We start from the raw sequence: 121,896 nt of genomic DNA on the forward strand, positions 1-121,896 counted from the left end.
CTTTTGAGGGGAGCAGCCCCCTTTCAAGGTAATCACCAGCATCTTGATTGAATAACTGAGTTGGAGAGTCATTCAATACAGGCTCCCACAGGACCCCATTTACCTAAAGACACTGAAGATGCAAATTTTCCATAAGCAAGGGAACCACATGCTCTGTGCCACCATCTTGGTGCTCAGTATGTTTCCTCACATCCAGCCACATTCACATTTATACCACTACAGGGTAGGAAGCCAAGGAGAAAATCCCAATCCCACATGGCGTCATCCCTGCCTTGATGCCATTCTGGCCCTTTCACAGGGGCCTTGCCACGTTAGCTTCATGTCCATCATTTTATTTCATGGACTGACACATTGGCTGTTTCTGTGGATGAAGTTTGCCTCCTCCTATATGATCTCCCACATCTGAAGGCTGCATCAAAGTGTATAGCCATGCTAAGGCCTGTGACAGAGACTGCCATGTGGCTGCCAGCAGGGCGGTCCAGTTCTTAAGGCCTAGCATATGGAAGAGGCTATATGACCACTTTTGTGTGTCCTGGTTCTAACCTCAGTACTGCTGAGTTCTTAGGGGGGAAGGGAGGCCCCCAGGAAGCAGGAGGTGATAAAGAGTTGAGATGGTCCCTGGTAAAGTCCCTGTGAAGTGAAGGGAGAGGCGCTGTCCTACTGTCCTGGGAAGTCCTGATGTATGGGTGAGCCTCTGTTCTCAGGCCACCCCACCTTGCTCTCCTTCCTGGTCTAGAGATGGCCCTAGCAAACCCAAGAGTGTTTCCTCAGGGTCAGGCTAAGCATGACCCTCACTTGCCTTTGGTTATCTCCCTTGGAGGATATAACTTGGTCCTCTTTTTTTTTTTTTTTTTAAGATTCCATTTATTTGTCAGAAAGAGAGAGAGTGTGCACAAGCAGGGAGAACAGCAGGCAGATTAAGAAGCAGGGTCCCTGCTGAGCAGGGTGTCCAATGTGGGACTCAATCCCAGGACCCTGGGATCGTGACCTGAGGTGAAGGCAGATGATTATCTGACTAAGCCACCCAGGCCTGGATATTTTGCTTGGTCTCCAAGGGAAAGAGAGTGCCTAGGGCCATTCCCAGCCAGCCGGAGGTCAGGCCACTTGTGCTCAGGTATCCAGCCCAGAGCTCTGGCCTTCCAGTGTACCAGCCTCTCCACAGATGCTAAAGCAGTCATGCCACTAGGCTCCGAGAAAACTGTGGGCTCTGGCCTGCCTGAGTCTCCAGAGCAGTACCCACATGGCTCTCCCACCTGGTTCCAGCCCCCAACAGGAACAGTGCCACTGTCCAGATATGAGTCTATTCGAGGGAGAACTAGGATACAGAGAAAACCCAAGCGGCTCTCACTGCAGGGTCTCTTCATGGATGGCTGTTTGGGAGCCTTGGCCAAGGTTTAAGGATGACAATGGTATGGGGGCTGTTACTCTTTGTGGAAGAACTGACATCCCACCTTTATTCTTACCAACTTTCTTGTTTCCCAGTAGAGGCACAGAGCCTCTCTGTCAACCTTAGTTTCCTAGAGTTGAGCCAGATGCTCTGAGGCCCTATAGCATGACAAAGATGCTGAACCAAGGCTGTGGTCTGGCCTCTGGGGCTAGAGCCCACCCTGCCTTTATGGACTGTGACTGAGAGACAGAGGTACCTGTTCAATGTCACACAGCAGGTTAGTGGCAGACCAGGCCTGTGTACACACCCTGATGTCCTGAACAGAGTAATGGGATGACAAGGGTATACAAGCTAGGCCCCAGTGCTCTACTGTTAGATGCCTCAGGCTCTGAGGTAGAAGCAGTAAAGTGGTGGGTCTTCTCCCCATTGTGTCGCTGCAGCCCAATCCTGCCATGCATCCCACAACCTCTAGTGCTTATCACAGAGAAGTAACTTTGGGAACCCTGAGCACGCATGTGAGGTACCCAAGGGACAGGAACTCACAGCCTCTCGGGGATGTACCATGGGCTTTCTCAGGGCTATAACCATCCTTGATCACTGACCCCATTAGCCTTGAAACCTGAGTGACAGGGCTGTCCTCCATGTTCTGAGATAATCTGGCAACTTTACTCAGTCACATTTGCTGACCTCCAGCCTGATGTGGCCTCTCAAGGTAGAGATGCACAAGGAGTAGTCTAAGAAGTCTAAAGCAAAGGATGGGTGTTGGCAGGGCCATGGTAGGTCTGTTGGCTGCGGGCATAATCTTAAGCTTCAAAGCTAGGCAGTCTGTCAGAAGGTAGATGTTGCAGACAGGTCTGTCCTGAGCCATATTGTGGTTGCAGCTTGATACCTAATTGTATTCCAGAACAATAGATCTTTTATCTTTCCTGGTTTGGCAAAGGACCTCATGGTCTGAGAGGTTTGAATGGTTGGAGGCTGTCACCTCCAATAAACTCTTCAAATCAGGGTTAGGATTTGAATTGAGGGTGAGGGGTCAGAAGTTGGTAGCTCAGTGTGGCAGTAGCTCAGTGTGGCAGTACCTCAGGACCAGGGCAGCTGGTGCATTCACCAGAGGCAGCACCCCATGCTCTGGGGTGGGGGCAGTAGTAGTCAGCAAGGGTGCTTTATGCCAAGGGGGCTCTGAAGGGTGTTGTGGGAGATTTTGTAGGTGAGGGGCTTTACTTTGAAGTTGGAGAGCTCTTTTCTGTTCTAGAAGAAGCTGGGGGTTTAGAGATGTCCCTGGTCCCTGTGGTGCCCCCTACCTGGTCCAAGTTCCCCACTGTGCCCAGCCATCTGTGAGTAGGCTGCAAGCCTCCATTCCTCTGAGCCATTTACCAGGTCTGACCCTTCTGTGGTCACATCAGCCCTCAGCAAGGGGCAGGGGAGGGCAGGGTGGAGAATGAGATTTAGAGCCCCCAAGAGCAGTAGTAGAGACCACACAGGGGAGGGGCTTGAGCCTTGAGTCTTGGCTCTTGGATCCAGGGATGGCTGGGTGCTGAGTGAAGCTGGGGGTGGGGAGGATCCGGGAAAGGTTCTGATATGAGTTCTGAAGGACACAGAGAGAAGAGGGCTAGTAACAAGCTGCATAGATTGATGGAGCCCTTCCTTTGTCCACTTTGCACCAGAGGGGCAGCAGAGAAGCTGATGAGGAGGGGCTCCTGCTCACCCTCTTAGGCCTCTCCTCCTGAGAGACTCCTGTCTCTCCAGGTCAGAAGTCCCAGTAATGGGGCCATCAGCCCCAGCCCCCTGCCCCTTCCGGTCTGTCATGGGCCCCAGGAGACTGGACTCTTCAAGACTCTCACCAGCATTTACATACACCAGCTTTATTGAAGTAGCAGGTGCTGTTAAATCAGCTACAGAAATATTTCCTCAGGCACACCCCTACCCCCATTACCCACCCACAGTCTCATCAGCCAGCCCAGGGCCAGCAAACTCCCACCCTTGCTATAAATTGTTCCCAAGCCTCCTCCAGTCCTATTTCTTGCAGCTCTAACCAGGCTCCAGTGAGAGGATAAGGTCTCAGAGTCTGTTCTTGATGGTTTTACAGGATTTCCATCCTTCTATGGATATGACAACACTCTGTAAGGCTTCCTTAAACTGTGAGAAGTTACTTTCCTCAGTAGTACAGTTCTTGGGTGATTTTGTTGGCTAAATAAGAAAGACATATTTAAGTCATATTTTTAGCAGAAAAAAATAAAAGCACACTCTCTTCTATAAGCCACAAGGGTCCTATAATAAGCCCTCCACCACCTAGGAGATAACTTTGGCAGGCCTTCCCCATCTATCTTAGGGACACACTGGGGGCCATCTGGTGATAGTGGAGTACAGGGTCAGGCCCACCTGTAGCCGTGGGGTGAGAGCCAGCAAAACATGGGCAGGTCCCTCAGTGGTCCAGGACAGGGACACAAGGACAAGCAGGGTGGGAGCACACAGGGGCCTCTGTAAGCAGGGGGCACACATGGGAATACCTCCGTCATTTCCCAAGAACATATCCCTCTAAACCACTATCCATCCTTACATAGTGGATTCCCAGTGAGGATTCCTAGTGAGGCTTATCAGCCCAGAAAAGAGCCCCAGGCATGGCATGGCAAACCAAAACTCCCTTGGACTGGCTGCCCAGCTGGGGTTGGCACTGAGTAGCCCTTCCTGCTCCCCAGGCTTATTACACAACAGCCCTGCTCTGAACTCGGACCTGCTCCACACTGACCCCTGTGCATGGGGGCTTGGCAGAGTGCATCACAGAAACCTCTGAAACAACCCCTAAATCCCCACCCTCCCAACCCCCAGCCCGTCAGTGAGTGTACTTTTTTTGGATCAGAAAGTAGTATGTAAGGCCTCACATGTGGCAAGTGGGGGCCATAAGAAGCCCTTTGTCCCACTGGGTCCCTGGCTATGGTAGCCTAACTATCCTCTAAGAGCAAACAGTAACTTACTTTCAGCTTTGGGCAGATTCTGGTGAGTTCTTCCATGTCCTTATAAACCTTTTTTATGTGAAGGTCATGCGTGTTAGATTTCGTAAGTTCCCTCAGGGTGGAGATGAAGTCTTTTGTAAACTCACCATAGCAGGGCTCCTGAAACGGGATGAAGGGCAGGGGGTTGGTGGTAGTGTACAGTTGAACCCCAGCCTCATCCAGCCCTGGTCACCCTGGCTAGATGGAGCCCTGAACTCAAATTCAGGCCCTACCCTGATTGTCCCACAGGTGTCCCACAGGTGCAATGGTGTCTGGTCTCTCCCTAGGCCCAAGGCTAATCTGGGAAAAGCCTAGAACCTGGCCACTGATTCATCTGTTGACTGGGCTAGAGCCCCCAAACTCAAACTCTTCCCCCCACCCCAGGATTCCTCACTCCAGTGTCTTTTGTTCTTATCTCTGTGATGGGTACTGACTGGGGTGATGATCCCTTTCAAATGTGGTCAGAAAGGTACATGTGGCAACAGCACCTTACCTCACTGGTGTTCTGGGGCCTTTTGAAGGAACCCTGAAAGGAGGAGAAATCAATCAGAAACACAAAGGGCCACTGAGAGCAAAGCGATGTTTGATGAAGACCCAGACTTACGTTGTATATAATGTTGTCAGCCGAAAGTTCTTTCTGAATTTCAGCGCAGACTGCCGTGTGATTGTCGTAGGCAGACACGTTGGCTGTCATCATGGAGGCGCAATGGTTTTCTGATCCCCAGAGTGCACAAGCCAGGAACACGTACAGGTACATGGTAGGACTGGAGGGTAGCTCCACGCTGATCTGAGCCCTGAGCTTGGCAGCATTTCTGTGGAGAAGGGTACCTATATAAGTGAGTCTAAGGAAATGCTAAGTCTCTTATCAGTCATCACTGGCTTACGTGGAAGACAGAGAGGACCTTATCGCTGGGCAAAATGTGCTTTTCATGCATTTTCTATGACCACAGCACACTTCATGGATTCTTGTCGTTGCTGAAAATCACGCTTGCTCCAATAACTTTTATTTGTAATCAAATTTTGAGTCGTGACCTCTCTGCCTGCCTGTTGGGACAGGTCTGTGGCCAGGGCCCGGTGCTGTCTACAGGTGCAGGCCAGAGCAGAGAGAGTGAGTGGGGTGGAGAGAGAGCAAGACGGGCAACAGCTTCACCAAGCCAGCTTCCTCAGGCCCACCTGTCAAGGAGAAAGCTGGCCTTGCTGTCCTGTCTGCCTGACACTTGAGGACACACCCACTTCCTCATAGTCCCCAGGAGGGACACAGGGGAACAGGTTCCCGAACACAGCCTCCAACCTGGCAGGCAAAGCAAGGGAGGAACAGAGCACTGCTATTTCTTGGCCTGAAGACCTTGGGTTTTAGAGGAACGCCCCTGGTTAGATGCAAAACTTCAAGTAAAAAAAAAGCCAGCTCACAAAAATGCCACACTAGAGCCATGTCCTGATAAATTCTGAATATACATTCTGACTCTCACAGATTAGGATCACCCATTTGGGGGAAGGTTTGGTAAATATGCTGGGCCCTGACCCTGTGGTTTGTTTTTTTGTTTCCCCCTGAACAGGTAATCTATCTACTGGTTCCCCTTGGGAGTGGCTGAGGCCCTGAGTGTGAGGGTCAGGGTGTGGCCACAGGGCCAGGCCTTTGAGGGGCACAGGTGTTTTGCTTCACTCTAGGGCAGGCCCATTCAGCCAGTGACCAGCCAAGCTCCAGGGACTCCCAGGCCTTCTCAGGAAGTAGGATGGCCTCGTACCGGAGCAAAATTCCCACTGACCAGGTTCCTTGAACTTCCAAGGGAAGCTAAAAACCTCTTTCTACAGTGGGAACCCTTGAGTATCCAGCGAAGCACATCTGGGTGTGCAGGTGCAGCACCCAGGCCAACTCTTACCTCCCCTCTGCTCTGTCAGGGCTGTCCCTGCCGGAGCATCCTGCCCTGTCCCCAACCTGGTGGCTCCTCTTCCCCTCACCCCTTGCCCTGTGGCGAGGAGCACACCATCAGCATTTGCTCATGGTCAAGAACAAACTGGAAACTGCACAAATAAGAATGGGCTTTTAATAATTTATTATTATGGAAAAACATCTTGAATAAATAGAGAATATGATCTTAAATAAATAAATAAATAAATATTAAAATACATAAATATATAAATAAATATTACTGATCCCTGCCAATGTAAAACGTTCCCCATTCCCCATATACCAAGCCAGTAATAAGGGCAGCATAGCCCAGAGCAAGTCCGTGCCCCCCACCCCGGCCCTGGCCCGCCCTGTGGTCCCTTGAAGGTGAAGATCCTGAGTTTCAGCAGTCCGTGGGTAGGAGGGCAGTGGTTCGGGAACTACACTCTCAGGGCTGGCTCCTGGTTGGACCGGCCTCTGTTGTTTCTGGCTGCCAGCAGTCAAAGGGGATGTTGAACAGAAATTCCTTCAGGTTTTCTTTGAAATTTCTGAAGGTGATAGTCTGGGTTGCACAGGGAGTTTCCTTAAAAACAGAACAAAATAAAACTTTTAAGTTCAGGTGTGAATGGGTAATGTATGGGAAGCACCAGTGTGTTTCTGCACTGTCTTCTGAAACTCAGAGGCCAGAAGGCCCATTTGGAGCCTGCCTGCTGACCTGGGTCAGATGACAAGCTTGTCACCATGTGTCACCCAAAGGATGCACAACTTTGGCAGTGGCAGCCACAGCCAAGAGCCTGACAACACACCAGCCCAAAGCTGGTCTGCTGGGCTGGGCGGTTGGGCCGGTGTCTCTTTGTGTCTCAACCCAGAAGGGGCAGGAGTCCAATCTTTGTGTGACCCCCTCCTTGCTCCCATGCAATTAGGCACCTCACAAGGGGTCATGGAGGTGGCATTTGGGCTCCGGAATATGCCCTATACCTTAGGCAGGACCTGAGTTTCCTTGGGTTTACCTCACCTCTGACCTCACTGATGATAATAAGGACAGAAGCATCTCCCTCTGGGGAGTGTACAGGCCCCTGGAGCTCCATGGCTTTAACTCCTAGAGATGAAAATGGACAGGGATGCTCAATCTCTAGAGGGGCAAATCTGTTAACACAGAACCCCTCTGGGATCCTGAACAGCTACAGCCAAAGGTCCCTCCTTATCCACTCCTCCACCGTCCTAGACCAAGACTTTCCAGCTTGGGACCCTGACGTGGGCACTCACCGGGGTTTCGAGGCAGTGCTGCTTGTAGTGGTTGGCCATCAAGGTTAAGGGTTGCTTGAGGCTGATGAGGCTGCCCCGCAGGCCTTCACTGTACAGCTGTAGGCGCGTCTGCAGGCATGTCGGCTCCTGTGGGAAATGTCCATTTCCTGGTAAGTAGTGGACAAGTGCCCTCTGGTGGGCGCATGACACCCTCCCCGTCACTCTTTCCTGTTCTCAGCCTGTCCCCCAAGAGTAGGACTTGGGAGGGGCACAGGATGATGCCGGGTTCAGTCATACACACTGCTCTGTCTGTGCCAACATGAATCTGCACCATTCAGCTCAGGCCACCCCCAGCCAGCACAGCCACTTTCCCTGGCATCTTGAGAGGGTCACAGGCCCCAGGAAAGGAGGTCACTAACCCCCACCATTCAGGGAGAAGGTAGCAGGGTGGGGCATCCTGCTATGTGAACATGGCTTGTTCCTGAAATCTCTCTGTGCTCTCTGTAGCCAGCATGCTGTCTCCACAGGGCTTAGTCTCATGAGTGCCCCAAGCCCACAGCTCCTGTGTCCTGCAGTAACTCCCGCCTACCCTCCTGTCCCCTGGTGACCCCTAGCCCCTTGAATGCTAGGTCTGTCCGTGGCTGCTCAGCTAATGGAGTTCATGTGAATGCCACAGGAGCAAGGCCAGTGGCCTCCTGAGAGCCCCTCCTGGCAGCCAGCTGACTGGAAAGAAAGTGGACTGACCACCCTGTGAAAGTCCCTCTGAAATGGAGCCACCCCCAAGGTAGAGGGGAAGGTGTGTTGGAGAGAAACATCTTACCTGGCGGTCAAACATTCCAGAGACGACTTTTACTGGTTCATTCTGTAGAAAAGAAAAATACCATTTTATTAAGCTGACAGGCAGGGCCAGTCCAGGCCAGCAAGATGGCCCAGGGACAGCCTGCACTCCCTCACTCACCATCACAGCAGTCTCATCACTACTTTTGTTCAGAAGGCTCAGGGCCTCTTGGATGGCATCCACGTGCCGAGAGGGTCGAGTGACAGGTCTGGGTAAGCTGGTGGGTGCAGAGATGCTGCAGACCACAGTGCCCAGGAAAAGCAGATTCTGCAGCCACATCCTCCTGAGGACTTTAGCCTTTCTCTCTGAGCACTGGGCTCACTGGCAAAAGAGCTCTTATATACACAGTTAGAGGAAATGATTAATGGTGACCACAAAACGCCAGGGAGGCGGGGGAACTACCTGACCTGTGGAATCTCCTGGCCCTTATCACACATGGGAACGGTGAGCCTTTCCTCCAGGTGGTCAGGCTCAGGGGTTTTTCATCAGTGAGCCCTTCCAAGAATTGGCAGCGCATCCGCCTGCCTCCTTGAGCACTCTCCAACCCTCCCTGGGTAGTCTGGCCAATGAGACTGCCCACTCCCTCTGAGGGGCCTCCGGGCACAGCTTGGACTTCCTGGCCTGAAGTGGCCAGGGCGGGGCCTGGGAGATACTGAATTGAGCTCCTACGCCCAGACTCTCCACCCTGCCTCGAATCCCAAGAAGCCTTTGGGCTGGCTGTGCCCACCCTGGGGCCTATTTCAACCAACCCTCCCCTTCTCCTCCTAGATCCCTCTCCTCTGGCCATAGTGAGAGATCTGAGTGGGAGGAAGACCCTCACAGGCCTGCATCACTGTCCATCTAGGCAGAATCCAGCCAAATGGCATAGTTCCTGGGACAGCTCCCAGCAAGGATCCAGAGTAGTCAGCAAGCTCTGCCCAGCCAGGGACCTCTGCCCCACAGCACCTGTGAGCAGGGAGAATGACAGTTGTGTTCATGTGACACCCATCCAGCAAGATAGCAGAGTGTTTCTTCATGGTAAGGTCCCATGTGACAGCAACAGTCCCAGTTTTCACAGCTGCGTTCAACCCCATGCTGCAGAGGTGTGTTGGGGCTCTGAGTTTAAGTTCTGACTCCAGTACCAGTACCACCTTGCTAAGTGACTCTGGCTCTGAGCTGTGTGAGCCTCACCTCCTCCTGTGCATGCTGACTGCAGTCTGAGATAGGCCCTGCGTTCCTACACGTAGTCCCTGGCAGGGGTCAGGGTATAGCAGCTTCTCAAACTTTAGTTTTTACTTGGCCCCTACCTCAGCTCACCTCCAGCTCCAGAGGCCTCTCTGTGGAACAGGAACTGCTTCTGAAAAAGCCACAGGCTCTTGAGGGGCTGATAAGTGTTTGATTTTCACAATGGAGTTTGGAGAGGACAGCACGAGTTTATGTTTGCTGCCCCATGCTCAGAGTTTTATGGCTGTAGGAGTGTGGGTGCCTATGTGTACATTTCTGAGTGTCTGTGTGCTGGCGTGATTGGATGTTTTACATGAGGTATACCCATGTGAGCCCCCATGCCCCTGCAGGTGGCCCTCTGAAATGGAGAAGCTCCCCACACTGGGTGTGAGGTTTTTGGCCCCAGATAGAGTCTAGTTTGATGGGGTAGGACACAAGCAATGTCTGCTGGGCTCAAGTAGACAGCCCTCAACAGCAGGTAGAATTCATGCTCTAAGTACTATGGTCTGAGCCTGTGGCCCTGGCAGTTTCACTGGATGGCAGAAGAGTTGCTTCTCTTGTACAGGGAAGGCAGACATTAGTTCTCCAGGCCCCACTGGGGCCCAAACATGATGCCTTTCCTGCCCTTCTGACACTGGTGGAACATTTCTAGGTGGCCAGGCTGGGGTGAGAGTATGGCATGTCCAGGCCCTGATCCTTCTCGCTTTTTCATAGGGCCCTGCTCAGTCCCTTCCAGGGAGCTCTTAAGAGGCACAGGAGAGTTCAAGAACACTGGATGCAGATGCCTCAGAGTGGAGGTCTGTGTCAGACAGTGTTCTGGAACCTGGGTGGTGGAGAGTGGGGGCCACAGGCAGTGTCTAAGCTGGTATAGAAGGAGGCACAGAGCTGGTGTGGCCCCTCTGATATGGAAATGAGCTGTCACAGCTCAGACAGTCAACAAACTCTTCAAATCTGTACCAGGCCCTGTGCTAGGGAGGAAGTGGATGGGACCCTTCCAGTGGCCCTCACATCTGGCCCCGGAAGCTCTCAGCCTGGTAGAGGAGACAGACAGTACTGGATCCTCCCATTGTGTGGATCCATGCTGGGATGGGGAAGTTCAGAGCTGTGGGATCCCAAGAAAACACTTCTTCCAGTTTGGGGGCTCACAGAGGATCAAAAATCTTCCTGGGCTGAAAGGGAAAATCATGTCAGGTGGGCAAGTCAGATTGTGGGAGGGAGAGAGAAGAGAGCCTAGTGAGAGTATTTGGGGAGTAGAGAGACAAACTTTTAGAAGCAGGTATGGGGAAGAGGAGGCAGAGTCTAGAGAGATTTAGGAGGTAGAATTATTCAGGACTCGATGATATAATGGAGTAATTCAGTCATTCATTCATTTTTATTGAGCACCTACTAGGTTCCCAGCAGGGGAGGAGGATACAGGGATGGTGGAAAACCGGGCCCTGCCTTTGTGTACTCCATAGCCCCAAGGATGGAGAAGCAGGATTAATATGCTCAACACCCTTTCCAGAAGGTGCTTTTGAATGTAAGTAGGAACAGTTAAAAGCACTGTCGAGGTGTCTAAGATGGGGTCCTGGGGATGAAGGAGGAGGTTTTCACTGTCTCGGGACCCACACTAAGAAACAGTGTTTTGGAGGCTTCTTGGGCAGGAGACCTGGATGTGGACAGGCACCCAAGTCACCGTGCGAAGGACAGAGTTCCTGGGTTTGGCTGTGAGACTCATGGGCAGCCACACATCTTTCTTCTGGAAAGATGACATCAAGGCTGAGGCCATGACACGGACAAGCATTCCTAGATTGCACTGCATGGAAAGTGGTAGCAATAACATCGAGTGCATGTGCTGACTCAGGGGCCCCGGATGGGACTGTGGGAAGGTGAGGGCAGGGACCATTGTGGGCAGTGTGACTCCTCTTGGCCCCGCCTTCCCACAGGGCCAGGAGAAAACCCTCTGGAAGGGGTTTCCTGTGAGTGGCCTCCCACGGGCTGTGGAGGAAACCGGGGCTTGTGGCTACTCCGAGCTCCTTATCGCAGAGGAAGTTATCATGATGGGAAGGAAGTGGGCCTCCTGGTGCTTTACATCCAGTGGGATCTCTGCATGGGCATCTCAGCTGATCTCACCCTCCCTGGGCCGGTCAGCCCTTGTTGTAGGAGTCCAGGAGACCCCCAGCCTGCCTAGCTCACACAGTCAGTGATGGCAGACACAGGATTTGAACCCGTATCTGTTCCTGTTCTCCTGACTACTTCTACTATCTCATGGATAAGAAAGTCAGGAAATTCACCTAGACCAGCATAGGGATGTTTCCCCTCAGGGCAGCTGTTAAGGGATGTTCCTCCAAGTGTTGGCAGGGAAGCTAGAATGGCCTGGAATGTTCCAGGGAAGACCTAGGGCCAAGGGCAGAATTTCCCCCAACAGAGCCTGCCATCCAGGTACCCCTGTGTTTCAGGTTTAGGCTCTCCACCTCTGATCCCTGGGTAGTCCAAGAGCATCCCTCTCTCTAAGCCTTAGCTCCTTGATCTCTGCCATGGGTTTAATTATTGTTGCCTCACAGAGGAAACTGTTGCCTGTCCAGAAACTTTGTGGGGGTAACCTCCCAGGGAGGAGGCAGTGCTTCAACCTTTTTTCTCTTCTTCCCACCATTTTGGGAGGTTTCTAAAGCCTGAAATGGGCAGAGGATTCAGCCTTGTCAGAATTTGCAGGGACAGTTGCCCCTTGTTCAGCTCTAGCCCCTGACAGCATCTTTCTGGACAGATACAGTGAGTTAGAAAGTCCAGCCTTCACCCAGACTCAGGGTTCAAAGGGTCCTACATCCTGCTTAAGAGACCCTGGCACAGGGACAGCCCTCTGAGTGGCTCATTCTTCCCTGGGAAGGGATCCTTATCACTCCAGGCCACACCAGACACATGAAGCAACCTCCTTGACCTTTGTGGTCACAGCTCCAGGCAGACCCCTCCTGCATCTCCTCTGTCTAGGTCCCCAGGGGTATAGCTCAAAAAGACCCAGCCTGTCCAAGCCAGTCCCAATTCTTAGCCTGCTTTTTGGGTGTCCCCAGTCCCTGCCACTGGTGCATCCTGACTAGTCTAGGAGGATCTGAGGGTGTTAACCATTAACCATTTGTGGACTCTTGATTCCATACAGCCAAGCTTATAAGAGCGCCCAACACATGTGGCCAACCTCACAGCCCCTGCACTCAGAGCTCATGATTGGGGGTCATGTTAGGCAGGGACAGGGAGGGTGATGCCCAGACTCAAAGACATAGTATTGAGAAACATCAACCACCACATGCACAGAAAGTGAGGTGACACAGGAGGGGGCAGTCAAGAAGTAGGAGTGAAAACAGTTAAGGACTTGAGGAGACCAGTTGCATTTGTGGGTTTGGGGCAGGAGGTGTGTGAGGAGTCTGGCACTCAGGCATCTGGCTGAGGCCAGTGGGTGGACAGGCTATTTGCCGCAATGGGAGAGACCGAAGGTATCAGAGAAGTTTGGGGAGTTGGGCTAGACTGGACTGGATGTAGCAAGTTTAAGAGGCCAGGGACCTCCAGGAAGACTCTGTCAGTTGTGGCTGCAAGGGCCCAGAGGTCAAGGAGAGTTCAGGACTCAAGACACTTGGAAGTCATTGGTGAAGAGGAAGTTCTCCTCCCACAGGGCTGCATAGTACACTTGGGTAGTACTCAGGGGTCCCAGCTTGAAGGCTGGGCCAGGAATGATGACAAGGCCTTTATTGCTTCATTCCTTGGTTTTTGGGGCTTCCTTGATATTTCCTCAGGACCCAGGAACTGCGTGCTCAGGGCAGTGACACCCCATGGGTGGGTACCCCAGGCATGCCCATGATGCCTCCCTCCCAGAGTATTTTCTCCAGAGCTGAAGTGCGTCCTCTGCCTGTGAATCTCTGAACCTCTGTCCCCTGGCCTCATCCCCAACCAGGAGTGTTAGCAGGTATCCAGAAGGAGCCACTTCCTTTATTTGCCTCCTTGGGCAAGAGCCATTGGGTACTGCATTAAAAATGAAAAGGAAGAAAAACCCATAGACCAGAAGCCTTTACAACTTCCCCAAGTCCTCTTGTACCCCTCACTGCCCTTTGTGTTTGGGACTGGAATCCAGTCCAGTGTGCTGGGTGAGAGCCAGGGGATCTGTGCCCTTCTCCCACCCCTGCCTCTGTCTGGGCCAGAATCAAGGTTGCAGGTGTGGGCTTTCCGTTCTGGTGGTTCTGGAATGAGCCGTCTCCAGGACATCTCTGAAGTGCCAGGGCTCCTTCAGACTTTCCCTGAGTCTCTTTTTGGGTAGGCACATCTCTTGCTTCTGGTTGTTTAGGCCCCAGAGGGCCCTGGCCTTGAGCCTCAAAAGGCTTCCTTCTGCTCCCTGTTATGTACCTCTGGGCAGAGCACTCTGCCCCCTTCTGGCAATTTACCCAGAGTCTGCCTAATCCCTCATAGGAATGAAAACCCTGGCTCTCAGGCCCGGGCCCAGGAAAAGCAAGAAAGCAAGAAAGGTGATAATGGACTCTGAAAAACAATCTGAGGGGTTTTAAGTGGCAGGGGGTGGGGGGAGGGGAGGTTGGGGTACCAGGTGGTGGGTATTATAGAGGGCACGGATTGCATGGAGCACTGGGTGTGGTGAAAAAATAATGAATACTGTTATGCTGAAAATAAATTAAAAAAAAAAAAAAAAAGAAAGGTGATAATGAACGGGGCAGTTGCAGGGGGTGGGGGGAGAGCAGGGGTAGCCCACAAAGTATCTCTGAGAAGGCTGAAGGGGGCCCTTGGGAATTTCTCCTCCCAGGCATGGGGCCACAGACTTAAAACTGTCTCTCCAACACTGTTTATCTCTCACTCCCTCAGGCCATGCCCTAGCCTGGGTGGTGCTGAGTTCCCTGTGCAGTGTGCTGGCTGCAGCTGCTTCCCTTCACAACAAGGTGGAGTTGCAGGCTTGCCTCCAAGCTTGGCCCTTCTTGCTGCATGACCTCAGGCTGTGACTTCCATCTCTGAGCCCCAGTTGGCTCATCTCCACAAGAGGATGGAGGCCTACTTTGCAGGTGTTGGAGAGTGCTGGGCTACGTGGAGGGGTGTTTTCTGTTTTGGCCGACTGAGTGCCTCCCCACCCCTGGCCTCTATTTCCCTGGCCTTAGGAGAGTGATTGCTTGGATATGGACCAGCCTCCATAGCCTTCTCAAGGCCTGGAGGCAGGCTTTCCTGAAGAGGGGTTTCCCTGTACACACGCCCTCCCCTGTGCCCAAAGACCAGGAGGCAAATCCTGCTGGGCTACCTGGATATAGGAGGAGGTCGACTAACTGGAAAATCATTCACTGGGAAAGAGCCAACTGAGAACGTCCAGACGGGACTGTCCCTAATCCTGCCCCCTGTTCTGGTAAGGAGGAGGTGGTCCCAGGCTGCCCATGGCCCAGGTACTGTCTTCTAGGAAAAAGAAGTCATTGAGTCTGGTCCTCAGCTGGACGAGAACAGTTATTTTTATTGGTTACCCACTGGTGCGATGGGTTTGTCCCTGGTGTTTCTTGCTCTTCCCTGATTCAAGGCTCATGGCCCCTCTGAGGGGGAGCAGTGGCTGTTGTTGTTGTTGTTATTACAACCACCATATTCAGGAGGGCCCCTGTGGGCCCAGAAGGATCAGGACAGACACAGTGGAAGGAGGAGGGGAGGGAGCACCCCACCATCCCACTCCCCACTCCAGAGCTCCTACAGCTCTTACAGCTCTGTACTCTGAGTGTGTCCTCTCATCCCCAGCTCAGCCGGCCATTTTCCTTCCCCTCCCATTTCAGAAGCCACCCTCTCTATGTCTCCCTGATGTGGCCACTGCAGAGGCACTGTCCCTGGCTGTCCCTGGCTGCACGTGGTTGGTCTCAGCCCAGCCCATATACCCTCTCGGCAGGGCTCGGTCAGGACACTTGCATGGTGCCCACTGATGGAAGTCCCAGGGATAGCTGGGATTGGAAGTAGCTGTCTGAGGAAGCACTAACGAGGCTTCAGACTAGGATGCTATGAGCCCGGGGAGCAGGGATGGCTTGTGGACGGAAGGAGGAGGGTGTCAAAGAATGAGCCAAAGCTGTGGTGCCAGCTGAGCCTGGGGTCTTTGAGGAGCTGAGTGGAGGGGGATAATACCTGTGAACCAGTGTCTCCCATGAAATGTGGGGATAGGGGACACATGAACGGGAGGCCAAGCTCCAGCTCTCAGCCCCAATGTGTGTGTACGTGGGCAGCACTAGGTAGGAGGAAGGGCAGTGGGCCAGTAGAGGATTTGGGTGATCTGTGTTTGGTGGCTCAGTGAGTGGAAGATGTAGCTGAGACTCTGTGGCTGTGCTGCTTGCCCCTGGAGTGGAACCATGAGACTCTAGAGCTAGGAGGTACCTCTAGAGGACAGGGTCTGGCCCGGGGACTAGACTTGAAAGGCTCTAGTGTCTCGGTGGGCATTGGCCAAAACACTGCAGCTTAAGGATTCACAGGCTCTGCAGTCAGACTCCCTTAATTTCTCTGTGCCTCCGCTTCTTCATATGTAAAGTGGAGTTAATCGTAGACTTCATGGGGTCATTTAGGGGATTCCCTGAGACCCTCCTCAGTCCAGGAGGGCAGCAGCAACTTTGCCTGATCCATCTCCCCCTCCATAAGCCTGACCTGAAGTATTCAAGGGAAAAATTGAGGCACTGGCCCCCAGAGGGAATTCACTCAACCCACACTCTGGCCCACATGGCCTCTGCCTCTCCCTCCTGCCCACCTTGGGCCCAAGGATCCTGCTCTGCTTGGCCTGCTCCTCTTTCATTCAGCGTCTCTCTCTCTCTCTCTGTGTTATGGCTCCTTCCTGTAGACACTAAACATGACATCTGATCTGGCACTATCCTATCCCTCTCCCTCCATACACATACCACTGCTCAGGCCATGGTTGTTCGGACTTACTGTCTCCACAGTGGCCAAGCCAGAATAGGTTGTCCTGGGATCAGAGAGGAATGGATGGGAGAGGAGAACAGGCTGAGACCCCAGTGGTACTTGGGGCCCAGGGTGACTGGCTCTGGGGACAAAGGCCCCCTGATCAAGGGAGCTCTGGAGGGCCTGGTTCCATGAGCCAGGAACACTCTGGCCCTATAAGAGGCCTGGATGCTCCCCATGCTTCCAGCTTACCTTATAGCCTTAGCTCTTCATTCCCTTGCCCCCAATGTCATCTGCCTGCTGTCCTTTCCCCTACATTTCTCTGCAAGATGGGCCCCTAGTCCTTTCTCAAGCTCCCTATGCATCACTGTCTGTGGGAAGCCCCTTTAACAAAACCCGTACCTGTTCATCCATCATTGTCCGTAATAACCCCCATGGCCCTCTGCCGGGACATGGCCAAGAGACTCCCAGGGGCCTAGCTCAGTATCTCCCCAACACCTGGCCCCAGCCTAGAAAGCTTGGAAAGTCCCCCAGGTATTTACTGAGCTGAGTCAAATGCAGTTTCCAGGGCAGGGTGGAAAGAGCAGAGTCCAACCTGGAGCAGGAGGATTCTTTATGGAATGAGGTGCTGATTTCTCTCTGAGGGAGCCTCTCCTTATAGGCTTGCCTTCCTAGCAATTTCTCTCTGCTTGGTTTTTCTGTATTTCCAAGTTTTTCAGTAAAGAGCATATATGCTCTATTTTCCCCCTGATGAAAAGCTATAATATTTCTTAAAGTAAAAAATAAAATTCCTGGTTGAGGTCATCTACTTTGCTGTAGAAAAGGTATCTTGGATTTGTGAAGGTGGGGAACTTTGACTTTCAGAGGGCCTTCCTGAGACTTACAATGGGGCTTTGCTGCCCACTGGTGGTAAATGGATTTATAGATCTGGCACTAAGGACAGTCCAGGCAGCTCAGAGAGAAGTGCAACTGACTGACCTACAGGGGAGATCCGAGCACCCTGGGACCTCCCATTAGGCCAGGGAGTCATCACCTCTCCCTGCAGGGTGAGTATGGTATAGAAAGGCCCTAACCTGACTGGGAACTGACCACCACTTGGTTCCAGGCCCCAGTCCAAAGCTGTGCTGTCCCTAAGCAAGATCTGAGGTTCAAGATCAAGGGTAAGACTCAGTGGGTCAGGCCCATGTTCATCCCAGTCCAACCTGGAGCAGGCTGGACTGTTCTGTAAGAAGGGGAGACCCCAGAGTATCTGAGAAGGCTCACCTCCTCTTGAGCATGTCACGGTCAGTTGTCTCCCCCTGCTTTCTGCGCGTATCTTTGCTGACCTCCCCCACCCCCAACACACACACACCCTCAGATCTTCCTGCACCAGGTCTTTGTCTTACCTGACCACTCACTCCCACCTCCCATGGTCATTAGTCACTATCACAGGGCCTGGGCTTGAAGAGGGAAAGGGGAGAGGCTGAAGGAGCGTTGTGCACTCCCAACCAGCATTTGCTGCTATTACAGCCGTGAATGCTTTCATTTCATTTTAGTCTCTAGATCTTTGCACTATTCTCTCTGTCTAGAGCTCTTTCCTCCCGTGTTATAACACAGCGGTTACTTTTTCCTCATTCAGGTTGCAACCTATGTGTGACTTGCTCAAACAGGCCTTTTCAGACCATTCAATGTAAAGCAACCTCCCCAGACCCCCGCCATCTGGTTAGTTCACTGTCATAGCTCCAAGTGTCCAGGACAAGCCCTGACACATAGGTGCCCAGCCAGAGTTTGCTGAATGGATGAATTCCAAGGCACTGAAGGAGTGTTGCCCCATCCAGACTGGAGTGAGAAGAGTGTGGCTCCAGGACAAAAGGAGCTTCCAGAAGGGGCCTTGAACGGAGACTGTCAGGTAAGAACAAAATGGTAGCCTGCCAGCTACCTTCCTACACCTCCGGTGAGAGGAGCTCCAGCAACTGGTTAAATTAACAGATCTCCAGTGGAAGGAGTCCACGTTGTAGCATTTCCTGATGTCCATAGTGTAAATACGTCATTGTGCCCAATTTCCAGCTACAGATGGTTTGATAACTGGCTGGCAACTCTTTATAAGATGGAACTGGCTCTGTGAGCCAGTATGGCTGGTTCCATCCGCCATTGGCTTTGGCCTGCTGAGGATGAAGACAAGGTGTGGGAGAAGCGTGGCAGAACAGGCCACGGAGTCCATCTCCTTTCCACCAGGACAGAGGGTAGCAGGGCTGGCAGAGGTGGAAGGCTGCTGACCCACTCTCTAGAGTGAAGTAGAGGTGACAGACAGGGACTCATCCTGGGCACATAGGAGTGGGACACGAATGCTTGCCTCAACCAGGATGAAATTAGGACCAGCCACCAGGTGTGGGTGTGAGAGCAAGAGGAGCAGGGGAGCAGGAGAAGTGGGAAAGCCAGCTAGGAATCTGGACTCTTCAGTGCACACTCTCACATTCTCCCCCAGGTTCCTGGAGCATTCTCATGCAGTGGCCCACCTCCCCCTAGTGGCTCCACCAGAAACTGCAGCAGCTTCTCCAGCTCCTCCCACGACAGAGTGCAACACAGAATCTTCCCTGAGCACCCAGTGCCTTCTGTGAGCCAGACTGGAGAGAGGGGGAAGAAGTGAGCAGAAAATTATTTTTGTGGGGACACAATATTGTATTAGGAGGAGGAACGTGGAGAAATATATTTCTGAGGTAGTAGCAGATCACTTTAACCTCCTGCTCTCCCATTCAGGCAGCTGGGCTGCTCCATACCCAACACATAAGGGGAGGGGTGGATCAAGGCAGGAAACAGAAAAGAAGAAGGCCAGGCCCCCAGCATCTGACCTTGGAATCCAAAGCCTTTATGGGACTTGTGAGGAGTCAAAGGGATGACATTGCTCCTTAGTGTGGTGACAGAGGAAGGCTTATTCTCCCCTTTCTCCCCCACAGTCCCAGACTAGAGGAGATGCAGGATGCCCAGGAACCAGAGAGGAGGCACTTGGGGCCAAAGGGTCCCTGGGACGTCAAGGGTCAGGTGCACAATGAAGCTACACTTGTTAATCTCCCAGCCTCCACCATCCACATCAGTCTTTGCTGCCCTGGGCTACATGGCTGTCCTTCCAGTGGGTGTCTGTGTGCCTATTTCAGACAAGAGCTCTGGGATAACGTGGACAGCAGAGGTAAGCAGCATTTGAGTTGGTCTTTGAAGTAGAAACTCACCATTTGGAGTCAGGATCAGGGCATTTGGGGCTGAGGTGTCAGTGTGGGTAGAAGTTTAGAGGTATAAAAAAAGGTGTGTGGTTCATCCTGGAAGCCACAATGCTGCTCTTGGCTGGCACATCAAGGAGGTTGGTAGTTGTAGGCATAAGGGAATAGAAACAACAAGTGGAGGCAGGTCTCTTTTGCTATCCTAAGGATAAGAACAAAGTCCAGAAGCCCCCGAGGACTGGGAAATTAAGTATCAGACCAACCTGGTCAGATTCGGATTTTCTAAAACTCAATCTGGCTCCCTGGTAGACCACAGATTGCCAGGGTGTGGGTTCCGGGGCCCATCTGGTGGCTGAGAGACTTGCTGGGGGTGAGAGGTGGAGAGCTGCTCAATCGTCAGGCAAGAGATTTACTAAGACCTGAGTCAAATCGAGACACTGGCAACAAAGCAGTTGTTCAGAGAGTGTGGTTTATTTTCTCAGATGTGTAGAAATCAGTTTAAAATCTTAGGTACAAATGAACAAGCCCCACGTCCCCCTCTTGAGTCTTGTTTAAGAGGAGCAGGACGTAGGCTCCTTTGCTAAAATAAATACATTTCATGTTGCATAAGGTAATAAATAAAAACATACATAAATAAATAACTTCAATAGAATAAAAATGAGACCATCATCACAAAAGGCCAAATGCGGGCAGCACATTTCAGAAGTTAGATAATGAACAATTGTTCTGACTCCACTGGAGAAAATGAAATCTCTCCAGTCCTGGACTGTGTGAGGGACACCCCAGAGTCTTCAGGTGTCCTGCTGTGTCTGACATCCAAGGCCCAGAGACAGAGGAGACATCAGACTGAGAATTCCAGGACTCAGTGGTTGTTCTTGAAATTCAGAAAGTTATCAAGGGTTTCCAGATATTTTTTCAGCTTCTTTTGGAAATCACTCCAGTTATTCCCAATAGAGATTGGTTCTCCCTGTGAAGAAACCAGAAGGGTGACATTAGGTTGGAAGGTAGATGATGGGCTCAGAGTCAGGTCATGGGTTAGAGTACCACCTTCAGGGGCACCTTGGGGGTCAGCTTACCGTGGGTGTGGGAGTCGGCAGGAGTGGCAGGAATTCCTGTGGGAAGATACCAAAGCAGACAGTCAGAGAGTCACCTGGAAAAGGAGCAGGCCCTAGTCAGGGCCAAAGCAGGGATCCCCAAAACCCTCAAAGTTTTACCTACCTTAAGATTTTTCCAGATAAGTGATTCATTGCTGTAGAAATTTTTGGTAGCATTCAAGAATGCATCCAGGTTTGGCCTCAGAAGGGTAGTGTTCTAAGGGGACCGAGAATACACATAAGGAGAAAAGGTTGGCATTCAGCCTTCCCATAGCTGAAGTCATCCCCAGTTTTCCAAGTCTGCTTTCAGGGACGTCCTTGGACAATCCCTCCTAGTCCTCTTCTTGCCCTAGGTGGTTCCCTGGGAAGTCCTTAAGGGCACAGGCCTCGAAGTGAGTATACACCCCAAGCAAGGCCTACTTCCCTCAGCCCCAAACCTCTGACTCCAGGTAAGCTGCACACAGGGCCTGGGTGGATCTTTCCCCACTTAAGGGGGAAAGCATTGCCCAAAAGAGGATCTACAAAAGGTGGAGGGCTGGCCACGGGGAGTATTTGCAGCTAAGAGGCCAGATAACAGGATTAATGCCTTGACTGAATGAAGGCCTCCTAGAAAATCAGGAAGAAAATTGCAGAGATCTCAACCCCAGCAGGACATGGGTGCAGCCTGTGAACTATACAGGCTTAAAAGAGGGGCATATACATTTCTGATAAACTCAGGAAAGATTCCAACCTCTTGTCAGACCCAACAATCACCATACAAACAAAGGAAAAATAACCATAGAAGTCAACCGAAACTAGGAAAAATAAGGGTAAATGATAACGCCCAGGGCCAATCTACATGAGAAACAGGATTCAGTGTCTAAAGGAAAAGGAAGGAAGCAGGCAAGTTCATGGGGGAAATTTTAGGCTGCCCCACTGAAAAATCAAGAGCTTAAGGCCTTTGGAATTGTTCACTGGGAACTAGGTAACTTTTCATTTGTAATTTTTAAAAAAAAAGAAGAAGCAGGGCACCTGGGTGGCTCAGTGGGTTAAAGCATCTGCCTTCGGCTCAGGTCATGATTATCAGGGTCCTGGGATTGAGTCCCACATCAGGCTCTCTGCTCAGCAGAGAGCCTGCTTCCACCTCTCTCTCTCTCTCTGCCTGCCTCTCTACCTACTTGTGATCTCTGCCTGTCAAATAAATAAATAAATAAATAAGAAGTAGCAGCATTTTCCTGTTCTAGACCCAGCAGGGGAAAACGTATTAAACACTTAGCATCTGACACAGGTGTGGTGACTCTATGCACTGGTGCCACATAATTCTCACAGAGACCCCACTGAGCTACACAGTAAACCCTGTGCACAAATGAAGCACCGAAGCTAGGCAAGGTGGGGTGACAGGCCCATGGCCTCCCAGGCAGAAAATGGGTCAGGACCCAGGTGTTGCCCGAGTGTGGGCTGAGTACTTACCAGCAGGGTGTTTGTCTCATTTGGGTCCAAGGTTTCCTGTGGGGGCAGAGGGAGAGAGCTGTGAGTTCTCTTGGCCTGAGACACCTGCTAGCCCTTCCCTGCCCTCTGCCAACCTTATCCCACTCACTTCTGCAGGCGAGGGTGAACTGTTTAAGATGTCTATAATTTCACTGATCATCTTGAAGTTTTGCTGAGGCGGGTATGTCAGCAAGGACCGCCCCTGGGCCTGCGGGGCTTGCAGTCCAAGCAGGAGCAGGAGAAGGTGCAGGACGGGGAGGCTGTTCATGTTCGGGCTGGTAGGGTGTATTCTGTCTTGTCCTGGTCCCTTGTGGCGTTCTGAAGCATCCGACACAGTCTCCCGTCTTTTATGCACAGAGGCCGCGTGCCTACACCCCGATGAGAGGGGCGGACGTCGGAAGAATCTTTATCTGACATGGAACCTCCATAGCAAACCACAGACTTATTCATCACTTTCTAGTACTGGAGATCAGTGAAACTTGGAAAAAAAAAATTACTCAGAGGTTATCTCCTTCTCTTGCCAAGGAGAAGAGATGGGCGGGCCACTGGGCAGAGTGGGAACAGGTGAGAGGATCCCTCTGACAGGCTGCCTGACTCGGAGCTCCCTCAAGCCTCCTGCCCTGTGGCACCTGCTCTTGCCATCCCCTGGATAGCTCTAACCCTCTACTGCTCACCCTACCTGGCACTTCCTGGTCCTTTGTGGGTGTCCAAGTGAAGGCCACTGGAACAGATGAGAGTTTTTCTGGAAGCTGGTCACAGAGATAACTGTTCACATGTGAGCTCATTAACTGAGAAGCACATCTCTTGAAAACCTCCCATCCTAGTGCTGAGTTTCTGACGTTAAAGCCCCCAGTAGTTTGCCTTATGGCCCTTGGGCCATAGCACTTGGCCCTTAGCACTTTCTGTTCCTTGGGGCAGGGGCACAGATAGAGCCGAGGCACCATATGCCCATTCTGTCTTCATTGGTCTGACAGCCTGACTCTGCCCTGTGTTGTGGGATCTTAACCCCTAGTGGAGGCCTGGCTGCAAGCCCTGGTGGTCCCTTTGGTAGCATGGAGGAGCTGGCTCCAGGACAGGAAGATGGGGCCTTTGAGGAAAAGGCAGTTGTCACTGGGAAACAGGAGGAGGAGGCTGCCCTGGGAAGGTTTAAGAGGAGGAACTGGAAGCTGTGAGGGGTGAAGCAAGGGAGAGGAGAGGGCAACTTTCTGCTTCAGTGTGGGTTTCTAGTGATAGAGGCTGGTGAACAGCAGAGAGCTGTGTTGCAGGGGTCCAAGTGTCTGGGAGTATGGATTTAGCAGGCACAGGCCCGGTAGAAAGGCTTTGCAGGGTGGGGAGGAGGATAGGGACACATCATAGAGGAGGCCAAAGAGAACCAGAGAAGCAGCAGCTAGAGAAGAAGCAGGAAAACCAGGAGAGTAGGGGAGCCAAAGGCAGCCCCTGAAGGGAGAGGGGGACCACTGCCCCCTGCGGCATGTCAGGCCCTGACACAGACCCAGACAGGAGGTTTTGGCAAAGGGGTGAATGTGGCAAGGCATGGGGAAGAGTTCTTTGAAATAACTGGGACTGGGGCGGCAGAACAGGAGAGGCGGGATGGAAAAGCCAGGGGTCAGGGTGAGATGTGATACAATCAGCATGGGGAGATGAAGGATAGGAGTTTGTGCTGAGCCAGGGGAACTGGGGGGTTTCAGGCCTCTGAGCAGGGAAGAGATCTGGTAAAGACAAGGACCAGGATGTGGCTGCAGGGGAGGCAGGTAAGGAAGCTGTGGCGCAAGGCAGTGCTCTAAGAATGATGCCTGTAGCCAATACTCGTGGCCACCTGCTCAGCCACGGGCCAGGAAAGGTCTCAGGGTTTGGGCCCAGAGCATCCTCACAAACGCACGTGGAGTGTCTTGAAGGCACAGTGAAATGGGACAACGCACAATTAACCTTACGGCTAGGTACTCACTAGGCATCGTTCATTCAACAAACTTTTATCAGCATTTGCTAAGTCAGTCCTGGGAATAGAACAGACTCTGTCCCTCTCCTTCGGAAGCTTACAGGCTGATGGCCAGCCTTGCTCCTCTCATCTTAGACCTTAGAACTGCTGCTTCAGTGGGGGGCTTGTTGGAAGTGCAGAAGCACTTGCCTCACCCCAGACTTTCTGGATCAAAAATTGCATTTTGACAAGACCCTCGGGTGATTCACATGGCATTGTAGAAGTTCTGATTTAAAGTACTCAACATGGGATGCATGGGTGGCTCAGTCAGTTCAGCGGCTGCCTTCGGCTCAGGTCATGATCCCAGGGTCCTAGGATGGAGTTACACTCCCTGCCTATCAGGGAGCCTGCTTCTTCCTCTGCCTGCCTCTCTCTCTCTCTGACAAATAAACAAAAGTACTCAACTCATAATGTAAGAGCTTAATAAATGTGAGATACTATTTGCTCTCCCAACATACTTTGTATGGGCTCATCCAACATTTGCTGTTTGTATTACCATGATTTGTTCTTGTCTGCCCTGTTATACTTTGAACTTAAAAGCTGAAAAAAGATATAAAGTACTCAGCTTGAGTAGGGCTGGGGGTCCTTGCCCTCGGGAGACAGGGCTTCTTGACCACTCAACCATGGGTTGATGTTATCTTCTATATAAGAGTTTTAAGGATCAGAGCACAAAAACGTGATTTCTTTCTTTCTTTTTTAATTTATTTGAAAGAGAGACAGAGGGAATGAGAGAAAGCGAGCATGAGAGAGGGAAAGTCAGAGGAAGAAGCAGACCTCCTGCTGAGCAAGGAGTCTGATGCCAGAATCCATCCCGGGACTCAGGATCATGACCTGAGCTGAAGGCAGTCGCTCAACCAACTGAGCCATCCAGATTTCTTACAGAAAAAAAAAAAAAAAAAACCACCTCTATTTTTTTAAATTCAAATGACTTTTTGAGGGAATTTGAAAGTTCAGTCTGTTCTGAAGCTAGGGAGGCTGAACATTCCTGCAAATGCTCTTTTTAAGCCCTGATTTTGTATTGCATTATAGCAAAGAAGACCCAAGTACTGCTACTGGAAATCTTTGACATTTATAGTATTTGTCTCATTTTAAAAATACTTTAAAAAGCTATCAAAGGAGGGACGAGGGACGCCTGGGTGGCTCAGTTGGTTGGACGACTGCCTTCGGCTCAGGGCGTGATCCTGGAGTCCCGGGATCGAGTCCCGCATCAGGCTCCCAGCTCCATGGGGAGTCTGCTTCGCTCTCTGACCTTCTCCTCGCTCGTGCTCTCTCTCACTGTCTCTCTCTCTCAAATAAATAAATAAAATCTTTAAAAAAAAAAAAAGCTATCAAAGGAGAAGGAGGTTTTAGACCTCATGCTAGGGGCATTAGAAACATTATGGGGTGTTCAGCCAGGAAGGTGTGTGGTCATGGAAAGTGTGGGTTCCAGGAAACCCAGCCCTGCTACTGTGGGGAGAATGGTCAGGATAGCAGGGTGGCCAGTAAGGGGTTGGGGGAGTCCTCTGGACCATCGATGATGGGGAGGCTAAGCTAGGTGTATTCTGGTTCAGAGGCAGAGAACTGCATGGAGGTAAAGACTCGAACAGCTAACGTCCACTGAGCAGCACTTAGCAAATGCTGGGCACTCAGTTCTTTTCCCTGGTTGACTCTTTTAATCCTCACAGTGAACCTGTGGGGCAGGTATTATTATTACCACCATTTCACAGCTAAAGAAACTGAGGCTCAAGGAAGCTGAGTTCCCCAAAGCTAGGAAGTGACATCACCAGGACTGAATGCAAGCAGGTCTGTCTGATCCCAGAGGCTGAGCACTAGAAAGTAATAGATTAAGAGGTGATGTGATGCAGGCTGATGGGAAGGGGGCAGTATGGTGAGGATAAGATGGAGCCACTGGAATCTTTTTTACTAGAGGCCACTGGTGCCTCTGGGGTAGCCATTTTAGTGTGCAGTGAGGGTAGAAGCTGGTGGTGGTGGGCTGAGGAATGAGTGAAGGTGGGACAGAGGGTAGTGGATTATTTGAAGTTTTATTCTGAAGGGAATGGGAGAGATAGGGGCAGCTAGAGGAGTCAGGGAGACAGAGGGATCTTTCCAGACAGAGAAGCTTGGAAATCCCTCTGCTGGAGGTGAGATGAGAATGGGCTGGACAGCTGGGCAGCAGGCCAGTGCAGTGAGTGCCCGAAGGGTGTGCACACAGGGGGCCTCCCTGCATTGGGCATCACATGCTCATCCAAGCAGAAGGCTCAGGGAAAGGCCACCGAGGTGGGCCTGGTCCATCCAGGAGGGAGGGTGTAGTGGATTGTGTACTCTGCTTTGGTGGCAGGAGAGGAAAATGGTTTCTGTGTCCCTGTGAAATAAGAGGCACAGTCAGCTAAAGTTTAGGGAGGTGGGGTCAGAGGCACAGAGGGTGTCCTGGTTGGGAGTCTGTGAGCTGACTGCCTCAGGATGGCCTTATGGGGCTAGTAGCCTTGGCTTAAAAGACAAGAAGTTTGGGAGAATCCAAAGCCTTTCTGTTCCAAGGTGGAGGGCCCCCAAGGCCGGGGCATGAGGCCATGGTAAGAGAAAGTAGCAGGATGGCCAGAGCAAGGCAGGCAGGAGGTAGTGGGCCCAGTCCCCTTAGAGAGACCCCTGGAGTGCAAGCCAATGCTTACTCCTGTGCAAGGAACAGAGTTACATTCCACAAAGCAAACGTTCTTCAGAGGGGTGCTCAGCTGTTGTTGTAGGGGACGACCAGGTATCCTCCCCAGGGCTTCTGTAACCTCTCAGGGCAACCAGGAGCCTGATCCTCCTTGGGGAGTCTCCTTTGAGGTTTGCCTTGGCTCTAAGGCATCTGCTTCAGGTCCATTCGCAGAAACCCCTTCCTTCTCCTATAGGCAAAAGTCATGCCCAACCCCTTGAGAGAAGCCTGGCCTCCTATAAAAAATTGGTTCTCCCCCTGGTGTTTCTGTCAGGCCAGCCTAGGGAAAGTTTCCTCTGCAGACTGGGCTTATTGCAATCAGGAAGGGAAATGAGCTGAGGGTGTCCAGCCCTGGGTGGCATAAGGGAGGCTCTGCTAGGGCTGGGATGGGAGAGCCAGCCCAGGACTGCTGACTGGAGTGTGCAGAAAAGGGACCCTACAGCTTTCAGGGTGGATCTCTTGGCCCCATCCGACGGGTCCCTGTAGGCCTGTGGTCTGGATTCACTCAGAATGGGGCATAGTGTTCAAAGTTGTGGCCCTTGGGGCCCATCCATATCTCCTCCTTCCTGTCACTTACCCACTCAACCCCACAGGCCTGGTGGAATTTTCTGGGGTGCCACCACCAACAGGGACCCAGACTTCAATCATCATGGCAGACTCCCCTGATACCCTCTCTTTGGCAACCTGTGTCAGATTCCATCTGCCTGTGACCTCAGTCATGTTTCCGCTGGTGGCCCTGACCACACTGCTTGATCTTGCCATCACACAAGGCAGCTCTGGGCTTCTGGCTGGCCAAGCAGTGCCATCAGGTTTCACATGCTCACCTGAGCAGAAAGAGCTTTGGGAAAAGGGAGGTCTGGCCTCCTGTCCCACCCAGCTCTGCACTCCTCACCCAGGGCCCACATAGTCTCACCCTGTGCACCCTCAGCTTTCTACCTGGTGCTGTGGATATGGCCTTCTGGAGGCCCGTCAGTGCCAAGTCCAGCCCAATGCCTCCCCAGGTCCAGTCTCAGAGAAGACAAATGGAAAACTGCAGTTGAAAATAATAAGCCTGACGAGGAAAAAGGCTTAAAATGGGGCAGCCTCACTCCTTGTGGACAATCGGGGGAGACTGAAGAAGGGAAGGCTAAGCTCCCTGAAGGCTACTATGGAACCATATGTGTTAGAGAGGAAGCACTCCCAGGCAGTTGGGTGTGGGGATGCAGGCATTCTGCCTGTCAATCTCAAGTCTAGCCTCAGCTCTGACATCCGGTAATGGGGTAGCCATGTCATTCTTGTTACTTACAAACATATGTGCATTCAGTGCCTGCTACTCTCTTGGTGCCCACGTGGAACACAGAGCTTTGAGACATGCATTCCTATTATGTCCATAAAGCCAGAAGTCAGGTGAGGGACAGACATACAGGGCCCTCAGCCCCACACTCCCCATTCTCACTGACACTGCCCCAAAACTGTAGGGTAACTTAGATGCTGGTAACACAGTGTTCCAGATGCTCATGAATTGCTCTTCTAAGTGGTTAAGCCTTCCCGCGGGTGATTAGCCATGGAGATGATGTTGCCAGGCAGAAACTTGGCTGCCTCGCAGGCAGAGAAGGGGAGGCCGGGAAAGGTGGCTGGAGAGAGCCAGAGCTGTCCAGGTGACAGCAGGACCAGATCCTGGTTGGGCACAAGCAGGCCCAGGTGAGCCTCTTCAGAGCCAGGTTGCCCACTCCGTCTGGTGAGCAGAGGCTCTCATCTTCCTTCATGAGGTGAGGTAAAACCCTTTGAGAATGTTTTTTCAAGTTTTACTGATCATGAGTTTCAGAAAATGATGAATAAGTTGATATGTTTGTCATGGAGGCTCCCTATCAGACAAGGGTATCAGCCCATCCGGGGCTTCTCTGAACATCCCACCACCACCCCGTTTCCCGCCTCGCCCCCCCATTCCCCACAGTGGGTCTATAAAAGACAAAGCCAGCTGGGCCACTTCAGATTCCTACAGCCAGGGAGGATCACATTAGCTCCCAGAAACTCAAGATGTGGAGAACCCTCTGCCTTCAGCTTCTCCTCATCTTCCTTCCCTTTGGCCTCCCCAGATCTGTGTCCATAAGGGTCTCCGGGACCCAGGCTCCAGGCTGCTGCAAGTACTGGAGCGCCATCTCTGAAATCTGCTCTAAGCTGAACTCGAGCTCTGTGAGTAGCCGGTGACTCCCTGGGCGTGGGCAGGGACGGCCTGGCAGTCTCAGGCCAGGGACACTCACAGTTCTCTCTCTTTTCCCCTGCAGACACCTGAAGACATTAATCTGCGGCTGGCGCTGCAGGTGAGGGCTCAGGCCCAGGGGCCCTCCTTCTCCCCTCCAGGGACTGCCATTGTGTGGCTGGTCCCTGCCCTGGGCAGGGGTGTGTTTGGGTGAGGCACCCCTGGCTGGTCATACCTGGGCCTTAATCCTCTATATGGCATTTTAAGTGCAGATACTTCCATTGGCCTCTTCTTTGGCTTGTGTGGGGGTTGCATAGTAGATGCTTATTCCTAAGAGTGGGAATTCTAAAATTGTATCATGCCAAAGCTGACCTCCATTCCTTTGGGTTCTTCTTGTGGCTGGTTCATGAAGTTCCCCAGTCACCCAGGCTCCTTTTGCAGCTCGTCTGGAGCCAGGTTGTAAGACGGGCCCTGCCTTGACTGGGGTTTGCCAGAATGTGTGCTGTGCCCCTGGGGTGGCTGGGTTCTTCCTGGTCTGGGACAGGACAGGGCACCAATGTGGAAAGCTAGGGGAGGTGGCAGAGGGTGCTGGTGAAGGCATCACAGAACAGAGGCAGGAAGGATGACACTAAGACCATGAGAAGGACAGCCCCTCCTGAGCCCTCCCTTATCACTCCTTGTCCTACAGAGTGATTACCTTCTGACATCTAACCTGGCTGCTTTCCGGCTCATCTCAAAGGACATCATCAGTGGCTCTAATGAGTCCTTATTCATCAGTAAAAATCTGGAGGACCTAGAGGTGTGTGAGGTTGGGGAAGATCTCTCTGGCTCTGGGTCTCCAGGACCCCAAAGGAGCCCACTCTGGGTCAGTGTGCATGGCCTGGTTTTGCCCTTTTCTCAAAGAGCAGCAGCATTTTCACCCTTACCCCTAAGTACCTGCCCCCTCCCCTGCCAATCCCTCCATGGCTGGGGACAGAGTTGCCACCTAGTCCCTTCTTGGGTATGATCACTGGCAGGGGCACACAGAGGCCCCCAAGCTCCTAGTGAGACCCCAGTTGCCTTCCAGCTTTTCCCAAAAGGCTAACTGGCTCTTCCTGTCTCTGGTCTACAGAAATTCCTGCAAAATTTGCCCATGCCTACGCCCACATCCCAGGTAAGCTGCTTAGACCAAGTGTAGAACCTGCCACACCCCTTCTACCTCCTCCTCAGCTGACCCAAATTTCTCATTTCTTCCAAGGGAGAAGTGTATGTCCAAGCAGAAGATTTTGATGAATTCTCAGGGAAGCTGAAAGTCTTTCTGGAAGCCCTGGATGAATTCCTGATGCGCTTACTAGAGTGCCCAGAAACTTTCAAAGCCTTGTGCAGAAAATCTTAGTCTGCGCCTCTGCATGCTCAGGGCTCGGAATTGGGCTCAGGTCCTGTGTCTCCAACCTTCCTTCTTGGTATGCCAGTGAATGCTCCACTCTGTCATAGATCTCACTGACAATCGTATTTATGTAACAATTTATTTATTGTCCACCTTATTATGGAGTTATTTATTTTAATAATGGAACCCTCTCAGGAGCCTCTGAGCAAAGCTCAGAGGGAATGTGAAGCCATTTTCATTTGTACCTCAGATTTCAAAAGGGTTCCCCCTCCTCCGTGAAAAATAAATATTTTATGAAATCTACTTTGTGCCCAGTGTTGTATTTCTAGTGGGTTTCTCTGTCTGATTTGGGTCTGGGTTGCAATATCCACACCCATAGTTAATTTCTTTAATTCTGTGGTTTTGATTCCTTTCAGGATTCTGTCCCCCCACCCCAACCCCATATTCCCTATCCTACCCCCTGCCTGGGCTCACCTGGGTCTTTTTCTTCTCCCTGGCTCAGGCACCACCATCAGCCCCAGCCCCACTCATCCTCTCCCCACTACCCACATCTACCTCTTAGCACCTCTCTGCTCCATCCGCTTCTCGTCACTCCCACGTTCACCCCCCATCCAGACCCAGACCTGCCTGCTGGAATTCCCACCACAGCTCCCAGGCCAGACATCAGAGTGACTAGACACCTCTCTGTCCACAACACCCTGCTGCTGTCACTCCAGTGACTTACAGTTAGCGCACTTTGACCAGCCCCAGGAGAAACACAGCCTGGTTTTTTCCCTAAAGAAATCCCCATTGAGGAACCTTAGGGCTTCCAGTACAGGAAATGAGTCCCCTCACCCCTCTTCAAGCTTTTGGTCCTCTCTAACCCCTCCTGTCCTTCTCTACCTCCTAGTAGCCACACCCAGATGAGAAGACTCTAGTCCACACTACATGATATGAAATAGGCTCCCATTTTCTATATTCTAAAACTCTCCTTTCAGACTCAATAAAACACAGCTCTAATGGCCAGACACTAAACCAATGAAAGGTTGCCTTCTTCCCCATTAGCTGTCAACTAGGGAACATTTGCTTATTCTAAACTACCCTCTCAAGAGAAAATGTCAGTTTAAGAGAATGCTGCATAGGATTTTACCTGTTGTCCTCGAAAAGACAACCAACATCCAAGCTTATGTTTCTTTGAGCCAAGAAGACAACCAGTGGGACAGAGTGTCTTGGAGCCTTCTGGCCTCCCACAGTGTGGTAGAGCAAGAATATATGATTTTCTAAAGCCTAAGTGAGAACCCAGAAGTGAGAAAGGGCTTAAAGCCCAGTGAAGAAGGCTACCTGCCAGGCAGGGAAACCCAGGAAGAGATGGTAGGATTACCACAGGGGCTGGAGCAGGGGGCTCAGACAAGGTAGAATTAGGGGTTTGCCCTTGGTGTCAAGGTATGGAGTAAACAGTTTCCTGCCTATTCCTTCACAGAATCCCGAAAGATGTGCACATCTACCCATGGGACCCACCTGCCACAGAGAACCTCGCAGCCAGGCAAGTCCAGCTTGAAAAGCAGCAACAGGTAAGAGGATGACAGCAGTGCCCGTCCTGTAGGAGAGGGGGTCTCTTTCCATCCTCCTCACTCCAATAGCCCAAGGAAGAAAGGGTCCTGGAAAGGAGGGTAGAAGAGAAAGATGCAGCCATTCCTGCCCCCACCCCCACCATGGCAGCTCTCGGGGGCAGAACTGGCCAGCCTGGGGGAGGGGAAGAAATGGGTGTCAACCTGGCTCCAAGCTGTACCCACTTTTCTTTTATACTGCAAAGGACTCAGGAGTTGGGAATCTGTTCCAGAAGTTGACCAGAGTCAGGAATGGCTGGTAGGAAGGGACACAGATGAAGGCAATGACTGAAAATATACAAGTGCGTGCCAGCCTTCACGGTCCAGTCATTCCGCTGCCACTCACAGTCACAGAGTGCACTCCCCCCTGCTGCTCGTGGCCCCTGTGAAGCCCCCCTCCACACTCTTCACCCAGCTGATTGCTTCCACATATCTTCCTCCTAGTTCAGACGCTTTGCCTAGCTGCTTCTGTAGATCTGTCAGGTACAGAAGCTGGAAGAAGTTCCCTGAGGTAAGAGGACAGCTTGCTTGCACCCATTTTCTCCTCTCTGCCTCCCTCTGACACACACAGCCTCCTCTGGCCACTTCTTTTGGGAGTTTAAGCTCTTTAACTACAGGACTATTATCCTGTCTGTGCTGTGCCCAGATGGTGAGTCATTTACTTCCCTGTCTCTTCCTCCCCTCTGCAGACAGGACCCTGTCTTTTGTTTCTTAGGTATCTTTTCTTTAATTTGTAGAAGTTTAAACATTTGGAACATTTGCCTGACTATTGAACACGAACGTTTTCCAAACATCTTGTGTATTGGGTCCCATAGGTTTACAACAGACTTTTTCAACTCTGAGAACTTTTTCAGATTTAACTACTGAGACTCCGTCTTATCATTCCAGTGAATGTGTCTCGTGCTCCACAAGGCTGGGATGAGTTGAGAAGGCCCGTGGCCTGGAATGCCACACTGCGTTTCTGCCCAGATCTATGCCAAAAGGGCCGTGACGTCATAGACAGCAGGTGAGAAGTGGAGTTGAAGCTGTGGGTCTCTCTGGTCTTGGTAAGTTAATTGTCCTGGCCTCTCTCATGATCACTGTTTTAACTGCAATTGCCCTTGTTCCTGACTTCGAAACATCTAGTCTGTATTTGCATGCCAGTGTCCATGCAGCTATCTTAGTCCATGTGGGCTGCTATAACAAAATACTCTAGGCTGAGTGGCTAAGAAAGCACAAGAATTTATCTCTCATGGTTCTGGAGGCTGGGCAGCCCATCTCCAAGATGCTAACAGATTTGTTGTCGGATGAGGGCCTCTTTCCTGGGTCATGGATGTCTGTCTTTTCACTCTAACCTCACTTGGAAGAAGAGGCAAGAGAGCTCTCTGGGGCCTCTTTTACAAGGGCACTGATCCCATTCATGAGGTCTGTGCCCTCATTCCCAAAGCCCCACCTCTGCATACCAATACATTGGTATTGGGATCAGATTTCAACACACAAATGTTGGAGAAACAAAAACATTCAGTCTTCAGCAGCAGCGTTATTTACAATGGCCAAAGCAGCCTAAGTGTCCATCAATAGCTGAATGGATAAACATTCAGCCTATACATGCAATTGAATATTATTCAGCCTTAAAAAAGAAGGGCATTCTGATACATGCTGCTGTATGGATGAACTTTGAAGATAATCTGTTAAGTGAAAAAAGCCAGAGATAAATATTGCACCCCACTTACATATTTCTAGTAATCAAATTTTTTAAAAGATTTTATTTATTTAGAGAGAAAGCACACATGCAAGCATGGGGAGGGGTAAAGGGAGAGGGAGAAGCAGACTCCCCACTGAGCTCAGAGCCAGACAGGAAGCTCCATCTCACAGCCCTGAGATCATGACCTGAGCAGAACCTGGGAGTCAGATGTTTAACCCACTGAGCGATCCAGGTGCCCCAATAGAAATCCAGTTTATAGAGACAGAAGATAAAAGGATAGTTGCCAGTAGCTGCATGTAGGGGAGAATGGGGCATCATTGTTTCATAGATCCAGAGTTTCAGTTTGGGATGATGAAAAAATCAGGAGGTGGGTGGTGGTGATGGTTGCAGAATGAATGTAATTAATGTCACTCTACTGTGCCCTTATAAATGGTTAAGATGATAAATTTTATGCTATGTCTATTTAACTACAATAAAAAAAATCTAGGGGCGCCTGGGTGGCTCGGTGGGTTAGGGCCTCTGCCTTCGGCTCGGATCATGATCCCGGGGTGCTGGGATCGAGTCCCGCATCGGGCTCTCTGCTCAGCGGGGAGCCTGCTTCCTCCTCTCTCTCTGCCTGTCTCTCTGCCTCCTCGTGGTCTCTGTCTGTCAAATAAATAAATGGAGTCTTTGAAAAAAAAAATAAATAAAATAAAATAAAATAAATTAAAAAAATCTAGACTGGATGTTTTCTCAGTAGAGCCTGAGAGTCTTCCTGAATCTCCCCATGGCCCAGAATAGTCAGTGTAGCCAACAAGGCTCTCCCAGCACCAATTCCAGGGCTCTCTCCACCCTGACCTTCCTCAGCCCGGGGCCCTTGGCTTCTTGCCAGCCTGGTAAATGACTCTTCATACTGAGACTCAGTTCTTGGTCCCTCCACCGTATAGCTCTCTGAGCCTCCTCAGCCACTCCCAGGGCACTGCTTGCTTTCTGTATGGCCAAGCTAAACAGACCATCCTCTCTCTGTTCATGAGAGCATGTGGATCCATACAAATGGTGAAGCCATATCAGCTACCTGCCCGTGCCCCAGGAGGCCTGTGTGGGGACTAGGGGATGGGTCTGGGAGTCCTGGAGGAATAAACATTCTGGGCTTAGCCACCAGGCAATCAGGGTAGTAAGCTGGTAGAAGCACCCCATGAAGACAGCTCTAGAGGCTGGCAACATGTTGCTCACAACAGGATTTGGCGTAGCCCCAGGTTCCTCTTGCAAATTTCTATTCTTTCCATTTGATATTTGGGAATGTCGGCTAAGTACATTTAGATCTCCTGTAGACTACCCTCACAGCAGGAAGAAGAGAGGTTGGTAGAAAAGACCATGATTCTGCCATCTTGCCAAACCCTCTTTGCTCTGAAAGTTCTTCTAGCTCTCTTTGGTTTTCCAGTATTTGAAGTGCAAGAAATTTCATTGATTTTATTGTATTCTTTTAACATTCAACATTTAAAAATGGACTACAGAGCACACATACAAAGAAAGGTATAAAATACGTATGCACAGTTTAACAACTAAAGCAGTCACTCACATCACCAGTGCTTGTCAAAGGAAAGAACATCGCACAAACTCCAGAATTCTCCTCACATTTGCCTTCTGATCATAGCTTCCTCCCCTTTGGGGATGCTAACCTATTACCTTGTCTTATGATAATCAATTTCTTGGTTTTCTTTTAGCTTTGTCACCTTCTTATGCATTCTTAATATAATTTAGCTTTGCCTGCTTTTAAACATTAAGTGAATGGAGTGGAGTTGTTTCTAGTTTTTACCATAAATCTGTTATGAATATTATCCTGGTGCACATGCACATATATTTATTAGAATAGATGAACCTCCATCACCACCACTGCCAAGATATCCATGCCCTAATCCCTGGAACCTGTGTATTTGTTACCTTTCTTTTGCAGAGATGATTAAGGATTTTGAGATGGGAAGATTATCCTGGATTATCTGGGTAGGCCCAATGGAATCACAAGGGTTAAGAGAGGGATTCAGGAGGGTAAGATCCAGAGAAGGAGGTGGGATATTGGAAGCAGAGGTCAGAGAAAGAGAGAGGGATTTCAAAAGGCTACACTGAGGGCCTTAAAGATGGAGAAAGAAATCTCGGGCAAGGAATGCAGGAGGCTTCTAGAAGCTGGAAAATGTTGAAGAAACAGATTATTCCAGAAAGAACGCAACTCTATAATACATTGATTTTAAGACTTCTCACTTTAGAAGTGTCAAATAATAAAATCCATGTAATTTTAAGCCACAAAATTTGTGGTTATATGTGTGTATACATACACCTAGGAGTTGGAATTGCTGGGTCTTGAAATACATTCAACTGCACCAGATAGTGATAAATAATTACACAATGTCGTTCAATTTACATTCCCACCGGCAGTATTTGAATATTCCTGCTGCTCCACATCCTTGCCAACATGTGATATTGTCTAAAATTGTCAGGCTTTTAAAATTTATACCAATCTGAGAGGCATAAATAACCTCTCACCGTGGTTTAAATTTGCCTTGTCTGGATTACTAATAAGGGGTGAGAACCATTTCATGTTTTTTGACCTTTTGTATTCCTTGTTTTATGAAGTGCCTATTCAGCATTTTGCCCATTTTTCCCCTGGGATTTTCTGCAATTTTCTTATTTGCATGATTTCTTTAAATATTCTGGATACCAGTGTTTGTGGATTATACATGTTGCAAATATCTTCTTTCGCTGTTTCTTATCTCGTCACTCTATGGTATCTTTTGAGGAACCAAAGTTCTTTGTTTTAATATACACATCTTCCTCAACCTACAGTGGAGTTATATGGGTTTCATAAGAAGTCAAAAATACCATAAGTTGGGGTGCCTGGGTGGCTCAGTGGGTTAAAGCCTCTGCCTTCAGCTCAGGTCATGATCCCAGGGTCCTGGGATGGAGCCCTGCATTGGGCTCTCTGCTCAGCAGGGAGCCTGCTTCCTCCACTCTCTCTCTCTGCCTGCCTCTCTGCCTACTTGTGACCTCTGTCTGTCAAATAAATTTTAAAAAAAAGAAACTATCATAAGTTTATTATAAGAAAATGCATTTTATAAACCTAACCTACTAAACGTTGTAGCTTTGCCTAGCCTACCTTAAACATGGTCAAAACACTTACGTTAGCCTACGGTTAGGCAAAATCATCTAACAAAAGGCCTATTTTATAATCAAGTATTGAATATCTCATGAAATTTTTGGAATACTGTACTGAAAGTGAAAAACAAAACGGCAGTATGTATATTGGTTGTTCACCCTTGTGATGGGGTAGCTGAATGGGAGCTGCCCCCTCCCAGCGTCAGGAGAGAGTATCCTACTATACCTCACTATCCCTGGAAAAGATAAGAAGTCAAAATTTGAAGTATGGTTTCTCCAAAAGGTGTATCACTTCCCACCATCAGAATGTGGAGAAAGCTTATGTCAAACTATTGTATATTGGGGACTGTCTATAGTCAGATATTTTCTTTATGGGTCGAGCTTTTTGCATTTTCTTTAGATGTTCCTCCTTTCCTACCTCAAAGCCCTGAGATTTTCTTGCGTACTAGGCAAGAACTTTATACTTTTGGTTTCCACATTGTTATCTTTAACTGACCTGGGATTGCATGAAGTAGGACTCTGATTTGATTGTTTCCATATTAGTGCTCATTTGTCCCAGCACCGTTTTCCGTTTTTTAAGAAGATTGGCCTTTCCCTGTTGATTTGTACCACTATCTCTATCATTTTTCAAGGGTATATATATATATAGGTGTGGGTCTCATCTTAGGTGCTTTATTCCATTGTTCTGTTTCCTCTTGAACCAATATCACACTGTCTTAAATATTGTAACTTTATAATACATCTTGGTATCTGGTAGAGCAAGTTCTCTCCCTTGTCCTTTTCCTTAAGAGTGTCTTGGATATTCTTATCCACATCAATTTTAAATCGGCTTGTCAATTCCATACCCCCCCCACTCAGAAATGCTGGGACTTGGGGTTGCTTTGATTCTATAAATCAACTTAAGTAAAATGGTATCCTTAAAAATATAGAGACTTATAATCCGTGAATACAGTGTATCTCTTTTTTATTTCTTCACTCTCAGTAAATTTTAAAATTTTGTCAGCAGAAAACATATACAACTTTAGTTAAATTTAGTCCTAGGAATTTGGTATTTTGGTATAGCATTAAAAATAATATCTTTTTAAAAGTTCATAATAATAAATGTCATTTTCTTGTATAGATAAATATGATTGATTTTTATAGATTGATTTTTGTCCCTAGAAAATCTGTAAACTCTCTTATCAATATTAAAACTGCATTTACAGCTCTTGCTGGATTTTATATATTACAAGTTTATCATCTGTGAATAGGGACTTTTGTTGCTGCTTTTCTTATTTTTATGCCTTTTATTTTTCTTTGTTTTCTATGCAAGCTAGGACATTCTGTACAATGTCAAATAAAAGTAGTGATAGGCATCATTGTGTTGTTACAGATATGAAAGGGAAAGATACCATCTTTCTACCATTGAGTATGTAGTTTCCTTTCAGTATACAGCAGATATCCTTATCAGATTAAGCAAGTTCCCTTGTATTCCTAGGTTTGCTGAGAGTTTTTATCATGAATGGAAGTGGATTTTATCAAATAAAATTTTCCACGTATTTTGAGATGGTCATTTGTATTTTTCTTTTAATCTATGTGGTGAATCATATTAATTTACCTTCTAATTTTAAAATAATTCATATGCCAGACAAACCCAACATGGTCATCATATATTCTTACCATTTTTGTATTTTGCTAGCTTGTATAACCTTTTTTTTTTTTTAAATGATTTTTGCATCTGGGTTTAAGAGTGAGATTTACGGAAATGTATGTCCTGATTTGCCTGGGATAACTCCTGTTTATACTTGTCTTACTGGCATCATTATTAATAGTATTGCCTTTCGCTCTCAAAAGTGCCCTGTTTTGGATGATAAAGGAAATAATCAGTCTGGTAAGAATGACTCTGATTCCGCCTTTTCATATTGTCTTTTTGGTTTTGGTATCACAACAGTGTTTCCTCATTTTATATTTTCTGTAAGAGATTGGAACTATGTCTTCTTTGAATGTTTGGTAGAATTCACTGCTAAAGCCATTTGGGGTCAGAGATTTCTTATTGCACCTATTATTTTATTCTTTTTTAAGATTTTTATTTATTTATTTATTTATTTATTTGAGAGAGAGAGAGAGAGAGAGAACAAGCAGAGGGAGGGGCAATGAGGGAGGTAGGGAAGCAGACTCCCTGATGAGTGGGGAACTCTAAGCAGGGCTTGATCCCAGGACCTTGAGATCATGACCTGAGCCAAAGTCAGACCCTTAACCAACTGAGCCACCTGAGTGCCCTTGAATTTGTTATTTTATAGGTTATAGGATTGTTCATATTTTCTATTTCTCTGTGTCAATTTTGAGGTTATAATTTTACACTAATTTGTCAACTTTTTCTAAATTTTCTGGCTTTTTAAAATATGCTCTTATCTTTTTAAGGTTTGCAGCGTCAGTGGTGACGGCCCTGATATTGGTTATTAATTCTTCTCTCTTTATTATTTCACGAGATGTTTGTGAATTGTTTTAGTCCTTACAGAAAACCAGCTTTGAATTTTGTTAATCCTTCTATTGTATGCTCATTTTCTATTTCATTACTGTTTGCTCTCTATTATTTTGTTTCATGCATTTTCTTCGGGTTTATTTTGCCATTCTTTGTTGAAGTTCTTGAGATGGATGCTTCAAAAATTATTTTTCACTCTTTAATCTTTTCTAATATATGTACTTAAGGCCCTAAACCAAAACTTTTTTTCTGTAAAGAAACAAATAGTAAGTATAGTTGACTTGGCAGATTTCTTTCAGAACAACTCAGTTCTGCCATTATAGTACAAAAAGCAGTGACAGGCAATAAATAAATACATGGAAGTGACTGTGTTCCAATAAAACTTTATTTACAGTATTGGGTTTTGGGCTGGTTTTGGCTTATGGACTGGATTTTGCCAACCCCTACTCTAAACTTTTCTCCATGTACTGCTTTAGCAACATCTCACAAATTTTGATAAGATATTTTGTTATTTAGTTCAAATATTTGATTTATTCTGAATTCTTTGACATGTGGATTATTTTTGAAGTGTATTTCTTAATGTCCAAGTATTTAGGGATTTCTAGTTTTCTTTTTTTCTCTTTTTTTTTTTGTGCTACTGATTTCCCTTTAACTGTAGTCAGAGAATATGCTCCCTAATAGTGCTGTGCAATAGAAATATAATGCAAGCCACAAATGTAATTTAAAATTTTCAGGAAATCACATTTTAAGAAGTAAAAAGAAGCAATTGGAAATTAATTTTAATAAAGTGTTCTAATTAAAAAATAAAATGTTTTATTTAGCCTTATATATCCAAAATAGTATCCTTTTAACATGTAATCAATATAAAAATTATTATGCCATATTTTAGATTTTTTGTACAAAGTCTTCAAAACACAGTGTGTATTTACATGAATGGCACATCTTAATCAGGCCTGGCCATACATCAAGTGCTCAGCGTTTGTCCAGTGGCTACCATAATAGGCAGTGTAGCTTTAGATGATGTTATCCTTAGAAATTGGTTAAGACTTACTTTAGGGGGGCGCCTGGGTGGCTCAGTGAGTTAGAGCCTCTGCTTTCAGCTCAGGTCATGATCCCAGGGTCCTGGGATTGAGCCCCACATTGGGCTGTCTGCTCCGCAGGGAGTCTGCTTCCTCATCCTTCTCTGCCTGCCTCTCTGCCTACTTGTGATCTCTGTCAAATAAATAAATAAAATCTTTAAAAAAAAAAAAGACTTACTTTAGGATCTAGTATGTGGTCAGTTTTTATAAATGTTCTATGTATATTTGAAAATAATCTGTACTCTAGTTATTGGATACAGCATTTTATACAAAATGCATTTATCAAAATGTCTGTTTGTCAGGTTTCTTACTGTGTTGTTCAAATCTGTATCCTTACTGAATTTTTTGAATTCTTCATATGCTATTCAGTCACAGAGTATATGTGTAGATCTTCCACCATCTCTGTGAATCGGTCTGATTATCCTTGCAGGTCTGTCAGTTTCTCTTTACATACTTTGAGATAATGCATGTAATACTTAATTCTGTCTTCTTGAACTGAATAAGCCATTTTAGTAAAAAGATGAGTGTTAAAAATTATTTTGTTGCCAAAAGGATGTTTGCCTTAAAGTCTATTTTGTCTCACTTGACTTTCTTTTGGTAATTGCTTGCATGGTGTGTCTTTCTCCAGTCTTTTACTTTCAGCTTGTCTCAGGCTTTAGGAGTGTTTCTCATTCTGTTTTTAAATTCAGCCTGATAATCTTGATCTTTTGCCTGGAGTACTGTTTTTAATTTGAATGTGTTAGTACTGTTGTATTTTGGATAAACTTATTATTTTATAGAATGCCTTCTAGTTTTCCTGCCTATTCTATTTCTGTGTTGTTGTTGTTATTTCGGATTAGTTAATTTTTTGCAACTTTTTGTTTGTTTAATAATTTTGTCCTCTTTTTCTATGAGACTGATGAGCTACCTACTGCACTAATGAGGCACCTTCCTCTTTTTCTTTTTTTTTTTTTTTTAAGATTTTATTTATTTATTTGACAGAGAGAAATCACAAGTAGACGGAGAGGCAGGCAGAGAGAGAGAGAGAAGGAACAGGCTCCCTGCTGAGCAGAGAGCCCAATGCGGGACTCGATCCCAGGATCCTGAGATCATGACCTGAGCTGAAGGCAGCGGCTTAACCCACTGAGCCACCCAGGCGCCCCACCTTCCTCTTTTTCTAGTTTGGAAGACTCTAGCTAAACCCGAAAAGGTTTCTGTACTAAGGATTCTGTCCTAAGAATCCTTAAGTCCTTCTGGCCAAATCCAAGGTAGGGATAGAACTTTAGCTCCCATTTTCCTAAGGATCCTCACTCTCCCCTTGGCTGATCCTACCCCAAACACACACCTGTGAGTGAACCTTCATCAAGTTGGACAACAGGTCTGGTCCTAAGTCACTTCCAGTGTCCTGAATCCCTTAAGTGTCTAGGCTTTTGAAAGCTTCCCAAACAACCTTTTCTCTGTTTCTGATTTAACATCCCTCCCTGGAAGTCCTATATGCTTCCTATTCCAGCTGGAGGAATTGGGGAAGCTTTATGAGGCAACGGAATCTGCCAGGAAAGCACAACTGGGTTAGTATTTCCCAACATTCTCCTTTTATGTAATTGTCATCTGATCTTATATCCTTGGCTTCTGGGTAATTAAGGAAAGTTGATAAGGACAGCAATGGCCCAGGGACCACAAGTGACAAGGAAGGTGGTTGAGGTCTGGGTTATAGTTCTATTCTAGCCCCACTGTCTTCTCTCCTTCCTCGCCCCCCCCCACCCTGGCTCCAGTGTGGGCTGCCTGAAGGGGGCATCCCTGGAGGCCTTGATCTAGTTGAAGTACATGAACATTCAGTTTTAGGGGGCATCTGTCCCCAGGGTCTCAGTGCATGTGTTCGGAATCCATAGCCTGTCACAGCCACATCGCTGGTCATTAACCTCCCAGGGCCAGGCTTCCCAGTTACCCTTGAGACAACTTTTTCTAGCCATACAGCCTGTTCCTGTGCCTCTGCCTGCCCCTAAAATAGCCTTCCTTGCACTTAGTCTTGGAACTCAACTCCTTAGATGAGGGTGGCCACCATCTCACAAGCTTCTTTACCCTCTAGCTCAGTGTTTCCCCTTAGACGCTCCACAGGAACCTGAAGCTTATCTCATTATAAGCTAGATCATTGTCCTATATCTGAGCCTTCTTTTTCCAGTGTTTCCATCCCAGTGACTGGCCAGTATCCCCATCCACCCAGACCCCCAAGCTAGGCAGGCATCCTCACCTCCCCATGCTCCTCACCTGCACATTGCCCACTCCTGTCACTTCTATGTCCTAGCTTGCCCTTGGTCCTATAGGGGAAACTCTTCCTGCCCCTGACCCTGCTCCTTTCCTGTGACCTCTCACCTGACATTTGCTACAGCTCTGTCCTGAGAGTCCTGTCCTCCAGTCCTGCCCTGCCAACTACTCCCCCACCCAGAGACCAGGTGGTGTCTTTCTAAAATTTAAATCTAGTCATTTAATCCCCCTGACTCCTCAAACTTGTTCAGAGTTTCTCTATGGTCTGGTGTTCAAAGCCTAGCTCCTCATTCCTGCAGCCTCATCGTCAGTCACCCCCCATGCCCCTGCACCTTATGTTCACCCAGACCCAACAGCTCAACCCTTTCTGTCCCTTCCAGGCCTCTACACAAGTTGTTCTTTCACTCTGGAATGCTGGCGTCCTCCCCTTCCACTCCCACAACCTCCTTCTCTTTCTCCCCAGGCTTCAGCTCAGACATCTTCCTGTGGAAAGCCTCTGTAGCAGTCAGACACCTGCTACGGTCTCACACGGTCCCTGTGCTGCTTCAGTGGACTGAAAACTTTCTCCTTGTCTTTTAATTGTGTTTTAATTGCTGTTCTCCCACCTTTTTCACTATACCATGAGGACTGTGTCTTATATCCTTTTATAATCTCAGCACCTAGCCCAATGCCTAGATAATAGCAGGCCCCTCATAAATGCTTGTTGAGTGACTAAATGATTGAATATCGCTTTCATTTCTCTCTCTGTCCTTCCTCCCTCCCTCCCCCTTCCTTTCTTCTCCTGTGACTCATTCAGTCATGTCCTTTGCTCATTTTTCCATTAAGGTCTCAAGTGTTTTCCTTACAAGAGTCTTCCATACATTAAGGTTAGTAGCATTTGGTCATATTTGTTTAAAGTGTTTTCTCCAGCACATTACTTGTTATTATAATTCATGATGATTTTCTCACAGAGAAGTTTTAAATTTGAATGCTAATGAATCTACTGACCTGTTCCAGGTTACTTTTAGTGAGATAATGAATAGGAGAGGATATGAGGGAACCTTCTGGAGTACTGGAAATGTCCCAGATCCTGATCTGAGCATTCTTTACAAAAATATATGCATATATAAAGAGTCATTCAATTGTACACATATTTGTGCATGTTATTATATATAAGATATACCTATGTAAAAAGTTTTTAAAAATCCCTTTTCATTTGTCTTTTCTTTCACCAATTTTTAAAAAGTTTTCTTGAGATGTGACTGAGGTATAATAAACAGCACATTTTAAAATTGTACAATTTGATAACTTTTAACACATGTACACAAGCATAAGACCATTACCACAATCAAGATAGTGAACTTACGCATCACCGCCCAAAATTTCCTCAGACTCCTCTGCAATCACTTCCTCCCACCCCTTTCCCACTATGCTTTACATTTCCTCGAATTTCATATAAATGGAATTGTACAGTTCATAATCTTTTTTTATCTGGCTTATTTTAGTATAATAATTTTGAGATTCATCAAAATATGTTGGTGCATGTTTCAGTAGTTGATTCTTTTTTTTTTTTAAAGATTTTATTTATTTATTTGACAGAGAGAGATCACAAGTAGGCAGAGAGTTAGGCAGAGAGAGAAGGGGAAGCAGGCTCCCCGCTGAGCAGAGAGCCCGATGCGGGGCTCGATCCCAGGACACTGAAATCATGACCTGAGCCGAAGGCAGCAGCTTAATCCACTGAGCCACCCAGGTGCCCCAGTAGTTGATTCTTTTTATTGCTGAGTAGTATTCTATCATGTGGCTAGTCCCCAGTTGGCTTAACCATTTGTCTGTCAATGGAAATGTGGTATGTTTCCATTTTGGGGTTACTACAAGTAAATCTGTTAATTGAGTACAATTCTTTATATGGACATACACTTTGATTTCTTTCGGATAAATTCTTTTTTTTTTTTTTTTTTTTTTTTTAAAGATTTTATTTTATTTTATTATTTATTTGAGAGAGAGAGTGAGAGAGAGCATGAGCGAGGAGAAGGTCAGAGAGCGAAGCAGACTCCCCATGGAGCTGGGAGCCTGATGTGGGACTCGATCCCGGGACTCCAGGATCACGCCCTGAGCCGGAGGCAGTCGTCCAACCAACTGCGCCACCCAGGCGTCCCTCGGATAAATTCTTTCACTGATTTTTATTCTTAGAAAATCCTCTTTATGTAATGAAAGATAAGTATTTAAATTTTTCTTCTTTTTTCACACTTAACTTTTAATTAGCTAGAATTAATTTTGTTGTGTAGCATGAGGCGGGACTTTAAGTTATTTTCCCCATAAATAGCCATTCTCCCCATCACCATTTAATGAAGAATTGGTCCTCTCCTCATTGGTTTGTAATCCCCCTCCCCCGCTGCTGTTCTAGGAATTGGGACCATTGGGACCATTGCAGGAAATCCCCCTTATTCACAAAGACCCAGGTTCCAACAATATCCTGCAGCTATTTCCAAGTACCTCCAGAGCCGTGTCCTGTGGTCACACACAATTCAAGTTGATGCCCACACACTTACTTGGATGTTAGAATCACTCACACTTAAATACAATTGTCCACTGATAGTTGGCAGGAGATTTTGGCAGTATCTGTACCATTCATGCAATGATCCAGGCATAAACAGAGTGGATAGCCAGGAGTCACCCACAGTGAGGAGGGCAAAGCCAACCCAGGTGCCATATTTTCAGCCAAAACCTCTTCCCACCCTATTTTATTGAATAAGCCTGGCAAGAAAGCTTAGTTGTAGACGGCAGGAACCTTCAGTGCCAGGCCAAGGGCTATAATTTATTGATGTCTGCTCTGTATAAAATCCTACCCTGAATGCTGACTAGACTCAGGTCATTTAAAGATGATTTATTTTCAGACCCTGCCCTCAAGAAGCTCACCAAAAAGTAAACAAACAACTGTTATTCGTTCATTCATGCACATATTCATTGATTCATTGAACTAATGTTAATCCCCCACTAATTGCCAAACACTGTTCTAAGGGCTTAGGATACATAAGTGAAAAAACCCCGCAGATTGTGGGATTTTCCAGAACGTGGAGCTTAAGTGATAGCATGCTCTGCCCTGCCCTTAACAAGTGCAGGTCTGTCCAGAGCTGTCTCGTCTGTCCAGAGCCAGGTCTGCACCTCCCCAGGACAGCAAGCTGTTAAGCATGTCTTCAGATGGTAAGAGCCCCCATCTTGGGAGAGCCTGGGAGTGGGGACAGGGCACTTAGCCCTGTGTCTCTGAAGCCAAGGCTAGTCTGGCAAGGCTGTCACTAAGACAGTGACTGTGGCTTTAGATCTCAGCAGGAGGCAGGAAGCTGTGGCCAAGGCCTCAGCAACAACATTTGCTCATCTAAAAGGAGAAAGGAAGTGTGTGCCAGGAAATGTGTACAGTACCCCCTCCCCAGCTTGGGCCTGAGTGGCCTCAGTCCAGCAGAGTCCTGGACCTGACCCGAGGCCCATGGTGACAGCAGTGCCCACTCTCTCCCAGATGGCATCTTCTGCCCATGAAGCTGCAGGGGTCAATGTGGTTGCTGGTGCCAGGACCTCTAGGGCCGCCCCCCGTCCCCGCACATGTGGAATCTATGACCAAAGACCTCAGGGTGACTTGAGACCTCCCCACACACATCTCACCCCACAACTTCTCTGCTTGGGGCTTCCCATGACTGTGGCCACAGAGGTTTCTTGGGCTCTTTTTCTCTGACGCTTTTTCCATAGCGCAGCTGGGAACTGATGTGAACTACCCTCGGAAGTCCCGGTTCCTGAAAGCTTCACAGATTGTCCTCCGCACTCTCTCCTCTGCCTCTGTACCCTGCTCTGTCCAGATGCCTGACAGAGAACACTGGCTTCTACTGCCATGGGGCAGAGCATTGCATGTGAGTGAGGCTTGGCCACCTTCTGCTTCTGTGTAGTGGCCACACATATTGCTGGGATTCATGTTCTGTCCAAACACAATGAATGTTCAGTCTTAGGATCCAGCAATGAACAAGAAAGACTGGTCTGCCCTTAAGGAGCTCCCAGGAGAGGAACCAACCATAAAGACGTGAATACAAAGAGGATAATTGCAGATAGTGATAAGTGTTATTAGTAAAATAAAACAAGGAACTATGATCAAGTTTGTGTGGGCGCCATGAGACTGGGTCCTCAAACAAGGCTTCCTTGAAAGAGAGCATGAGTTCAGACACGAGGGACAAGAGACAAGCAACCGTAGGAAAAATAGGGGTATAGAAGAGCAGGGCCAAGTCCTATCATGGGTTTCAGGGAGTCCTTGAGGAAAAGGAGACCAGTATAGATGGGGAGAGGGCAGTGGAAGGGAATGAGTCCAAAGGATGGGCAGGGCTAGATCACAGATAGCCTTGGACCTGGATTCTAGTCCCAAGTTGAAGGATTTTATGACAATCTAATGATAGGATCTAAGTTAGGTTTTTCAAAAATTAGTCTGGCTGCTGTGACAGAGTGGACAGCAATGGGTCAAGGTTAGGCATGAATGGGCTCCATTTATATGTTGAAAGTTGAGCCGAGTGAAGCTGAGAGACAGGATATGGAGCATGAGAGTATAAAAGGAGTCAGAGATGAGTTGACAGGTTTTGATCAAGCCACTGAATGGAATGGGCTGCCAATGAGATGGGGAAGACCACAAAAAAGCAGGTTGATGGGGTAGTGGGAATACCCACTTTTTTAATTCTTTTATGGATCATGATTCTCTAATTGCCAAATAAGAGAATGTATGAGTGAAACTGGCCTGAACATCAAGGGAAAGGTATTGACTCTGACAACTGAAAAGTCCAGAATTTAGGCCTGGTTTGATCAGAGCTTCTCCATGGGTCCTCAAATCTTACTTTGTCCTCAATCTGGCTTCCCTTGTTGGAGCAGAATGGCTGTATGGGTTTCAGGCCTGTCACCCAGTAGAAGAAGCTTCTACTGCCCAACGATTAAGCAAAAGTCCTGAACTTTTGTTCAGTTTGATGGAACCAATTTAAATCACCAATCACTGTGGCAAATAGGGATGGGGTTATCCCACCAGAGGCTACCCCTGCAGCTGCGGGTGGGAGGATCTGCTTACCAAAACGGGGATGGAACGGATGCCGGGAAGGCAGCCCTCATGTCCACACAGGTGTGGCTCCCTCTTGATGCCATTCAGACATCCAGTGGGAACTATGAGGCGGGAGGCTGGATGGAGGAATCTGAAGCCCAGGAGAGGGACTGGGTAATGAATGTTGAGTTGTCACTAGTGACTGGTAGTACTCACAACATGAGGCTGGAAGAGGACACCTGAGGAGTCAGTGTAAATGGCGATCTGCAGACTCAGCCCCGGGGCCCGGCAATATTTGGAGGTAGGACTGCCCCTGAGGAGAAGCCAGCAAAGGGGGATGAAGGAGCAACGAGGGGGAAGGAAAGCCTAGGGAGCGTGTTGTCATGGAAGTGAAAGAGAAAATCCTCTCCCTCCAGCTACATTGAAAACCGGTGGATAAGAAAAGCACGATGACAAGGATCTGAATCCTGGATGGGGCAACACACTGCGACTGCCTGCACACGCCTCTGGTCTGCAGCCCCAGCTGGCCCAGGGAAGGACGCAGTGCGAAGAAGAGGGAGAGGCCCACTCCTTATGGGATCAGTACAGACGGGAAATCCTGTGCACTGACCAAGTGACTCGTTGGGGAATGGGCAGCATGGGTTTGGGGCTAGCCAGGAGTGGACATGAAGGATAAGAGACAGTAGAGTTCCTACAACTGGCATGGTGAAAAGAACAGCATGAGTGCCAGAAAGTTACGTGTTTGTGTGAGATGTGTAAGGATAAGGGTGATGGAAGAGGAGTCTCAGAAGTGACTGACTGGAAAGAGAGGGCTGGAACAGGGTCCCAGCAGTCCCGGTCACCTTTGGAGACTGCCCTGGGGTGAGGGTAGGACCTGGCCTGGGAAAAGCCCAATAATAAGCTGGGGCTGAGCCACTGTACGTGTTATGATTATATTTTGAAGGATTAACCTCCTTCTGAGCTGTCTTGTTTTCTAGCTCATGCCACAAGGAGAAAACACCCAACTCCAGCCCAGAGCTTGGTCCACAACAGTGAAAGTAACCACATGAAGGATGGTCAGCATGGAAAGACCATGTCTATAATTCCAGGGGTCAAGATCCATCCGTGACTGACTCTAAGACCTTAGGTCTCTGTGGAAGAGAGACTTGGCTGCACTGATTGTTGAGTATGGGATGAGGGGATCTCTAACAACTCAGGTATGGAAAAGGATCTCAGTCACCCACTGCCTGGAGGGGGCCCAAGGACAACATTTGATGAATAAAAGTGAACAAGTGATGGAATAATTAGTGATCAAATCTAAAAGCCAATTTCCAAAAAGGCAGTAGAGGTTTAAAAAAAGGAAAAAAAAGTTAGGAAGGATTGAGTCAAGGCAATGAGCCACCTGTCTGTGTGTCCTGGCTGCTCTGGGGAAGCCTGGGCCTCAACCGTTCATAGTGATGAGAGGGCACTGACTCATGGGAAAGAAGCTGTGATCAGGATCAGTATGATTCTGTGGGAGGATATTAGAGAAAGACTTTTAAGATGTTCCTTGGCCTGGACTTTTCTTTCCTCCCACTGCTCATCCTGTGTTATCTGGATTTTACATGCATTTCTGCTGATGATGCCCTTACCCACCATCCCTTACCTCCATACCCACCCCAGCCTATCTTCTCCATAGCCGGGGTGATGTGTTTATAACTAGTCTTTGTTGTTTTTTTTTTTTTTAATGTTTATTTATTTATTTGTCTGGGAGAGAGAGAGCAAGCGGGGGAGCAGCAGAGGCAGAGGGAGAGGCAGGCTGCCCGCTGAGTAGGGAGCCCAATGTGGGACTAGATCCCAAGACCCTGGAACCATGATCTGTGCCAAAGATAGACACTTAACCAGCTAAGTCACCTAGGTGCCCCAAATCCCTGTTTTGAAAAGCCACCTACTTCATAGGTCTCCACTTGCATTTTTGAAAAAAAATGACATTTCAGTTTTGTTGTTTCTTTTCTTTTTTCTGGCTACAAATGTGATGTATGTTCATTACAAAAAGTTTGGAAAACTCAGACAAGCACCAAGAAAGAGCACAAAAACCACCCTCAGTCCCAAATTCAGAGGCAATCCCTTACTTTTGACACATGGGTCTCTGTCTTTCCTGACATCCTTCCAACCACATCTTTCTGTTAATTGGAACCATACCTTATCTTCCAGTTTATAGATTTTAGAAGGGAATTAAAGCTCTATGAGAGTATGAGTTTTATCTACTTTGTTCACTGGTATATGGTAGCCATGCCATAAGTATTTGTCATTAGAATATCATAACTTGTTTTCACTTAATGCAATGTCAACATTTTCTGGCATCATTATGTATTCTCTTATGCCATTATGTTTAATGGCTGCAAAATATTTTGTGCTATGTGTATACACTAATTGTTTTATCCAACCCACTTAGATATTGACATTGCCTTGAATTTTTTATCCTATAGGTAACATCATGCTAAACATCTTTGAATATTCATCTATAGCTATTTCTGCACATTATCTCCTGAAGATAAATTCCTAGGGCCAAGGAATTGTATGTATTCGAAGTGGAATTGTGAACTGAATGTGCTTTACTTCAAATTTCTATACATTTTGCCAAATTGCCCTCCCACCCAAAACAGACTTATCCAAACCCTTGTCCTAAACTCCTTCCAGAGGAATCTATGGCCATGTTTTAAACCTTGATAATTGATTAAAAAAAAAAAAAAAAAGATGTACCTGATTGCTATTGAGTTTTCTTTGATTACTTGTGGGAATAATTTTTATATTTTTAGTAGCATTTTGTATTTTCTTTTCTTCACTACTTAGTCATCTTCTCGCCTGATTCTTTCCAACGTGTTTTTTCTCATTGATTTATATGAGCCCTTCATATAGTCAATATTTGGGGATTGTGAAATTTTTTAAATTTCATGTAATATTTTGATTTCGTATTTGATCTTTCTATCAGTTGGTCTGATTTCTGCACTGGTGTCATGGACTTAATGTTTGTGCTGTCCATTACATTACCTATTTCGGCCTTTTAGTTTTTAGTATTACTCTCCTTTCAAAGACGACTCTTGGCCAGTATTGCACAGGTATGTTCTTTTTTTTTTTTTTCTAAGATTTTATTTATTTATTTGACAGACAGAGATCACAAGTAGGCAGAGAGGCAGGCAGAGAGAGGGGAGGAAGCAGGCTGCCCGCTGAGCAGAGAGCTGAATGGGGGGCTCGATCCCAGGACCCTGGGATTATGACCTGAGCCAAAGGCAGAGAGGCTTAACCCACTGGGCCACCCAGGCACCCCTATAGATATGTTCTTTAAATTAAATTCAAATCCATTTGTTGAGTTGAAAATTGAAGCTGCATTAAACATAGACCCATCTGTGGAGTGAATTGACATTTTTGTAATCTAGTATTTTCATTCAGGAAATAAGTTTCTTTATTCACTGAAGTCTTCTTTTATGTCATTCTACAAAGTTCTATAGCATCCTTCACCTATGTCCCATATATATCTTGTTTAGTCCCACTATTTTCTTACTTATTTATTTATTTTTAAGTTATTTATATGCTTTTTTCTTTTTTAAGAGAGAGAAGGAACACAAGTAGGGGAAGGGGTAGAGGGAGAGAATATCCAAGAGACTCTTGCTGAGCAAGGAGCCCAAAGTGGGTCTCGATTCCACAACCCTATGACCCTGAGATCATGACCTGAGCCGAAACGGAGAGTCAGGCAATTAACCAACTGAGCCACCCAGGTGCCCACCCACCGACACAGTTATTTTCTGGTTTTTTTTTTTTGTTGCTTTTGTGAATGTACTATTTTTTTCTGTATCTTTTCTGTTATATTTTCATAATAAATATTCAGACATCTTATATAAACATTTCTATTTAGTACCACCATTTTTAGTTTCTTCTCTTGGAGTTTCTACCCTTTACACACTCACTTTCTTTCCTCTTTGAATCTTCCATCCACATATGGAGGCAGAACTCAGTTTGAAGACCCCAAAACAGTAGTACAGATCAGCATGCCTTCCTGTCCTCAGAGAAATATGAATGATCTTCCCCAGTGAGGTCATTTGTGCTTGTATTGGAAAGATAATATGCTCTGGATGCATAGATATTTGGGTGCAACAAAAGAAACATGATCCTCCCAGCCAAGGAACCACGGAAACAGGTGTCTTGGGAAGAGCACAAACCCAGTGGAACAGAGAGCATGTGGAGGGAGTTGGGGTTAATAAAGCAGGAGGTTCAGCAGAGACAGGCCTTGGGTGCTTACGGCTGGCTAGAGCCCCTGACCTGTCCCTGAGGAACACAGTGATGGGAATGGTAGGACCCAAGGAAGAGAAGGAGGAGGGGCTGAATGTGTGTGTATGTTGTGGGGCGGGGTCCAGAGGGAGCAGAGGTACTTGGAAGGAGCACCTGTCTCCCCAGTGCTCTGTCTTCCTTCAGCTGCCCCCTCCCACCTTAAGAAATCCTTCCTGATCTTTCTTAAGGACAGAGTTTAGAGGTCCATCCTCCCTGCTACCAAAAGGCTCAAGCTAACTCAAGCACAAATCCTGCTTGGTACATTTTTTCTAATTCTCCACCAGGTTGAATCCTATGGGTGTTTATATCTGCTTAATGATTTCTCTGTCATTCTAAAATTCTACAACACCAAACTTTCATTGAGTGTCTCCTGAATGCCAGAAGGCTCAGTACGGGATGAAGGCAGCCCAAGTGCTGACTGGAGGGGGTGACACCCACCTGGCTGGAGGGGGTGGCAGTGTTTCAGTCTGACTCTCCACAGGTGTTGGCAGCTGAATCCCCTGCCTCACTCCTTACCCCGAGGTCTGTGGCAATTCACCTTGTGAAACTCATCTCTTCATCACATACTTGGCCCAGCAGCTCCATCTTGGGTGTTTCACATCCTATAATTTTTTCCTCGTTTGGGAACTTTCAATCTATAGATTTAGTTTTTTTTTTTTTTTTTTTTTTTTTAGATTTAGAATATTTTTTGAGGGGTACCTGGGTGGCTCAGTCATTAAGCAGCTGGCTTCAACTCAGGTCATGATCCCAGGGTCCTGGAATCCAGCCCTGCATCAGGATCCCTGCTCAGCAGGAAGCCTGCTTTGTCCTCTCCCACTCCTCCTGCTTGTATTCTTCTCTCATTGTGTCTCTCTGTCATATAAAGAAATAAAATTTTATATATATATAAAATTTATATATATACATATAAAAATATATATTTCATTTGTTTTTGAGGGGTGCCTGTGTGGCTCAGTCAGTTAAGTGTCTGCCTTCAACTCAGGTCCTGATCTCAGGGTCTGGGATTGAGCCCTGTGTCGGGCTCCCTGCTCAGCGGGTAGCCTGCTTCTCCCTCTCCTTCTTTCCCTCCCCACCGCCCACACCCCCCAGGGGCACACAGGTATGTGCTCTCTCTCTCAAATAAATAAATAAAATCTTTGAAATAAATAAAAAATGTATTTTTAAAATTATTTTGAATGGAGTTGGGATTACGTAGCATATGTATGCAGGATGCCCTGGTATTTTGGGTGAATTCCCTGCTGCTGTGTCATCACTGAGAGCTCGTGGTTGGCCCTGATATTTCTACGATGCAAGGGATGTTCTCTTTCCTTCCATCCGGGGTTTGCCCACACATAAACCACATTACAGCTTTGGGGAAGAGAGCAATGCCTATGATTACTGGGGGAGCTGAGGTTAAACTTGCCATCTTTTCCCACTGAAAGATATACTGACTCCCAAATTTGAATGTCCTCTTCCCAAGAAATTAACTCTTTTTCCTCTTCTTTTACATTAAAAAAAAATCCCTATTCCTAATTTTCAGAGGTTTTAGTAAGAAGAGATGTGGGGTTCTTGTGGATTCCTCTTTTGCCAATTGACTTTTGCCAATTTTCCTCTCTGTAGGTATAATGGAAAGAACACAGTTCGGGGAATTGAACGGCTCTGGATTCAGATCTCGGGCTGCCTTGGGATCTTGGGTAAGTTACTTCAGCTCTCTAAGCTTCGATATCTTCAGCTGCAAAATTAGGTATTATTAGCACAAAGGACTGCAGTGGTCCCTGGAAAGTACCTCACATGTTCCAAATACAGGGATGCAGGTGGGCTCACCAGATGCCCTGATATCAGGGATGTGGGCACAGCCAGAAATGAGGGTCCCTGAAAACTCCAGTTCTTTTATAGATGGGCTGAAAATCTTGCCCTGGGATTTGTTTTGAGATGCAGCAGAGTTGGGCCTGATGGCTTTTCTGGTCTGCTGTTATATACTGACTTTCCCCACCCCTCATTGACTGTGTAGAGAACATGGCAGTGAATTCCTTTCTGTTTCTCATCTCTGCTGCTCTGGGCACATTTGCTTCATTTTTCACATTCTCTGCCAATGTATGCTTTCTGCAGAAAAGGACTAAAATTCCAATCCCAAATTCCCAGGAAAGAACGACGATGGGTCCAGCTATTGGACCAGTTACCAATGACCAGGGGACAGAGTCACCTTGTGTGAACTTGGTAGCCCCTTTTGTAAAGTTGTGGATGGAACTAAAGGGGATAGTAAGAGCAATGTTTGCTAAAGAAGTTGGTGCAGAGAGAATCCTAACACCCTTATATCTTAGAGTGGGAGCAGAACTGGAGCTCACCATGCATTTGTGCCTGGTTGACGCTCCGTACGTCTGTGGGTACGACCCCTGGCTGCTTGTTCCGCATCAACCGGGCACCCTGCAGCTAGGGTCTCTTTTATTTCAGTGAAAATTCAATTTACATATTTAATCTGCCTGTTAAGATTTCATCTAGGATTTTTGTGCCTATATTTATATCTGACATTGGTTTATCTATTTTTAGTTTTTCAAAAATTGAGTTTTGGAATTCTGTCTGTATTTACCTCCTAAATTGAATTGGATGACAAATCATGCATTCATATAGTTTCAGATAATTTTTATCATAGAGGGATTGCTTATGTTATCAAATTCAAAAAAAAATTCTCCCTATGGGGTAGTGGATGATATATTAGGCTGGGAGTTAGAATGTCTAAGGTCTGGTTTGATCCTCATCTCAGTTTTTTTGTGTAACCAAAATCAAGTCCCTTAGCCTCCCTGGGCCTCTAGGATTAGGGAGGACAAGACAGCTGGCCCAGATGTCCTGAGCCCCCGCCCAGCTGGCCTTTCTGGGTGATCAGCCCCTGGTACTTGGGGTTGTTTTCTTTTGGCAGGACCCATTGTCACCTTTCTGGCACCCTCTAGTCAATTTCTAGTGGTTTTCCTCCCACCTTTGAAGTTCTCTGTGTTGTGTTCTTGGTTTTCTCCTGGACCTAAGAGAGCAGCCCCCTCTGCCGCCCCCCCCACTGCCTCGCCAAAGCAGGTTTTGTTTTCTCCCTGGGTCTGAGTCATGTGGTCAATGACTTGGGCATTGAATTTTTGGTTCCCTATAATGAGCTCTGAGATGGGAACATTCTGCCTGCCTCCAGGAACGCATCATCCTCTTCTGGAAATTCATATCTCCTTGGCTTTCGCTGGTACCTGGCCCTTCCCTGAGATCTCCTTCCAAAGAGTCTGCCTCTGACTGCCTCCCCTCCTTCTGTAACATCTTCCTGGGCTGACATGTGCCGCTCTAAAGGTCCTCAGGGCCACCTCCAACCCTCATCTCCCTCCCTAGCCCCAGGTCAGTGAGGACTTCTAATAGCTGCCAGAGAAAAGGAAGCCTGGGGCAAATGCCTAGAGCCCACAGAGTCAGGAAGTAAGGAGTCTTGTAGCACTGACCCTCTCCTCACACCTGCCGTTCCTGCCATTTGGGAGGAATATCCTTCTGAATTCTCTAAAAATCTTCCCATGGCCTGCTTTCACTCTTGGATATGCCAGCCCTTTCTGAATGGAGAGGGGGTTCTGGGCAATGGCTTCTTCTGATATTAGATTTCTCCTTGTTACAAAAATGTCTATTCATTGTAGAAAATTTGGAAAATACAGTTGAATTCAAAGAAGAGAAAAGACCTTATAATCCCATCACTCAGTGATAAAAGCTATTCATCGTTTGTCCATTTTTTCCCATGAATATACAAATGATTTCAAACATAATTGGAATTGTACTGAATATACTGTTTCCATAAGCTGCATTTTTCAACTGGCTGCCTGCCCTGAGCATCTCTCTGTGTCGTTGTGCGGTGATCTGCAACATTGTGTTTCGGGCAGAAGTGCATATACCATCTTAGAGATGCACAAAAACGAATTCAGCTTTGTGATTGAATATTTGGGCAGTTTCCAGTCTGGCCTTGTTGTAAGATATTGCAGTGGCAATCCTTGTGAACAAATACTTCTTAATGTTTCCCCTGTATGCTCATTCCTGAGCAAACCCACTGGTAGTAGTTAAAGTTAAGAATTTTTGGGGGGGGTTGTGATACACCTTGCCATACTGCCTTTCAAAAGGGGTTTGCAAAATGTCAGACCTTCAGATGCCCATACTTTTTCCTGATCTCTACCTTCCTTTTCTTGAGATCATCTGGCGTGGCCATTGGGCTGAGTTGCCTAGGTGGTTGCGAGGAAGAAGGGTCTGAATTCTTGTGCAATGGAAATAGTGAAGGGGGCCAGGGAGATCCTTCCAGATGGGTGAGGTGGAGCTTTTGGAATGGTGGTCCTCTGAGTGCTCTTGTGACATATCTGGGAGAGGGGACCCCACCAGTTGTTGGTGGAAGGAGACAGGAAAAGGGATGGTGACCTTCAGGCAGTAGTTTCATTGTTCACTTCCATGGTCGGCTATACAGAGAAGGGCAGTATTTCTTCTTTCTTCAGTTCCCTGTCCATGTCCTTTGCTTATTTGTCTTTTTCTTCTTGATTTGGGTAACATGTCAAAGCCTTTTCCTGTTGTCTGTGGTGTAAATATTTTTTGCAAGTTATCTGTTAGATTCTCTTAATGGTGGTTTTTAAGATGCAGACATTTAAAATTTGCATGCAGTCAGATCTTCCAATCTACCAGTGTTTTCCTTTGTGGTTACTGCCTTCATGTTTTACTTCAAGATTTTCCCTACCTCTAGATGGTATACACATTCATCTATATTTTCTTCAATTATTTTTGTTTGCTTCGTTTTTCAAAGTCTTGAAAATGCGATTTATTTCCCATCAAATCCTGACCTTGTGTGAGTGGGAGACCCAGGGGTCTCCTTGGGATCTGGTGCTGGTGGCTTGATTAACCCTAACTTCCAGGCCTGTGGACTCAGGACAAATTCCAAGGCACTCATCTTTGTCCTTCTATGACTCTGAAGAAATACCAAGAGCCTTTGAGTCATTTAATTGGCTTTTTCAAAAGTAGAGAATCTGGTAGCTTGTGTCTATCTAGTTGGCTCATCATAAAACTTTCAATCAAAAGAAACCTTCCCAAATGCATGGGTTAGTCCATGTCTGACAGTTAGGTAATGGGATTTCTATGGCGCAAACACACTGTATGTGGGCAGGGACTTCCCATTTGTTTCTTCATTGCCACATCCCCAGTACCTACACAATGCCTTGCACATAGCAGGGACTTAGCATATACTTGTTAACTGAATAAATGCATGAATGATTATCACATATCTACTTTTTAAATTTAAAGAGGTAATAACGTGGAGAAAATACTCATGTGGTTAGGTTTTAAAAAAGAAGCATATGGTACTGAATAAACTGTATCCATCATTCATTCATTTAACAAATATTTATTGAACTCATGAACAGGGGAAAGACAGGACTGATATAAAGATTAAATGACTTAACATACTATATCAGTCTTCTAGAGATTCCATAACAAAATACCACAAACTGGGTGGCTTAAACAACAGAAATTTATTTTCTCACAGCTCTGGAGGCTGGAAGTCCAAGATCATGATGTCGGCAGGGTTGGTATCTGGTGAGACCTCTCTACTTGGCTTGCAGATGGCTGTCTTCTTACCGCATCCTCAACACAGTCTTTCTCTGTGTGTGTGCCCTCCTAGTGTCTCTTCCTCTTCTTATAAGGATGCTAGATCTATTAGATCAGGACTCCACCCTAATGACCTCATTTAACCTGATTTATCTCCTTAAAGTCCCTGTCTCCAAATACAATCACATTGGAGGTTAGGGCTTCAACATATGAATTTTGGGGGTGGGGGGAGGATACAATTCAGTCTGTAACACATATGTAAAATACTTATAAATAATGCCTGGCTAATAATGCTCATTATAAATAATGAACCTGGCTGGCTTATTCAGTAGAACATGGGACTCTTGATCTCGGGGTTGTGAGTTTGAGCCCCATTTGTGTGTAGAGATTACTTAAAAATAAAATCTTTTTAAAAAGAGAAAAAAGAAAGGATGCCTAGTACATACTAAGCACTATATGAATGTTTGATATTATGATTACTATTATTATTGTTAGAAAATATACAAAACCACATTGGTCATTATCCTCGGGGAATGAAATTACAAATGCCTGTAGTTTATTCTTTCCCATATTTTCTAACATTTCTATGTTGAACAATTATATTAATCTGGGGGGAAAATACTACTATTCAATAAAAGACATGGGTTGACACTTGTTTGCAGATCTATACCCATTTCATCACATATTCCCAGCCTTCGCTCTGGATAGGGTTTCAGGTTCTGGCTCAGCTCTTCATATTTGTGGTTGTCAAAGTGAAGAGAAACAAAAACGGGGTTCAGCTCCCACAGGCCCACCAGCTAGAGCTTCCATTTCCTCATGGATGCAAGGATGTGGGCGTGGGAGCGTCACGCTGTAAGGGCTAGAAAGACCATTAGCAGTGGGACAGTGAGTAAGTCAGTCTGAATTCTTGACTGCAAGCAATAAAATCCATATTGACTATTTTAAGCAGAAAAGGAGCACATTAAAGAATGTTAAGTAGCTCACAGAATTTGTGGAAAGGCTCAAGAAAAAGGGTCAGTTCTCAGCTTCTAGGAACAACTCCACAAACCATCCTCTATACATTGTTTTTGCCCCCAGCCTGTGCCAGTAAGATGGAGACCACACATAGGACTTCCTCTTGCTTATTGCTGGATTTTGAATCAAAGGTTTACGAGGGTGTATCTCACTGGCATGGTCTAAGTCACTTATCCACCCCCTTCCTGCCTGGGAGGCTATAAAAGAGAGTTCTCTGGATTCTACCTAACTTCAGGAAAACCTGAGCCCAGAGTGGCTGAGCCCATCCTTGTCTGGCTTTTAGGGCCATGGTCAGGCTGGACACAGAGTGTTGGACACTGGGCCTCACAGACCAGAGGGTGTCCATCTGTGATGATAAAGAGGCAGCAGAGTCATGGCCAGTTTATCCTGATGCTCAGAAACCTTGATTTAGCCCCTCCTTGTACCAATGGCCACAGAGAGGGACAAAAGCTTGCCCAAGGCTGCACAGCATGGCAGAACTGTAGCCAGGACTGGGAGTGGTGCCCCACTTTGATGCCTGGCAAGTTTTAAGGCCCCACTAGAATATTTCCTTCTTCAGGATGTCTTGCCTGGGTGAGGCCAGGATCAAATGCTTGTCTTCACACTCACCACCTGAACTGCTCATTACTGCTGTTTCCTATTTGCCTTTTTCCCCTCCTTGGTTCCAATCAGGGGCCAAAACAAGTGTTAATGAACATTATTTGAATGAGTGAATGAATGAATGAAGGGAAGTCTGCCATGTGACCTAAGGCAGATGTTCTGCTCCTTAGACACTGGTCTCCTACTCTGTTGAAGAAAATAATCTCTGCATTCTCTGAACCAGACCCTGTGTCACGGTCTGAAAACATGATCAGGATCCTACCTGCCTGCTCTCTCAGAGGTGCTGAGCTGGGAGGAGATGGTTGTGAAAAGAGCTGGCCACTACTGTGGATGACCTTGCTGATTAAGAGAGAAGTCCAAGGGCCCTCCAGCCTGGACTAAGTATCTCTGGGTCCTGGGTCCCCTCCTGCTGGGTCCCATGGCTATCATATCCATGCAGTCTGGATGCCTCAGAGTCACAAATATTGAGGCCCGCAGAAGGTCCATAGATGGACACCCACAGAAGGGGAAAGAGACCTCTGGAACCAAGGACAGAAAATAACAAGTTCCTATAGCCAGTGGTAGGAACAGGCCTAAAGTGGAAAGCTACCTGGTCCATGATTCCACAGCTAGGCCCATAGTCTTCCAATCCCCACCCCTCAGGGAGTAGGGGGAGGCAAGCCACTCTCCAAGAAGACAGAAAAATACTCAGTTAAGCTGTAATCTGTCACTGCTCCAGCTCATCTTTTCGAATCAGATTATTCACAAGTAGTAGAGACATCTGTAGGGAGAGTAACTGGATGCGACATCCTGCAGGAGGCCAGGCTAAATGTGTCCCATGACATCACTCTGGAGAGGAGGCTGCCAGGAGCCACGGAAGGGCCTGGAGCATTTCTGCACCTGAGTGCTGTAGAGGAAAGCTGGACCTGAGGCTAGTAGCATGGCTTCTGGACCCTCTGTCCCACAAAGAAATTCTTTGTTACCCCCCCGTCCTGTGGAGAAATTGCCTGTCCATCTCTATAGACTAATCTGATCTGGAGAGATACCTTCTTTCTGCCCAGCCTTCTGGTTCCCCCGGGTCTCCTTTGGGCACCCGTAAGTCTTCAGTTAATCTGCTGCCAGAGGGAGTTTGGTGGGGGAGGTATTCTGACAGACATGTGACACCCTTTTGGAGCCTTCCAAGCCCGGAGCATGAGAGATTCCATCAAAGTCCCTGCCAGGCTGTGCCTGGGTTCCAGCAGGAGCATTTCTCCCAGAGTCCAGATCCTGCGGTGGGAAAGAAGGTGGAAGGTCCTATTGTAAACATGGGAAGTGTCTCAGAGGCACACATCTGCACATTTACACCTGTAGGGTGTATGTGTTTGGGGCTGGGCACACATATGCCGTATACTAGTACTACAGGCAGAGGCTGCTGCACAAACTCACACCCTAAATGCTAAGTTGTTGAGCACATGTGCACATAGGGCAGGTGGTCACTGGTGAGTCTGAAGAGACCTTTGGCTCTTCCACTGTATGCCACTTGACCTCTAACCTCCGGTGTCCTACCCTTTTCTTTGTGCGTTCTGGGTTGGGCTGCTTGAGCGCTGTCCTCGGTGCTGGATGCCTGGTAGGACAGGCACTTTTGAGAACAGGCAAGAGTGTTGGGAGGAGGTGACCTTGAAATCCAGGTGTAAGTGTAGGACCCAGCAGGATATCTACATTTATTCTACACTTATTCTTTTGGAAGAATGTACAACTGGGGTTTCTCCCTCCATCCCAGACACTGAAACAGAACTTGTCCAACCCCTCTGCCAATATTGTGGCCATACGTGCCTGCGGGTGGCCATATAGACATTCACTGTAGCTATGAGGGGCTTCTTGAGGCCTCATGTGCCACACATAGCTATGTATGAAGACCATGATCGCCTGTGTCCTCAAGAAACACCTGTGATTCCATGTGGCTTCCTGTGACCCCATGTGGCAGGCTGTGACTACATGGAGCCTCCTGTGACCTTGATGGCCTCAGATCCAACCTTCCCAGAAGGGGAGATCTGAGGTCTGGGGGTCCCCAGGGAATCTGGGCACTAATCTGGCCTCCTAATCCCTTCGCCAGAGCCTATACAGACACACCACCTCTCTCCTCACTGGCTTGCGGACTTGGCACTCAGAGGCTCCTGGTGTCTGCAAACTTGGGTCCTAGGGGGCGTCCGCGTTAGTGGAAACTAGCCCACAGGTACGTGTGCCTCTTAGAACAGGTGACTGCAACCCCTCTGCCACCAGAGCCTGCCCAGCAATCACGCGGGGTAAGAGTCGCGCAGCAGTGGGGTGGGCGCGGCGTCACGGTCCCGCGCTCTTCTCCCGTGCGCCCCTCTCCTGCCCGTTTTCCCAGAACGCCTGGTCCTGACGTTGGGGGCGGGGGCGCAGAAGGCTGGTTGGCCCTGCGGCCGGCCCCTCCCCCGCCCGGTCTCGGCGGTTCCGACGCGGCTTGGAGCGCTGGAGGCGCCCCGAACTCCGCAGGCTGCGGGGCTGGCAGGGGGCTCAGGTGCGGAGCGCGCGCCGCGCCCTCCCCCTCCTGCCGGGACTCCGCAGCGGCGCGGAGAGGGGGGGCGCTGCGGAGCCGGGGGGCGGGGGCTAAAAATACCCGGCGGCGGCGGCGGCGGCGGCGGCGCGGCGACTGCTGGGGCTGCGGGGCTGCGGGCCAGGGAGGCCGTGCGGGGCCAGGCCGGGCCCCGCTTACCGACATGCTGACCTTCTTCCTCGTCTCCGGGGGATCCCTCTGGCTGTTCGCGGGTAAGTCCCCATTCTGGGAAGTCCTCTTCCCAGACCCCCATCCCCAGCGCGCTATAGGGTCTTGGCCCCGGGTGGAAGTGCGGCCCCCCCCCACTCCCACCCCTGCCCCCGCTGCTGAGCGATCCCTTCAAGCCTCAAGCCTCTTCCCCCCAACCCTGGCCTCCCAGCTCGTTCCCCCAACCTCCCAAATTCTGGCGGGCTCTGGCTCCGGTTTGAGAAGCAGCTAGGTGTGTGGACATGAGGGGCCTTGCTCTCAGGACCGCACAACAACATCATTCCAGTTCTAGCACCCTCTCCCCTTATAGCGAGCACCATCCGTGGCCGGACTAGGCCGAGCTCACCCGTCACCCAAGGGACAGATGCGGTGCACCCTTGTCCATCCCCAGTATCCTAGAAACCTAGGGTGTTGGTCCCCGACGTTTTACTGCAGGTGGGAGACGTAACCAGCACCGACCTGGGCTTCCTGATCCTGGGCAGGGGTCTCCTCAAGACCCCTCACTGCCCACCCTTGAGCCAGAAATCTTCGCAAGATTTCTGTAGAAGGGTGTTCACCTGACTCCTCAGTTCTGGCCAGTGCTTGTGTCCCCACTGCTCCCAGCCTTCTCCCCTCCCCCCCTTATAGGAGTCAGCTCCTCGCCCCTGCATTCTTTTAAAAGGCTGTGAGGACCCGCTCTGAATTCCTGCCCAGCACTCCTCCCTCCTCCTTCCCCACCACACACACACCTGGGGTCTCACCACAGGCCCGTTCATCCACCAGTTCTGCTGCCTGCACCAGCCAGTCCCCTCTGAGAGCCTCGTGTTCCTCCAGGGTATAATACCACTACAGGGTCTCCACTTCCGGCTGCCCATTTGCAGATTTAAGCCTGATAAGGTATGTGAAGTTTGGAACCTTAAACTGGCCTTGAAAGGGACCTAGTCCAGAGCAAATACTCTTTGAATGTTAATGTAAATAATAAATATTATTATTTCACATGCAGACTGCAGCATCCAGAGGAGGTAATAAGGTTCTTTTTGAGCCAAAGAAGGGGAAGCCAACCCTTTTGAAAAGCTTACCTGCAGTTTTACATGTATTATTTAAAATTCACAGCAAATACTAGGAGTTTGGTGGTGCCTTCCCTTTCTCACTGAGGTTCAGAGGTTAATTGACTTGCTCAATGTCACATGGGTAATATCTGGCAGAGTGGGATTTGATATGAGGTTTCAAGTGAGCAATCATTGCTAAATGCATGGTGGTATCAGGCCTGAACCTTGAGGGTTGGTGGGCCAGGTAATCACCACCCCCCTAACCCCATTGCCCTGAGTTGGGCCACAGGGATACTTCCCCTGAGCTGGGGAGTGAGTGAGGCCTCTCTAATCCCTTCAGCTCCCTAAGCTCCTTCTGTCTGCCAGTGTCTGAGGACAGGCTGTGCAGGACCATTCTGGGCCTGATATGCTCATCTAGCAGGCAAGGTCTGGGCTAGAGCTGGGGTCACAGGTAAGGGAGATGGTCTCAGAGCCTTTCCCTAGTGCCAGGACCCTTTGCTCTATCCTTAGTAGGCCCTCACCCAGTGGTGGATCCAAGGGCAACTCTCTGGAACCTTAGTCTGCAAACACAGGGAGAGGTCTGGGCACCACAGAGCCACATGTGCCAGGAGTAATCAGCAACCTTTGAGAAAAAGCTTCTCATAGTATTGGGTACTTGGTCTGAAATTGGGGTTCAGCATAGTATTGGGTACTCGGTCTGAAATTGGGGTTCAGCGGGCACTGACTCAAACTGGACTTCTGTCTGCTTCATTATGGAGCATTTCCCAAAGTGGTCACATGCCTCCTTGAATGGGAAAACTGTCTCACTGAGGGACTGTACAGAGGCCTTGGAGTGGTCAGGGAGGGAGATTCTTGGCGCAGGTGGCAGCTGCTTCTGTACAGGGCAAGCTGCTCAATTGCAAACAGGAAATTTCTCAAAGATGCCACACTTGATATTAGAGTAAGAGACTGAGCAGCAGGCATTGGATAGAATACTCCCTGCACCTGTAGGGGCTCCCAGATTCTCTGTCCACCTTGCTTGGGACTTTGCCTGGACCCCAGCCTTCCTCTGGGGAGAGAGAGAACTCCTAAGCTAAGATTGACCACACATTTGGCCTTGTAATCCCCAGGGTCCCTGCGCAGCTGTCAGATACCTTTGGCGCAGCTAGACACAGGAGATGACCCTCAAGGTGATGTCACTCTTCAGTAAAGTTATGTACTTTTGCCACCCATTCTGGCCTTAAGGAGACAAGGGTTGCCCTCAGAGGACTGCAGGGAGAGGATGATGTGAAGGGTAAGAGGAAGCCCCCCTGGAGGAAGAACTGTCTGTCTAGGGGAGGCAGCCACATGCTCTAAACCCTAGGAGAACCAGAGATGCATCTGTTGTCTTCCCGACAGAGGAGGCCATCTCTGAGTCCCAGGCCAGCCCATATCTCACCTGTGTGTTAAGCAGTAAACGAGGAAACAAATAGAATAGATCCAGCCTGAGTCAGATGCTGCACCTGGCCCCAGGAAAACATGGTTGGTCTCTGTGCGGTGAGCACTCAGAGGACTGTGGAAGCAATGGATGGGCACTTCCGCCTGGCCATATGGCACCCTTGGGCAAAGTAGAAAGAGACACCCCTCAGAGAGGTGAATTTCTGAAAGGGCATCCTTCCTTCTAGGTTGCTGCAGCCCTATGCCCTTGGACAAGGTCCATTCTGCTCAACCACATACCTGACCACTGGTGGCATCTTAATAGGCTTCTGCAGCAAACAGGGATGTTTGTCAGAGGCAGATAGGCCAAACTGGGTAGAGAGAGTCAGGCCAGCCAAGGGGTGCAGGAAAAACGGTGGGGGAGTGGGTCTTCATGGTCTTGTGCCCCGAGCCTTGGTTGTGGGAGGAGGGGATTCTGGAGGAAAGGTTTTTTTAGGTGGCAGAGACCAGGCTGCAGTGGCCAGGCTGAGCCAACAGGGGGAGGCTGGTAGAGCACACAGAGGCTGTTGATGTTTCAGACAAGATTAGATGGCGGCTCAGGTCACGGCTGGTCTCCTGGAAGGGGAAAGTAGGAGGCCCAAGCTGTGACCCTGGGGAATGGGGTTGGCCCAGGTGGCAGAGACAGCTGTGGCAGCCATCTGGCTGTAAGTGTCTGGGGCAGGTGCAGATGTGCACATCTTACTGAGTTCAGCCCTATCAGATCTTCACCTGATTCCAGGCTTCCATTAGGGTGGAGGAGGAGTGTGAAATCTGGAGCCATTACAGGGGACCCAAGTAGGCACTTGGGATCCTTACAGATTGTGGAGCTCCAGAAAGAACAGCTGAGAGCATGCCTCACAAAAGAAAATTGTGATTTGCACACAGTGCGCTGCCCTGTGGGAAAGTTCTGACCTCAGCTGGCCCAGCGTGTGGTAGGATACAAGGATCCTGCCAGTGACAGCATACTGACACCAGAGGGCGTCAGAACCTGGCCATTCTGTTCTCTGCCTGGTTTTCTGTCCCACGTGATGGTAAGGGCTCTTAGGTTGACCTTCAGAAGCCTGACTTTAGCTTGGCTACAGGCCCAGACGGACCCAGGGCTGTCCCATACACGTAGCAAGCAGGATAAGGAAGCTCAGGAGGCTCAGGTTTGTTTGCAAAAGGAGGCAATATTTACAGGCATTTGTCTAACATAGACTGCACTTTGTCATTAGCCATGTAATTAGCCTGGTACGTAGTAGGCACTCAAATATCCATTCAGTGAAGTACTGTGGGAGGAGGGTTGTTTTTATGGGGTGGGGGGAAGTGTTGTTGCAAACGTACTGATTTGACTGCTGTTTCCCTGAGCACCTACCATGTATCAAGCACCGTGCTCTGTAATTCCCTAAGCTTCTCATGTAATCTTTCCCACAGCACTGTAGTGCTGTTATCCCCATTTAACAGATGAGTCAGTGAGACTCAGGGAGGTTCAGAGGGGAAGCAACTCCTAAGAGCTGGGAGCCAGACCATCCTCTCAGATTTGTAGTCCAGGGAGGGACCACTAGGTGTGAGCAGCCAGGACCTGAGCCCTCTAGCAGGCTCTGTAGTGGGCACAAGCAAGGGAGCCGTCCTTGGAAGGAGGAGGGTTTAAAGAGAGGACTGGAATCAACTGTCAAGAGCAGGGCCAGCACATAGAAGGGTCCCCTTAAATGTTAACTCGAGCTAGGCCTTCCTCAAAGCAGGGACAGGGTTCTGACCTGCAGAGAGGGAGTTAGGGAAATAAGGCATTCCTGGCAGAAGGACCAGTATGAGGAAAGACAAGGAAGGCCATAGGAGTGAAGGATATCTAGGGACAAACTCTCCTTGGCCAGTGAGGTCACGAGGGCTGGGGGTCTGCAGGCTCTGGGATACCAGCCCAGGCTCTGGGCTTTGTTCTGTGTATGTAGTGGCAGCGTCAAAGAAACATAGCCCAAGCTGGTCATGTGAGTGGCCACGGTGACACTACCCTGCACTTCACATGCCGTGTGCATCGCCTAGGGGCACCTGTTCCACTGACCTGCAGTCTTTGGCCTCATACATTATGATCTCCTGGAGGGCAAGGCCAGAGTGTCTCCTCTGTGAGCCCCAATCCGGGGCCAGGTGTTGGTTACCTTAATGAAGGATAGGAAGAATTCTGTGAGAATAGTTTATTTTAATAATGATGTGTTTTATTGGCTGTTTTCTTACCACACATCAGTTAGCTAATAACAGAATTTGACTGTGCTCCTACTAGGTGCCAGTCTCCATGCCCACCTCGGGATGGGGGTGGGGTGATGATAGTGTAGTAGAAGCAGTGGCGGGGGGTGGGTAGAGCAGGTGTGAACTCACTTCAGGTAGGACAGCTCAGCCTTTCTGGGAGAACCCTTAGTGTTAACCCAGAACAGAAGGAGGTGCTCCAAAAGTATTTGTGGAAGGAAGGAAGGAAGGAAGGAAGAAAGGTAGGTCGGTAGGTCAATCTAATCCCTAGCTGCAAGTGATTGGTTTTGTAGAGAATATATTCTTCTCTGAGGGCAAGGTCCTTTTGTCTCCTTAGAGCTCCAGTAGGCTGGGAGCTCTGGTCAAGCAGAGCAGAGAGCAGGCCCTAGTGCTGGCCCCATTTCTTGCCTTTGCCTGGCCAGTGTCCTCACTAGTCACCCATTAGGCCTCAGGGATACTACTTTGAGGTATCCTTCAGGATGCCCAGGCACATCTCCCACCATTGTTTGGCTGCTCTGGGAGCTCATGGTGGGTGGAGTCATTCCCAGACCTGGTTCCTTTTTACAGCTTCTGATTCATACAGGCTTGATCTTGATCATCTGATTCTGTGACAGGCAGAAGTGGCAAGCTGGGAAATGGGTTGGTATAAATTCTGGACCGAACTGAGTGATCAGTTCTGAGGCCCAGCCTGTAATCTCAGAACGTGAAAGACATCAAATCCCAAGAAGTCCCATGGGTGCCTACTCCCCTGCTTTGCCTGGAGACATCTTTCTTCTTCGGACAGCTAGTCCAGGCATTTGGATGGCAGTGTCCATGGAGAACTGGGGGAAGCTCGCTTCTGATTTCCTCTCTGCCCATTCAGTCCTACGTTCTAAGACAGCTGTCTCCTGGGGACTTTAGAGCAGGAAGCCAGGCCAGGATGGTGCTAGTGAGGGAATAATCAGCATCTCCTTCTTTAGAGCCTGGGAGAAGCAAATCCAGAATGAGACCTGTTGGGAGTCAGGAAGAGACCCAGCAACTGATGTCTATTAGAGGAAGGAGAGAGGGAACAGGCAGGCCCAGGTCAGAAGGGCTGCTCTGGGCCCAAGGCCACTAACCAACACCAGGAACCCTGCCCTGTTCCCAGCACACTGCACCTGCCTGGACCAATAGGTTGGCAGGTGGATCCCAAGGAACCAGGCAGAACTTAGCCCTGCTACAAAGCCCTGTGTCTCCCTCTAGTGTGCAGATTGTTGTGGGGGCTAAGTGTCTCCAGTCTGGCTCCTGACCAGCAACCCCTGGCCCAGCCTTGGCTATAGACCAAGTGACTGCAAATCATGTCAAGTAGGCAGAAGAGTCACTGGGATAGACAGTGAGGTCAGTTAGAGATTGGACAGCAAGCCTGCATAGCAAGGACAGTCAGAGGAGGGGGAGGGTCATTGGAGCTGAGACTGAGTGGCAGGATGGAATAAGGGCCTGTCAGTGAGCTTGGACAGGGAGGTTGGCCAAAGGCTGGATGGCAAGCCTCCAGAGGCCAGCGAGAGGAAGGCAGTTACCAGCATGGAGATGGGAGACTCACTGGGACCCATCCAGGCCTGCAGTGACCCCTGAAGTTTAGAAACTGGGGTGTGCTTGAAACCGCTTAAAGCCCAGGACCTTGCTTACTTCTGGCAGACTTCAGTGTTAACGGTGAAATTCCCTTCCAGCAGATGTGTTGGATGTGGTTCTGTGGGGAACATCGTCAACTCCCACACTTAGCCCCCCTTCCTGCCTGCAGGCTCTCTCCACAAGCCTGGCTCTGCCTGGAATGGTGGAGAGAAAGGGAGGGTGGGCCTTCTTCTGGCCAGTGGGCTGGTGGGAGATGGGGTTATTTATGTCCCCAACCTTCTTGCCCAGGTCAGATATCAGGGAAGACTGTGACCCGGGAAGCACCCTTTCCATCTGTATCGAAGTGTCCTTTATCCTCCTCCTCCTCTTCCCCTGCTGCCTCCTGTTCCTCCCAGGGCTGCTCTCTGAACACTCACAGACATGCCTGGCTTCTTGGCTCCGTGGGTATACTATGTGGCCCCAGCCTCTAGAAGGAAGACCCATGGGGCGAGCAGTAGTGGACACTCATCCAGGAAGGGCATCTTCGTTGGGCTGAGAAGCTGACCAGGGCAGTTTCCCTCAGATCGCAGGGAATCTACAGAGCGTCCTCTAGGCCTTCTCTTGGTTTCTAATCAGTTTAAGTGGTTTTGTTCTAGATTGTTCCTCAGGCTCACCCATCATGTGTATATTTGAGGGCTCACTGTGTCACTGTCTCCTGCTCATTTGGAGTCTGAGGAGCACCCTCACTTCTCAGAGTGCAAGATTTGTACTGTGGAGATAGGCTTAGGTGGCCCTTAGGGATGTCAGAAAAGTGGCATTGACCTCTGGAAGTCTGAACAAAAGTAAAGTCTGACCTTGTCATGGGGCCTCTGTGGAGGATGGAATCCAAGCCCTGGAGTGTCCCAGAAGCTTGTGATCTTGCACACTGGGCCTTAGGTTACCAGGAGCCCTGGCCCCAGCTGGAGGGCTCCTGTGCCAGTGGCCTCGGGTGAGGCAGGCGGAGGATGCCCGTGGCCTCCATTCTTAAAAAGTCCTCACTGTGCACTGCAGGGTCTTTTGTTTACTGTCATTTCTCTTTCCTTTTCTTTCTGCATGTTTAACTGTCAACACCCTGAGAATTACCAGCATTTCCCCCTGCATAAAAGGTGGTGACCTGACAGCCAGCCATTTCTATGTCTGCAAGGGACAAACCCGTGGGGCCTCCAAATGAACCAGTCCCACTCCTTGGTGCCACCCACTAGACCTGACACAGGGCTTTCCTCAGAGACCCCAGAGGCCTTCGGCTCCCTCTGGGAAGGTGGTGGGTTTAATAGGAATCTAGGGATGGGTGCTCTCGGTGGGTCAGTGTGAACAACGTCCAACAGCCTTCCCCCAGCCAGCCAGGGCCTCGTTTTGCTTGGGTCTGAAAGAGATTTTTGTTTTCTGGTGAGAACAGCCCCAGTCTGGCGCCAGAGCCAGCAGCAGGAATACAAACCCTTTCATGTGACAGGCCCAGAGTGGAAAGATACAGCAGCAGGCCCTCCCCTGCACTCCTCAGGAGGTGGGTATTTGCATATTCCCCATTCATCCTGGCCTTGAAAAAGAGGCCCGAGTTCTCAATGCTCCCTGCCCAGCTGAGGGCTGGGCTGCTGGAGCCTGGCATTAACCCTGAGGACGCCAAGGGTCCCTGCTGGCAGAGAGCAGGCCAGGCAACCGGAGGGCAGTGAGAGACCGTGCCCCTGGCCTCCAGAGGGATGGTTTGGGAGGTGACAGGGTCCCACCAGCAGGCAGAGCCTTCGGCTGAACTGAGTGGAACTCGGATTTGTTACTTTTGTGGCATTCAGTGGAGGAACATTGTCAAAGTATGGGGGAGCCAGGAAGTTAAACTATTTATCAAATTTTCCAGAAAACTTACCTCTAACTGAAGGCAAAAAAAAAAAAAAAACCTCTCTTCCTTGCTCATTGTCTCTTCTGTGACAAACCCAGCAACCCTTGGAACAGCCGGGACAGAGACTGGGTAGCTCATGGCTGTGGCAGCAGCCCCTTCATCAGGGAGCTGGGGCGAAGCTTGCCTGGGGGCACTTGTGCATCCTAAAACCCTGGGGCTATTAGGAGCTGTTGGGTTCTGTCAGCTCCTGGCTGTGACACCGAAGACGAGAGGCCTGTAGTCAGTACCACGATGATCTTTTCTCTTTTGCAGCTACTTACTGGCCTCCCAGCCTTGGCTTCCTACCCCTTTCCTCAATGCAGCCAGACTCCTACCTCTTTCCTGGGACCCTCAACATCTTACAGGGTCTCCCTGTGACTTAACAACCCACTTCTGTCTCTCAGTCCACTTCTCAGAACACTCCTTCCCATCTGCTCCTGAGTCCCTCCTTGCTCCCTGTCCCTGACTAAGAATGTGACCCAGGTTCCTCTTTTGTGCATTTTTTTCCTGAGCTGGGTGCCAGTGAGAGAATCCCCCCACCTCAGCGACCACAACTTTGTCTTAGCAGGACCCTCCTGGAGAAGGTCGCATCCCGTGCCATGGCCACCGCAGGGAGCTCTGAGACCCTGGCCCTGCCAGGAGCAGCCTCTGGTCCCTTGAGCTGGAACCTGCTAGGTTCTCAGTATGTCCTCAGTTTAGGCAGGTGACGGAAATGGATCACAGCTCCTGAGGCTAAGAAATGGGCAGCCTTAACACGGACTGGCTGGGAGGGGAAAGGATCCTGTTGCGGTGACAGGATTAGGCTTCCTGCACTGTTGGGTCTGGCCAGGGGGTGTCCCTCTGTTCTTGTGGTGCTCATGGCCCTCAATGGCATCCCTGAATTCTGCCTGCTGTCCTGGGGGACTTGGTGTGTAAGGGAGGACAGTGAGACTCAGGCTCACCCACACCGTCGGCCCCGGTTATTGTGCTCTGCAAATATTGCCAAAGGGCCTACTGCCAGTTTGAGCCTCTGATGCCCCTCTTTGCTCGGAATTTTTAGTTGGGCCCGATTCATGGTGAGGACAACATTTATCTCCCAGCTTGTGAAAGACACTCTGTTTCTCTTTGCTCCTCTGTCCTCAAGGTTGTTTGTATTTTTTAAGTTCCCGAAAGTGTCGTTTGAGCCTGGCTTCCCAGTGTTATCGTCAGGAATGTGGGCCCATGTTCCCTGACCCGGGCTTTGGGTGAGTGGGATTCTTTAGAGGTGCTGGCGTGGTGAGAGGAGGGCGCGGGGAGAGGAGGGCAGTGACGGCAGCTTCCTGGATGCTAAATGAATTGCTAAAGGGAGACATGATCAAGGTGAGTCCGGGCCTGTTGGCAGGGGTGGCCGGCCCCATGCTGTTCTCAGGCCCAGCCTGCCAGAGGTGGGCTTTCCCACACTGAAGAGGCTTAACTGAACCTTCAGAGCTAGAATCAGGCTTCTTGGGGAGGCTTGGCAGGTGAGTCACTGTGTAACCCAGCAACTTGCATCCCAGCCTCTCGGGGATGTGCGGCAGCTCTCACCTGGCAGGTCCCCATTCGGGGAGGCCCTGGGCCCCATCTCTGCCCCAATTGTCTGTGGTTCTATGACTAATTAAAACCCAAGAGGAAGATGGAAATAAAGCTTCTCGCGCATGATAGAGCCAAGCATGAATATCTGTGAGCACGGGGTGGAGAGTGGGCCAAGGGTAGGCTGCTGGGTTTGTGTGTCTGCCTGTCAGAGTCATACAGGTGTGGTGGTGAGATCCCTGCTTTTCTTACCCTAGTGGCTGGGTCACACACCCTTACTGGGACAGAACTGCTGCCCGGCTCTTCCTCCCCGGCACCCGGGGGCGGGGAAGGGGTGGTCCATCAGCCAGGACCTGGGTTGTGGCTGCTGAATTTCCTGCTCCAAAAGCCGTCCCAGGAAGCATTAAACAGAGATTTTGTCTTATTTTTAAAACCTCTCTGAAGATGTCTAGAGGAAAATAAGGGTCCTGACGAGAAGGAAGAGGTAGGAGCTTTGTGAGCAGAAGGGTGGGTCCTCAGGCATTTGTGTATATTAAAGCTTCCTCGGGGTGGATTGGAGGAGGCTGTGGCCTGGGGGGCCTAGATAGGCTCCTATCAAATTCCAGGAGAGGGCAGCTGAGGCAGGAAACTCTCCTCCGGCGGCTCCAGCTCCAGGGTGGTGGGCTGAGCCGTGAAGGCTGCATCAACCTCAGGGAAGTGCTGCAAGGTCTGTGGGCTCCAGACTGGTTGTGCCGGCAGTCCCTTAGGAACAAGCTCAGAGCCCTGGACCGTGGAGTGGGACCGCCCTGCTGCTGAGGAGGTAGGTCGGACTTGGAGAGACAGTGGCCACATTTTGGCAGACTGGGAAGCACCAGGTGTGGGTAGGGCCTGGAGGGCGGTGAGCTAATTACTGTGGCCTCGATTTGCATTTTACTCTTCAGCAGTGGTGACCATCTTCCTCCTGTGTGTTCAGCCATGTACTGGTCATGGAAGTGGGAGCCTCACCCCCACCCCTCATCCTATGGAGACAGACCTTGCAGAAGTGGGGCCCTGGGAGTCCCTGGGACCTCTGGTTCCAGTCTGTCTTCCAAGGGTGCTGAGAGAGTTCAGAGCTCGGCTCTGGTTCCACCGGGCCAGGGTGTAGATTCTGGCTTGGGATGGCCGTATCTCTAAGGGCAGGCATTGAGAAAGGGCTCATGTGCTGGCCTGGGGTCTTGCAGAGGACAAGGCAGTATCTTCTACCTGCTGACCCCAATCCCTATTGTAGAGCACCCAGGGCATCTCTGAGCAGATGTTTTATCTGGGTCTGTGCTCAGTTTCCTTCTTCTCCCTAAGTAGACAAGTTGTGACCTTTGGGGTGGCGGGGGAGGAGAGGCAGCCCCTGGAACTCTGAGAGGGCCTGGAGGTGGAGTCTCCTAGGCTCCCAGATGCCTCACTCAGCCAGAGATCTGGCATCTGCACCCCCACGCCCGACTATTTCCTACCACTTCCGCCACTCACGCAGGCAGCAAGTCCCCAGCCCCCGGCTGAAGCTCTTGCCCTTAATCAGTGTCATAGATGGGTGTGTAAAGAGCCTTTGTCCTTAAGCAACCCATTTGGCCAACTCTGTCCAGAACTGAAGACAGAGTGGGGGAGAGGGCAGAAGCCGTGAGCCAAGCTCTGGCCACCCGGCAGAGTGGGGGTTAAGGCGAGTTGCTTGGCTCTAAGCTGATCTGAGCCAGTGCTGCCCAGTGTGCAGATGGAGGGGGGTGCCGGCAGCTCCTCATAGAGCTGTTCTGTGCTCAGGTCCCTGCCAGACCTGCTCCCGCGGCCGCCAGGGAGTCGCTGCCACCTCTGCTAACGCCGCTGCTGCCACCGGCTTCTCAGAGCGGGCGGCTGTTGCCATCCGCTGTCCCCAGGAGGGCAGACTCGGGGCAGGGCCTTCGCCACTTTTGTGCTTTGCTCAAGATGTGGTAAGCTCTCTCCCTGAGCCCCACACACCCTTTATAAAGGGAGGCTGGTACTAGTGGGACCAGTTCATCCGCCTCCCCAGTGCCAGGAGCCCTCTGGAAAGGTAGGGTGTAAATGCATGTCCTTTTGCAAGTTATCTTTGAGCCCTTCTGGCTGGCAAAGAGACAGAGTAACTGCTTTAGCTAACTACTATGAGTGTTTCACTTACTCTGTGATTGGCACCACATTCTCTGACCCTGAGCTTCTTTGAGAAGAAGCCCTGAGGGGTCAAGTGACTTATCCAAGGTCATACAGCTATCAAGAGTGTGAGTCGATTTGGACCAGGTCAGTGCAGCACCAGAACTCGCCTTGGAACCCTTGGAACCCTGCCTTGTTTGCTGGAGACCCCGGTCCCTGGGAGAGGTTGTAATTTTCTTTTTGAAGCTTTTCATTGGGAGGTAAGGGTGTTCTTTAATAATCCGGTGGCTTGCCTTGCGCTGCCTACCATTTCTGAACTCCTCAGAGGTTTTCAGAAACTCAGAACCCTGCTGCAAGGACCCTTACCCCACTCCAGTTTGATACAGAAGGAACATGGGTGATTCTAAAAGAAGGGAAGAATCTGAGGATCAGGTTGTTCTTCAGCACTGGGCATGATGAGTTGGACTTTTATCCTAAGGTAGTAGTAGGGAGCCAAATAAGGTCTTTGAGTAGTAGCATGACATAGTCATGTCTGTGTGTCGGGAAAATACACTTGGTATCAATGTAGGCACCAGTCAGAGCAGGGACGCCTGTGAGGAGGCTGGTGTGGGAGTCTGGACTATGCTTGCTGGTGGCTGGACCAGGCCAGGAGCTGTGGGGTGAAGAGGGGTAGTCACCTTTGAGGGGTAGTGAGGAGGTGGCCCTGACAGAGCCATCTAGCCAAGTTGCCAAGGTCTAGAGTGCTGGGGCTAGGAGGCCAGTTCAGTAGAGGGTCCTTGGAGCCAAGCCATGGGACTCAGGACCATCTCTACAGGGACTGTGCCCTGAGCTCTGCCTCAACCACCTGGTCACCATGGCACCAGCATGCTTCCCACCAGGGTCTCTTTCCTCCCATCCTCTCCCTTCCTGCACAGCTCTGTCTCTTACCACCTACCTTCCCTGTGCCCCAGTGAGCGCAGGGCCTACTATGGTGGGGGTAGTCCCAGGCCCTTAACCTGTGCCAACAGCTGTATCCTGAACTGTTCTGTGCCAGAGGAGAAGAAGGCATAGGATACGCCGGAGGAGAGGAGACTGGTTTGAGCTGAGGGCGGGGTCCTCTTTCAAGGTGAATATTTACAAACACAGCAGCTCACTTGGCAACAGGGCACCACTGATTCCCTTGGGTGCTGCCCACCCCCCCATCCCTGTCCCATGCTACTGCAACCAGGAGAGGCTCCTGGGGCCTGGAGGAGGCAGCTACTGCTAGCACCCCAGGGACCACCAAACCCCACCCTAGTCCAACAGAGAGGGAATGAAGGTCAGAGGAGGCCAAGGCCCTGTGAAATATGGATAGGAGACCAGACTCCCAGACCTAGGCTCTACCCTGCCCCCATGCCAAGTGTTTGGTGGCATGGGTTGGCTCTTAGGCTTGTGTCCTCAGAAGACCTGAATTTGCAGCTCTGCCCTGCAGTGGCTCCCAGGTCTCGGGGTAGATGCATGCGGCCCTGACTGTCAGAGAAGGTTGGCGAGCCTAGAAGCATGATAGGGTGCCCAGTTGATTGCCTTGTTGCTGCCCACCAGGCAGGGGTGCAGGCCCAACCTGAAGAGGAGTGGGGAGTCCAACCCTTTCTACCTCCCATTGCCCCAGGCAAGTGGGCTTCCTGGAGAGAAGGGCCCAGCCTGGAGAAGCTGGTGAGAGGAAGGGCGCCCATGCCTAGTGTGTGCATGGTGGAGAAACAGCCATGGGCCTGACTGGCTGCTGCCACTTCCCGGGCTCTGGCGGCCTCATGCTGCCTCTCACCACTGTGGTCTTGGCCTGGGCTCTTCTGAGCAGGTCTGGAGCTGGTTATGTGGGAGCTTGACACCCTTGGACGTAGAGGTGTGGGTATGGGTGGTCCAGTGCTGGCAGGGGTGGGGTAGTAATACCACATGAGGTCGTGGTTTGGGAGGCTGTAGTCTGAGGCCTGGATCGGGCTCCCCCTCTTGCTCCCTGTGTACCTGCAGACAGCAGCTACCTTCAGCGGCATCTCTGTGCTCCCATCTCAGGCGAGGGCTTCTGCTTCCCAGACACAAGCAATTCAGGAAGGTTAGACAAGTTCTGTTTTTCCCTATCCTGGGGACTCTGATACTTTGGTGGCTTCTGAGAGTGCACGTACCTAGGAGGCCAGCCTCTCAGACTGGTGGCAGTGACCTTTGTACAACATTTCCAGAGCTCAGACTTAATTTCCTGAGCAGGATATTCAGCTGGCTCAGTGCTCCCCACTCTGTCAGCTCCAGCCTTTGTGTGTTGGCTTCCCTCTGCTCAGGACACCCTTTCCTCTTTGTCCGTCTGTCTCAGCATCAGTACAACTCCCTGCCAGAAGCAGGTCCTGACTCCCCTGAGTCGGGCACCTTCTCTGGCTCCCCATGTCTGATCACGGCCCAGACTGTGCTGCACGGCACCGCCCCTTACCTCATGTATCTCTTCCATGGGACTGAGGGCAGACCCACATGTGACTTGTCCCAGGGCCCAGCCCTGAGCCAGAGGAGAGTAGGGAGGGTTTGCTCTGTGATTGGGGGTTGGTTGGGTGGATGGATGACTTGGCCATTCTGGGCTGTGCTCTGCGAAAACCCCAGCATGGCAGCAGAGACTGCAGATGCCACGTTCTCCTGCAGCTCAGCGCCCGGCAGCAACTGCCGAGGGCTAAGTACTGCAGATAGTGAGCTATCTTTGCAGGGTTCTTGCTGACATTTTTGGGACCACACAGCTGAGCTCTTGAGCTTGTCCAAGGCTTTTCAGCCCATTGACTCAGTTCAGCCCCATTAGAAGAAAGATTAGGCAGCTTGGAGCCTACCCCAAGAGCTGATGAGCATACCTGGATTTTCTATATGTGGACTAAGTCACTTATCTGCTAGGCATGGCCATGACTCAGTCACCTCGTCTGCAGCTTAGGGAAACAAATGTCCTAAGGAAGCTACCTGGTCACCTGCCCAGGGTCTTCCCCAGAATGGTTTTCCTTGGTGAATTCACTGGGGTCCATAGCCGGGTCTCTTCTCTGCTAGTGTGGCACCTTCATGTGATTGATATGCCAGGAGTGGTTTGTTCCTGGGGGATAGCCTGTTGGCAGATCTAGCTTGAGGAGGCTGCCAGGAAAATTGGGTTTCCAGCTCAGGAATCAGTGGGAATGACCATGGTGCCTGGGGGCTTACATTCTCTGCTCCCCAGGGAGCCTCCAGAGTCTGTGGGTGGCTCACGAGTGTTTCCAGGACTCAGACCGCCTTTGTGCCGTGCACAGAGCATCGGCTCCTGAGGGGCTGCAGCTGGAGCCCAGCTACCTCTGTCAGGTGCTTGGACATGCTTGGACTGGGCAGCCTCCCTGGTCTCGCAGCCATACTCCATACCCATCTGTTTTGTCATGGCGTGCCTCTATGAGTATGTGGCTGAGTGATGCTGTCCCCATTCTAAAGATGGGCAAGGGGAGGTCCACAAAGCGGGGGTTATGTGGAACCTTGTGTGGCTTGTGAGTGAAGGAGAGGGGATTTGAAACAAGATTTGCCTGCTTTCTTGGCAATGATTTTGCACATCACTGATTTCATCTCTGGTGTGATGATGTTACAGTTTAGTACAAATATTATTTGTCAGCATCTCAGCAGATCTCTCCTCTCTCAGGGGTCAGGCAATTCCAGCTTGGCTCATATCCTATGGCGGTAGAGTGGCTATTGTTGGATTTCTCATTGTTTCTCAAGAAGCGAAACCACAGCCATGCTTCCAGAGGTAGAGGGCCAGCAAGGAGAGTGGCTGCAGATGGGGAAGTGGTGCCTGGAGCTTATCCAGCCCTCAGCAGGCTAGTAGACCTGTAGGTGTTTTGTGGTGTTACTAGTCTAGATATTCCTAGGCACTGACTCCAGGGAGGCCCCCATGGGGATAAGAGCATTCAGTGCCTGGTCCATCCTTGCTCCTTCTCTCAGTCCTAAGTGTAGATCCCTGAGCCCAGCTGGCCATGTCCGCTCTGCCAGCACGATTCACTTAGCGGCCATTGGGAGGACGTGGTAGCTTCTGGGACTGCTCTCTTTGAACCGTTAGTCACTAATGCTTCCCACAGAAATGCTTCCCCTGTCCACCCCAAGGCATCCTCTCTGTCCCCAGGTAAGCTCACTGTGTCCTCTCAGGCTGGGGTGGGCAAGCATGGTACCCTGACCACCATATCACAGGAAATGCTGATTACCCCCAGGAGAGCACACAGCACCTTGCAGAGCCCTTTCTCTCTGGGCTTTGCTTCCTTTCCCTTCCCACCAGTTTAACATGTGCTTCCTGGGCCACTCTTGTTTCCTTTACACATTAGCAGATGGGATATCCAGTTAATGGTGGGTCACCTGTGCCTCCTGGTGCTTGGTCAGGGGCAGTGCGGAACCCCAGCGCATAGTGGTCAGCGGTCTGAGGTCAGGGAGTGATGCCTTGACCCTTCCCTGGCTGCTCTTGGTAATGCTGCTATTCCTCAGAAAGTTGGCCACAGCATCACCTCTGGCCCTGGCAAGACTTTGGCTCCAAGTTTTCTTAAGGAGCACCTGTGGTGGATGAGGATGTGGACCTGGGGGAACCCTGCTGTGTCACTCCTTGGAACCTTGCCAGATAGAGTGATGCCCTCATGTCATGAGGGCCAGAGGTGTCTGTCAGGATGGGTCTGTGGGTTCTGCTCCCCTTGCCTTCTCTATTTCCCTCAAAGTCAGGGCCTGGGACTGGGAGCTTGGGGTAGAGTGGGAGGAGCCTGCATCAGCCCATTCATTCTGGCCACTGTGTTCCTCATACTTCAGGAGCAGAGGTAGGCACACTGGTCTGACCATACTGGTCTGTACCCAGATTTGGGGGCTCAGAAGCCTTTACTTCCAGAGCTGTCAGAGCACGTGCTGGCCTCCAGAGAATATGGAAGCATCTGTCAGTCGTGGCCCAGGATCTGAGCATATGGTTCTCAGAACTGGGCTGGATGTGCGAGTGTCAAGGGTGACTCCTCAGGGTTCTGGCCTTGTCACCTAGAAAGGTCCTTCTAGAAAGCCAGCTTCTGGGATATGCCTTGTTACACCAGGCGACTACACACCCAGCTAGCGCAGGGCCCACCGTACAGTGTATTTGGCCGGGATCTGGCTGAGGTCACTGTGCCGCTTGTGACCCAGACAGATGGAAGGACAGACCCGGGACTCCTCCCTGGCCTGCCATCCGCTCTCCTCTCTCACTGCCTGTTGTTTCCTGCAGAGTTCATCCTCTCGCTTCTGGAGAAGATGCAGACACAGGAGATCCTGAGGTTGCTGCGGCTGCCCGAGCTGGGGGACTTGGGCCAGTTTTTCCGCAGCCTCTCAGCTACCACCCTTGTGAGTGTGGGTGCTCTGGCTGCTGTTCTCGCCTACTGGTTCACGCACCGGCCAAAGGCCTTGCAACCACCATGCAACCTCCTGATGCAGTCAGAGGAAGTGGAGGTGAGCAGAGTGCAAGCAGCTGGCCTGTGGCAAGTAGCAGGTAGAGGCGTTTTGAAGGTAGAAGCCAAACTTGCAGCTGATTTGACCCAACATGGTACAGAGAATCTTGTTTTCCCCTGGCAGTGAGCCAGTAAGCCCCCCAGGGGCCTCGAACAGGGTCTCCAACACAATGCTCCTCTGCCTTTTCTAGGAACTGAGCATGAGTCCTGGGCAGAGCCCAACTGTGGCCTTGCACTGGATCTCTAGTTTATCTGCTTCTTGGGTGGGAAGCCTTGCTCCCTGGTGCTTCAGTAGAAAGCCTAAGGTTCTCAAGGGGCCACCAGGTAACTTCCCTCTTGGTCTCCCCATGTCAGCCCCTGGTCTAGAGCTGGGACTCAGAACTGAGCCCACCCCATGGCCCTGTCTTCCCAGGGCACATGGGCCCCCAGGAGGGCCACCAAGGAGAAGAAGGGCAGTGGTCCGGCCTGGACAAGGGTATTCCAGGCTCAATCTAAAAGGACTGGTGAGATTTCTTTCTTTCTTAAGCTTATGAAATTTATTTTGCCTTTTAAAAAATTGTCTTTTTCCTATTTATTCATTTTGACTAGTTAACATATTCACACTTCCAAAGAGGGAAAGTTGTAGACTGAAGATCTACTTTCTTCCCCTCGCCTGCAAGTTCTCCTCCCCAAGGAACATTCCATGAGCAAATGGATAGTTATATGCCCTCTTTTTTTTTTTTAAGATTTTATTTATTTATTTTAGAAAGAGAGAGTGAGAGAGGAGGAGAGGTGGAGAAGGAGAGGGAGAGAGAATCTTGAGCAGACTCTGTGCTGAGCATGGAGCCTGGGAGGAGAGGGTGCTTAATCTCACAACCTGAGCCGAAATCAAGAGTCAGATTCTTAATTAACCCTCTGAGCCACCCCAGCACCCTGCCCCTCTTTCTGAATACTAACTTGCTGCACACACAGTTCAGCGTCTTGCTGTTTTGCTCTTAAGGGTGCATCTCGGCAACCATGAGCATAGCAGAGTTTTGTGTGGTCAGAGAAGATGCAGGTCTAGATAGGACAGGGATCTTTCCGGCACTTTTCCAGCAGGAGGCATGATGTGTGCAAAGGTGTGGATATGTGATCTTGCACCTGGTGGCTTTGGGAAATGATAATTCACATGGAGTGGCTGGTTAGTGGAGGGGGTAACCCTGGTCTAGCAGGGTGGTGACCAGAATGGCCTCTGGTGACCCACAGCCCCGAAAGGTTGGCCATGCTTCTTACTAGCTATATGGTCCTTGGCAGTTTCTTAACTCTCTGAGCCTCAGTGTCCTTAACTGCCAAGTGGGTAATAAAAAGAATGCCCACTTCCTAAGATTGTGGTGAAGACTTGGTAAGATGATACAGAGAAAGCACTAGACTAACTGTTTTGGTAGGCTTGTAATTACAACTTGTTTGGAGAGGCCAGTAAGGGCAAAGCCCGATGGGCTAGGAGCCTGGAGGCAGGCAGCATGGATTTGCTTTGGGTTTTCAGTAGTAAAGAGCCACAGGTCCAATTTGTGCTGTAGAAGGATCTAGTGTCCTGGACAGGAGTGTTCCCAGACAGGTACCTTCAGCCAGTACACAAACTAATTCATACTACTATGTGAGTGATGGATGGCACCTAAATGATTCTTAACATAGGGATGCAGCAGCAGCAGCAGTAGCTGGCGATGAGGGCCATCCCGATGCCAGAGGATGACCTGATGCCTACTGGCACTCCCCACAGAGTGACCCATAGCTGTATATGAATCGTAACTGGAATTCTGGATGTTTTGTGGGTGTTGCGTGCACCTATGGGAAACCAGCATACTTGGGCCTGTGTGCATGAGCCAACTGCGTTGGAGTGAGGGGGCGTACAGGTTAAGTGTGGAGGTCGTGTGTGTGCCATCCAGGTGTTCTATCTAGGCCCCATGTGTGAATGCATACAGCATGTCACAGTCCCACCTGTGTGGCCCTGGTGGGCGTCCATGCTGTGTACTGCCTGGTGCGTCCTGGTGCCCTCTCCTGATACCTCTGCCTGCCTCAGTCAGCTTCCCTGGCCTGTGCTTGGCTCGTAGGACAGTGGTGGGGCCCGGCGATCTGTGATCGGGGATGGCCCTCAGTTGCTCACCCATTATTACGATGATGCCAGGACCATGTACCAGGTGTTCCGCCGTGGGCTCAGCATCTCAGGTGAGAGGGGGTATGGGGTGTGCAGGAGCTATGGTGGGAATGAGCAGGTACAAATGTGGGGAGGGGCAAGCCAGGTACTAGGGGCCTGGGAGGAGAGTGGTACTGGGGTTCAGAGGAGAAAAACCACTGTTAGTCCTTCTCCTGCCCAACTGGAGAAGTAGCTGCAGTATGTGGCCAAAGGGCTGACTTCAGCTTTGTTCTAGCACTTAGGACTCCCTGACCTTAAGCTGGCTCTTAGCCCATACTTTATACTCCCACAGGCAGCCCCTCATAAACTTCATATTGCCAGAGCACTGGCTGGCACGGTTCAGAACCTGGGACTCTGCGATGTCTAGGTGGGCCAGGTTAGGGGGCAAAAGGAGATGGTCCAACAGAGGCAACTTTCCATGGCTAGGTCTGCCCCATGGCTAGGTCTCTGTGTCCTCCTGGGGCTGCATCAGACAGGTCATGGTGGGAACTGGCATTGTGTCATTCCCCATTCCTGGGCCTCCCTGATCCCTGAGGACACATCATGCTGTGCACTTTAGGCCTTCTTGGGCTTCAGCAGGTTAGACAGGGAGCTAAGGGGCAGTTCGCCTGACTCCTAGACTAGCCACCCCACGGCCTGGGATGGCCATTCAGGCATCTGATGAGCAGCTGCAGGTGATAGCCCACCCTACCGTCCTCTCTGACACGAGACCCGCTTATCTCCCTGCAGGGAATGGACCCTGTCTTGGCTTCAGGAAGCCGAAGCAACCTTATCAGTGGCTGTCCTACCAGGAGGTGAGTGACAGAGGACAGGCCCCACCCTGTCAACCCATGTAGACTTGGCATTGGGGGGCACATGGGCACCCTGCAAGGTCTCAGGGAGTCATTGTTTCCTTGTCTGGCCTGTTTGCCAGACTCCTGGCAGCTACCTCACAGGGCTTCCAGCCGATCTGTGTAGGGACTTGGGAAGGTCTCAGACCTGTAAGAATCCCCACCTGGGGATCTCCCTTCCCTGATGAACATTGCTTTCCATCACTTCCCCATGTCTTTGTGCAGGTGGCTGACAGAGCTGAATTTCTAGGGTCTGGACTTCTCCAACACAATTGTAAACCAAGTACAGATCAGTTTATTGGAGTTTTTGCTCAAAATCGGCCAGAGGTAAGCATCTGCCTTGAATGGTTTTAGAGGTATCAGTGGAGTAGGGGCTTGAGTATCATACACAGCCCTGCTCCCATCTGGGACAAGAGGAAAAATGGATATCCTTGGTGCATGCCACCTCTCAGTCTCTTGGGTTTGCCTCTAACCATGAGTGGACAACCCAGACAAGCTCAGTCTATCCACATCAGCCAGCCCCACAAATAGTTGTTCCCTGAGCCATGTGGGAAGAAGGACCCAAGGAAGAAGGCCATGCAAGCCCTTTAAGTAGGCTTGGGGCTGTTTGGAGTCTCAGAATTCCCTGGGGCATGCATGATTCCAAAGGCTGGTGGGTAAGTGGGCACAACCAACTGGCTTCATAGATGCCTTGCCACATGGAGAGGGCCAGAACAGAGCCTTCTCAGTAGGACCCAGAACAAGTCCTCCAGTTGCCTGGGCATAAGGGCCGTATAGCCCTCCTATGTGCTCTGGGCTCCCCCAACCCCAGACCCATGTGTTTCCACAGTGGATCATCGCAGAGCTTGCCTGCTACACATATTCTATGGTGGTGGTCCCACTCTATGACACCCTGGGCCCTGGTGCTATCCGCTACATCATCAGGACAGGTGAGTCCCTACATCCCCTTCTTGTCACTGGCAGCCAGCCCTCCAAATCCCCACCTCTCATGTTATACTACTTGTCTGACACTGATAAGCTCTTGGCTTCCATTCTCAAAGAACATTTTCCATTTTGGCCCTTGAGTTGGCTTTCCCCACTTGGACTTCACCTAAAGGCACCTTCCATGGGGCCTGGCTATCATGAAGGAGCCTCTGCACCAGCCCCCACACAGGCTTCCAATTCCCCAAGGGTTAGTATAGCTTGGGGCAGATGCCCAGGGGCGGGGGGGGGGGGGTGGCAAATAGTTCATGCAGACCTGAGATTATGGAGCCTGAGCCTGGAGTGAAGGAATGCTTGGAATCTGCTCGAGGAGATTCCCTGGCCTTTTGTCCTTGGCTTCTCCCTAGCTCCCTGCGTTTTCCTTTCTGTACAGCACACAGCCCCGCATGCCTAGCTTTCTTTTTTTTTCTTTTTTATTTTTTTAAGATTTATTTATTTATTTATTTATTTGACACAGAGAGAGAGAGATCACAAGTAGGCAGAGAGGCAGGCAGAGGAGAAGGGGGAAGCAGGCTCCCTACTGAGCAGAGAGCCCGATGCGGGGCTTGATCCCAGGACCCCAAGATCATGACCTGAGCTGAAGGCAGAGGCTTAACCACTGAGCCATCCAGGCACCCCCACGTGCCTAACTTAATGCATTTATTTACACGCAAGCTCGGGCACACACAGACTGTGGTTCTGTGGCTTGGCCCATGTACCCATGGTCACAGCCTATGCCCACACAGCATGACTTTCCCTTCAGCTGACATCAGCACCGTAGTTGTGGACAAACCTCAGAAGGCCGTGCTGCTGCTGGAACATGTGGAGAGGAAGGAGACTCCAGGGCTCAAGCTCATCATCATCATGGAACCGTTTGAGGAAGCTCTGAAAGACAGAGGGCAGGAGTGCGGGGTGGTCATTAAGTCCATGCAGGCTGTGGAGGTGAGGCTCTGCTTCTGGGGTGTTCCTGGGCCACAGCTGGCAGACTACCCAGCCAGAGCAGCTGGTTATCTGCCCCTCTCCTGCCCTGGGGTGGGTGTCTTAGGTCATAAGGACATGTCAGGGTTGAAACAGGGCAGGCTTCATGAGGGCTGATGGTGGGGGCTGGGACCAGGGTGCCTATGGGCATTCTCTAGGCAACAGGCTCCGTTGGCTGGCACAGTTAATGACATAGGCACCAACAGGGGATAGGGGTACCAGCCTGCCCAGAATTACTCATGTAGCCTCTGGGGCTGCCTTTTCTCCAGCCCATCTGAACTCGAGGACTATAAACAGACATTCCAGGAGTCTTTGAGGTTCTTTAAATGTGCAGAGACTCCCAGCGGCCAGCGGAACTAGTTTTTCTGTGTGTGACCTTCCTCGAGGTTTTGGTTTAGTGGCAGCTTATGGCCTGCTAGCATGACACAGGCCATTCTGGCCTCCAGGGCCTCATGCCCTGCTCGGTAGCAGCTGACCCCCACCGTACCTTCCTGGACGTTGGCTCCTGGGCTCCCCACTTCTCTTCCTGCATGCTTGTCTATTCTGGACAATGCTTGTAATGCCTGTGCACTTGTACCCTTCCATGGCTTTTGGGGGCCACATTTACACTGGCAGCCCCCATCTGCCCCTCCAGCCCTGACCCTTTATCTGGAAGTCCCAGCCACCTAGCCCCTCTGTCCTGAGCACTTGTCCAGATGGGCACCTCAAGCCATTTCCCACTGTGCATGAGCACAGTGCCTCACCTTTCCCTGGGCCTCGGCTCCTTGTCTATAATGTGTGGGGTGGCCCAGGCCTGGATGCGTATTTGAGGAGAGGCTGCTCAGGTGGTTTCTCACATGGGCTACATCTGGACAGGGAATCCTGAACTCTAGACTCAACACAAGAGCAAGGCATACTAGGCTGAGTTTGTTTTGATTTTTTGTTTCTTCATTTGTTTTGATGGATGAGAACTTTTGAACATTTAAAAATGGTACCTTTCTCTTCCAGGAGTGTGGCCAACAGAATCATCAGGCTCCTGTGGTAAGCTCCTCTGCCAGCAGGTCTTTCTTGAGCAAGATGCTGTGCAGAGCTGATCCTCACAGACACCCCCCTCCCCAGGGGCTTGATAAGAGGTCAGAGTAGCACCCCTGTGCTGATTAGCAACTACACTAAGCAGCTTGGGAAATGCATGCTCAAAGCGCCAGGACTTCTGTGGGTGAGGATCTAGAAAGCGACCTGGAACAGGAGTCAGGTGTTGAGGAAGGAGGGAAAAAGGGCAGCCAATCCTGGCCTCTCTTGGTTCTCCAGGAAGATTTTCTTTGGGACAGTGCATGGTTTTCTTTGACGGTAGTGAACTCTGTAAAGACGGGGAGAGCAGAAGCTGTCTTTCTTCATTTTTGCTTTGTGATTTTTTTCTGTGTTGCCCTCAAGTGATACTGCCTGGGGTTGAGTCACCAGTGACAGTCACTGGCCCTGGGAGGGCCCTGTAGGGGTTTTCAGCTTGCTTACAAGGCCTCTTGCCTCCACTCCTCCCTCTAGCTCAGCCCTTCCCCTCTTCTTGCAAGGCCCTGAGTTTTCTCATACATGGGCTGGCCATCACAGGTGGCTCTGGGAGGTGCCCACCTCCCACACACAAAACACCAGCCTTAGACTGCTGTTCTCCGACCCCCTGGCATGCCCTTGCTTCTACAAGGCCAGTTCTCTCCCAGAGCCCATCCTCTGTTCCATTTGTCTGGAGGGATCTGGCTTGTCCCTCATTCTGAACTTGTGTCACGTCCTCTGCATGTGATCAGATGTGCTCAGCTCTTCTGGTGACCCCAGGACTGTGTATCCTGTGTCAAGGACAAGGGCCTGATGCAGAGCAGTCATGGTTACACATGGGTGACACAGTGGGAAGCTCAGTTCCTGCACCACATGTTCAGCTCCCAAGCCTAACCACAGACATTTGGGAGAAAGTGGGAAGGAAGGACCACTGGATCACATGCCTGAGGTCTAGATGTGGCCACTGCAGCCCAGTCCCATCTAGAATTGAACTCCGATTCAAGTCAGGGAGGCAGCAGATGCCGGTGAGAGGTTAGTGGGACAGATGGACTTCCAAGCTCCTATTAAGGTTTCTCAGCCTCTCCTCTCCTTTCCCAGGGACGTGCCAGCCTGCCCTTCTGACTGCAGTGTGCAGGGCATGCGCCCGGGCCCACATGGCCCCATACCCACACATGGCGGGTGGGTGTGCACAAAAGGGCCTGCTGGTAGAGAGGCCTGGAGATCCTGGGCCCTGGTTGGCCACACTGGGTCCCTTGAACTCACGCCTCTTCTCCACCCTGCAGCCCCCGAAGCCCAGCGACCTCTCCATTGTGTGTTTCACAAGCGGCACAACAGGTGAGCAGAGGTGCCCAGATCACCATCCGGGGCCACAGGCAACCTCTAGCAGCCTTGGTGGGGTGGATTCAGGGCTCTCTGGTGTCCTGGGTGGCATGGGCTGAGCCTTGTCCTATGGCTGGTTCCAGACACTGGGCCCTTCCTGCCACTCCCGGTGCCCAGTAGGAGGCAGCCCAGGTGGCTGGACATGAATGGACAGTGTGGTCTGAGAGGCATGGGGTTGGGGCTCACCAGTACCTAAACTGGGGCCAGAGGAGGACTGGGTAGCCAAGTCACTTCATCCCTCCCTGAGAAGCAGCTCTCATCCCGCTGCTTCCTGCCCCTGGCTGGCCTTTGTGTCGGAGATGGGGAAGAAGTGTGGGGTTTGGTGTCTGAGAGCCTCAGTTTGAATCCCACTTCCCCCACTTGCTGGGGGGTCTGAGCCAGTCACGTAAACTTGCTGCCACCACTCTGCCCAGCTTCTCACCTGGGATGGGGGCTCTTGAAAGTGCCAAAGAAGAGAGGGGATATAATGTGAAAAGGCGGTGCAAAGGCTCTGTTGTGGGGTGGGGTGGGGCTGGTATGCTGTGGGCATGGCTGTGGGGACAAGGACAAGCAGAAATGACACCCACATGCCTGGCGCTGACAGAGGAGGGCACATAGCTGCATAGCAGGGACAGCCAAGGCAGGCTGCGTGGGGGTGGGGTCAGGATGCACATGGTCATGCGCACAGCACATCATAGTCTGCAGTGCCCTGTGGACCCAGGGACTGAGCTGCTGGGGCCTCTGCACAGCCTGTGAGGCCAGCAGGTGTTGGGGGTTGGCCAGGGGGCCTCCACTAGGAACTGGAGGTGGGGGACTGGGGCCCTGCTCCTGTGATCCCCAGGCCAGCACTCTTCCCCTTTGCTGCTCCATCTCATCTATGGACTTGGGAAGTTACTTGTCTTTTCTCCGAATGGGCAACGAGTTTCTAGCCTTCTTTTTCCAGACTGAGGACTGGCCTGCCTTGGTGATAGCTCTTGGTGGGGTGGGCAGTGAATCTGGGGCTTCTGACGTTTTCCACACACACAGCCTCTAAGTCCGACCAGCCCCATGAGCAGGACTCTCCATGAAGACGGATCACCATAAACATGGCTTTGTTGGATCAAGATGGATCTTTGCCATTAACTCGGGTTTGAGGGTTTCTACCACACTGCTAATTTTTGTCAGAGAAGAAGTAATATAGCATTTGCTCTCCAGGGGCGGACATCTAGATTTCAAGCCAGAATTCAAAAATGCCCTTCAGGTTTATATTGTTCTTTGTCATGAGATTCAGGACATAAACTTTCAGTGACCTGTCTTTCCGGCCCGGTCGAGCACGTGACCACTGTGCCTTTAGCTTTGGATCCTTGCCCTTCGAGCATGCAGCTAGGCTTTTCCTGAGTCACTTGATGTTGCCGTGTTTCTGGAAAAGAACCTCACAACACAGAAATGTGCTGTCACCTGGCTGGAAAGGGCAGACCTCCTGTCTAGCACTTTTGCAGACCATGAAGTCATTGCAGGAAGCTAAACTGTCCTGCCCAGGCACTGGGTGGTGGCAGTGGGACATGCAGAGCTTGGCCAACAAGTGGTGATTTAGTGCCTAAGCCTCCTACTCCCGCTAGTGCTGGGGGCAGAGCTGGAGGGTGGAGCAAAGCTCTCATTGCCCTACCTGGCAGTACCTGGATTTCCTTGGCCCTCGCCTGAACTTGCTGTGCCCCGGTAGCCTTCCTGTTGTTGAGCACATCAGCAAGGTGTGTCACAGTCCCAAGCCAGCTTCCCTTCCATACCAATCATCCTGGATCCCAGCTTCATCAAGAGCCACACTGTTCTTTCAGTGGGGAAAGATAGAAATAATAATCTAAACCTGACATTTGGTGATTCTGGTGAAATCATTCTAGGAATATTTTCTTCTTGGTATGTGTTGGAAACCTCTGTGGAAATTTGTAGAATAAGCCAGTGCTTTGGAGCCCATAGTCAGGCCAAGAGGGCGCTGGAGGCGGTGAGAGCTTGGAATTCATCCGTCCTCAGGGGTGGCTACTGGCTGGGTGTGTGGGTTGGTTGTTCATAATTCATAAAATGACTATTAGCTGGACAGGAATCTGACACCCCCTTCTCCCCAAGAAAAGAAGATTTGTGGTATAATATGGCCCAGTTTGGGAAATTGGGCCCCATGAATAATTAAGATGTATTCTATGAGGACATGCACCCTCTCCTCCCAGAGAAGAAAACATAACTTTCTTAACTGGTTTGCTTTTAGCATTCTTTTCCTACTTTATGTAGATTGACTCAGCACATTTGTGGAGCACCCAGTATGCATCAGACCAGTGCTGGGGGCTGAGGTCACAGGGATGGATAAGCCAGAGCCCTGTCTCCATGGGCTCACAGCTCATGTCACCTAGCCTTCGATACCATGTGGTCACTGCCCTGAGGGTCTGCATCCTAGCGCGCCTGCAGCACTCGGCCACTGCGGGAGGGGAAGAGCACAACAGAAAGTGTTCCCAGAGGAAGTGCATCTGCGGAGTCCTGGAACATTGGTAGCTGGAGGAGAACAGGAGGAAGGGCATTCTCGGGAGGGGGATCAGCGTGTGCTGAGGATCAGCGGCAAAGAGGAAAATGTTGCTTTGAGGGAGAGCTGAGTGAAGGAATAGCAGTCTCGGGCTAGATCCTGGAAGCACTGGCAGGAGAGGAGTGACAGGGGCTGGGGTTTCAAACGGAGGCTAAGCGGGTGCGGCTGGAGACGCTGGAGGAGAACAGACTCTGTCAGTGTTGTCTGGTGGCTGTGCCATATAGAGGATGCCACTGCAGGAACACTTGCTGGTGCTCTTGGGAAAGGCTAATCATGGAGTGGAGGCTGGACGTAGACGCTGATGGTAGGGGAATGCAGAGTGAACGGGAGGTGAGGATGTCACTTCAACAGGTATGGATAATTCCTTCAAGAAGCTTGGCCACGTCACCAAAAGGCCTGACCAGAACATTCATGACCTCGCTGTGTGGAGAGTCAGAATCTGGAAACAAGTCCCGTGCCCATCAGTGATGGAACGGTATACCCCAGTAGAACATTCCACCTCACCGTATGCTGAATGAAAGAATTCAAGCACAAAAGAGTGCGTGATTTCTTTGACTTAAAGTTACAAACATAATCCACTAGTCTACGCTTTTAGAAGTCAGGCTAACGGTTGCCTTCCAGGATAAGGGGGCCCTGGATTACCGATGGTGTTCTATGTCTTCACCTGGTGCTGGTTGCACAGGTAAGTTCACTTTGAGGAAAAAAAAAAAAATCTGTTGAACCATATACTGATTTGGGCACTTTACTATATATGTATGTTGTGCTGTAAGAGAGATCTGTAGGAAAAAACGTACATTGGCTCTGAAGGAACAACAGAGCAAGAGTAGAGCTGGCAGAGGCTGGGAGGGGGTGGGTTCTTGTTATATTCTTGGAAACCCCTGCAAGTGTTTCTTGGTATCGAGAAAGAGCCACTAGAGACAGAGAAAGGGAGGTGCTGCTCAGTGGAGCCGAGCCCCCGTAGCTTTGGTTTGGACTGGAGGAGAGAGGAGGCTTCCAGGTGCCTCCAGGAAAGAGATGTGCCCTGCCTAGAGAAGGGAGGAAGAGTGGGTAGAGGCATCTCCTCTGTTCTAATTGAGGACACCCAGGAAAGCTCACTCATATGCAGTCCTGTAGCTGAGCATGAAGATGCCCCAAAGCCTTACGTCTGTGGCATCTCAGAGATAGGAGCTCGGGAAAATATTCTCCTTGACCTATTTATTTTACACCATTCAGTTCAAGACTTAGGTGACTATATGCATGGAACTACATCTCAGCACTCCTGCTCTGCAGCTTTAGGAGAATCTCTTCACTAGTCTTAAGCCCCCACTTCTTTGGATATTAAATGAAGCCATTCATGGGGCGCCTGAGTGGCTCAGTTGGTTTAGCATCTACCTTCAGCTCAGGTCCTGATCCCATGATGGAGCCTGAGTGGGGCTTCCTGCTCATTGGGATGTCTGCTTCCCCATCTCCCTGCTCCTTCTCTCTCTCTCAAATGAAAAAAAAAAAAAATCTTTAAAAGAAGTAAATGAGGCCATTTGATATTTGCAGCGTAGACTGTTTTTAGAAATAACTGAGTTACCATGTATGAGATGCCCACCTAGCACAGTGCCCACAATGGTGGGTGTTCAGTAACTGGCTGCTATTCGAGTTACTACTTGTATTCCTACCAGCTCTCAAGTCTGATTGTTTAAAAATAAAAAACTTTAAAAGTGGTGGGTATGGGGCTGATGAAAGTGAGGCTCAATCCTAAAGAAGGTGTGGGAGCCTCAAGCAGGGAGAATACTCTGCATTATAAATCTTCCCAAGCATTTCTGTTATCAGCCTCTTTTGTAACCCACCTTTGCATGAAAGCAGAAACAAGCCGCCAGAGGAACCTCTAGCCAGAGGGCCCAGCGCTGCTCTCAATCCTGCTCCCACCCACTCTTATAGAAGAGACCTGGAGCTCCTCCCACCCACGCCCCCACCACCGTAACTGCTCTCACTTGGAGCCAGTGTCCATCCAGAGCAGACCTTCAGTCTGTGAAATGCCTTTCTGCATATCAGCCGTGGATGGCCAGCCAAGGAATACTGACTAAAGTCCAAAGACTTTTGCAGAATCTGCAAAGAAGAGTTCTTTAACTTCAGCAGCTGGAGAGAAAATAAATGGGAGGATGACCAGGCTGTGAGTAGAAGGTTGGAAAGGGACAGTTGGTCTCCTGTTGCTGAGATGTTGGAGCCCAGGCAGCACCTCCACTGATGTTGGAACAGAAAAGGAGAGAACCAGAGCAAACACTGGCTCTTGAACTTTGCTAGAGGTCTAGTGAGGAATGCTTCCCTGTTCCTCCATAACACATTTGAAGGAAATACTACCAGAAGCAAGCATTTGTCCTGAATCAGAGAAGCAAGCAGAACTTTCCAAAGCCTTACCTACCACTTCCCAGCTCGGACCTTGCGTCCTGTCCCAGGATTTGTTGTCAACATGTGCTTCTCCTTCTTCCTTTGGGACCACATGGAGGCATGACTTGAAGACATGATTTGAACATCTCTGGCAATATTTTAAAATTCTGTAACTCATTAGAAGTTTATAAAACCTCACTCATATCTGCAAGAAAGTTGGAGGAGGAGGAGAAACGCCAGAGCAAGAGAGGAGAGGCAGACCACCGAGCCGGCAGCCAGCCCTAGCTGGGGAGGGAAGAAGTGGAAGTAAAGTGGTCTGATTCACACTTTGGATAGACACCTGCAGTTCTGCATTCAGTCCATCAGTGACTTACAACACCCCTGAAACTGACCTGACAATAACCAGAAAAAGCATGAGGTGCCTGTGTTTTCATCAAGGGGCAGAAGTACAATTCCCCACCACCCCCGCTGAGTAAAGGCCTAGATGGAGCCAAAGGTTTGTTTCTAAAGGGTACAAACTTTCTCTCAGTGTTGGAGAGGAAAAAGGTTGGTCTAAGCAGAACTGAGTAACTGCTAACATTATGTGTGTTGTGGACTGAACTGAATGGAGGCTTCAAACAATTTTCATGAATGAAGACCACTTGGTCTTGAGATTCTCAGTCAACCACCTTGAGGTTGCTTTAGGCATGAGCAAGTCAGCCAGCCTAGCAGATCTAAAGTTCTATAGCATTGGACAGTATTTCGTGGGAGTTCTGAGTTCATACCTAGTATTTTGGGGGTATTCCTTGGAAAATTCCAGAACTTGGGGATCCACAGGTGAAAATTTCCCAGAATAGTCTATGGATCCAGAGATCCTGTGGGATTTGTACATAGGAGATGATTCAGGAACAGTTCCTAATATGGGCTTGGGTTTGAGGAAAGATGCTGGGATGAAAGAAAGACCACCAGAGGTAAAACAGATCCCATGGGTCTTCATTTGAAAAAAAGGAAGATATTTGACAGCTACATATTAAAGCCCTGTAACCTTCTGCATCTCCCCACCCCCGAAAACCCTCTGTGATTTGCAGAATGGGTGTTTGTGCCAGAGCACTTGTTAAAACCCCACCCACCATACGTCTTGGTCAGACTGAGACACTCCTGTGTCTGACAGACGGAGTGCCAGTTAAGGTGAGCACACAGACCACACAAGATAGAATTATGAGAGTAACTTGACTTTTGACTCCATCTATGCCTTTAAAGTTACTCAGTGGGAACTCAGTGGGTGAAAACAGGCACCTCTTGCGTTTTCTGGTCACTGTCATGTCAATTTCATAGGTGTCATAAGTCACCAACGGTCTGAATTCATAACTGCAGGTGTCCATCCAGAGTGCGAATCTGATCACTTTGCTGCCATTTTTTCCCTCCCCAGCTGGGGCTGGCTGCTGGCCTGGTGGCCTGTCTCTCTTCTCTTACTCTGACGTTTCTCCTCCTCCTCCCACTTGCTAATGAAGCTTTGGGCCCTCTCCCACCACGTGAAAATGGGGAGGGAGAAAAAGGAAGTGGGAAAGGGAAGTGGAGAGACAGTTTGGGGCAGGCCTTTAAAACTTGCTCTTTGTATCATGACCACTTGTGGGAGTTGTCTTGATGCTGGCAGTGTTCTCTGGGTTGTCTGCTCCCTCCTCCACTCCACCTTTGGCCTGTGGCCTATGGCTGCTTCCTCCTGAGTGGGAGGAAACTGGCCAGTGGACAAGACTTCTTAACCCCCCATTCCCAGTACCCCCTAAGACTAATGTTCTTTCTGCAAACTCCATAACCAGTCCCTGGGATTTATTTGTTTGCAGACACGCTTTTTGCACTTCTCACCGGGACCCTCAGCTACAGGGAACATGATCAAGTTCTGAGTTAATGTGGATTTGGGGTTGGGAAAGAAGACCCCCTCCCCCGCATTCTTCCCTACTTTGATGGGCTATGGAATTATGTAGTTCTTTCCAAAGAAATTCTTCTCACAAATCCATTCCTCCATTTCTCCCCCTCCTCCCTCTCCTCACCTCCACTTCCTCCTCTCTCCTTTCATTCCCCCTCCTTCTGTCCCCCTCCTCCCCCTTCCTCTTTTCCCTCTTATTTTTCTTGTTCCTTTTCTCTTCCTTCACCTTCTTCTCCTCTTTTTTTTTCCCCTCCTCCTCCTCCTCCCATCCTCCTTCTTCTTCCCCTTGTTCTTCTTTTTTCTTCTTTCCCCTCCCCCTCCTCCTCCTGGTCCTCCTCCTCCCCCCCCATCCTCCTCCTCCTCCTCCCCCTCCCCCCCCTCCTCCTCCTCCCTCCTCCTCCTTCCTCCTCTTCCTCTTCTTCTTCTTATCCTCATTTTCCTCCCCCTCCTCCTCTTCCTCCTCTCATCCCCTCACTGAAGTAAATTTCATACAGCATAAAATTAAACATTTCAGTGTGAGCAATGTGGTGGCATATACTACAATACCTTTTTTATCTCGGGTCACTTAGTCCTTTTATGACCTCTTTCTAGGTGAGGGTTGCAAATTTAACATATTGGTTTATTTAATATTTCCTGGGTAAATTCTGCCCAGGGTCTGGTCTTTCACTTTTGGAGTTTCATGGTTATTGTAACTGCTGCCTTAGTGGAAACTTAATTTAACATTTTTTGCACATAGATTATATTCTTAGAACTTCTGAAAGCCCTGGGAGGTAGGCATTGTCTCTATTTTACAGGTAAGCAAACAGAGAGGAGAAATGGCTTCCCTGTGTTCTGCTGGCGGTGACAGGCAAGGCCAGGAGTCAAGAGGCTGGTTAGATGTGTGTCCTATTCACCCTTGACATGAAATGGTGACTAGCTGGCCTTCCTCCCCAGCCTATGGTGCCCTGGGTCCCCACCTAGCCCCTGTCTTCTGAGTCATTCTACCAGACCTGGGTTTCACTACAAGCAGTCCTGAAAGGTCTTATCAAGACAAAGCTAGAATATCCTCCTCCTGTCCCATCTCTGCCAGCAAGGGAGGGGCTGACCCCCGTGCTCTGCTCCTCTAGGCTGGCTTGAGCCTGGGGCCATTACAGGGGCTGCATGCAGCAAGGATGTCCTCTGTCAGCGCAGTGGGCTGCTGGATTCTGGAGACGAGACCCGCTCAGCCCAGAAAGGAGTACAGGGTACTGAGTGTATGTGAGGAGACTGGGGGATGACAGTTTGTGCTCCCCCATGGAGGCAGAAGAGAGGAAGGCACAGGTCACAAGTCAGGCCTTAAGGCACCCTGCCTGTGGGACTTTGTCACCTGTGTTCTGGTCCCAAGCTGCTGGGAGCCTCAGGGTGAGAGTCTCCGACATAGCACCCATCAGCCTAGGACTCTGAAGTGGTTGCAGATGAAGGCCAGAGGCTCGGGTGCTGAGTGTCTGGGACTGTCACCGTCCCAGTGGCCCTTAAGCTTCTAGCTGATTTGCCTTTTTGCTTTCTCTTTTTAGGAAACCCAAAAGGTGCGATGCTCACCCATGGAAACGTGGTGGCTGATTTCTCAGGCTTTCTGAAAGTGACAGAGGTGAATAAAGTAGATTGACTACACAGGTGTCTCTTGAGGACACCCTCAAGCCTTAGAGGTTTTTTTGTTTGTTTTCTTTTCTTTTTTTTCCCCCTGATGTAATCTGCCTTTCTTATGAAAGGCAGGATTTTCTCTTGTCATTTAGAGCAATCTGATTTTTATAGACAGTTTAGCCCCCAAACCCTGAAATGACCCATGCCTGATAAATAGCCAGTTTGATTTCTGAGAGTGCTAAGATCCCAGAAAGAGAAACATGTAAACCTGTTTTTCATTTTTAACTGTGAAAATTGAAATATGTGTGGTTTTGTATGTACCTTTATTTAGAAAGTAATCCTTAATAACTTGTCTTTCACATAGGTCAGGGTTTAATTCAGTCATTTTGTGTTTAAGGACTGCTAGAGTCTGAGAAATAACGGCAACTGCTAATTTGTAAGACTGTACTTGGAAAGGTAAATCTAAAGTTTAAAAAAAAAAAGAAAAACTTGACATCTTGGCCTGACCAAGGCATGTTAGCATTTTATAACCAACTAAGAGAAGGATGTTTTTCCACAAGTGGTGAGTATCTGTTTTTCCTGCAAGTTTCCTCAAGGAGAAAGGAATGTTCCTTTTCACGGAAGTCAGGCTTTTTCTCCACTGCGGAGAAAAACCTCTCTTCTGCATTCATGCCACGTGGCAGCATGGAGCATATACCCCCCAGACACTGATAGATTTTGGTAGAATGGTGAGAGACTGTTGGTGGCTGGACCCACGTCAGGAGCCATAAGCCAGGTTCCCAGGGCTTGTCCAGACTGGTTCAGAAGCCAGCCCCGGGGAACGAAGGGCCTGTGAAAGGGTGGGGGTCAGGGCAGTCCACCGAAGGAGAGCTCCCAAGGACCCGGCCCACCCCCTGAGCACAGGCTTTGTGCAGCCCCTGTCACTGTGGTCAGTCCCATGTGCTTGTCAGGGGCAGGGGGGCACATCAGGGCTCCCTCTCAGCCTCCTCTACAGGCCCTGTCCCCAGGCTGTGGCATGCAATGTCTGGTTCAGCCATCTGTCTGCCTGGGGCTTCTACCCCAGCCACAGCTGGTGCAGAGCTAGGGCACCCCCGGGGTCCCTTTTCTGGAAGGAGGACTTAGAAAGTGCCAACAAGGCAAGCCCCTCGGACTCCCCGCCCAGGTGCCGCAGGGAGATGGTGAAGGGGGCCTGGCCCCAGAGGAGACTTCCCTGCGGAGCTGGACTCTGCTGGTTTATGTGTGCTTCACTGGGCTTTTTGCTTCTGCAGATAACCTAGACCCACTGGCTGCGCCCTAACACTCCGCCTCCTACGCTGCCCTGTCTTTCTCTCCCTCTCTCCTTCCTGCGCCTTTCATCTTCCTCTCTCTCTCACACCGTTTCTCTCTCTCTCTCCCTCTCTCTCATATCTTGCCTCTCTCTCTTTCCCTCCCCCTACCACTCCGTCCCTCATTCTCCTTCCCCTCTTCCTGTTTGCCCCTCCAGGACCATTTTCTCTGTATTGTTTTATGACTCTCTCGTCGTCTTCCTGTCAGTGTTTCTTTCCTTTCTGTCTCCCATGCCCGTCACCTGCAGAAAGTGATCTTTCCGAGACAGGACGATGTGCTCATCTCCTTCCTGCCTCTGGCTCACATGTTTGAGAGAGTGATCCAGGTAAGACGCCCACCTGACTGACCGGGCCTTGCCTGGGCTCCTTCTGTTTTCTTACAGAGTCAGTGGGCTCCCACTTGTGCGGATGTGCACATTTCCTATTTGCCTTTAGCACACATGTTTGAGCGAATGGTGCAGGTAAGGCCCTGGCTCCAGAGAGGCACAATCTGTGCCCAGAACCCAGAACCCTAGCAGAGTGTCACTTTGTCACTGGTGCCATGAAGTAGAACTAAACTGCCCTGTCCTCAGAAGCTACCAAGGGGTCGGGGGACTTTGGCTGCCTGACTTCTCCCTCCTGGGGAGCCTCCAGGGCCTACCCCAGGCCTGCCTTGTCTTATTTGTGGTTATACCTCAGCTGAGAGAGGCCCCAGCTGTTGGCCCATGCTCAGAGAGGATCATAGCTTTGCAGAAGTATTTTGCATTCACACTCTGTACACTGTGGCTCCACCTATGGCCACGACACTTATATATCATAACTTCCAGAACTCATGAACTCCTGGAAAGGAAAACAAGACAGTAAGGGTGGGGAATTAAACTGCCATGACCCCTTACTCCAGAGATGGGACCAGCATAATGATTAGTCCTGAGAACAACCTTGCAGGGGTACAGAGGGAGTTGGGGGAGTCCACACAAGACCGTGGGAACAAAGAATTTTCCAGGCATGCGTCACTCAGGGAACCAGCTTGTGAATAATCTGTGGTTTTTTTAAATTAATTTACTTATTGGAGAGAGAAAGCACAAGCAAGGGTGGCAGAGGGAGAGGGAGAAGCAGACTCACCGCTGAGCAGGGAGTCTGATGTGGGGCTCGATCCCAGGACCTGGGATCATGACCCGAGCCGAAGGCAGAGGCTTAACCAGCAGAGCCACCCAGACTCTCCTAAGCTGTGTCTACTAAGCCTCTCCCATCTTGCTTAGAGGAAAGCTGGTATTTTAGGGCATGCTTTCCAGCTTTTCAGATCTGGATTAGAATGCCATAGGTCATCACTATTAATTAGTTTTGTGACTCTAAGCAAGTGGCTTTACCTCTCTGAGTTTTCCATTCCTCGCCTATAAAATAGAGATATAAATGCTGCCTCACTTGTAGGGTTGCAACAAGCATTAAATAAGGGAGCATGTATTAAGCCCCATGCATATTCCTAAACCTATTAAGAACCAACCAGTCCCCCTGCCCTGCCTTGGTCCCCCACACCAAACACCCACAGCCAACATTACTCATGGGCACTATGCACCTTTCCAGAGTTGCTGAGGTGTCCCTGGGGGAAATCCATAGACCTGGGGCAGACCTGTTGATAGGGTGCAGTACAGCTCAGAGACCTGAGTCCTCAGGAAGGCCCTTGCCCAGGGCTTGGGAGTTGAGCATGAGGGAGTAGGCACCAGTGAGACTGGCTGCTCTGCCATCTCCCAAAGGCCCAGGATCCCCCTCCATCTCTTGCTGCTTCACCCCATGCCTGAGTGGGACTTAATGGGAAGGGGGGCACCTCATATGATACTCTTGAGTGTCTCATGGCAGCAGCCAGAGCTGGGTTAGGGGGTCATGGGTGCTCTCCATGTGGGGCAGAGCTTTGGACTGCAGCCAGGACTGACCACCCTGAGGAACTCCTCCCTTCCTGTCCTCTCCCTCCAGTCTGTTGTCTACTGCCATGGGGGACGCGTCGGCTTCTTTCAGGGAGACATCCGTCTCCTCTCAGATGACATGAAGGCTCTGCACCCCACCATTTTCCCTGTGGTTCCTAGATTGCTGAACCGGATGTATGACAAGGTAAGTCCCCTAGGGAGTCTCTGACCAGGCTGAGGTGCTGTGTATCTGCTTGTCTGGACAGGGTCTGGAGCCCCGGGCGAGCTTGCCATGCTGCCTCCCTCAGGTCCTCCCTTATGCCACCTCCCCTTTTCAATTCCTTTGCTCTCACCTTCCTTCTCCTCTTTTCTTCCAATTCTCTAACACCTTGTTTAAGGAGATTTTTTTCTCCAGGAATTTCTGTCCCCACAGTGTGACCAGGCGCTGGTTAGCCTTTAGCTGGGTGTCACACATCCACTGATCTCCTGCAGAGGCAACATGGAGCATGGCTTCTCTGTTGGTCAGGCTTTGCGGGGGGGCGGTCTGCAGTGGTGTCTGTCTAGAGGTAGTACACACAGTCCTGACAGCTGTCTTCCAACTTCTGTTCCTCAGATCTTCAGCCAGGCAGACACACCATTAAAGCGCTGGCTCTTGGAGTTTGCAGCAAAACGTAAACAAGCTGAGGTCCGGAGCGGAATCATCAGGAATGATAGTATCTGGGATGAACTCTTCTTTAATAAGATTCAGGTAAGAAAATGAACAAGTGGCCTTAGAGTAGAATTTGACAAGCTCATTCCAGTGGCCTGTAATCTTTTATAAATAACTCATTTGCTCATGAAATCAAAACTTAAGCTACCACAGAAATATTAAAGGACTCATTTTTATTATTTGGGTGTGTGGTGTGATATTTGCCAAAAGACAACCAGCAAGAAGGACTCCTGGACATCAGGTCCCTTGGCCTCCACAAGCATTGGGGTGCCTTTGCCCTCAGCTCCATCAGGAGCTCCTGTGGCCTTAAGTTTCTCTTGCCCCTCCCTTTAGCCTTGGCCATGATGACTTTCCAGCAGCACTAGGTTCTAGCCATGAGGCCAAGAATCTTCCTTTCCCCTCCTAATTCCTAATCCTTCAACCTCTCCTAGACTGAGTGGATCATAAATTACTCACTTCTGTATTCTCACATAAATTTTCAAGCTCTGCATTACCCAAGGAATTTGTAGCTAATTAGTAGCAGTACTTTTTTTTTTACTACTCTATTTTTAGCTAAGACAATTAATATTTAAACTCTCTTGGCTCAACTTACAGAAACAAAGTGCTTAAAGAATCCAGTTGTCCTCTGCTGTGCAGAGTAAATAGAACAGCACATGGAATCAATTTATAAATGAGAGAAGACTATGCCATTACCATGGGAGTGGGAAGAAATTGTCCTAAGTAATTGTTTTGGCTGCATGCAACTGATGGGAGAGTGAGGGAAGAGCTGTGTATTTTAAGGGAAAGCCAAAAGTATGGAATAGCACACTTACCTCCAAAGACACAGAGAAGTTGACCATATTGTGGGTCAAGTTGCAAAACTGATTGGATTGACTCATTTGAAAGGAGAAGGGACTTCTTCAGCCTTAGGCTGTCTCTTTTATCCCTCCCCTATGGCCAGGTAGGGTCCAACTGTTGAGTGGTGACCCTGGATGAGACCCCCGTGGGCTAGATGCCATCTCTGGCAGCACAAACTCTGGCAGGTTCTTGTCTCTTCCCATAGGCCAGTCTTGGTGGTTGTGTGCGGATGATCGTCACTGGAGCAGCCCCCGCGTCCCCAGCGGTGCTGGGATTCCTCCGGGCAGCTCTGGGGTGCCAGGTACAGCCTTTATACTGCTTTTCCTAGAGTCAATGGGACCTGTGTCAGGGCAGAGGAGGAAACCCACTGCACTCTCTACTGGAGAGAAAAAGATCCTCGGGGCAGGATTTTAGTGGGACAAAGGCTCCCTCCTCTGAGGATGAAAGAGGTTGAGAGTCAGTGAAAGCCAAGATTATCTTGTCACATGCTGCAACATCTAGGCGTACCCACTCTGGGAAGAGGGGTCCAGTAAACTCTGTATGGGTCATCGTTGTGCTAGAGAACCCATCCCATACCTGTGCCAGCATCTCTGCATTCTCCATTCTGCAAAATATCTCCCCACTCACAAAAGGAGCACTAGAGAGGGCGATGCAAGCCCACTGCTGTTTTGTTATTTGATTCAACAGGTTTTGTCATCTCTTAAAATACTCATTCCTTCGTTTATCTATTCGGTTAATATTTATTAAGTTCCTGCATCTGCAAGGCTGTGACTCATGTATTTTGTGTACAGTAGGCACAACTGTTTCATAAATGTCCATGCTTAAGTTTTTATACTTTAGAAGCCAGTGCTCCCTTCACTATCCTCCTGTTCTGTACCAGCATGGCCTGGGCACTCCTAGGGCAGGCTGTCTCACATGCTCTATTCCTGCAAACATGTGGGGCTCTGAGGGGGGAAAATATCTTACAGAGTAAAAGTAAAACGCATAGTAGGCTTTAAAGTATTTGTCTCTCATACCTATCATCCAAATGAAAAATAAAGTCAGTAGTTGAAAATAGGTCAGAAATCTTTACCCCAAATCGTATAACTTTATCTCCTAAGTGTCTGCAGTATAAAAATAGCTCCTCTTCTAAGCCAAGGAGCTACACCTGTTGTTTTCACCTGGAGTAGCCTACCTCCCCTCCTACTGCCCCCAGCATGGAACAGCCTGATGTTCAGTGGGAGGTTAGCTGGCTGAAAAGGGCAATCAGTCAGCTGTAGGAACATGTAACTTACAACATGGTTTTGTTTTTCATTTGAAGGTTTATGAAGGTTACGGCCAAACTGAGTGTACAGCTGGGTGTACCTTCACCACACCCGGGGACTGGACCTCAGGTAGGATGGAGTGGAGATGTGGGAATGATTCATGGGGTATCACTGATCTAAAACGTCTTTATGGAAAACAAATTTATGGGTCATTTAGGAAAAAGGGGACAGAAAAAGAAGAAAAACACTGATGGTGGTTATGTCTGGGTTGTAGCACAATGGATATTGTTCTCTTTGCTACATATTTTTGTGATTTTCAAATAATGTTTTGTCTTTTTCCATTTCTTTTATGGATACCTAGAAGTAATATATATATAAAGAAGCGGTAGATCACAGACTGTAGTTCCAGGTGAAACTATCAGTAAACATCAGTAAACAATATCAGTAAATGTCAGTATGTTGGATTTTGTGGGTTAGAACCTAATATTTTAGAATGAAGGAAGCAGGGTGTGAATTAGGTATGATTTAGGAAAGAAGGGCAAGTTCATAGTGACCAGAGCACTATTTCTTAAACCATTTCTGAGACCATTTGGGACCTGGGGTCTCCTGTGATGTTAATGTCTAGAAGGCAACAGCATCCTCCGGAAGAAGCAGCTCCTTTCCATGCCTTCATTCTGAAGAGACTCCTCTTTCAGAGCAAGGAGGGTGCAGTAGGTAGCCCCTGTATTTATTGCCTACCACAGAATTTAAACCAGACACCAGAAGAATCTGAAAAACACTGAGCAAAAGAATCCTTCAGGATACCAACTTCCTATGTCAGCCAGGGGCCATTCTTTCAGTGCAGGTTTACTCAGCTACACACTAGAAAATTCAGGGTGATACACATGGAAAAGAGAGACGCACAGTAGTGCCATGCTCTTTTCAGAACACCTTGAGGCAGTCAGCTGAAACATGATAGGTGTGTTCCATATTGAAGTCATATTTGACCACATCAAGGACAGAAGCATTTTTGTCTGAGTTTTATCTCTTCAAACTCTGGGTGAATAAAGTCTATCTTGTGTAGAGATTCTTTGCTGTCTCTACCCCTGGAAAACTTACTGCAAGGACTGTTCTTCCAAAACCCTTGATCAGTAACTTTTTTCTTATTCTGTCATCATATTTACTGATCACTCACATGGATCCCCTTCCTTCTGGGCACTCTCTTTCCTCTTAATGGCATCCTCTATATTTTCCTATGTAAGATTTTTGAGATTTTGCCTTTTTAAGTCATCCTTACCACAAAAACTTGCCAAGGCTATTCAGTATAAGAGGATAGATATCTTTAGACAATATTGTAAAAGTCGGCAGCCTCTTTAAAAGAGAAACCAGATTGTCGCAACCTGTTTTCATCTACATGGCGCACTTTTCTTTCAGGACCTTGGCCAGCACCCACTCAAACCCCCTCCACCTTGCCAGGGAATTGTGCTAACAACCATAATTACTAGAAAAATGACTTCCATGTAATTGTGCAGTTGGAGTATATATGAGCATGAACATTTGAAGTCTTGTTTTTCAGGGAAGAATGATCTCATCCTTGTCTTCTTTTTTTTTTTTTTCCCAATTTATTTATTTTCAGAAAAAACAGTATTCATTATTTTTTCACCACACCCAGTGCTCCATGCAAACTGTGCCCTCTATAATACCCACCACCTGGTACCCCAACCTCCCACCCCCCCCGCCACTTCAAACCCCTCAGACTATTTTTCAGAGTCCATAGTCTCTCATCCTTGTCTTCTATTCCTTTGTTACTCTAAGTGTAATATGTGGACCAGAAGCACCAGCGTCCCCTGGGTGTCCGTGAGACATGGAGACTTTCAGGGCTCATCAAAATCTAAATTTTAAAAAAATTTCTGGATGGTTTGCGCATGAACCAATAGTCTGCTGACTGGTGGAAAAGTAATGATGACAGTTCCAAAACCAGGGGTCTGACAATGGGGCGAAATGTTTAATATGGGCCCTATTGGAAAAATACTGATGGTATGGTTGGTGTGGGTAGGAGGCCCGCTACAGACCCTGTGCAGGTTGGTACTGGGCCAGGTGTGCCTGTTTAGCTTTTTAAAGAATCAGATGTAAAACAAAGGCCCCGCAGAGGTTGGCCTATTTTTTCCCCAGAATGTTTTTTGATCATCAATGCTTACCTGTGACAAATGCCCATCTTAAGGTATATTGCTCTCCTGTAATTCCCCACTTCAACACTGGAGGGATTTTTATGTGGCCCAGAGCATCTTCAGTGCTGAAATTGATCTAGACACTGACAAATGCCATATTGCTTTGGTGTTCTAGGGCATGTAGGAGCACCTCTCCCCTGCAATCATATCAAGCTCATCGATGTCGAGGAACTGAACTATTGGACCTCCAAAGGAGAGGGAGAGGTAAAGTTAGGACCTTAGCCATTTATGTCTCTGCATGCCACATACAGTAAGTAAAAGAAAAACAATGGAATTGTTTTCCTTTCACCCTCCCTGTAAAGTCACTTTAAATTACTGATTAATTTCACTCTACTGAATTCAGCATTTCCTCTCTTGCTTATGAAGCAACCAGCCCCCAAGGTTGGGACCAGGCTGGTCTAAATCAAGACTTGAAATTCCCAAACTTTTGCAGCACCTGGGTAGCTCAGTCAGTTAAGCATCCAACTCCTGATTGTGGCTCAGGTCTTGTTCTCAGGGTTCTGGGATTGAGCACTCAGCAGAGTGTCTGCTTGAGATTCTCTCTCTACCTCTCAATCTCCACACCCCCCCACTCATGCTCTCTCTCTAAAATAAATAAATCTTAAAACAAAAAAAAACAAAAAATGAAATTCCTAAACTTAAAAAAAAAAAATCCATTTTTTTCTTCTAACTGACATGGCCTGCTTCTATGTATGTGTCCCAGCAGAAGCTGTACCCTTGCAACTAGACCAGAAGAGGGGGATAGAGCTGGCCTATACTTTTTCACTCTATGGGAGCAGATGACCCCATCATGTCACAGAGAGCTCAAATCTCCAGTGGAATCAGCCAGCCCTCAGTATCTGAGGATACCCCTTTCAGTGTCACAAAGCAGCACTTACTGAAGGGAGGGAGGGCAGGAGGCCTGAGGGTAGGGTAGGGGGCCAGGACAGGGAAGAAACATGGCCAGGACAGAACATACTGTTGGAGAGAAGCAGAAGACTGTTCAGTCTGCTGGTGGCCATTCCTGTACTCTGTCTCCATCCCTGCTGTTTCCACAGCAAATTTCTGGAAGGATAGGATACATTCTCCTACATAAGCCTCCTGACAGCCCCACATCGGGGTTCCTCATGCTGTGGGCTGACAGAAACCTGGTGTTTGTCCCTACAGATATGCGTGAGAGGACCAAATGTGTTCAAAGGTTACTTGAAAGATCCAGACAGGACAAAGGAAGCCCTGGACAGCGATGGCTGGCTGCACACTGGGGACATTGGGAAGTGGCTGCCGGTGCGTAAGTTTCCAGCCACCTAAGTTTCCAGCCACCGCATGCTCACGGTTGGAGGGTGTATAATCCACCTCACTTCTGAGGCAAAATTGTTCTCCATATCTTCCCTGATAATTAGCCATTTAGAAACAACTGCAGGGTGGGGGAGAGGGGGATAAGGAGGTTCTTCCTTATCTTGCCCCCAGAGCTTTCTTGTCTGTCCATCCTTCTGATAAAGGTGATAGAGATCTTTATGGGAGGGCACAGCTGGAGTTTGAGACCACTCCCTACTTTATCTCTTTCCAGGTTGAGATTTGTCAGTGCTGTGGAATATGACCAGTGGGGTACAAGGGGCTGGAAGCTCATAGCTCTGGGAGGTCTGAGAAAGGCAGGGCCTAGGGACCCACAGACATTGGCACCTGGCTGAGAGGTGACACTGAGCAGTGGAAAAAGTTGGAGCCAGGTGGAAGGGTGTCCGAGTTCCTTTGGCTCTGTCAGCAGTTGCTCTGAGATTGAAGCCCAAAGCCTCATCCCTCTCTGGGGCTCCTTGTTGACTTCCTTGTGGAGTAAAAGAAGAAAGCTATGTGCTATTCTTTGGCTGCGGCCCCTGACTTTTAACCAAACCTGGTTATTGTACCTCACTCAGTCATTTGTAAAATGGGGGCTAATATCACTGATTACCTCTATGGTGGTTTTGAGGAATAAAAGAAGTTATACCTGTAAAGCGGTTGACACAATGCCTGGCACACAGGATATGCTTAGATTAAAAACTATGACCAGAAAACGGCTTTGTTGCTGGAACTGAGATCCCCTGGCCTGATACAGCCCACCTCAGGAATGTCTCTGTGTCTTTGTGAAGTTGCTAAGGTTTAGGGTAGATGCTGTAAAATGCAGTGTTTCTCAGGCCTGTGAATGGTGCTGAACCGTCTGGTGGCTCTGTGGGCTGGTGACCTGATTCGCCCTGGCCTTGAATCCTTTCCTGAGAAGCCCTTTCCCACAGCAGACACAGATGCACCCCACAGCGTGTACCCAGGGCCAGGGACTCTGCTCAGGAGAGAGATGCCAGGATGGTGTGTAATGTGATGGGCATAAGTGAAGGGCCACGGGAGAGGCAGGGGAGGACAGGCGCCTATGGGAGTCTCAGGATGTGAGTCCTGTTCCAAGGAGAGAGGAGAGGGTGGAGAGGATGGTCAGGGCAGGAGTGATAGCACATGCTAAGTAGAGAGACACGAGAGATGTGAGGTAGGCGGTTCTCCCTGAGGCCCCCTAGGTGTGGAGGGGAGAGGCTGGGGAAGCAACGGGACCTGCCCGCGGGCAGAGCTTGCATTGTTCCCTCCGCTGAGGAAGCTTAGGCTCAGAGCCCCTCACTTGCACAGGCACTGTCCAAGCCCCAGTACTTCATTTTATATTATTTTTCTTAAAGAGGGAGGGCCTCAAAGTTGGTAAAAGCTTGAAATTCCACAGAACCCTGATTCTAGTACTGATTCCCAGTAAGTTGGATGCAACCACCCACCTTGCAGGATGTTAGGAGAAGCAAGTAAAGTAATTCATGTGGAGACCTAGAGCCACGTATACACTAGGAGCCTAGGACAGTGAACAGGTGGTCTGTAGGTGTCCATTTTTTTTAATTATTAATCTTTTGAAAGAGTATTACGTAGATTAAGGACAAAGTACAAACTTCTGATCCAGAAAGACTTAATTCAAATCCTGGTTCCCCTGTATCCTAGCTGTGTAACTTTTGAGAAATCAGCCAAATTCTCTAATCCTCATTTTCCTCATCTGTGGAATGAGGTGACAATGCCCCACTCGGGGTACCATGAGGGTCAAAGAAGCCAGTGTACAGAAAGCACCTAAGATGCAGCCTGGGTTTTGAATGGAACAGGGCCTGCTCGTTTTTCTTTTCTGGAGACTTTGCTCTGCTTTGGCCAATTAAACAGATGGAGGAGGGACAGAGGATATGCAGAAATCCAGTCAGGAAGGGGTTTTGATGGGTGGAGGAGGTGGGTGTGGGAGGGATTTGTGGTTGAGGACAATGAGCCTGATGGCCAGCAGTTCTAGGAGAGGCAAACAGAGAGGCCATCTCAAAGTATGGGGCTTGGAGGGAGGGGCAGGCATGAGGAGGACAATGATGGGCTTCCTACTGTGTCCTGCAGGGCCAACAGTCTGGTTTCTGAAGCCTCCTGAGTGTTAGGTCCTGGGTTTGGAATTCGGTGAAGAGGTTTGGCTGGACACTTAGGGAGTTGTGGGAGTGGCCAATGAAGAAACAAATGACGGTTATTTCAAGGAATGTTGTCAGTGGAGGTGAAGAAAGTACAACATTCAAGGGTTGAACCAAAGGAAGGAGATATACCAGTTCCCCTGAGAAACTCAGAAAGGTCAGAGGGAGTTAGGGAAGTCTGTGGCCAGGAGCCCAAGTACTCACTGCTCAAGGGGTGGCCTGCCTGTTGCCGAGGTCCTGGAGAGGTGACGACTCTGCATACCATCTGGTCTGTCAGGGAGGAGTCCCCGGGGACCTCTGCCAAGGTCTGCTGTTTGCTGAGGGATGGAGAGGCCACTTTTTGGGAGCAGAGGCAGTAGCTGGGCAGAAAGGCCTAAGCATCATTCAAGGGAGTGAATTTGAAGATGGTGGTGAGAAAAGAGGCAGCTTGGGTAAGAGGGGAAGGTAGGCAGGCCTTCTGAGGAGGAGGACACCCGTTTGCTGGGCATGAGGGTGGGGAGTGGGAGGCGGGGTAAGTGCTGAGGGGAAAGGACTGTGGGCACTTAGTGTCTTAGCAGATTTCTAGAGCCATCAACCCGTGGTTTGTGGTTTGTGTTGGCCCTCTCTAGCCACAAGGGGGCTGTGTAATGGCAGAGGCCTCGGGCGGAGGCCCAGATCCAGTGGGGTTTGCAGGGGGGACAGGGCAGGGGTGAGGGGCTATGGCACTGATGAGTGAGGGGTTTTGATTCAAGAATGCTATCTTTTCCTGAAGCAGTTTGTCCAACTCCACAGGCAGGGACTCTTAAAGTTATTGATCGGAAGAAGCACATATTTAAACTTGCTCAGGGAGAGTATGTGGCGCCTGAGAAGATTGAGAACATCTATATCCGGAGTGAGCCTGTGGCACAAATCTATGTCCACGGGGACAGCTTAAAGGTGAGTCTCCCGTGCTTCAGCCCTCTCACGCATACTGGGCCTGCTGAAAAATCTGGAGTTATTTGGGAATAACTTCCTGAGTATTTGGTATTTGGCTGTTGTAATAAACATTCATTTCCAATCAGACACTGGTATTCTGCATATTAGATTATGAGAGAAAATTCCTTTTGAAGGAGAAATCTCACTTGTAGAGTTTGATAAACTGTGATTAGGTGAAAAAGTTGCTTGAAGTAGTGGTAATGAACATTCCCACTGCTTTTAACTTGGGCTCCACCTACTTCCAAGAGGGATATTGAGATAAAATGCTAAAGCCAGATTCAGGGTTTCTTCTGCTCTTTAATCTTAAAAATGCAGATGAGGTGTACAGATAAATGGATACAGTATAGCAAATAATGGTACTGTTGCTAATATAGCTCTCCCTCTCTGTATATATGGCTACTATAGTAGGCTAATATGTTAAGATAATTAGGATTAAATTATTAGAGAGGATTTATATTTATTCTGCTTTCAACATCATTTAGACGTGAACTCAGAAAGATTACTGCGAATGTATTTTGTGCTGTCATTGGATTCATTAGGCAAATATTATTAAATTATTTTAAAGAAAATCCTTTAAAAGCTTAAAATGGAGTTCTTCATGAATGGGGCCCATATTAATAAAACAATTTCCAAATGATTTGGGAAACCTTGAGAAATATATGTGTTTGGGTTCATAGAATTGTTTGACTGACATCTTAAAGGTTACTCATGGGATTGGCATGAGAATTAAACTTTACTGATTCTTAATATCCTTAAGTTTACCCTTTATTAATTCTTGTTAACAAAGTTAAGGAAATATGTCAGAAAATAAACAGTCAAGAATGTGTGCCATATTGGTGGAAATGTTTCATAACATAAGTATATACTTATTTTTAGAAAAAGGTGGAATCTGAGAATACCAGGAGATTATTTTTAATGCTGGACCACAGATAACCACTTTGAAAGCTTTTGTCTTGACTATGTTTTCCTTTGGTTGGGATTGCAGGCCTTTTTGGTGGGTATTGTTGTGCCTGACCCTGAAGTCATGCCCTGTTGGGCCCAGAAGAGAGGAATTGAAGGGTCATACGCAGAGCTCTGTGCAAATAAGGTCTGTACCTTGGTTGCTGGACCTTCCGATGCTACTGGGTAACGGGAAGGCAGAAACGCAGTAGACCAGTGGGATTTGAACCTTTAGGGACATTTCTAACTTTATTTTATAAGTGGTAGAAATCTTAAACCAGAGGTTTGTCTTTTTGTTACTGTGGTTGGAGGAGTGCAGATTTCTTCTTAGAAAGTTTGATAGACTATTGAACTATTGGAGGAAGATGTCACAGAAAGCTTGTCCAGCCCTGCTGTCCGGCAGCTCACAGTTGGGTCTAGAGAGGGAGGGAGGTAGCTGACCCAAGGCTGCACAGCTGACACTGCTGGTTAGAGCAGTGTCAGTTGTGAGTATAGGCCTTCTGACTCACTGGCCTTGCTCTTTCCAAATGTGAATTGGCTTTTGTATGTACTGGACTCAGACAGTCATGGGGTTGACTAAAAAAAAATAATAAACTCCTTTCTTCCTGCTTAGAGCTTTAGCCATTGCCATCTTCCCAAAACTTCTCAGGCACGGGTAGAGTCCTCTGGAAGAGATTGCTCTTCTGGCTCAACATTACCTCGTCCAGGCACATGGTCCATGTTCAGCAGCACCCATGGTCCCGAGCACTCCCACTGGATCCTGGGCCCTTCTGGGAGAGACAGGGTTTCTAGGGCTCACCGGGCTGACCAGAGAACCACTTTAAAAAATGGAGTAGTCCCTTAGCCTGTTCCTGGTCACTCATTTGGTCATGCCTGGCACTTGCTTGCCTGATGAGAGGTGGTAACTGGGTGCCGCCTGGGAGTGTCAGCCCCAGAAGAGAGGGGCAGAGGTGGGCCTTGGCACAATCACCAGTCGTACTTTGCAGAAGACTCACTGTTTCCTCTACCTCCATTTTGAACTGTGTTTTTGCCTTGTCATTTTTTTCTCTATGGTCCAATTCAGGAGCTGAAAAAAGCCATTTTGGAAGATATGGTGAGGTTAGGAAAACAGAGTGGACTCCATTCATTCGAACAGGTAAATATTACCTTCCCCATACTTGTTACAACCCTTCATGCAGTGCTGAAAATTAAACTCAGCCACGGTGACCCTGACCTAGATTCTCCACCCCCGTATGCTGCTGCCCTCAGACAGGCTGTGTACTGACAAGACCCCTGAAGGCCTGTTCCAAGCCAACTTTGTAGCAGCCTTCGTTCTGCCCTAAAATAGGTCATATGTCAAGTGAGACCGTGCTTGCTGTCCTCATAATCACAGACATTCCTAACGCTGAAATATTACCTTGCTGTCACACAGCAGAGCATGTGTGCACATGGTTGGCCTGTCTCCAGCCTGACTGCAGTACTCAAGACCAGAGTCCTCTCTTATTTTTATTTTTATGGGGACTGTCTTCTTGGCTGCAGCAGGCAAGATGACTTGCTAGGACATCGGAAAGGTCATGTTCCTCGGGCCAGTGATCTCTCCGCCCCGCATGTCTACGACAAAGAGGAAGAAACACAGAATGTGTTAGGAGATGACACAGCAAGTGGTCCTCTCAGACCCTTTCTCTTTGCAAGTTTGGGGTTCTTACTGTAACTGGGTTCAGAAGTGCCCTTGATTCTACTTATCTACACCATTTATACATCCTCTTTAGTCAAAAATTCAAAAAGAAAAATTATTCAAATAGAGAAATAGACACACTCTGATTATAAAAAAAATTTCCTGCCTATCTTTAACATAATCGTTAGTAATAAAATTGTGTTTCTCCAATAGGGCTTCCAAATACAGTGTTAGTGTTAAGGATATGCAGGATTTATGAGAATTTTAAATTTTGTATGTTTATTTTGATGATAACCTGAAAACATTTTTAAACCAGTTTCAAATGTAAAAACTCTTTTTTTTTTTTCTCCCAATTTATTTATTTTCAGAAAAACAGTATTCATTATTTTTTCACCACACCCAGTGCTCCATGCAAGCTGTGCCCTCTATAATACCCACCACCTGGTACCCCAACCTCCCACCCCCCCGCCACTTCAAACCCCTCAGATTGTTTTTCAGAGTCCATAGTCTCTCATGGTTCACCTCCCCTTCCAATTTACCCAAATTCCCTACTCCTCTCTAATGCCCCTTGTCCTCCATGCTATTGGTTATGCTCCACAAATGAGTGAAACCATATGATAATTGACTCTCTCTGCTTGACTGATTTCACTCAGCATAATCTCTTCCAATCCCGTCCATGTTGCTACAAAAGTTGGATATTCGTCCTTTCTGATGGAGGCATAATACTCCATAGTGTATATGGACCACATCTTCCTTATCCATTCATCCGTTGAAGGGCATCTTGGTTCTTTCCATAGTTTGGCGACTGTGGCCATTGCTGCTATAAACATGGGGGTACAGATGGCCCTTCTTTTCACGACATCTGTATTTTTGGGGTAAATACCCAGGAGTGCAATTGCAGGGTCATAGGGAAGCTCTATTTTTAATTTCTTGAGGAATCTCCACACTGTTCTCCAAAGAGGCTGCACCAACTTGCATTCCCACCAACAGTGTAAGAGGGTTCCCCTTTCTCCACATCCTCTCCAACACATGTTGTTTCCTGTTTTGTTAATTTTGGCCATTCTAACTGGTGTAAGGTGATATCTCAATGTGGTTTTAATTTGAATCTCCCTGAGGGCTAATGATGATGAGCATTTTTTCATGTGTCTGATAGCCATCAAATGTAAAAACTCTTATAGCAGGTATTTGTGATTAGAAACCACGTCCACAGAGTCAGACTTTAATTTCTTAAGGTTCAAACTGATGGAATCTAAACACAGTTTCAGAATTATTTTCCTTGAAATAGATCTTTATATGAATCTAGTTTGAGAAACAGGGCTTTACCCTCATCTGTCAGCATCTAAGGCAAAAATAAAATAAAATAAGGCTTGGATGAATTAAATCTTCATTTTAAAAAATTATAAAGTCAGAGGGATTCAGTCAAGTTATATTTCTCTTTCTAAATGAAAGTTCATTTCTGGCATCATTATTTAAATTTCTAAATTTGCTAGAACTGATTTCATTGCCCTTCCATTAATGGTTTCTGTGTGACTGGATCACATGATGACGTAGAGCATCATGGGTGGTCCAAGACCCCTTTGTTCTGGGCCTGCGTCTTCCTCTGAATGGAGAGCTACAGGGGCTCTGAGGGCATTGCTTAAGCTGATTGGTTCCTGCCACTACCTTGCGATTCCCGAGGCTGGCACGCCCCCTGCTGGGTTTGGGCGACATAACCTGCCCCAGCACATGGAGAATCAGCATTTCCATGCTAAGCAAAAGACCACCCATCTCCTCTAAAGATTACGCTGAAAGGGGACCTTTGGTGAAGTTTCAGGTGTTAACCATCGTTCAGATTAGACCCTTACTGAGAGGAGAGGTATTCTTTTTTTTTTTAAGATTTTATTTATTTATTTGACAGAGAGATCAGAAGTAGGCAGAGAGGCAGGCAGAGAGAGAGAGAAGCAGCAGGCTCCCTGCTGAGCAGAGCCTCATGCAGGGATGCAGGGCTGGATCCCAGGACCCTGAGATCATGACCTGAGCTGAAGGCAGAGGCTTAACCCACTGAGCCACCCAGGCAACCTGAGAAGAGAGGTATTCTTGTCTTCCATACCACATAAGTAGTTTCTGCTCTTAATCTGCCTTCACCGTGGTAACCTCAAATACAGGGAAGTCATGTGGGAATCCCAAAGATCCCAAAGACCTGAGCTTTATCGCCAAGGGTGTCACCACTTCATTTTCTCTGTTCTCCTTTTCCTTTTTGTTGGTCTGTGCCTCCTATACCAACAAGCAGCGCATGCCCTCAGCCGCCCACTGGAGAGTGAAAACCGGGCCTCCTGCCTGAGGATGGTGTGCTCCCAGTTGTGTTCCAGAGATCAATATAAATCATTTAAGTTAACCCACAGTCCACTGTCAGCTTGTCCTTTTCCCTTTTCCTCAAAAATGAGTCATCAGTTAAGGTTTAATACTAGTTTTTTTTAAAACCACGCAAACACAAATAGATATACAAGTCTACAAGGCTTAAATCATTCACCAAAAGCTTTAAGAGTTCAGGCTCACTGGGCAGGGTTGATCTGAATTAACATTTGAATTAGATAAAAAATTAATGTAATTTAATTTCCAGAAACAGACAATTTCTTAGAATGAGGCCAATCATTATTTCTTTTTGGAGATCTTTGGAAGATCTATTTTAAGGAATATATAGGAAGCATTTAAAATCACTCTATCGATAATTAAAATGTTTAGGTACCCAGGAAGTTTTTGAGCTACTTAGCGATGATTTAACCATTTTCTTGACATTTATATGCCTTATTAGTTTGTGGAGACAATAACAAGTGAACTTTGACACTTGATAGATTTTTCATATTCTGATGCGAAACTCTCACCAAAATATGTTATTGTGTTTCCTGTCACTAAGCGGAATGCTTACCTAACCAATTTGCCTTTAAATCAGAAAAAAAAAAAAAAAAAAGAACGACATGAATAGAGCATTTGCCTAATTACAGTGGGTTTTGTTTTTACTTTATCTCTTCAGTCCTAAATTATTCACTTTGTGTTTATTATCTCCAAGCAACATCATGGGTTTGATTCAGTAATACCATTGAAAATTTAAAATACCATGTTTCTTCAGAATTATGAAAAGTTTTGTGCTTTAATGAGTTTGCATAAATTATACTTTTGAGGTATTTTAACTCAATACAATATATAAAAGTTACAGTATTTCTAAACTAAAAAAAAAAAAAAAAAACCCTTTGGAATCACTTTTCAATGGCAACAGTGTAGTTTCAGAAAGGAAGCTAACATTAGCATTTCCTTCCTTAACAAAAATTTTGCTTATTGGGGCGCTTGGGTGGCTCAGTCAGTTGAGCAGCTGACTCTTGATTTTGGCCCAAGTCATGATCTCAGGGTCCTGGGATCAAGCCCTGCACTCAGCAGGAGTCTGGTTGGGATTCTCTCCCTCTCTCTGTGCCCCTGCCCCCACTCATGTGTGTATGCATGCGCACACACTCTATCATATAAATTGATAAATCTTTAAAAAATTGCTTTGCTTATTAAAAATTGGAAAATGAGTTTCACATGGTGTTAGGCCTGAAGGGAGAATAAAGATTCTCATTCCTTTTTTTCCCCCCACAAATCGATAGTTTGGTTTTATTAGAAAATACGTAATTATAGAAAATTAAAATTGGTTTTAACATTGGTTTCCTTCTTTAAAAAAAAACAACTAAGTTTGGGACCTACAGTTAAGCTCAGTGTTAGTTAAAGTACTGGTTTGATCCATTTTTTTTCCCCTACTTACTGACTGGACTTTTATTCACTCAGGCAGTTTGTATAGGTATTTTCTTTCTTTCTTTCTTTTTTTTTTTTAATTAACAGATAATGTATTATTTGCTTCAGGAGTACAGGTCTGTGTATCGTCAGTCTTACACAATTCACAGCACTCACTGTAGCACATACCCTCTCCAGTGTCCATCATCCAGCCACCCCATCCCTCCCCCTCTACCCACAGCTACCCTCAGTTTGTTTCCTGAGATTAAGAGTCTCTTATGGTTTGTCTGCCTCCCCTGTCTCATCTTGTTTCATTTTTTTCCCTCCCTGTCTCCCATGACTCCCCTGCCCTGCCTCTCAAATTCCTTATATCAGAGAGTGTATAGGTACTTTCATGGAAGAATTCAAACAGACCCAGAGCTCTAGGTCAGCCTGATACAGGGCCCGGCAGCCAGGCCACAGAGCCACTCTCAGCCACTCACTAAGGGAGTTAAAGGCACCCTATGCCTTGGCTTCCTGCAAGGCTGTATTTAGTGCTACTCCCTCTCTGCAAGCAGAAACTATTTTGTAGTGAGCCACACTGAGCTGCTGATGCCCCAGTCAGCCCTTAGGCTTGCTGTGACATCTACCTGCTGTTTCAGTCCTTTGTTCCTAAGATCATAACGTTTTCTTTTCTAGTCTACTGAGCATCTAAATAGCATTCCATAGCTCTCCCTATGAAATTCATCTTCCCTGTACTTTATCATTTGTAGCTTCTGTGTGTCACTGCTAGATTTTCAAAGGTGCTCACCCCAAGCCCTGCACTGAACATACACTCTAGTTCCAATTTCACCGTGTTCTTCACAGGCTGTGAGGGGCTTAGATGAGCTGAAACCCAGGCTGCAGATATTGTCTCTTGGCTTCTGCTTCTCCTTTTAAAATTACATTATTAATTTCATTTACAAAAAAAGGTTGGCTTTTGCACTTACCAGAAGTCTTTTTTTTTTAAAGATTTTATTTATTTATTTGACAGAGAGAGATCACAAGTAGGCAGAGAGGCAAGCAGAGAGAGAGAGGAGGAAGCAGGCTCCCTGCTGAGTAGAGAGCCCGATGCAGGACTTGATCCCAGGACCCTCAGATCATGACCTGAGCCAAAGGCAGCAGCTTAACCCACTGAGCCACCCAGGTGCCCTTATCAGAAGTCTTTATGTGGTACCATTTCTTTTTTTTTTTTTTTTTAAGATTTTATTTATTTATTTGACAGAGAGAAATCACAAGTAGATGGAGAGGCAGGCAGAGAGAGAGAGAGAGAGGGAAGCAGGCTCCCTGCTGAGCAGAGAGCCCGATGCAGGGCTTGATCCCAGGACCCTGAGATCATGACCTGAGCCGAAGGCAGCGGCTTAACCCACTGAGCCACCCAGGCGCCCCTATGTGGTACCATTTCTATCAGAAGAGAACTTTAGGGGAAAAAAACTTTAAGGAAATTAGCACTATTTTCATCTTTTCATTTTATGACCTTACATAAACATGAGATAATAAATTAATTTGCAGAATCGAAGATTAAGTTTGACTCAGATTGTGCTCATGTCTTCTTCAGGCTAATTACTTTTGTTGTCTAATGGTGATTTCCAAACTTCTTTAAGCACCAGAGCTTAGATGGAATCTTATCTGAAAAGTCGAGCTTGTACCAAACAATGGAGCAGTGCTGCCCTGGTGGGGTTGGGGCTGGAACCAGAACCTCTCTCCCCCTGCTCCCCAACCCAAGCACCTCACTTTATCCCTCCTCCACCCCACCTCCACACACCTCTGCTTCTCACCAACCTCACCACACCCCCACTTATCTATACCTGTCTCCCCCACCACAGCACCCCCAGCAGGGGCCTCTGCAGAACCCCTGCTTTTCAGTGCACTCTGTCTGAAAATATCTCCCTTGGGACCTATTTCCAGTGAATTTTGGGTCCTCTAGAATGGTTAATGTTTAATAAAGAAAAATTAAAAAATATATATATTCCAGAGGGTACAAAAATGGCAGCCTATTCCTTACCAAATCCTTGCTTATTTGAACATCAAGAACAGTGAGGGACTTTCCAAGCAAGACATTTTTTACAAGAACCTTACCTAATTTTGAAACATTTGACAATACCCCTTTTAACTAAGAACCTCAGATTTCCATCTATTTATATCAAATATCCAAGCAGAAATCCTTTGTGAGTAAAGTAAAGTTGAGGCAGCTAACTATAATGCTAGCTCTGGTTTTAGCCTAATGTTTTCTCTTCACCTCTCCCCTACACACTCGAATCCTTAAAATGCTGTTTTTTCTGTAGCAAAAGTGAATCCTTCATTTGAACAAATGTCTAAGAGACAAAATGAATCTGATTTATTAATGTGTGCTTATTTGAAAGATTTCACATTTTTAAATTACAGGCATGGGTTTAAAATTTTTTAGAATTTTAAGAATTGGTTAGGATTTTTCCTTATGGACTTTTAGGAAGTTGGGAATATAATTAGCTGTTTTAGGGATCTTCTTTGTATATTGGTTTTTTTATCTGAATAATGCCAAGTTTTCAGAGCAAAGAATTCTTGGCCATCTCAAAAGGCCCACCTACCAGGACACAAGACTGTTAACATCAGAGGTTTTGAAGACAATCACTGACATGCTGGACATTTTGCAACTAATTTGCATACACTAATTTTTTTCTCATTTTTTTATTGTGGTGTTATGCACATAACATAAAATTTACCATCCTAACCGTTTTTAAGTGTACAGTCTAGTAGCATTAGATGTGTTTGTAATGTTGTGCAATCATCACCAACCTCCATCTCCATAAGTCTTCTCATGTGAATGTGAAACTCCATCCCCATTAAACAGTAACTCCCAGCCCCCCACCCCACCCCCAGCCTCTGGCAACCACCAGTTTACTCTCTGTCTCTATGACTGGTTACTCTCAGTACTTCATATCAGTAGAATCCAGTACTTCATATCAGTAGAATCATGCCATATTTATCTTTTTGTGAGTGGCTTATTTCACTTAGCATAATGTCCTCAAGCTTCATCCATGTTGTAGCACATGTCAGAACTTCCTTCCCTTTTACAGCGAGTAATATTCCACTGTATGTATATAAGCACATTTTGCTTATCCATCTGTCAAGTGGACATTTGATTGCTTCCATGTCTTGACTACTACGAACCATGTTGCTATGAACATGATTGTATAAGTGTCTTTTTCTCCAGATCTTCCTTTCAGTTCTTTTTGGCTATCAACCCAGAAGTGCAATTGTTGGGTCATGTGGTAGTTCTATTTTTAATTTTTTGAGGAACTGCTGTACTGTTTTCCACAATGACTGCACCATTTTACATTCCTGCCAACAGTGCCCAAGGGTTTAGCTTTCTCCACATCCTCACCAATGCCTGTTGTTTTCTGTTTTTTTGGATAATAGTCACCCTAAATATGTGTCAGGTGGTACAATATTGATTTTTGAAATAAGTCATTTCCTGATTGTTTCCATTGATTTTATGAACAGTTCTTCTATGACAGTAGCATCTGACAGAGTGACCTCTCATTCTTGTCCTCCTGGTGTTTGTAACCCACACTCCAGTACCTTTCTACTCATCAAGTCACTCCTCTATCTCAAGCCCAGGCTGTTGCTCTGTCCTGCATACTGATACTAATATATCCAGTAGTAACCACTTGGTTGTCTCAGAATCATTTCGGACTTTAACACAAATACTTGATCTTCCCTCCTCCAAAGAATCTTCCTGCTCCTCCAGTTTTTCTTCTCAAACAGAAACCTAGAACCATTTTTAATATCTCTCTTTCTCTACCACTTACCCAAGCAAATGATAAGTCCTATCCTTTCTATCCCCCAATCTATTTCTATCTCCAGAGCCAACTTTTAGAGTCCAGGTCACCCTCGGTCTTGTCTCTTGGTTGGTCTTGTCATTTCCACTTTAACCTCACTTCGGTCCAACCTTAGCACAGTGGTTTTCCCAAAGAGCCATTCTGTCTCTCACTGCTTAAGAATTATTGAAAGAATTATGTCCAAACTCTGCTTTGTCATCTTAATCCTTTATAACTTGCTCCCAGGGTATCTCTCCAGCCCCAAATAGCTTTATTCTCCAGTGATACCATATGCTTCAGCCTACACATAGAGTGCTCCAAATGTGCTTTGGCACGTATTACTTCTTCCTAGAGCACCCTCCTCTCCTTGGGCCATCTAGCAACCACTGCTCCTTCCCCTTGCTGTCTTCACTGGGCTAAAGCTGACTTATCCTTCAAGGTCCACTGTGGCATCTCTTTTCAATGAACCCTCCCCAAGCCTGGGATGGGTGCTGTATCAGAACTGCATTCAGCTCTAACAGAAAAGCCACAATGTCTTAAACACTTGGATGTGTTTTGTTTTTTCTCGCATAAGAAGTGCGATGATAGATAGTCCAAGGAAGGTACAGGTCCTCAGAGACCTAGACTCTACCTGTCTTTCCACTCTCCATTCGTAGTATGTTGGCTTATCACAAGGTGGCCACTACAACTTTGGACATTGTCCATATTCAAAGAAGGAAAAAAAGAGAGTGGGTGGAGATAGCTATGTCTGAACCATTTACTACAAAAGCAAAAACTTTTCCCTTCTCACTAGCCAAAAATAGATCTCATGACTGTCCCCTAGCTGCAGTGGCTGGGAAACCAGGAAAGGTGATTTGTCTTGGTTGGCACAGAACATTTTGGCCCCAAACCATATCAAGGTTTTATCAGTATGGAAGAAGTCAGGACTGGGTATTGTGAAAGCAACTGATTCTGCCTGAGAATGGTGACCTTCCTTGTGCTTGTCCCTGTAGTAACAATATAATACTCTCACTACAAAGTAATATAGCAGCATCTGTCATTAGATTATAAATTGATGTGGGCAGGGACTGTGTCCTGTTATTCTTTGTATCCCTAATGCCTGACACATATCTGATACAAAGGAGTTGCTCAATAAATATCAATTACACAAAACAACAAATGAATGTATATGTGTATTTAACACATTTTGAGGTAATTTTCCAAGTGTCTGTGACAGTTGACTATTAAACAATGCAAATTTGAACTGAAGGGGTCACTTAGACGTGGCTTTTTTCCCTTCCAATAAATACAATATAGTACTGTAAATATATTTTCTCTTCCTTATGATGTTCTTTTTTTCCTTAAGATTTTCTAACATTTTCTTTTCTCTAGCTTTCTTTATTATAAGAATACAGTATATCATACGTATAACATACAAATTATGTATTAATCAACTAGTTATGTTATCAGTAAAGCTTCCAGTCAACTGTTGGCTATTGATAGTTAAGTTCTGGGGGAATCAAAATTTACGCACAAATTGTCACTTGTTCCGCACAACTCCATTGTTGTTCAAAGGTCACCTGTACATACTTAGGGAGTAGTTAGGATTTGCTGCACTTCTTACTGCTGCTACCTAGACTTTTCTGCCAGAAGATTCTGAGAAAAGGTTTGTTGTTTCAGTTTCAAAATTGCATTTTGGACTTTGAATAATATACATGTAAAGACAAATGACATTTATGTTTAGCAAATGGTATTTGTAGTCACATTATGATTTTTATTTTTCTGTGACTTTTATTTTTCAGAAGTGTAATAGAAATTGTTATTAAAATGTCTATTGCAACAATTCATAACCCTGTTTTCTATTTAATGATCCAGGTCTATTATCTCAATAAAATCATTTAATTTAGGGCCGCCTGGGTGGCTCAGTGGGTTGAAGCCTCTGCCTTCGGCTCAGGTCGTGATCCCGGGGTCCTGGGATCGAGCCCCACATCTTGCTCTTTGCTCAGCAGGGAGCCCGCTTCCTCCTCTCTCTGCCTACTTCTCTGCCTGCTTGTGATTTCTCTCTGTCAAATAAATAAATAAAAATCTTTAAAAAAAATAAAACAAAATCATTTAATTTAGATCCAGCTGTTAGGACACAATTTCTTGGAGGCAGTATCACTCAAGGATTAAACTCAAGCCCAGATCATAAGATTCTCAATCTTGTCAATGACCTTTTCAAATGGAGCGCCATGTGGGAGGAGTCTGCCCAGGCCCTCCTAGTTAATTTCTATCTCTGGTCCTCATTTCAGCATTTTGCAAAGGGACTTTGCATGAGGGAGCCTAAGATCTGGCTCATAGAAATAGGAAGTGTGTACTGCTACACCTGATCCCTTCATGCTACCTCCCAGAGGCTCTGATAAAAGCCATGGCAGGACCTTTTTTTTTTTTTTTTAAACATAGACTCATCATGTCCCACCAAGATTTTATATTCCTCTCATGAATTGCAGTACCATCCATATATCCATCCAGATTAGAAACCCGGGAGTCCTGGAGGCTGCCCCCCCTTTTATTACCTCTTGCCCACTGAATGGTTCTTAGACCTGCTTACTGTGTCTGTCTGTCTGTGCCACTGCTCTAAGTATAGGTAGGTCCTTATCTTGTCTCCCATGGATTGGCCAGAGTCTTCCGATTGGTTTCCCTGTATCTTTTTTTTTTTTTTAAGATTTTATGTATTTATTTGACAGACAGAAATCACAAATAGGCAGAGAGGCAGGCAGAGAGGAGGAAGCAGGCCCCCCCCTGAGCAGAGAGCCTGATGTGGGGCTCAATCCCAGGACACTGAGATCATGACCTGAGCTGAAGGTAGAGGCTTTAACCCACTAAGTCATCCAGGCGCCCCGGTTTCCTTCTATCTTATCGTAATGTTTTCAAAAACCGTTCTCACATTTCACATTTCTCTTGGACAGATCTTTCTAAAATATGTATCTTTCTGAAATGTGCATTCAGCCACGTCACTGCCCTGTATAAGAACTTTCAGTGCCTTCCCACTGACTCCAGACTAAAGTTGGAGCTCCTCTGTCAATGGTCGCATCACAACCACTTCAGCTCTATCCCTTACCCCCTTTTCCTCCTACTTCATGTAACTACAACCAGAAACCCCTTTGATTTCCTTTCTTACTCCCATAGCTTTGTTCTTGTGGTTGCCTCCGCCTAGAATGCCCTATAGCACCCACCTCTCCCCCTTTTACTGGTTAACTGTTACTCATTCTTTAACACTCACTGAATTTGGGAAGGCTTCTCCACTGCTCCTTCTTCTCCCCTACCATAACTGTGTTTGGCACCTGTCACTCTATGCATACCTCACTGAATATTTTATTTATTTATTTGTCAGGGAGAGACAGGGAGAGAGAGCAAGCACAGGCAGAGTCAGAGGGAGAAGCAGGCTCCCTGCGGAGCAAGGAGCCTGATGTGGGACTCGATCCCAGGACGCTGGGATCACTGTTCTATGCCTGCTCTGCTGGGTGCCAGTAGGCACCCCCTGTGGGCAAGGGCACTCATGAGTCTTCTCTGCATCCTCAGTGCCTGGCACAGAAAAAGCAGCCGATTCATTTCTGTCAACTGGTTAAATGAAGAAATAGGAAGGGGAAAAGTTGGCTTGCAGACATGTTAAATAGGCTAAAATGTTTATTTAACGTAATTTTGACTTTTAAATGAGTACAGTGTTTCTGTATCAATATATCCTTATATGCCTGTTTACTTTTATCATGTGTGCTATAAATGCTATGTTGTATTCCTGATAAAGACATATTCTGCATTTGGTTTTTAGGTTAAAGCCATTCACATCCACTCTGACATGTTCTCAGTTCAGAATGGCTTGCTGACACCAACACTAAAGGCTAAGAGACCTGAGCTGAGAGAGTACTTCAAAAAACAAATAGAAGAGCTTTACTCAATCTCCATGTGAAGTTCCAGGAAAGTTCTTCTCAGTATAATGGACTGTGTAGCAATACTGTAGTTACTCTTGAAAGTAATGAATCAGAATGATGCAGCTGAAAATGAATAAGCACGTGAGCTTATGATTGAGCCTTTTCCTGTCCCAAGAGGTCTTTAACAATATTTTCTCTATCATCACTGAGTACACTTTATTTTTATTAAAATGATATTGTAACAAGCTGCTAAAAAATATCACAGATGGCAATGTAAAAATCAAGACTTTTCTCAAGGACTGTGTATCACTAAAAGTAATATATTCTCAATGTTCACAGAACTATTAAACATAAAGGAAAAACATAACTGATATACTGTACTTAATTATTTGTGGAATAGTAATCAGATAGTAACCAGACACAGCAAATTTCTAACAATGTGGACTACCTCATTCAATAACTGATTGTCAAAATCACAGTTAAATCAGACTTAAAACATTAAAACTATGTGTACAGAATCATGCTAAAACAAAACATAATTTCACAGTAACTTCACATGACAATTCTTACTGAT

At 48.4% G+C, this 121,896-nt stretch overlaps 3 protein-coding genes and 1 long non-coding RNA gene across 8 annotated transcripts; 2 read left to right on the plus strand and 2 right to left on the minus strand.

The window, feature by feature from the left end:
- Nucleotides 1–6,632: 6,632 nt before the first annotated feature.
- Nucleotides 6,633–8,669, minus strand: CSF2 (colony stimulating factor 2). The gene is made up of 4 exons (XM_044240815.1): nucleotides 8,469–8,669; nucleotides 8,331–8,372; nucleotides 7,532–7,657; nucleotides 6,633–6,848 (listed from the first exon to the last, which is right to left on the minus strand). The coding sequence occupies exons 1-4, from the start codon at nucleotides 8,625–8,627 to the stop codon at nucleotides 6,714–6,716; spliced, it is 462 nt and encodes a 153-aa protein (XP_044096750.1). The 5' UTR covers nucleotides 8,628–8,669; the 3' UTR covers nucleotides 6,633–6,713.
- Nucleotides 8,670–20,468: 11,799 nt separating this feature from the next.
- On the minus strand, nucleotides 20,469–22,435 carry LOC122891729 (interleukin-3-like). Its single transcript, XM_044227659.1, has 5 exons — nucleotides 22,277–22,435; nucleotides 22,150–22,185; nucleotides 20,825–20,917; nucleotides 20,683–20,718; nucleotides 20,469–20,573 (listed from the first exon to the last, which is right to left on the minus strand). Exons 1-5 carry the CDS (start codon nucleotides 22,433–22,435, stop codon nucleotides 20,469–20,471), a joined length of 429 nt encoding a protein of 142 aa, XP_044083594.1.
- A 7,874-nt stretch (nucleotides 22,436–30,309) lies between these two features.
- On the plus strand, nucleotides 30,310–32,904 carry LOC122901691. Its single transcript, XR_006383653.1, has 3 exons — nucleotides 30,310–30,434; nucleotides 31,818–31,908; nucleotides 32,833–32,904. It is a non-coding gene; the product is annotated as an uncharacterized LOC122901691 (long non-coding RNA).
- A 28,785-nt stretch (nucleotides 32,905–61,689) lies between these two features.
- Nucleotides 61,690–121,686, plus strand: ACSL6 (acyl-CoA synthetase long chain family member 6). 5 transcript variants are annotated; one of them, XM_044228090.1, is made up of 21 exons: nucleotides 61,690–61,775; nucleotides 78,758–78,978; nucleotides 81,044–81,158; nucleotides 81,856–81,920; nucleotides 82,182–82,283; nucleotides 82,786–82,885; nucleotides 83,680–83,858; nucleotides 84,882–84,914; nucleotides 86,198–86,249; nucleotides 94,606–94,679; nucleotides 96,246–96,323; nucleotides 97,945–98,079; nucleotides 98,488–98,622; nucleotides 99,626–99,721; nucleotides 100,721–100,793; nucleotides 102,987–103,075; nucleotides 104,018–104,134; nucleotides 107,101–107,244; nucleotides 108,269–108,370; nucleotides 109,286–109,357; nucleotides 121,223–121,686. In XM_044228090.1, exons 1-21 carry the CDS (start codon nucleotides 61,727–61,729, stop codon nucleotides 121,358–121,360), a joined length of 2,169 nt encoding a protein of 722 aa, XP_044084025.1. In that variant the 5' UTR covers nucleotides 61,690–61,726; the 3' UTR covers nucleotides 121,361–121,686. The 5 variants fall into 5 exon arrangements, with proteins under 5 accessions (XP_044084025.1, XP_044084036.1, XP_044084054.1 ...); XM_044228101.1 differs by lacking the exon at nucleotides 96,246–96,323 and adding an exon at nucleotides 96,381–96,458; XM_044228119.1 differs by lacking the exon at nucleotides 61,690–61,775 and adding an exon at nucleotides 62,621–62,646.
- Nucleotides 121,687–121,896: the final 210 nt, after the last annotated feature.

This window comes from Neovison vison, chromosome 1, assembly GCF_020171115.1.
Source record: "Neovison vison isolate M4711 chromosome 1, ASM_NN_V1, whole genome shotgun sequence".
Lineage (NCBI taxonomy): Eukaryota > Metazoa > Chordata > Mammalia > Carnivora > Mustelidae > Neogale > Neogale vison.

Coding starts and splice junctions, on each gene's coding strand:
- LOC122891729 (XM_044227659.1), bottom strand. CDS start 22,435: ATGAACAGCCTCCCCGTCCTGCACCTTCTCCTGCTCCTGCTTGGACTG. Junction 20,719..20,824: donor TTATCTGGAAAAATCTTAAG/GTAGGTAAAACT, acceptor ATCTTCCCACAG/GAATTCCTGCCACTCCTGCC. Junction 20,574..20,682: donor TGCCGACTCCCACACCCACG/GTAAGCTGACCC, acceptor GTTTCTTCACAG/GGAGAACCAATCTCTATTGG.
- CSF2 (XM_044240815.1), bottom strand. CDS start 8,627: ATGTGGCTGCAGAATCTGCTTTTCCTGGGCACTGTGGTCTGCAGCATC. Junction 8,373..8,468: donor GTGATGAGACTGCTGTGATG/GTGAGTGAGGGA, acceptor TCTTTTCTACAG/AATGAACCAGTAAAAGTCGT. Junction 7,658..8,330: donor CTGGAATGTTTGACCGCCAG/GTAAGATGTTTC, acceptor CATTTCCCACAG/GAGCCGACATGCCTGCAGAC.
- ACSL6 (XM_044228090.1), top strand. CDS start 61,727: ATGCTGACCTTCTTCCTCGTCTCCGGGGGATCCCTCTGGCTGTTCGCG. Junction 98,623..99,625: donor TCTTCTTTAATAAGATTCAG/GTAAGAAAATGA, acceptor CTCTTCCCATAG/GCCAGTCTTGGTGGTTGTGT. Junction 100,794..102,986: donor ACCCGGGGACTGGACCTCAG/GTAGGATGGAGT, acceptor TTGGTGTTCTAG/GGCATGTAGGAGCACCTCTC.